This window comes from Rousettus aegyptiacus, unplaced genomic scaffold, assembly GCF_014176215.1.
Source record: "Rousettus aegyptiacus isolate mRouAeg1 unplaced genomic scaffold, mRouAeg1.p scaffold_m13_p_7, whole genome shotgun sequence".
Classification (NCBI taxonomy): Eukaryota; Metazoa; Chordata; class Mammalia; order Chiroptera; family Pteropodidae; genus Rousettus; species Rousettus aegyptiacus.
The window spans coordinates 65,794,121-65,934,898 of NW_023416310.1; the positions used below are offsets into that span (position 1 = coordinate 65,794,121).

Below are 140,778 nucleotides of genomic sequence, written 5' to 3' on the forward strand. Positions count from 1 at the left end.
AGGGCCTGGAGGTGGGGTGGCGATGGAGCCTCACCGCCCGTGAGGCCACACTTGCGTCATGTGGAAGCACGCATTCACAAACAGCTCATCACAGTGAAGTGGTGTGTTTATTAGGAAGGATTATTAGCGTAACCAGCATCTTCGTGGCATGCACTGCCTCTGGTGTGGCCTTCGGTGGTTTGCCTGAATGTCCTCATTTTATGCCCATAGCTGCCCTATCTGGTGAATATCATTATTAATTAAAGTGCCTGAAATTTGTGGGTCCGGTAATTGTATTAGAGCCAAGACCAAATCCAGGAAGCCTGAGCCCGAGACATGAGCCCAAGCCAGAGGGATGCTCTCACACCTGGGTTGAGTCATGCCCCCCCTTTGCCCCCGGGTCTCTGAGAGGGAAAGCACATCTTCATCATGCTGTAGGGCCGCCCTCCATGCTCATTAACTCTCGGTCTCTGCAGCCCCTTGGTGCCATGAGGCTCCTGCTCCAGCCATACCGGCTCTTCTCCCTGCCTGGAAAGCCTTTGTCCTCGACACCTGCATGGTTCGCCTCCTGCCTCCTTCAAGTCCTGGCTACGTGCTGCCTTCTCCATGACCCCTACCTGGTATCCTGGGCCACCCTGTCCTGTTCCCATGTCCCTCTATGCCTTCCTTCTCTCACTGGTTAGCATGTCATATGGCTCAGATGGGTGCCACATGTCTTTGATGAGCATTATTCGCCAGCTCCCAGCTCACACAGAGGGTGTGTCCTATCTGTTCTGCTTGTCAGGGTCTTCCAAGCATGTAAGGCAGCACCTGGCGTGGTCTGTCTTCAGTAAGTAATGTCACATTGGCACCAAATGGGTGGCATGCTGTATCACGCTGACAAGCCCAAGGTTGACGCTTTGTTCATAGCTATGGCTTTATTTCCCAGAGCGCCCAGGTGCTTCTGGGCCCTCATCCCCTGAATGTAGAGTTAAGATCCTGGGTGGACACACTGCTGTCTGGGGGCTAAGACAGGCCCATTGTTTGTTTTCTAAATAAAGTCTATTGGAACACAACGTGCTTGTTTGCTTACACAGTCTGTGGCAGAGCTGATATTTGTGTAGAAACTGCATTCTCCGCAAAGCCTACAATATGCAATACACAGCTCTTCACAGAACAAGTCTACCCAAGTCTGGTCAGGACTGTCTCAGATCAAGTCCTCACCTGTCACAGCATGTGTCTGTGGTCAAGTGATTTGGTCTTTCTATTCTTTGGATTCTCATCCGTGAAACAGGGATAAAAACAAGACTTACTTGCGGGGTAGCGGTTTAAGATTAAGTGAGTCAATATACGTGAAATGCATAGAACAGCATGTAGTAGGCGCTTTAATGTCAGCTGTATCACCGTCATTGTCACCACTCGCTGTGTAACCCTGGGGAATTTGCTTCATTTCACCTCGCTTTTATCTCTTTACAAAGAGCACAGCAACATCCACCTGACTGGGCTGTCACGAGGACAGGGTAGGACAAGTCGTGAAGAGCAGGGTCGGCGCTTAGCACAGCGCGCAGACACGGGGCCCTGCCCGCGTGCATCCCCTCCACAGTCCTCCCGGGTGTGTGACAAGGACACCAAGAACGTGACGGAGGCTACTGACCTAAATCCCAGGCTGGCTCGAGACCACAGTTGTGCCAGCGCATCTCACCTGATAGGTGAGGTGGTAAAATGCACATGACACTCACCTCACCAGCTCACCAGCTCTGCGTGCGCAGCTCAGTGGCATTGAGCACATTCTCGTGTGCAGCCCTCACCGCCATCCAGAATTTTTCATCTTGTAAAAGTGACCCTCTGATCCCATAAAGCAGCAACTCTCTATCCCCTCTGACCCCCAGCCTCATCCTTCTACTCTGTCTCTGAACTCAACTGTTCCAGGGAACTCACATAAGTGCACTCACACAGTATTTGTTCTTCTGTGACTGGCTTCTGTCACTTAATACAACGTCCTCACTTGTGCTGGAGCACATCTGAGAATTTCCTCTTTCTGAGGCTGAATCATATTCCACTGTGCGAGTATACTACCCATCCACCCAGGGACTCTGAGGTTGCCTTGACCTTCGGCTGCTATAATTCTCGCCACTGTGACTCGACGTGGGTGTGCAGGTATCTGTTTGAGACCCTGCTTTCACTCTTTTGGACAAATATTCAGAGGTTGGATTGCTGGGTCATAAGGTGGCTCCGTTTTTAGTGCCCTGAGGAACCCCACAATGCTTTCTACAGCAGCCGTATCTCACAATCCCACCAACAGTGCATGCGGGTCCCATTTCTCCACATCCTCCCCAACCTTCTTTTTCTGTTTTACTGTTGTTTCATAACCACCCTGGCAAGTGAGAGATGGCATCTCATTGTGGTTTGGGTTTATGTTTCCCTGATGACTAGTGCTGTTGAGCATCTTTTTGAGTTCATATCAGCCATTTGTCTGTCATCTTTGCAGAAAGTCAAAGGCCCATACGAGCACTTTGCCCATTTTTGAGCAGGGCGTTTTGGTCTTCCTCGTTGTTGAGTTGTGGGAGTTCTTTATATATTCTGGCCCTTAATCTCTTATCAGATATATGATTCTCAGTAAGAGGAAGCTTTTTCATTCTTTCACTCAAAAGACATTTAATAGAGTCCTTTGGTGTACAGAGTTTTTATTTCGATGTAGTCCTATGTATGTTTTTCCTTTTATTGTCCTTTGATATCATATCCAAGAAATCACTACCAAATCCCACGTCATAAAGCTTCTCTCCTGTGTTCTTCTAAGAGTTTTTGGCTCAGCTCCTATGTCCTGGTCTTTTGTCCACACTGCATTGGCTCTTGGGTTTGGTATAAGGGAAGCACCCAGCTTCGTTCTTTTGCATGTTGAGAGCCAGTCTCCCCAACAGCTCTTATCCCTCCCTCCTGAATGGTCTGTCTGGAATCTGATTCTGGGCCTTGTTTTCTCATCTGCAACATCTCTCATTTTTCTCTGGTTGAGAACTGAGTCCCCTTTAAGGATAAACATAAGAAACTGGGAAGGTTTATCCAAATCACAAACCATGGCCTCTTTCCTCTTAGGCAGGAAAACCAAACGCTTGAACGCATGCGCTTATTTATCATTCAGCATGTTACATTCTACAAGACTTAACTTGGGACTGATTTTGTGTGCTTTAAATAAATTAATTTTTTATTTCTTAGAGAAAAGTGAGGGATTAAGATGTTCAGGTCAGTTTAGACCAGGGGTCAGCAGACTGCCCCATAAACAGAATCTGGCCCACCAGCTGGTTTTGTGCAGTCCATGAGCTAAGAATTTTTTTTCCTTTTTAAATGAGTGAAATAAATTTTAAATAGGAATAACACTTTGTACCAGTGAAACTTATATGAAATTCAAATTTCAGTGTCTATAAGTGAGGTTCATGGCAACGCAGCTTTGCTCACTGACTTGTATCACATAAGAAGGCAAAGCGCCATGAGCCTCAAAGAAGATGAGGTGTTGCGTTGCATTGGGGAGGTGAGAGGCCTCTGCACACTGCAAACAGGTGGGGTGCCAGAGACATGGCAGGTGGAGTACACGGGGCGGACATGTTCGACAGGCTCACAAAAGCATGAGAGCAAAGCTGGGGGAAGAAGCTGGCTTTGGTGGACTTGATCTCAGCCTGAGGGTTACACCAGAGAACAGAGCCCAAGACAAGTGTTTGCATGCAGGATGGTGAGAAGTAGCCCCAGGGGACAGAAGTGGAGTCTGGGGAAACTGAGACAAGTTTCCCCAGACTCTACTTGGAGGAGCGCCACCAAGATGTCCCCAGGCTCAGCCCTGCTGTTATGATGCTGACTCCATCCTGCTGGGACCTTCGAGGGCCACATAGGTAGACTGCATGTCAGCACAGCCTGCGTGAGTGAGTGATCGGTGGAGGGGTTTTCACACCACTCCCCCCCACACTGGTGTAGGGTCCCCACGGAGTGGTTCCCTCTTACTTCCAGGTTTGTGCGTGTTTGAGTGCCAAGCAGGTCCCTTCCAACGTCCTTCCCCAGGTGTCCCCGGAGGCCTGGAACAGGGCTGGTGCCATGGAGACAGCATCTTGCCAGGTCACAACTTCTCGAAACACAGCAGCGACCAGAGGAAAAGGCAGGCTAACAGGATGCAAGGTGAGGTTCAAGCGCGATCCCAAACAAGCTCAGCAGCAGGCAAGTGGTAGGACAAGATGCAGAGAGAATAAGAAGTGGTTGTCGGGTGTCACACTCGCATGTCTGGAGGTGGCACTGGGTGGTGAGCAGGAGGCGGCCGTGGCCGTCAGTGTGTGTGGCCTCCTGAGATGACCACATCCTCAGACAGAGGTTCTGCTGCTCAACCTCTGGCCCTGGCCCAGCATCCGCAGTGGGCGGCTGTACTCCATAGGCTCGAAATAGAAATTGGTGTTGTAGTCTCTGCCCCTGTCCTTGGTGAGGGTGATGGGCTGCCCCCCCACAGAGGCAGTGGCTATGAACCAGCTGGGGTAGGCGACAGACTCAAGGGTGGAGGTGGTACCCTCCACGGCTCGCAGGAACAAGAAGGGATTCTGCACATGGGGATCCTTATACAGGTCCATGATATTCTTCTCCTGTAAGCAGGAAAGAGGCCTGTTGGAGCGGGTAGTGGGAGGACAGAGCCAAACTGACCCGCCAGTGGCTGCCCTCCCCAGTGGAGGGGCATGGCCAAAGAACAGGACGCAGGGGTCGGCTCCCCCTGCCCAGATCCCATAGCCAGAACTCTTGGTCCTTCAAGCTGGTACCCACTGCCCCAGCAAAAGCCACTGTCCCACACCCTCCTGCTGGATGCATCTGCGTGTCTGTCCATCACAGCTCCCATCACAGCAGAAGGATGAGCTTCGTGACCACATGCTGCCTCCAGTGTGGGGGTCACAGGCATGGAACCCACAGACTCTGGACTGGCAGCGCACGTCCCCCCAGGGGTTTCTGGGAGACGGTTAAAAGGGATGGTGAGTGAGGAGGCCGCCTGTCCTTGGCCTTCTTGAACCGTTCTCGCGGGTGACCTCTGCCATGCGGAGGATGCTGTCACCTTACGGCAAGTGCCACACCCACGGCGAAGGGAGCATATGTCGACTTGGGGACAAGCCAAGTCAAATTTCCTTCCTGGCACTTCACAACTCAGGACTGAAAACAGGTTGTTTTCACTCGGTAGCATACTGAGTGAAATAGACAGGCATTTCATAGCACTTCTCACCTGCAGCTGCAGCAGGGGCTGGCCCTGAACATCCGTGCAGAAGAGGCAGAGGTCATTGTTCTCGATGCCCAGGTATATAAAGCTGTTCTCGCCAGACCTCATGTGTTGGCATGGTACCGAGCACACGGTAACTGGAACAGGTGACAGAAACAGGCGTCAAGCTCCAGGCAGCAGAGAGGCCAGTCCTGGCCTTCCTTCGCCTGGTCTTCCCAGTCAGGCCCGCAGCAGCCTCCCGATGAGCCACGTGGTAGACATGGTCCGTCAAGAGCCAAAACCCTTTTCCTTCCTCAGTACAAGCACCAGCTATCACTAGGGCATATCGCTTCCCAGAAATAAAAACCAAATTCCCCGCCAGGCTTGTAGCTGACTTTGACCATGTGCCCATGAGCTGTGTGCCTAAGTGCGTGGAGGTCTCTAAGGGCATCCTCCAAAGGGACCTGACGTGGCTGGGAGGAATCTTCCTGCTCTTGGGTGGGGCTGAGGGGACCTGGCGTTGCAGAGGCAGGTCAGCCCCTGCACTGGCCTCGGCTGCCTGCTCAGGCCTCTTGCATACAAGAAGAAATTACTTTACATGAGTTCGGTGATGTGGGCTGGGTTTAATTCCCGGCTAAGCCAACCTAGGACCCCGGGCTGGGTATGGGGAAGTCTCTTTTCTCAGCACTTTCCCCAAATGCCCCCTGAGGACACAGTTTTCAGTGGGTAGGCATGGGGAGCTAGCTGAGGACAGGAGAAATTTGTCACTGCCTTCATGGAAAATGAGACGAAGACATGTAAGAAGAGACCTGGCCCGAGTTGCAATAAACTGTATCAGCGGAAGTGACCAAGGTCTGGGACAATAGGAGAGAAACTGAATTTAGATAGAAAAACTGAGAAAGACCTCTCTGCAGAGGTAAAGCCAGTCCAGGACCTAAAAGCTAAGAAAAAGCTGGTAAACGAGGAGAGGGGTTGGTCGGGGTGTCATAGGCGAAAGCAGGTGGAGAAGAGCCTGCATGGCTTCAGGAAGACTTGTGAGCCTGAGACACCCACCCCCACCCTCACATCACAAGCACATGGGGGTGACACCCTTCAGGTCACACAGTGAGGTGTCACTTGTAGTGCTCTGTGGAGGGTGGGGGGTGGAGGGGCAGAGAGAAGGAGCGGTGGCTGCAGTCCCATGAGAGACTGCCGGTGTGAGATGAGGCTGTTCCGCACAGACTCGTCATCCCAGCCGAGGGGCTGGTGAGACGGAGGGACGCGTGGAGGGTGCGCCTCTGTTGCCAGCTCGGGCAGCAGGGAGACGGCGTGCGGCCAGTGGAGACAGGGTAGAACCATCCAGCAGCAGCTCTGGGAGGTCAGACCCGTGGCTGCACTTGGGACAGACTAAAGAGAGGTGACCAAAAGGACACTGATGGGACATGGAGAAGTTCAGAGGAGACATCTGGGCTGGGGGCACAAATGCTTGACTGGTAGAGGCCATCTCACAGTCCCTTGGGGGCTAGAGGATGACTGAAGACGAGCTCCGGGTTCCCGCACTGGGTGCTCTGCAGAGAAAGCGGAGGGACACTCTGCCAGGACTGGCAATGAGGACACCAGACTACAGGCTGTGGGTCTCGAGGAGGGAGGTGAAGGGGCCGGGCTCTGGCGGGGGCGGGGAGGGGGGCGGTGCTGGAGCATAAAGGGAGAGGCAAGCTCCGAGGAGGCAGTCGATTGCTGGCTAGACAGACATTCCTTCTGGGTGTGGCCTCTGCCACCCTCACCCTCAGGCTGCACGGCTCCCTTGGCAGGAGGGAACCACCCCAACCCTTCCCACCTTCCTGTGGACACTGAGCTGGTGCCCAGAAGCCAGAGGGGCCATAGCCAGGCCTGTGCAGGCTGAGCCCTATCCCAGTGAGGCCAGCATCCCTTTAAGAGGCAACAGTGGCTACAATTGTCACTCACCAGGCTCAACATTGCTGTTGGCAGGAACTGAGACTAAAGTGTTTCCCTGAAGGACCCACACCATCTGGAGGGGGTCGCGAATGCGGTACAGAACTGGCTTTTCCACTCCTGCAGAGAGACAGACAAGCACAGAATGCAGGTGACCCCACCCCTCGTCACGCAGTCTGTCACTCGCAATCAACCGTGGCCTAGCAGAAACGAACAGCTCTAAGCTGCATGGCATCCTGGACAGGTAATGAGATCTCACGCCCGGAAAGTGACTCATCCCTTTTCCATGTGTAGACACACCCTGCCTGCCAGTCACTTGGTAGCCACCTGTGTGATCAGATCAACCGTCATGGTATCGCAGTGCCTATGTTCAAGTCACCTTATTCTGCTTAGCAATGGTCACAGTGCAGGAGAGAACAGGGGAGCATTCAGGGCTGTCCACATCCAGGCGTTGGCCCGGGATCTGGGCACGTGTCCCCCGCAGATAAGGGTGGCGGCAGTCCTGGCTTTGAAGTTGCAGGATAGGCTTACTGGTCTGAGAGAGGCTCTGACGGGAAAAGCAGAGACCGGTCTGGGGATCCAAGCACCTGAGAGGCCTGCGTGGCCCCCAGGGACTTTCTGCAGCATCGGCGACTTTTCTTTTTCTGATTGATAGTCTCAGAGTACTGACAAAACCAAAAATACTTAAATGGGTCACCAGTGGGCCGTCTGTCATTTTCTTTACCCTCCCTATGAAAATAAATAAACAATCCTAAATACACACAATGAGATGAGAGCTAAAGGCACTGAAATCTTCAAGCGCAGGTTTCATAGTCCTGTAACTGAGCAAAATCAGGCTCATGTGGCCTCTGGTCCTTGGTGAGGCCAGACGGACATATTCCAGGCAGTTCTGTCACTCGCCACTTACTCTGTGGGGTGGCCATGCCGTCTCCGGGTTTTCCCACGAAGAGGACAAGTAGAGCAGGCGGTGGCAAGGACCGTCAGCAGCAGATCTTGTGAAGAAAGGAGAAAACATGTTACTTGTTGTCCCCTGCCCCAGAATCGTGTGAGGGTTCTCCCGAGGAAGCTGCCTGAGGCCCTGCGCCTGGCTAAGGATAGGCCAGAATGCTTCATGCCAGCCGGCCCCAGACAGAAGCTACCACCCACCCTGGCTGGACATCCTGGCTCTCTAGGCTGTGATGGCCTTGGGGCGCCCCCTCACCATCACTTCAGGGATTGCAGGAGATCCCAGGGACCCCAATCCCAGGCACCTTCAGGCAGCGAGCCTCTGGGTTTAGACCAGGAAGGACAGTGTTATGTCCACACAGCTGGTAAGTCACCAGTTACACCAACCCCAAGCTCCAGCCCCCTAAATAACTGTCAGCAAACCCGTCTGCCTGACCCCCCACGCACACTCTCCATCATCCAAGCAGGCATCTCATGGACAACCCATGGACAGTCACAGGCCCCGTTAAGTATCTGACTGTTGGGGATGTCTAACTCTGAGCCTCTGCTTAGGGCACCAGGACAGTCCCCGAGAAGAGCACAGAGCCCTTGAGACCTGATGCATGCCTTCCTCCCTGCCTCAGGGCCCTCTGGTGCCCTGTGCCTCAGGCCCCAGGCCACTGGCCCAGAGGCAACGCTGTGCGGAGAAGCAGCGGAGGCTACCTTTGTCCCGAAACGCTTCTGTCCCCGGGTCAGCATCAGGCTCCACCGGCGTGCAGAGCTCCATAAAGCCAGCCAGGACTCCCGGCCTTTTAAGGAGCCGGGGATGAGAATTGTTTCCTGGTTCTGGTTCAGGGTGTGTCTACGTTGTCAAGAAAGCTGGTCGGCACAGAGGTCCCGTGAGGTATCAACAGGTGACTGGGAGGCAACGCGGCCACGGCCGTGTGGGGTCCTGGAGAAACTAGGATGGGTCAAGTGGCAGGAAACAGTGAAGAAATACAGACGACGCCTGACGCTTAGGGAGGAGACCTCCCTTCTGGGCACCCCGGGGCTAGAGGCGCGACTTCCTTGACTCACTGGGGGCATGAGCCACACCCGACTCAGACATGATGTGGGACGATCCCCACCCCTTTTCACAACCTACACAGCGAGCTCGTTCTGTGTCGACACAGGTGTCGGAGGCAGACCGGGTGGGCCTTGGAACCCTCGCGACCCCTTGCGGGACCCTCCGTGTGTCTCACATATAAAAGCAGAAGCCCCGAGAGACGACGAGGCGTCCAGGGTTGGAGGCCAGGTCTGTTCCTCCTTCGCCACCATTGGTGTGTCCTCGGGGCCTGGCACCCCATCTGCTCCCGCTGAGCTCTAAAGGCCTGTGCCCAGTGGCAGGCCTGGAGCCCGCAGTGTTACTGTCGCCAGAGGAGGGAGGTTTGTGAGCTGGGAGGGGCCTCAAAGCCCACTTCAGGCAGAGCCTCAGCATCACACAGGGAGCCCTCACCCTCAACGTCCAGTGTTGTCGGCCAGCCTTAGCGTTAAATGTGCCTGCCGGTCCCGTCTGCCTTCGCATGCACGGCCAGCCACAGGTCCGGCTCTGCCCTCTGGAGTCCACCGTCAACTCTGTCTCTGGGGGTTCTGCAATGGCCCTTGGTCTCCCAGCCTCAGAGGCAAACGCCCACCAGCCACACGGTTGAGGTGCAAGTGTAGCCCCACCTCCCCATCACTCTACAGTGGCTTGGTGTCCACCTGCCCATGGCCCACACGAACCCCCGTAAGTGGGCCTGCCGATGTCCCACAGCCCCCATGCTGCCCCGACCGCTGCTCTGGCTGCACCAGGTCCTCTGCCGCCACACACACACACACACACACACACATACACACACACACACACACACACACACAGAGCCCAGCCTCACAGGAACTGGATGTTCTGCAGTGATGGGTTCCCCGGACCGTGCAGGCATCCCCATCATCCAAGCACTTGCAAGAAGTCCAGCCTCTCAGGGAGCCTACTCATGCTTAATCTCTCACTCTCCACTGTCCCCTCATAAAATAGGTCTCTGCACATGGGGCCGCGCACGCATGGATGTGCGATCCTTACCACCCACAGGCCAGGCGCCTGTCTGCCTTATTGACCAAGTCCCCCGGTAGGACTGAGTCTGGTTCCCTGGGCACTCGCAGGTGTTGGTGGTCACACAGAGGAATGAGTGATGTCTCACGAGTAGAGAGAAGCTGGGCAGAGGGCACAGCTGCTTTGAGAGGAAGACACTGACTCTGCTGAGCCCGGGATGCACCCACACCTGTCAGGGTCCCAGAGGGCCTTGACTACAAGTGACACAGGCTCTCCGTCTTCCACAGTCACTTAGAAAGCACTTCGAGAACCAGACTACAGGAAACACACGAGAGAACCCCACTGCACACCAACTTGAAGCCACCACAGGGTCCCTTGCTATTCTCAGGGTCAGCTCTAGGACCCCCGCAAACACTGAAACCCATGGATTCCCAAGTCCCCAATGTAGACAGTGTGTACAGAAGGTGGAGCACAACCTGTGTCTGCACAGGTGACCCCAGGGCAAGCCGCGCATCACTTCCTGCGTGCAGGTTCAGCCCTGCGCTCAGCATGTAGCAAGTTCCAGCTCCATTCTTTGGAACTTTCTTGGGTTTTTTTTCTGAATCTTTTCAACCCACAGTTGGTTGACTCCATGGATGTGACACTTACTTCTGAAGGACAGATGTCACATGAGTGCAAAGCCAGTGGTATCAGGTAACCGCGAGAGCGAGAGCAGTCCCCCTCTGAGCAGGCCGGGCAGGCCAGCTCTGCCGCCTGGTGGTGAAGGAGCAGAAAGGGCTTCCTGGGCCTGTTGGGTGGCAGAGACCTGGACGTCCATCCTGAAGGACAAGAAAGAGCCCAGGGGACACACAGCTGTTTGATGTTCCACATTCTTGACACGCCGATAGTCCCCGTTGCTACAGCCTGATCACCTCTATTTCATCCTGTGGAATAAAAATTACAGGCCCCAAATACTTAGAATGTGAAGATGAGGGTGAGACCTTGGGCCACAAACTTCAGTGGTTCCTAATGTGAACTTCAAAAGAAGGCACTGCTGCTGTATGGTCTTTGAGGACACTGGTTTCATCACAGCCTGTGGCCTAGAAATGGAGAAGCCCGAGACCATCCACATAATGTTTGCTGTGAGTTCTGAGTTAAAACACAGCTGTTTCACGTCAGCTCTCTCCAGCCTCAGCGCTGCCGACGTGCTGAGCACACTGACCCTTTGTCGTCAGGGCCGTCCTGCATATTGGGATTTAAGCAGCATCCCTGGCCTCCGACCATGAGACTCCAGGAGCACAGCCCTGGCCTCTGGTCGTGACAACCAAAAGTATCTCCATTTGCTGGCAGGGGTCCGGGGGTGCAGAATGGCCCCCAGTTGAAAGCCATGGTTTTGTGCCTCATCACTTGGAACAGAGACATTATCAGAATGTTGGTTACAGAGGATGTTTTCTGCCCATGGCGAAGGAAGGGGTTCCGCTTTGGGGGAAACGGGGCTGGTCACGGTGCCAGGGCGTTCGCAAGGCCAGGGCAGCACGGCCATGACTTGTCTGCGCACCTGGGAAAGGAGTGCGCACACAGCCTTTGGAACAACTAGCAGGAAATTAGTCAACAGCACTGAATTTAAGAGACATGGAGGGACCGCCCAGGATCGATGACTGGATTCCATGCTGCAAAACAACCTGGCAGTGCTGTTCCCGAGGATAGAAGCTCTCAGCGGGTGCAAGGTGGGCCGAGGGAGGGGAGGCCTCCTGAGACCTGTGGCTTCTGCCACTCCTGGTCCAGAGTCACCATATTCTCTGCCAATCTCACCGCAGGAACACACTCTTCTCATGCACACAGGACATCTATCTCCAGGACAGATTACCTGTCACATCACGCAAACCTCAGCAAAACACAAGCAAATGGAAATCATAGCACATGTCACAAAGATTAACTTGAAATGTGCTATCTCAGAGACTTTATTTGAGCAAAGAGAATTTTCTGCACATACGGTGGCAGAGTCAGAATAAGAAAGCTCCCACACAGAACCAGACCTGAGTGGTGTCTCTGTGCGGTCATACCCACAGCCGGCCACTTGGTTTCACTTGCAGGCGCCCATCACCTGGGGCGGGCAGCAGAGAGAGCCGGGCTCTGCTCCCAGGAGAAGGCCCTGACCTGTGGCCTTACGGGCAGCGTGTGGGCAGGAGCGCGCCTCAGAGAGAAGACCGGAGGACGTGAGAGAAGCGAGACCGGGGTATGGCACAGGGTTGGTCATATGGCAGTGTCTTCTGCTGTCCCACCTGTCGTCACCGCTGGCAGCCCCCTCCCAGCTAAGCCCCAGTCCCAGGGAACACACAGCGAGTGCTCACGCCGCCAGTCTCGCTGACCTTGTTCTCTGGTTTGTTTTCTATTTCATCTTATGTCTGTTTCCACTTTGGTACTGCATAAGCTTTATGTTTGCACGTTAGAATTAGGACAAAAAAAAATTTAATCATTATTAAAAATTATTCTGATTTAAAAGCTTCTAACCTTTGGAAAGATATATACGCCCCAAGTCGTGCCGGCAGCATAAAGAGGATGGGAGACGAAATCCGAACAGGAGAGAAAACAAAGCAGCACAGGAGCAGAGGTGAGCCACACGCCAGCTGTGCCACACTGATCCCAAGGGCGGCACAGCCCCGGGTTCCTTCCATCTGCCCCCAGGAGAAAGCCATGGTCTTGGGGCTCCAACGTCCTCTCACGGGTGGTCCGCAGGATGGACGGTTTGGGAGGGAGGCCTAGCACCACCCCCTCCTGCTTCCAAGCCCATGTTTTATTTCCTGGCTGCTGTGTAGACCTTGCCTCTTCTCCAGTGACAAAGTGCAGGGCCTTGCGCTGACATGCGGTGACACTGAGATAACATAAATGACAATACTTTGGGAATTAGAAAATGTGAGACACAGGCCCCTGGCCAAGTGGCCACCTCCAGGCGAAGCTTCAGACCTGTTAAAGGAGGCATTGTGTTTGGTCCCCAGGTCTCAAGTGATGGAAGAGGGCTGGCCTCTGCCGGCACAGGCAAGGGGCCATCCAGGGACTCAAAGAAAGAGGCGGTGCCAGTCTGCACATGGTAGAAAAGGAAGGGCTCCGTGGGCTCGCTCTGGTTGTATAGATCCAGGATCTTCTTCTCCTGAAACAGGAGAGAATGTCCAAGGGAGGAGCAGGGGCTCAGCATCGTCCAGAGTTGCTCATGCACCCCAACAGATGTCTCAAAGCTTGAGGAGGGCCACGCACTTTGCAGGGCAGCCTAGCACACGTTCAGAGGGCAGCAGTGAGTAGGCATGAGGTCCCACCTCCTGGCCTTGGGATGGCAAAGAAAGGACATGGGGACAGGCAGCCACTAGTGGCCACACTCAAACAACAAATTGGAACTCCCCTCACATAAGAGACTGAGGAGACCCCAGAAAAGGACAGAAATGCAGACTTTCAGCAGGAAGCCAAGGACTCCTGAGCAAAGCTAATGGTGACAGCCGCCCCTGCAAAGGCCCCAGCTTGACAAAGGTGGGCAGGTTGGGGGTTGGGGTCTGTGATCAACTGTCAACATATGCAACAGGTTGATTCCACCAAAAGCCACCGAGGGTCTAACAACCCAAAGTACTTGCATCCAGAGGATCACGTGAATGAGCCATGAGAGAAAGCGTCTGGAACTTGGGCATAGGTGTGTCAACGAGTGCATATTTGCACATTTGTATATTGTGCGTTTAAGAGAAAAAGAGTACTTATCAGTAAATTCCACACGAGACCTCCAGAGACATGGGAACCATCCGAGTGAGGTATTATCCCCAGCATCCCTCTACTCAGTTAATAACGTCCAGTTATTCTACCCAGCTCCCTGAGTGGCCAAAACCTAGGTGTCCCTACTGCATTTTATCCTTCGACACTCAACCCAACACAGGGCCTGCAAACTCCATTTCCAAAACATTTCTGTATTATCCCCACTCTCCCTCCCATCTATCATCTCCACAAGAGTGGGCCTTAAACCACAATGAGTGAATGAATGGGACTGTCACCCGCTGGCTGAACGTCTCGCATGATGCTATTGTAATTACTGTCAACCCAAACTCTGTCTCAGAGCCCACGGGGCCTGCACCACCACTCTTGTCCACCTGGCGCCCTGACCCCACTGACCCCGCCTGTCACTCTGCAGCCACACCTGTTCTCTCCCTGCCCCTCAACATCGGGCATTTCTGCCCCAGGGCCTGGCGTATACCCTCACTCCTCCTGGACACGCTGCCCCACGTGTCCCCATTGCTCAGACATCCCTCCTTCAGGAGGACCCCAGTGGACACTGCATCCAAAGCCAAGCTGGACTCCTCCCTCTACCCGCCATCATCTCATGGCTGGTGACCTTCCTCACCAGCCCTGATCCCATCTGAACCCAGCACGTTCTCCCATCAGTCACATAATCACCATGACGTGATTAGCACCGGACCCTCAACACCAGAAACAGTTTGACAAGTGAAAGGACACATCTCCACTCCAGCCACAACGCCCCTTCCGCCTCACCTCATTTCCGGCCTGGGAGGGGCCTGCAGAGGTGACCTGCTGACCCAGTGTCCCCTCCTCTCCCTTGCAGGTAAAACAGCCTCACTCTCTCCCATGTGTTTGGCATCTTCCCACCCTCTTGTTGTGACAAGTGACAGTTTTGATGTCCCACCAGAACTGCAAGAGCCTCAGCAGACAGATAGGGCTAACAGTCGTCAACACGCTCCACATTCACTCCACCAGCAAACCCCGTCTCCTCAATCTAAAATGATTCCAGAACCTAAATGCTGCTGTCCACCCTCTCTGCCGCTCCCTCGTCATTAGAGTGCACAGATGACCTCAAGGTCTCCCGTGGAATATCCACCCTCATCCCCACAGCTTACTGTCAACTAGCAGCCACAGTTGCCCTTGAAACCTCTGTCCATCCATGTCCATGTCACTCTTCTATCCAAAACACTCCAGTAAGTTCCATTTCACTTGCATTGAAAACCAATGTGGGTGCCAAGGCCTTCATCCCTCTGCCTGCCTCCTGCTCGTCCGCTCCCGTCACGCGGCTCTCTTCATCAGCTTTGGACTCGCTCCGCTGGACGCCTGCTCCTGCCAAGGGCCGGCTTCCACAGCCACGCCACTCGCGCCGTGCGCCACGTGCCCTGTCCACCTGCTCTGGCACTGCCACCTTCCTCTCTGCTCTGTTACTGTTTGGGGGTGCGTCGCACCTGTGACATGTCACGAACTGTCCTGTTGCTGCATTATTTACCATTTTTCTGCCCCCTTGAGGCCAGGGCTCCTGGGCACCGAGGACCCACACATCACTGGGCAGAATGGGATGGGGCTTAATTAAATTGAGGTGAACTGAACCGGGGTCTATGGAGCTGGAGTTTAAAATACAAGGTTTTTGTTTAGAAAGAGAATCAACCTGAGTACGTGAGAATTCAACACTAAAGATCGAAATCTCAGAAAACATGCTAGAAGGATGGTGTAGCACACAGGACAAGACTTAAAACACTAGGAATGTGATCGCGACCTGGGAAATTGAGCCAAGGGATTCTTCCAGGACGCACGCAGCACAGACGAAGCAGCTGACCAGAGAATGAATGGTAGCAAGTATGAGCAGCGGTGAGACGCCGGAGCGGGAAGTTCCAGCGACGAGCGGGAATTCCAAGAGCAGAGAAAGGCAGAGTGAAGGCGAGAAGGCGCCCAAGGAAGCATGGCGGGCACCTCCCAGTATCCGCAGGAGGAAGAGCCCGCTCTCGTGAGGCAGCATGCGTCAGGACGGCATGCAGATACCTCAGACGTGCGAGGAACCGCTGTGCTTGACGACAGGTGGGAGGGTCTCTTTTTCACTCAAAAATCAGATTTTATATCAAATCAACTTCTTGCAAAACACTTTTGGCTTTTTTTCCATGTTATTTTCATCAGTTGCTGACCTTCAGTTGCAAGGCAGACTGCCCTCCAGTGTCCTAACAAGACAGACAAATTTCTGGATTCTGGATTACCAAGGGAGCTGTGGCAGGGGGTAGGGGAGGCAAGCAGGCCAGTGACAGCGCCCCCTGGAAGCCCAAGGAGGGGCATGACTGTGGGCCCTAAATACCCCACAGCCCCCACTGGCACCTATCTCTGCCAGGGAGCAGAGAGGGCTCCACACTAGGCACCCAGCTGCTCCCAGTGGGAGCGCCAGTCCTCCACAAGACAAATGTGGAGCCAGCCTGGCATAGCCACCACTGTCCTGGCCAGAGGACCCCCAGCTGCCCGCTGACAAAGAGCAAATGTCTTTACCAAAAGGCCAGGGGCTAGAGCACAGGTCCAGCAGCCCTGAGAGCGGCAATGGGCCCGATGGGCTGGGTCATTTATGTGACGCACACTGGGAGGCCCCAGCTGCCTTGGTGGGTGTGACGCCGGATGACGGGAAAGAAAGCCAGTTCCTCCTGTGGGGAGATCCCGTGAGGCTCAGGTGAAAAAACCACACCTGAACTTCCTGGGTAGTCAGCATCAAGCCCACATGAAACAGGGCTGGCGACAAAGCCTGGTTTCTCAGAAGAGGACACTGAGGGACTTCCCCAAGCCCAATTCTCCTGTCATGTTACCCTGGGGCTAGCACTGGAGGTGCCAGGCCCTTGACGAAGAGAGTTTGTCTCCTGGGTCTGAGACCTGCCCTCCACAGTTCCACCAAGGGAGTCCTGCGTTTGCAGAACTGGCAGTTAGCCACACTAGTCATCAGCAAAATTCAAATCAAAACCATCATTGCGTTGAGTTTCTACCCTTCGGGAAGGCCTAGATTAAAAAGACGGTATGAGAAAACGCTCACGTGGACGGACATGTGAATCACTTGGGCTTTGTGGAAAGTGATTTCCTAGGAGCTGCTAAAAGTCTCAGTGTGTGTACCTTTGTCCCATTGATTCTACCCACAGGAACCTGTCAGCCAAGCACTTCCCATTTCACAAGCTGGGGACCCTGCTTAGAGCAGCTGGAACAGAGGGAGCACTCACGGGAGACATCATGGGAAGTCCAGAAGCGGAAGAGGGTCAGGCCGCTGGTCGGACAGCCCTGCAGGGTCCGAGGGTGGGCACTGTTTCAGCCCTGAGTGGAGGGCCTCGCGTCAGGCCTGTCTACCCAAGTCCCCGGCATAACAAATCGCCTCTGGCGACAAGAACTGAGAGCTCGTCACCTGCATCTTGCCAGGGAGAGCTCGTGTCCCACAGCACCGTCTTCCAAGTGTCCTTGGGCCCACTCGGGAGCCATGCTGTCAGTCAAGTCCTAGCAAGAAACGACACTCAGATTTGGTGGTTCAAGGTACATGTCATAAAGGGGCGCTTTATAAAAAGTGGGCAAAGCACAGGAGACCCCAAGGCATGGTGCAAACCCCAGCACCAGTGGCAACAGGACATACCCCTTCCCACCTCAGGTCTGAGGGGACAGGAGGATGAAATGGCTACCACAACCAGAGCCTTGTGCAGAGGGCCAGGACCTGTGAGCCTCATCAGGAACAGCAGTCAGCCTGGGGCTGCCCTGCAGGAGGGAACAGGGACAAATCCCCTGACCTTCTCCTCCCCACCTTCCGTGTACTTCCTGGGGATGCTGAGGGCCACCAGGGCTCATCCAGCACAGTCTGATCCTGGGTGCCACAGGCCCACGCCTTCCCTCCATGGGCAAGAAGTCTGCGTTCCCACCCCACGCAAACACAAAAGGACATCAGTGTGTGTGTCCTTCCACCTACTGAGGGACAGCTGGATGGCTTCCAGGTTTGGGTGCTGAGGAATGAGGCCACTGCGAACATTCATGTGGCACACCACCTCATCATAAGATGAGACCATGTTTAACTTTGACCAGAGAAACAAAAACAAAAGGTCCTGGACCATTTGCCTGGGCGGCTCCTCCACTCCACGTCCCCACCAGCAATGGGTGAGCGCTGTTGTGGCTCCATGTCCCGCAGCCTTCCGGCGTCATCAGTGTCCGGGCTGTGGCCACGCTACTGGGGACAGAGTGGTACCTCCTTCCTGTTTAATGTGCATCTTCCTGCTGACATGTGGTGTGGAGTGTCTTTTCACATGCCCTTTTGCCATCTGTGTGTCTTCTTTGGTGAGAGGTCTGTTCAGGTTTTTTTGCCCATTTTTATCTGGGTTGTTTGTTCCCATATTTTTGAGTGCTAAGAGATGTTTGTACATTTTGAGCTTCATCTATTTCTTTTCCCTTTGTTATTACAACTACTAGAGAATTTTTAAGGCCCTACATGGAGCACAGCTGGGCCTCGCATATGTTTCTCTGGGATATTCAACTCGGGATGAGCTGTAGTGCAGCGAGTGGTGGTGGAGCCAGCCGCTCACCCGGCCATGAGGAAAGACAGGGGCTGAGAGACAGTGCAAAGCACAGTATTGGGTGTGAACTGACACACTTACTTTTGCAACCCCCATAACCAACACTTTAAATTTCCAGCTTGTTAAAACTCATTACCGAGTACTGCGTGCAGCTGGCTGGCACGCTCGCTGATGGCTCGGCTTCCCTCCCCCTCCGACCCAGTGCTCAGGGCTCAGGCCACGGTCTGTCAGCTGGACCTCAAGGCATCTACACATCTACTCTCACCACTGTCCTCTAAAGCCTTCGATGACACCGTGTGGCCAGGACGGGGGTGCTCTCATGGGGTGCACACAGGGGAGGAGGAAGTGAGGAGGTGTTCACAAAGTGCAGGAGGGTCCAGAGCATGTGGGAGGAGGGCAAGCTCCAGGGCTGTGGCACTGGAGTCCAGACCTCCCCAGAGGCACAGGGCAGGGGACAGGCGGTGACTGGTGACCAATGGAAGAGGACAGGGCTGTGGCCTTCCACATGGAATCCAGCCACTGCTGCCTAGGGGTCCTCCAACCACTTCCCCCTGCCAACTGCCCACAGCCTGAGCAGAACCAGGGGACAAAAACAGAAGCTGCGGCAGCTGCTCACAGTCAGCCTCACAGGCACGGGGCAGGCGGAGACGGGAGCCCCACCTGAGGCTCAGGGGTGTCCCTCGCCTGGGTCCCTGGCTGGCCCATAAATGCCCACCCGCTCTGGCCAAGAGCCTCTCTAAACTGCAAGCCAACACCCCACTCTGAGTACAGCCCTCCACACTGGCCACCCACAAGCCCAAGGCCCTCACAAGTGGATACTGCTCACTGCGCACACCTCAGCTTGGCAAAGGCCATGTTTGGCTCCTCGCATCCTGGGAAGGATCGCCTGACGCCTGCCCTTGCTGGGTGACTCTGTGGAGAGGGACTGCTGCCAGGGCATCCCCTTCAGGACCTGCCCTGGTCGAGCCATGCTGCTGTCGGCGCCGTGCCTCCCATGACCAGCAGAGGGCACCGTGACAGTGTGTGACCCTGAATGACAGCAAGTGGTCTCTGGAGGCCACACCTGGGCTGGCAGGCAGGACCTGACACAGCCACTTAACTGTGCTCCTCCAGCTGTTTCTACTGTGACCCACTGGCTGATACATATCCGACCTCACGGTCTAGTTCATGTTCATATCCAAAACGGAATTGCTAAGGGCATTTCAAAGTGAAATATATTCCGAAAAGAAATAGTTTTACAAAATTAAGTTTAGTTCACTAATTAAAGTGGACTTTTGGTTTTTACACGTTCAACAAATAAGTTTTTAAATAGTTTGTTTTTATGTGACACTTTGTGGCATATTCAGATTTTAGGTATTGAGTCCATGAAAGTATTTAGTGCGTGAATACATGAAATGTACATCTGTATATCTTTTTCTTACCACATGCTTAGTTTTTTGAACTTTTCAATGCAACTCATTTTGAAATGTTCTTTAAAATGTGGATAACAAAAAATACAAAAATGTGACTGTAAAGTCTTAAAGATCTACAGTCTCCTTAAAAATGAAACATTCGATTTTCATGTATTATGTTTTCTGGGCAACCAACAGTATAACATTTTAATTAAAACTAGAAAGTTGTCAGATTCACAATCACAGACGATTGTGGGTAGGGGGGACTTTGTCATCAACTCTAACCTGTTATCAGATAAGCTGAGGCACAGTAAGAAATTTAGATTTTATTTGAGCAGGAATCCATCCGAACCACAGACAGGAAGGGCTCTAAGGAGCTGTGTGAAATGAGAGGCTTTCACAGGCAGAGGGGGTGGGGACAAGCCAGGTACACTGGCAGGAAAGCGGGCTGGTCGCTCTTGGCCACTTCCCCGCAGGGTTCGTCAGGCAGTCTAGCCCGTGCCAATCGGGACGCTCCTGTGTGATGGGTTTGAAGTTCCATCTCTGGGAGAGAAAGCCGACACTAGTAATGAGTTAGGTCTCGGCTTGGTGACGTGTGGCTCGGTGTGACAGTCTGCTGTCTTGTTTCCTAACAAACATAACAAAATGATCTCATATTTAGATCCACGCTCCAAATAATTGCTGTCCTTGGTTCGAATGTCTTGTTTGCAAGGAAAGTCACCACAGGGCACAGGAGCAGGGAACACGCAGGGGTGCCTGATGAGGTGAGTGGCACTCCCTCAAGTGTCTGCAGGGTCCGGCCAGGACTGCGTCGGATGGAGCGGCATGGGCGCTAGTCGCAAAGCAATGCAGTTGACCATCAGGGCAGAAGGCCTCACATGCGGTGGGGCTGCCTCCTTCAGAGGCCTGTGGGAAAGCTATTTGCACTGTTTGAGACCATGGGAGCAAAAGGGAATGCTTTCACTTTCAAAAAGGCACTGCTGACAGGTTACTGATTCCACTGCAGGCTGATAGAGCGTTGAGCAACTGGGCATCGCTACTACCAAGGTAGGGCCCCAAAGAGAAATGCTGCCAGGCAAGCTACTGGCGAAACACTCCATGAGTAAATACACGCTTTAAAATAAATGAGGTATTCAAGAAAATGTCGCCCCCAGTAAGGAATTGAGGGCGTGCTTCAGGGATTACAGGACTGGGAGGCGGCGGCAGATGACAGGGAGGCGGGCACGAGCCACAGGCAGCACGCCTGCAGAGGGGGTGGGAGCAAGGCTGCGTGTGCTTGTGTTCGTGTGTGGACGTGATCATAGGGTGCAAAGCAATCTGCATGACGCTCTGTCACAGCATTGCCTTTCACAGCCGCCTGACGACCAGGCTCTGAAGACAATGAGAGGGCAGCGAGCCAAGGAAAAGCAGGAAGCTGCTTCTCCCCTGGCGCCTCCAGAAGGGACTGGTGCTGCCTGTACCTTGATCTGAGCCCCACAAGACCTATCGGGACCAACCTCCAGAATAAGAGACGTTGGCCATTTGTCACAGCGGCAGGAAGAACCACATGAGCCCCAAGTCTGTCCAGCTGAGGCTTTAGCACACGTGTTGCTTGCATCGGTCACGTCGCTCGTACCCGAAAAGCCAGAATGGGCACTCCCCGTCCCCTCCACTCTGCTCCCAGGTCCGCCCATCACCCTTTACCAGCGTCTGCAACCAGCTTGGTAAGGAGACCAGGCCCTCGTGACAGGCTCCCAGATGCTGACTAGCTACTCACTTGATCCCCTGGCTGTCGCTTGTCTCTGTGCCTGTCCCATGTTTTGGGTCACCCTGCTCTTGGCCAGGGACCCACCCAACCTTTTCCATTTACACGTGGCTGACGGCAACTTGCTGTTGTCTTTCTTCCTGTCACATGGGGCCTGGGCACAGACTATTAAGCTGCTTCCATATGCTTCTGGGTCAATTCCCAGGGTCGATCCCCCAGCACCCACCAACCCCGCAGGACCGGTTCATTCAGAGCCCGCTGGCCCTCCCCACGGCGAAGGCAGACTCTGGACTTGTGGATGACACGGCTACAGTGACACTCAGAGGCCCACAGGCAGATACTGGCACACTGCAGCTAGAACTTTATTCCATCACAGGACGGAAGGCTTCCCACCCACTGACTTTGCAGGGCCTGTTTTAGCTTCACGAACTCGCTGGAATGAAAACTCAATATTGTTCTTTATCCCAGGTTGATCTGTCATTCCAACAGGCTCACCAGGATTGCAAGAGGTGCTGATGAACCAGCCAGGGTGCATGGCCGACTCCAGTGTGTTCCGGGAGCCCACCGATGCCCGGTAGAAGGTGAAGGGCTTCTGGTCTGCTTTCTGCTGGATGGCCAGATGCCTCAGCTTCCTCTTCTAGGAGGTAAGGGGTTAACTGGCCAGTGCTATCAGCAAGGAAGCAGGCCAGCTGCATTTGGAGAGCCAGGTAGGAGGACAGACTGTGCAGACTGAGAGACATGGAGGGTCTTGGCCTTCCCCTGTGGGGTGGCCGAGGGAATAGGAAATTGGCTGGAACTCTCACCTTCAGCTGAAGGGATGGCTGGCCTGCACTCTTGTCCTGCTCACAGCAGAGACAAAGCTCTCCATCAGCCACCGCCAAGAAAATGGGGCTTCCCTTGTCATGGGCTAAGCTCAAGTGAGAGGCCAAGACAGAGAAGGTCTCTGGGAAAAGACAGAAGAGGGGCTCAGAGCAGGGAGAGGCCCCCGTGTGTAGGGACTCCAGGCTCCATGCCCCCAGCCCAAGCCTCCTCCTCACCCAGGCCCAGAGAGACCCCTTTGAATCTGGCCCCCCAGTCCACTTGCCCATCCACCATTCCATTCCTAGTGGTCCCTGGGCTCTGCCGAGACCAGAGGTGTCCCACAGCCTGAGCTGAGCCCCAGAAGGAAGGCAGCCAAGATAGTCACCTGGGAGAATGTAGGCTTTGTTTACAACTGCCATGAGGGTCCCAGAATCCAGCACCAACACTTTGTGGTTCTGGTCATGAAGGCTGAATTTCTCTGGGTCTTTGGTCACCACTTTTAGACCTAGATCAACGTAACGAGACACCAATACTTCACACCAAGAACAGATGGTCATTCCAGTCCTCCACCTGCCTTGGGCTTCAGCATCGGCCACTGACACCTCCTGCCCAGGTGTCTTGCCTGACTTTGACTTATGGGTTCAAGTCCAAACTCTGCCGCCCAGAGCTTTAAGACACAGGAGAAGTCTTGAAATCTCCCCAAAGCTCCACGTCCTCACCTGTGAAATGGGAGCAACAGCAGCATCCATTAGAATGCTGACTCAAATAAATGACACCTAGCCAGGTGTCCGAGCTTGGAAAGAAAGAGCTCTGTATGTCGATCACTCTTCTTCTTCTTCTCCTCCACTGTCCTATACCCTCCCCTACCCACCGTGCCTGGACGGGACACATCCTTGCACGGCTGGGCCTCTGCAGGGACAGCACACAAGGGGTGAGGAAAGCAGGCAGGAGGCCCTGGGGCCAGCACCCAGTAGGTCAGCTGGCACGGGGCTCCGTCAGCAGGGACGGAACTGTGCCCGGCCCTGCAGAAGCATCTTTTAATGGTCAGGACCAGCCAGGGCAGTGCCAGGGGCTTTCTGGGGCATTGCTCCTGGTAGTGCATCCCGGCCAGTCCTGCTCAGCACTGGGGCCCTGCCCAAAAGCCTCCCCTCCTGGACCTGCCTGGGCAGGTGACCTGCCCCTCAGTTTATAGAGGCCAAAGACTGCATGTGGGCCAACGACAGGCATGGACGGCGGTGGTGAAATGTCAGCCGTGAGAATGCAGTAAGCACTGTACCTGGTAGCTGCCACGTAACTCTCTGTGATGGGCGGTGACAACAAGGAATGACGTCGGAGGCTTTGTCTCCTCCTGAGAGGGAGCACAGGCCCCTGCTGGTCTCCTGCTGCCCTGGGCTCAGGGAGGCTCTGCCTGGAGCTCTGGCTCTCTGCGCTCCCTCCTCTGGGCGCGAGGCCCCTGGGCTGCCGCCCCTCTGCGCGCACACCTGCAGCACAGCCTCGTGTCCCTGCCTCGTCTCCCGCCAGCACTAGGAGCCCCTGAGCGCTGGCCCCCATCTACCTTGGCGCGGCCCTCCCTGGCCCCAGACTAGTGCCCCATGAGTCATGGACACTTACGTTTATAGATGGGGTGAATGGCCCTGCCAGGTCCTGAGTAACTACAGTCACAGCCTTTTAAAAATGCAATCGTAGCTGGGGCTGGAGTGCCCTCGGAAGTCCTTGGAAGGAGTCCCTCAGCGGGATCTGATGGGTTCAGATGTCACAGAGGAGCAGTGGGAATGCTGGGCCGCCCCTGGGCAGCAGCTGTGCGGTGCGGATATTTCACAGTCCCGACGAGATGACGCGGTGTCTCAGCACCTCAGATGCCTGACTGCGGAGGCCGGTTCCACAGGGAGCCTGTAACCCTGCCACACTTTGCACTGTGGCCTGAAGCAGGGAGTCACACTGAGCCCTGTTTATGTTTATGGATAGGACAAATGGCCCTGGCCATGTCCTAAGTGACTGCAGTGACAGTGAAATCCACTGTGTCTGCCCCAGCTGACTCTGGAACCTCCTCGGGGGCATTTCTGGGCACCGCCCCAGTTCACGGCCCCCAGGCAGGTCGACTCAGAGTCAAGTAACAAGATCAATGTTTCTAGCTTCTGAAACGTTAACCACGCCATGACTCTCCCTTCCTAACCCACCAGTGCTGGCGGTAAGGCAGTGCTGCTGGTGGGGGGCCACCCTCTGAGTGGCAGGCCTGAGGCCTGGGCTCCCAGCCTTGGCTACACAGCAGACCACCCAAGTGACTTTTAAGACCACAAATACCTGGGCCCCCCAGGCCTGCAGTTCTGACAGAGCTGGTCCGGGATGAGACCAGCCATGCTGTCCAGACCAGGAGCATCTATAGCACGAGGATTGCGCTTTTGAACTCTAGGGTGTTTCCTGAGCCTGCCCTTCCATGTCTGCCCCTGTCCATCGCACCCGGCTTGGCCCCACCACCTCCACCTGGCATGCCAACATCCTCCTAACAGGGCTCTCTCTCTCCCTATTCCTGACCCCAAATCCATTCCTCAGAAATCTTCTCTCCTCAGAAGCATGTCAGTGGCCGCCAGGTGTGGGCAGTCTTTCCGGGGGACGTCGCAGTAACTCTGATATCTGTGCACAGGCTGCCAGCCCGGACTTTTCGGCACAAGACCCTGTGCTGGAGGATTTTCATTCTTGACAAATTATCTGGAGCTGCCGCTGCTGCTTCTGGCCCAAGGAGCACACAGAGAATCTCTGCTCCCCATCTGGTGGAGTCGAAGGTAGAGCAGGCCCAGTAGATGAGCAGGTGCAGACACGCCCGGGGATGGGAGCCTGCCAGGACCATGCGTCGTCTGGGGGCTGCGTGAGGCCCTGGGCTACCACAGGGCCTGCAGTGCAGCCGGCACTCGGACCACGGTCCCCCAATTGCCCTGTGCACAGCATGGTGACAGGGGCCTTAAACCTGACCTGGCAGACAGATATCACAGTGCCTTCCAGCCCAGCATCTGTTACTTTCTACCTATGCACCTGGGGCAGGTGGCCTCCCTCTCTTCCTCAGTTTCTGCACCAGGAAGGTGGTGACCTCGCACTCCCCCGGGGTCACTGCGAGTGCCAAGGTACTCAGTAGTGTGGGTCCTCTGAGACTCTGCTGTCGAACTCCTAGTTTTTATAAGAGGTGGCCGGGTTGCCAGCAATGGTCAGAAGCAGCACCGGTAAGGTTCCCAGGCTCAAACCCTCTCCTCCCCTGGCACTCAGCAGGTCTCTGTGGAGGCCAAGGCCCATCTCTCCCATCAACCCTCTCCAGATCTGCTTCCACGAAGGAGATGCCTCAGCCCACTCCAAAGCCCAAGAACTTTCATCTCTGACTCTCCTGCCCCGCGCCCCCAGAGAGCCCAGCGTACCACCCAGGGGCCACGCCTATGCATGCAGAGCTCAGGGAGGTGACGCTGTGGCCTGACTCCAGGTGGGGGGTGGGGAGCTCTGGCTCTAGCCAGGTCTGGAGTTAGAGACAGGGAGGTCTATCCAGGCACTTAGGCCCCAGGGATCACTTACACTAAGCAGAGAGACAACTGCCCCTCTGGTGGGAATGGCAGGGAATGAAGGTGAAATGAAGGGGACGCAGTTTCTGAGCGCAAACTGCCCACGAACAGGGGCATAAGCCACGTCACCCACCAGCATGAGGTGCCCAAGGGACGCCGAGATGAAACCAGACTACACACGGCTTCTGTGCAGGAGGAAGCCAACCTAGGCCGCTTGTGGAGGTTCCAGCAGCGTGCTCAGCTCCCGCGGGGCCGTCAGACCACCCGCCTGCACCGCACGGCCTTGGTTCTCCTCCTGTCCCCAGCCCAAGGACCCAGCAAAGGAGTGTCGGGTGGAGGCTGCCCAGGCCCCCAGACAGCAGACTCTCAAGGACTGTGTGGCAGCAGGCTCAGCACCTCCCGTCCCACGTTCAATGACAGAAGCAGCATCAGTCATGGTCTCAGTATCACCAGTCCAAGTTCCCCGGGGCAGGGACACTACGGCGTCTTGTTCCTGTGCCCACCCAGAGTCCACCCCCCATTGCCTGGGGACAGAGTGAGCATGGCAACCACCACGTACTCCAGCCAGCTCTGATCACCGCCTGTTTGGGAGCTCGGGAACGGGACCTCTGTGCGCCCGTGTCGTGCCCACCCTCCACACCTGTGCATCAGAGCTGTGTGCACCACATCCCCCTCCAACTGTCCCCCACAAGCCAGTGCTCGGGGAGCCAAGGCTCAGATACCCGCACCTGCAGGCTGGGGACACACACGCATCTGCAGGGTTCAAACCATCCTCAGTGAGGCAGGACCTCACACCTGAGTCTCAGGGTGACCCCAATCCATCTCTCCCGTGCCTGCTGCCCGGGGTTCCTACAACTGAGGTTCTTGTCTAACTCTCCCCCAGGGACTCCGGAGGCTCAGTCTGATAGGTCCTGGGAGGCCTCGCAGGGCCTCTCTACAAGCCCCCATCCACACACCAGGGGACCCGGGAGTATTTCCACAAGAACCTCACCTCCTGAGCTTCCCTGGAGCTCAGCTCCCTCCCGGCCTTCAGAGCCTGTCCTCACAGTTGGGCTCTCCTCCAGGGAGGACATTATCACCGTGATAGATGACTCGGCAGGAGCCTGGGACAAAGAGCAGGACCTGAGTGGACAGGAAGGATGCTGGTCACGGGCCCTCTGATCCCAGGACGCCTCCGCTTGGAGATGTTTGCTGTGCCCAGGAGGCTTCGCGGCCAACCCTGCCCTCCCTTCCACCACTCCTTCTTCAGGTTTTGCTTCCAAAGCAATGCTTTCAAACCATGGCTCACAGTGCCACTTTCGCAGACCTTGACAAGACTTTATGACAGCGGGAGAGAGAGTGTATTGCTCTGGTCCGGGGGCTGCAAACCCTCCACTGCCTGTTCTCAGTGAAGCCTCCCTGGCTGCAGCCACACTGTCCACAGGACAGAGGCGGGTGTGGGGAAGTCGTCTGTGCCCACTGTCCCCGCCTTGACACTAGCCGCCGCCCCACCCCATCTGCAGCAGTCTAATCTTTGCAAAGAATGGCAGTTTCTCTGCAGCCTCCTGTCACTGACACGGAGTCTCAACAGCTCCTGTCCTGAGGCAGAGCTGACACAGAACCCCAACTCTGTGGCCACACTGCGCTCAGGTCACTGGACCCTTCCCCACTGTTCATTCAGGACAACAGCGAGGGCCAGGCGAGCACCCTTGTTCCCATTCTAAGGGTGGAATCCGAAGGTGAGTGACCTGGCAAGGCCCATGCCCCTTTTAAGGTTGCAGATGTGCAATCTATGTGGCAAACCCATCCTTCAGGTCTCCCTGAAGGACGAGGAAATGGTTTAGCAGGGGCCGGCAGCAAGGATGGCGAGGATGGCTACTGGCGGCCCTGGGGTGGGAGGACCCGATGGCCTTTAACGGACAGACAGCCGCTGTTTGATTTTATGCCATCTGAAATCCACCCCTTCCTACCTAAGAATGCTCAAACAATGGGGTCCCCAAACTTCTGCCCAAAGACCTATCCTTTCTAGACCTTAAGGTCAGTGTTCTTGGCCTTCAGAGAAGGTGCTCACGTCCCAGGCTTTGCAGGTCCCCCAGGCTCACTGTGTGCCTGGCCCCGCGGCCACACCGTCCTGTGGGACAGCGGGCCTGCTGGGCTGGGTGGGTGTCACAGCTAATACTCAGACCCCCAGGAAATCTGTAGGGGCTTCCAGTGGGGACACAGAAGGCAGAGGCCGGTGCTGCTCACTACCCCATCGTGTCTGTGGGCTTCTTGAGCTGGAGGTGAGAACCACCTACCTGGGCCGGGTCCCCGCAGTCTGTGGCTCTGTCTTGGCGCCTGAAGACCAGTCAGCCTCCAGTCCTCAGGAGCTCTAATCTGGAGCAGTCAGTGTCACCCTGCTTTGAAAGGCAGCCTGCTTGGGAGTATGTGCACGCATGCCTCGGCAGCATTCCTCTGACCAATAATAATGGCATCTCAGGTGTCAGACATCACTTACGGCCTGCCAATTTCCACACTGCGGGCATAAACAATTCCTACAGAGTAGTGTCACTCTGCCCAGGTCTATGCCACATCCATCTGACCCAATTCAAGGTGCTCGAGGGAGACAGTGTGGCAGCCTGTCCACTCCAACAGGGTGGGAGATGGGTCCCTGTCCTCCTGAAGATTCTTGGTCCCAGTCCAGAGTTCAAGCAGGTGCAGTCTCCATGATCCAGAGAAAAGTGTGTGCCTATCGTCTTTCCCCACGGTGCTCTCCAGAACACCACTGACACCTCCCTCTACTTCTTCAATGGGACACACAGAGCACCCGCATGGGACCTTCCCTGGTCAGGCCCAAGGACTGGCTTCTGCCCACAGCCCATTGGTGATGCCTTGCATCTCCTTGCACCTTGCTTTACACTTGTTCTTGTCCATTCCTGAGTGTGGCTGTACCCAGAAGCAGCCAGTCAGTTGGAGAAAAATCCACACGACCAAATAAGAGCACAGCTTGGGCCACCGGCAGCAGCAGCAGCACAGCACAGGGGCGGCAGCAGCTCGCGATCCCCGGCCACACGCTGCCACCCACCCTCCAGGCCTGGGCTGAGCCCCCGGCTTTATCTTGACCTCTCTAATCCTCTGACAACAGGCTGGGAGGCCCTGTCCTTACTGCTTCCCCAACAAAAGACAGAGAAGGTTTGGGTGTTCAACAACTGCGCCCTGGTCACAAATCCAGTTCCAGGCAGCACGGGACTATTGCACAGGCCTCCGGAGCGCGTGGCGGCCCCGCCTCCAGCTGGTCTCATCCTGTAGACGTTTTCCACGCACACGTCCACACAACACAGACACAGGAGTGTGTTCAACAGACTATTTTGTGACATGCCTTTCCTATCAATGTCATATTTCGGCTCACTTCATTTCATCAGTACTTTTGTATATTATTTTTTGTCGCTGCAAGGGATTACTTTAGTTGCCCAGAGACCTAAAAAAGTGCCATTCTCTTGACAGTTGAAATACAAACTCTGAATTTGTTAAATTCCTGATAAAGATGAATCTTTGTAGAATTTCTCAGTGACCTTTTGGGGTGAGATGAAGTGGCAAAGGAAAAGATGATGGGAAAGCAAATTGTCACTGACCTACCTCCCAGGCAGACATCGGGGTCCCTCCCAGTTGTTTACTCTCACTGCTCAGCATGGAGGGTGCCTAGGGGGAATGAGTGTGAAATAGCCGCCCAGGGCTCCTGATGGGGAGGGAATCGAGAGAAGTCATCTCTGCAAGGGGGTGACAGAGTGGCTGTGGCGTCGCCACCACAAACTCCCAACGTTCCCACACAACCTCACCGAAGTTGCCCATCCTTGCCAATGCCGACGCACGAAAGGATGCCATCTGTTCTCTCATTCGTGTTTCCATTTGTGTGAGGTTGAGGACAAGAGTCAGCTAATCCATGTGTCACACACGGACGGACCTTACTAAGGTGGCCCCCCATGCCAGACACCCGGGTTTTCATTTCCACTGTTATCCACGATGTGCTGTCTGCTAAATGTGCCTGTACTTAACCTTCTCACTTCACTAATTATGTCCCTGAGGTAAATTCCTAGATGTGTAGTGGTTGAGCCAACACATATACACATTGTATTTTATATACTTTTTAAATTTTGCATCTTATAGTGATTTTTGAGGAATCTAGTTCTTTAGATTTTTTTTTCTCTTACCTTGTTGAGGAAAAATCCCAAGACCAGTTCTTTAGATTTTTTTTTCTCTTACCTTGTTGAGGAAAAATCCCAAGACCAGTCCAGTGAAGAACCAAGCAGTAACTCAGAGAGGAGAACTCAGGTTTATTACTCAGGTTTATTACACATGGTCCCAGAAGAGCTAACTGTCTGAAGATTTGGCCCAAAAGCACAGTTGCAACATTCCTTATATACAGGCTTTTTATGCAAGCTGATTGGTTGATTTGAACTCAGACAGTTACAAATAGCAGGAGTTGCTATGGTTGCAAGTAGTAACATTGGTGGAAGGGCAGGAGTTGCTATGGGTTGTGGACCCTTATAAATTGTTACAAGAAGCAGGAGTTGCTAGGGGTACACACTGTTACATTCGTGGCTTAGGTCGAACAAAGCAAGTAAGCTCTGCAAGTGAGCTCTTGCATGCCACAAGCATATTTACAGAAGCAGAAATGGCCGATTAGTTTTTAATGATGATTCCTCAAATTTCCTCTTCAACCTAACCATTCATTACAGAAGTAATCACTATTCAGACATCTTGACAGATTGTATTTTACTGTGTGTGTGTGTGTGTGTGCGCGCGCGCGTGTGTGCGTGTGTGTGATGCATTTGTTTTCTGTGTATGGGGGTGTCTACATGCTTTATGTGTATATATTTGTGTGTGCATGTATCGTTTCTTAGAGTGTATGTCTTTATGTGCATGCGTGTTGTATTTTGTGTGTATCGATTATTGTGTGTGTGTGCTTTATGTATCTGTCATTGTAAAAGTGAAAGATTCTCCAGTAAGCTAGTCCCAAGAACAAGAGAGGGAGTGATATCTTCAGGCATTAGCTCCCCAAAAAAAACATTTCTGCTGAAGTACAGATAGCAAAACTGTCTATCAGGTCCTGTTTGTTCTAAGATTAGGAGTCCCCCAGAAACAATATATCTTTGTACTAGACGCTAACAGCCACTTCTGCTTTGTAATCTGCTTGCTTGCTTGATTAAGGCCACCAGGACGTAGTTTCAAGCTTTATAAACTACCTCCTGTGGAAGCTTGGGGCTGATTCTCTGACCCTGCGTGGTGGAGAGAGTCAGTCACCAGCTGACTAATAAAGGCTCATAATTAATCTCAGTTGGCTCCATGGGTCTTGGATTTGAACTCACCACAACATCATGTTGTATTATATGTGTTGTGCAAAAAGTATTTTTGTGTGGTTTCCTGTATGTATTGTATGTGTTTATGTTTTCTTGGCATGTGAATGTTTTTTATATGTGTGTTTCAGCCTTTCTGTCCTTGGTGTCTGCACAACACAGACAGGGCTCAGTGTGACTCCCTGCTTCAGGCCACAGTGCACAGTGTGGCAGGGTTACAGGCTCCCTGTGGAACCAGCCTCCGCAGTCAGGCATCTGAGGTGCTGAGACACCGCGTTGTCTTATGAGGACTGAAATATCCGCACCGCACAGCTGCTGCCCAGGGGCGGCCCAGCATTCCCACTGCTCCTCTGTGACATCTGAACCCATCAGATCCCGCTGAGGGACTCCTTCCGAGGACTTCCGAGGGCACCCCAGCCCCAGCTACAATTGCATTTTTAAAAGGCTGTCACTGTAGTTACTCAGGACCTGGCAGGGCCATTCACCCCATCTATAAACGTAAGTGTCCATGACTCATGGGGCACTAGTCTGGGGCCAGGGAGGGCCGCGCCAAGGTAGATGGGGGCCAGCGCTCAGGGGCTCCTAGTGCTGGCGGGAGACGAGGCAGGGACACGAGGCTGTGCTGCAGGTGTGCGCGCAGAGGGGCGGCAGCCCAGGGGCCTCGCGCCCAGAGGAGGGAGCGCAGAGAGCCAGAGCTCCAGGCAGAGCCTCCCTGAGCCCAGGGCAGCAGGAGGCCAGCAGGGGCCTGTGCTCCCTCTCAGGAGGAGACAAAGCCTCCGACGTCATTCCTTGTTGTCACCGCCCATCACAGAGAGTTACGTGGCAGCTACCAGGTACAGCGTTTACTGCATTCTCATGGCTGACATTTCACCACCGCCGTCCACGCCTGTCGTTGGCCCACACGCAGTCTTTGGCTTCTATAAACTGAGGGGCAGGCCGCCTGCCCAGGCAGGTCCAGGAGGGGAGGCTTTTGGGCAGGGCCCCAGTGCTGAGCAGGACTGGCCGGGATGCGCTACCAGGAGCAATGCCCCAGAAAGCCCCTGGCACTGCCCTGGCTTGTCCTGGCCATTCAGAGAAGCTCCTGCAGGGCCGGGCACAGCCTTGCCCCTGCTGATGGAACCCTGTGCCAGCTGGTCTACTTGGTGCCAGCTCCGATGCCCCCTGCCTACATCCCTCGCCCCTCTTGCGCTATTCCTACAGAACCCCAGCTGTGCAAGGATGTGTCCTGCTCAGGTATGGATGGGTGCACGATGGCTAGGGGAGGGTATAGGACAGAGGGGTTAGAAGAATAACTACAATAATAATAAACCATTTAATGATGTTTTCTCCATAGTGTAGGCACTTTGCTAAATGCTATTCACTGAATGACCCTTTTAATTCCCAGAACCCCCTGTTTAGTTGGTCCTGTTAGCAAACATTATTTCGTGGATGAGAAAGCTGTGTCTGGAAGAATTTAGAAAGCTGCTCCAGGTCTCACAACTGAAATGTGAGAGAGCTCAGAGTGAGACCGAGGTCTGCCTCAGCCCAGCGCCTAGCTGTGGGAAGACAGGTCATTCGTCCTTCATCCAGCTCTGGGGACGATGGAGTGGTGAGGGCCCACTGGAGTTGAGATGGTTGAGGCTCCACAGCTGAGGCAAGACTCAGCATTCCAGCCACACTGACCCCAGCTCTATGAAAGCCAAAGGCCTGTGAATTCAGTGTTCGGGTCAAATCCCAGAAGCTCTGGTCCTGGGCAGTGGGACCTTTCAAACCCAGGCCTAAAATAGCTGAGAGAAGCCAGGTAACTATGTGCCCGCCCTGTTCCGGGAGGTCCTGTCTCTCAGTGGGACCCATCTCCTGCTTCTCCCTGTGGGTCAGCAAGCGCCTTCTTTGGCCTCCGGAACACGCCAGTGCCTGGAATATGATGACCCGCCAGAGTATCAGGAGCTGGAGGGAGGGCCGGGAAGATCGCGGGGTCTGAGGGGCACCCTCCAAGAATGGCCAGCCTTCAGCAGGAGACAGTAAGGGAATGACGGCAGGCTCGGAGGGTGTGACAGGGAGCAACATAGGCCCACTACAGCCCCGCCGACAAGGCAGTGCTAACACTCTGGGACTGGCCTTCTACTGACCGTGTCCAGAGACAACTCTGTGTTCAGTCCTGCACTTGGGCTCCGTCTGTGCGAAAAAAAGGAAGTCTGTGGTCTCTGAGCAGGAGCCCTAGGCACACTGTGTCAGGGACGAGGGACACACCTGACACTGGAGCTGAAGGCGCTAATTCAGGAAATATAGGTTTCCCATGTGCAAGCCCACTGTCCTCCCCTACACACCAACCCGGAGACCCAGCAAAATGCAAAGTGAGAAGAACCGTCCTGCCTCCCCGCTTCCTCTCTGGGACAGAGGACAGGAAGTCCACCATGTGGGCATTCTAGGGAAACTCCCCACCTCTTCCATGGGCCAGAGGACAGGAAGTCCACCAATGGGCATTTTGGGGTGCCTCCCTGCTTCCTTCCTGGGCCAGAGGACAGGAAATTCACCATCTGGGTGTGTTGGGGTGCTTCCTAGACCTGTGGCTCCACCATCCTCCATGACAGGGGGTTACACAGCACTCTCGGGTGGCCTGGTCAAGTATCTGAGGTTGTAGACTAGCCATGCTTGGGAAAAGTTAGTGCCACACAGCAGTTCACAAGGCCACATGGTATTATTTTTAAATACTGATTGGTTCCCAGCATTAAAAGCCAGGACATTTCACATAAAAATCTGGATTTCTGGCTTTTTTTTAAAAAAAGAGAGAGAATAGGGCAATGCTGGGGCTGGGTCCCCACAGTGGGTGAGAGCACAGTCTACGTGCCCTGTCAGATGGGGCTGTGTCCCCTTGCTTGCCCCAGCACACTTCTCTCCACTGAGCACCTGCCACACCCACAGGTTCTGTAACTGTTGTTAGTTGGTGCAAATGCTGCTGCCTTTGTTTAGAAAGCTCTTGGGTTCTGTGAGCCTCTTATTTCCTGAAGCTCCCCTGGGACCTGATGGGCACGAAGAGGGCCACCAAGAAGCCAGGAGAGTGGCATAAAGCCCACTTGAGTGAAGACAGCATGCTTAGCTAATTTACTTCTATTTCACATACAATTCTAAAGGGATTTTTTAAATAATTAGAAGCAGAAAAAATCTCCCAGCTCATGAACATAGGAAGAATCCCCCACTCCCACCCCTATAAACAGTCCAAGGAATTTAAAAGCAAGATTAATGGTGGAAGCGGGAAGAAGCACTTCTCAATGCCAGGGCTTACTGTGCAGCCACGACAAGACAACTGACAAAGGGACAGACACGCAGATCAACGAACAGAGGACAGGCCCACGCAGATGTGCCCCGCTGGTTCTTGTCAAAGGAGCAAAAGCAAATCATTGGGAGAATGGTGCACTTTCCAATAAGCGTCCTGGACACTGGGACATCCATGGGCAAAAAATTAACCTCAACCTAAACCTCGAATCATGTATAAAAACATGGACTATGGACATAAATACGAACATAAAATTATAAAGCTTCTAGGAAAAAAAAATGGAGAAAATTGTTGATACCTAGGACTACAAAAAGAGTTCTTAGGCTTGACGTGACATCAAAAGTGTGAGCAATAAAAGAAAAAAAATTGATGATTTGGACCTCATCAAAATTAAAAGTCACTCTGCAAAATACCTTGTTAAAAGGATGAGAAAGCAAATTACAGGCTGGGAGAAAATATTTGTAAATCACAATCTGATCAAAAAATATGAAGAACCATCAAATTCAACATTTAAAAAAATAATGAAACTTTAAAATGGGCAAAATGCATGCACAGGCATTTCATTAAAGGTAATATGCTGATGACAAATAAATATATGAAAAAAGTGTTCAACATTCCTAGCTATTGGAAAACGACAAATTAAAACCACAGTGAGATATCACTACACACCTATAAGAAATGGCTAACATGAAAAAGTAGTGATAACACCAAATGCTGGTGAAGATGTGGAGAAACTGGGTCACTCATACATGGTGGTGGAAATGTCAAATGGCACTGCCCTTCTCAAAAATAGTTTGGCAGTTCCTTTTAAAACTAAAAAATAACCTATCATGCGGTGCAGCAATTGTATTTTTAGGCATATATTCCAGAGAAACAAAGATAAGTTCAGACAAACACTCATACACGAGTGTTTTGCGGTCACTTACTCATAACGGCCCCAAACTAGAAGCTATCGGAACCACCTTTGGTTAAACCGAGGTGCAGCCACACAGTGGAGTACTATCAGCCATGGAAGTGATGGACTTCCAGCAACTTAGAGGAAGCACAAGGGACTTACACGGAATGAAGAAAGCCAATTTCAAAAGGGTACCTACTTCCCGATTCCATTTACATAATGTTCATTAAATGACATAGTCTAGGGATGGAAAATAGTTTCACGGTTGCCAGGTGTTAGGGATAAGGGACATGGTGGGGGTCTGTGAAGGGGGAGGAGGCCATGTGGGGATGGTACAGGTAAGTGCTTGGATCGTGGTGGTGACACAAAGCTGCACGTGATAAAATCAATCGCAGCTGCACACATGCACACACACACACACACGGAGGTGCAGATGTGGTATGGATTCTGAGTGAGCTCTGTGGACTGTCCAACCACCAGGTCCTCATGAGATGACATTGTATGATCACAAAGGTGTCGCCACAGTGCTTGGGGCCTCCCTGTGCATTCCTCTAAGCTTTCCTGTAAGTCTGTGGCCATTTCAGAATAAAAGGTCTCAAAGCCTGTATCACTTTAATTTTAGAAGTCTCCTTTTTTGTTGGAGCTCACACCTGTCCATACAATCAAGATACAGCATGGATAGCCCCTGACCAAGTCACTTCCCTTCTCTGCCCACCCCCCACCCCCATTAAAAACTCCTATGATTTTTGAGATGAAGGGTATCAAAGGGATGGGGAGGGTGCAATGTAACATAAATGAAGGTTTTATTTCAGGCCATCCGCAGAACACCACGTCCCCGAGGGCAGCACAGAAATGAGGACTGTCCAGTACATGCCCTGGCCCTGCAGCCTGGCTGGTGTGGCAGCTGGTAGAGTATGAGGAAAATAGGGGCCTCTGAAAGACACGTGTGCTAAAGATGAAGATGATATGGAGCAGTGCTACACCCACCCACACATGGGCAGGAAGGCTCGGCCTGCAGCCAAACCCCACGCTGCCCTCTGGTCCCCACCACTGCCGGACTGGTCCTGCACTCATGTTCGAGGCTGGTGCCCAGGTGCCAGCATACTGGGGCGTCACTTCCCGCCCATCTGCCAGCCAGTGTTCTCCATTCTTACACTTTATCCCTCACCTGGCCTGGGGGATGCAGACCAGGCTGTATAACTACCACATGGACACAGACACCTTTTTTTTTTGGGTACAGACCAAATACAAATTGCAAATGGTCAAAACCAAGCTCTCAACTCCCTGTCACCCAGATGTGCTTCCTCCCTGATCCTCCCTCAGGGTCAGGGTCTTCACCTCCAACCCGCCACCCCCACCCCCCCCCCCCACCTACAGACAAGTCCCCAGTGACTCCACCTCTGAGACATAAGCCGAGTCCCTGCACGCCCCCCTGCCCCCATGACTACCACCCAGCCCCACAGCATCTTCCTCCTCCAGGTGCCTCCAATGAGATGATCCTTCTGGGCATCTATTAGAGTCTGTCGCTTCCCACTTAAAACCTTCTAATGGCTTCCTGTCTCTCTTAAACCAAATTCAATTCCTCATATGGCTTACACCCCTTCCGGCTAATGCCCTGCTATGTGGGCCCTCCTTGGGTACTGCTGGCATAGCTAGGCCTCTGCCAAAAAGGAGAGTCCTCCGGACCTTCTCAGGCCCAGCTCCTTTCCATGGGCACCTCGGTCACCATCCCTGACCACCCTCTTTGGTTACAGACCTACTGCCCACCCCGCACCACCTGCTGCTTTTCCTTCAAAGTCTGTGTCACCATCTGAATGTTTCTGTAGCTTGTTATTCAGTGCTGAGCTGGTCCCTGCCTTTCTCTACTATTAGGATGTGGGCTTGACGTGAATGGGCACCTTGTCTACCTTGTCACCAGGGGCACACAGCAGAGGCCCAGCAACACCTAATAAACTAGTGAATCACTGAGGCACCATGAGATTCCCTGGCTGTGTAAATACGTTTGTCCATGTTTCCACAACTAAATGGAGGTTATTTTCATCTACAAAATATTAAAGCTCAAAGACACAACCATGATCAGCCAGAAGGGATGATCACAGTCATCCCCATTGTCTGCAGGGGACATGTTCCCAGACGCCTGAGACCATAGATGGTACTGAACCCCACGTATACTGTTTTTTCCTATACATTAACATCTACGATCAGTTTAATTTATAAATTAGGCACAGTAAAGGACTTACGAGAATAACTAATAATGTATTATAATAAAGCACTGTAATAAAAGTTATGTAGATGACTTTAGAACAGTCAGTAATGTTTAATAACCACGTGTGGTGCCAGGTGGGTACGAGACGGATGGGGAATCACTTCGTAAGTTACATAACTGTCTCGCCACTACACTGTACCCCCCTGAAACTAACATAAGATAATACTGAATGTCAGCTGTAATTGAAAAATAATTTTTAAAAGTTATGTGAATGGCTTTGGGGCCCTTATTAAGTAAAAAGAGGGTGACTTGAGCACAGGCATGGCGGTGCAGAGATGGTGGATCTGACCCCCAGCACGGCCACTGAGTGACTAACGGGCAGGAGCTCACACAGCATGGACGCGCTGGACAAAGGGATGACTCACGTCCTGGGCAGGGCAGCGCAGGACGTGGCAGGATTTCATCATGCTGCTCAGAATGGCGTGCAATTTGAAACTTATGAGTTGTTTATTTCTGGAATTTTCCATTTAATAATTTCGTGCCACGGCTAACCATGGGAACGGAAACCGTGGAAAGTGAAACCGTCATGCAGGGACTGCTGTGACCCAACAGGTTAAAGATGTGTTAGTAGTGGTCACTTTGGAAGTGGGGCTGATCGCAGCTTTCTCCCATTTTCCCACATTCCCCAAGTGTCTGAAAAGGCCTTATGTTACCTTGATAAGCAGGACCTCTGTCATATACTGATAACCTGCCTCCGGCCACTATCTTGGGAGGTCACCCCAGAGAGGGAACAGGAATGGGGACTGGGACCCAGCCTCTAGCTGGTGGGAACTAGGCCAAATATAGGCTGTGCTGACAGCCTGGGGCCCTGGCCTGGCCTCCCTGGGTGAGGGAGCAGCAAAAAGAAGAGAAGAACCCCAGGGCCTCTGCGGGTAGCAGCCCAGAGAGCTGGTGGGGACCACTAACGGAAGGGTAGGTGTGGCCCCCATGCCACAACTGTGCTGGGCATGTGGCCTCTGTGTGTGTGGCAGCTGGGCAAAGACCTGCAGAAATCCTCCCTGAACCCTGCCTGCTGGAGGGTACAGTGCAGTGGTTACAGGTGGCTCAGGGCTACCTGGAGCTCCATGGACACTCACAGTCGTTATCAGAGCATGTCTACACAGCACATGCCGGGTGTAAGCTGGGCGCTGGGGCCACACCCAGAATCAGCACCATGGCGGTGCCCTCCTGGTGCTCACAGTATGGGGAGCACCCAACAGGGGCGTGGAGGGGAGAGCATTCCCAGTAGACAAAGTGGCAAGGGGATGCTACCTGCGCTGGGCACGGCCTCAGCGCAGGGTCAGGAGGGAGGTGAGGCAGAGGAGCTGACACAGGAGCCACACGCAGCATCCCAGCAGGAGCCACATGCAGCCCAGACAGGAGGGCACCACCCCATCTTTACTCTGGTAGACCACTCCCCATCATGGCTGGGTGACACTGAGTGGAAGCATGAAATATGCAAACCTGCATTCCCATGGCACGTACAAGGGGCCTTAGCAATGTGGTAAGCATACTTAGCCAGCATCCTAAGTTCCCTAGATTCCATTTTTTCCATTGGATTCTTAAAGTGCAAATTAAGAACCAAATAGCACCACTAACGGAAGGGCAGGTGTGGCCCCCGTGGGAGACGCTCAGGTCTACTGGGCCACCCCCTCCTTCTCAGGTTTGTGAATGTCTCAGTGACTCTGTTGTCGATGCCCTGGGGGTTAGCATGTCCCCAAGGCTTCGGGGCCCCTCCCTATACAGTCTTCTCTCTGAGGGATTCTCACAGCAAATACAAACACTTTAAAGACCAGCAAATTGGGGCAGAAAAGACTTCACAAAGGCCCAGAAACCATACTTCATGCAAGAAGACAACGAGGGTGTGAAGTGATGGTACTTTTTCCCTGAACACAGCATTCCCAAATTCTCTCCATGAGCCCCAAATCGCTTTAGGACAAGGGGTCGAGCAGACACACATTTACAAGAACTGAAGGTCAGAGAGAAGGGAAGAGGGCCTTCCAGGCATCTGGCCACACGCTCTGCTACCATGAATTCACGTTCACAGAAGATGCAGTAGTGACACCCCCAAAACATACAACGGTTGCGAAATAAGGGAAAACCATTTCAAACCACCCTTGGCTTCCCAGGCTGGTGTCAATCAAAAATACACACTACGATTGGTTGTGTGTCACAGATTTGAATGATGTGACAAGAAAAGAGAAGCAGGAAACTCTGGTTAGTTGATGGCGGCCAGCAGGGGCTGGTCTGTGAAGGCAGGAGGCAGGAACTGCTCCTGTGACCACAAGAGGAAGGATCTCACACCCTTAAAGAATGGCGTTTAAATTCTGCAAACATTTCCCACTCATTATTTTACTGGTCCTATGAGGAGGGCAGACAGAGGTTGTTATGTCTACAATGAACTTGTACAAAATAGAGGGAATAAAAGATAAACATGGAGCTCTTACATAATGATTCTAAGACACATTTACAAATTTGGGGGTCCCACATATGCACCAAGCAATTCTCTGCAACACCAGTTGGGTGTTCTACAACTTTATTCTCACACCATCTACCTGGAGATAGCATCAGACCCCACAGTTTGAGAGCTCAGTTTCCAACAGATTACTCCCACTTCAAGTACCAACTCCAAGTAGCAGGTCCCAGGTTACCCACAGCTTCTGTCCCACTTAGCTGCACAGTCCCATGACCCCCTCCTCAGGTTTGATCAATTGGCTGGAGCAGCTCTCAGAATTCAAGGAAATCCCAGTTTATTAAAAGGGCTCAGACAAATAGCCAGCTGAAGAGACACTCAGGACAAGGTCTGCAAGGGTCCTGAGTGCAGGAGCCTCCATCCTCGTGGAACTGGGGTGTGTCACCCTCCCAGTGCATGGTTGTTTGCCAGCTTGGAAGCTCTTTGAAACCCGTACATTTGGGGTTTCATAGAGGCTTCCTTGCGTAGGCAGGATGGGTCGTCACCTTCACCTCTGGCCTTCCACCCCCTCTGGAAGGTAGGGCTGGGACTGAAATTCCCAAGCTTCCAATCATGGTTGGTCTTTCGGGTGACCAGCCCTCATCCAGGGTTCATCCAGGAGCCACTCAGAGTCACTTGATTAGAACAAAGGATATTGCTGTCACCCAGGAAATTACAAGGGTTTTAGGAGTTCTAGGCCAGGGACCAGGAGCAGAGATTAACAAATGTGTTTTATATATTATCTCACATCTTCAACACAATAATGAGACAAACCACCAAATTCTTTAAATGGGCAAAAGACTTGAGCAGAAACTTCACAGAAGACGTGTGAATGGCCAATAAGCACACGAGAAGACTCTCGACAGCACCAGGCAGCAGGGAGAAGGGACCCTCCATGAAATGCCTACTACTCAGCCATCCAACATTCAACAAAACAGAAAGGAGGGCAGAGACGGAGCAACTGGACCATCAGTTGTCACTGGAGGGAGCACGGGTGCCGTTGCCATCACAAAGGACTCCCGGTGGGTTCCTACAAAGTTAAACATAAACTCACCGTTTGGCCCAGCAGCTCCAGCCCAGCTTGTCAACCAGGGGACAAAAAAACACAAGTCCACACAAGGACCATCAGTGACCGTTCATGATAGTTCTAATTGTCATCTCAGAAATGGAACACACATCACATGTCCATCAGCAGTCAAAAAGACATACAAGTTATGGGACGTCCACACAACAGAGAACTCAGTATATAAATTATACTTCAATTAAGTTGATTTTTAAAAGAAAATAATGTGGTTAAGTGTGACCTCGTCTAGAAAACCAATTTCCTGTATTTCTGTGCACATGCACAGGGAAGGCTCCAACCTAGAAAGACGCCAACTGACCGGCAGCAGCGCCACTGTGGGACCAGCGAGTACACACAGAAGTGAGGGGTGCGAAAGGGGACGAGGATCTTTTCTTCTACGAATTCTGCGTTATTTGAATTTTGAGGAAAAAACAGCAACTGGGGGGGGGGGGGCAGGGAAGAGACGGAACTGAGCGGCTGGTCCAGGGAGCAGCAGGGGCATGCGGCCTGTGCGTCACACTTAGCAGGGGCACTTAGAGCTGTGCTTCCCGCTGTCAGTCGTTCAGCGAATACCACCATTACTCTTCCCATGAAACTTGGGAATAAAAGGCTATGTCTTGGCTCCCTCACTCCCACTGTCCCCTTGGCATGAAAAGCTCTCACGGACCCACATACCTGTCTCAGCAAAGAGAGCCCACCAGAGCCCATGCTCGCCTGTCCATCAGGAATGGAGCTCTGAGCATCCCAAATGCTACAGCCTTGACCACCTGCATTTTCCCCAAACTAGAGTCACAGTGCGTTTCAGCTCGATCATCTGTCACTGCCTGCAGGCTGGCACCTCTGACGTGTGTTCTCAGCTTTACCACAGAGCCCAGCACACGGGAGCACCACTTACGACACGGGGCCGAAATGCAAGCCAATGCCTCAGTCGCTTACACGCTTTGGGGGTTCCCCTATTTCTTTGAGCTCCCCCTGCCCACAGAAACACAGCCACTGGGTGGTGGGAGAGGGTCTCTGTCCGAGTGGGGCCACTGGGCCTTTCGGAACTGCAGCCCTCCAGTGACCATGGAATCCAGGACAAGCCTATGTCGTGACAAATGGACTTGCTGCAGAAGAGAACCTGCCAGCAAACCAGCTGTAGGTGTTTCCAACTTAGGGTCCTGAGCGCAGACACTGTGGCAAAGCGTGCCAACACCCTGTTCCTAAGTCACACAGAGCCAAGGCAGTACCCGGCCTCTCCAACCACTGCATCACTGTCAGCACGGGGATGGTCTCCTCATTGCTCCTCTACAGGGAGAAGCAGCTGATAAGTGGCCATTGGCCCCAGTCAGGGAGGGGAGCAGGGAAGCCTTGGTGGCAGGAAAGATGTGGCAACTTCCTAAAGATTGGGTCCAGCACACACTTGCAAGCCCTCCCCATCCAGGCATCCACACTGCCCCCAGGAAAAACTGGTTTGTGGACTGAAAGAGGCCAGGTGACAGTGGCAGTGTGACAGCTGTCCAGGGATTTCCAGGGTCACTCCAGCTCCCCGTGAGGTTTGCCTAACACAGAGTTATCTCCCACTTTCTTCCCCAGCCTACACTCAAGTCCCATAGTCACCAAGTTCACTCTGCTTCCGCTTTGGAAACACCTCAGCTCGGCCCCACCCCTACCCTCGCTGCCTTACCACAGGGCCTCATCACTTCCTCCCAGACTCTGTCTCCCAGCTGGGAGCCTGGCCCCACTCCAGCCCTTTCTCTGCTACAGGGCAAAAATGAACTTGCTAAAATCCACATGTGATGGCATCGCTCTAGTACACACGCCCTTCCTAACCCGGTCCCTGCCCACCACTGTCCCAGCATCCGCTCTTCCCACTTCCCTGCAGGGACCCTGCCCTACACTCCCTGGCCATTCTGTGCTCTGCTCTCCCTTTAAGCCCAGGAGAGGCTCATGCCTTCCCTCCTCCAGACTCCAGACTCAACCCCTGGCCCTCCTGGTCTCGTGCACAGACCTTCATCACAGCATCTGTGACACCCTATCATTATTATTCAACATCCCTGTCTGTCTCCCCACAAATTCTGTGCACCTCTTGAGATCAGCTACCCACTCTTCATTTTCCATATTCCAATGCCCTTTAGGTAGTAAGACCAGTGAAAGCATACACTCCTCCTCGAGGGTCACCAGCTCAGTCTCCCCATGATGCAGACCATTCACACAGAGCTCAGCACCTACTTTCGACCCTCCTCTGTATGTGAACTGCCAGACAGGATGGAGGGAGATGTCAGTCGTGTCCACTTCTAGACTAGTCCATCTCTAGACTGAGTCCATCTCTATACTGAGTCCGTCTACATGAGTCCGTCTCCAAATGAGTCTGTCTCCAGATGAGTCTGTCTCTAGACTAGTCCATCACTAGATTAGTCCATCTCTAGACCGAGTCTGTCTCTAGACCAAATCCATCTTTAGACTGAGTATGTCTAGACTAGTCCTTCTCTAGACTAGTCCATCTCTAGACTGAGTCCGTGTCTATACTGAGTCCATCTAGATGAGTCTGTCTCCAGACGAGTCTGTCTCTAGACTGAGTTTGTCTAGATGAGTCCATCTAGGCTAGTCCGTCTCTAGACTGAGTCCTTCTAGACTGAGTCTATCTCTAGACTGAGTCTGTCTCTAGACTGAGTCCATCTAGGCTAGTCCATCTCTAGACTGAGTCTATCTCTAGACTGAGTCTTTCTAGACTAGTCCTTCTCTAAACTGAGTCCATCTAGATGAGTCCATCTCCAGACAAGTCCCTCTGCAGATGAGTCCCTCTCTAGCCTGAGACAGCTCTTGACTAGTCTGTCTCTAAACTGAATCCATCTCTGGGCTAGTCCAGACTGAGTCTGTCTAGACTAGTCCATCTCCAGACCAAGTTCATCTCTAGATGAGTCTGTCTCTAGACTAGTTCAAGTACCCATCTCAGGTAAATGGCTCGGCGTTCCTTAGCAACAATTTAACTTTAATTGAAGAATCCAGACTATTTCACAACAAAATGAATACTGCTTTGAAATGAGTCAAACCACGACAACAACCTGCCCTCTCCAAATTGTAGGTCAGTCAGTGTATCCAACCACGGTCCAACTAAAACAAGGTAAAGCTTCTTTAAAACCCTTGTCCCCAGAAAGTTCTGTCAGTGCCAATCATTAGATATGTCCCATCTGACAGTTCTCATGGGTGTTTCTGTTGGAACCTAGGTCCCAATTTGAGCCTGACAACCACAGTCGTATAAATGTGGCCTCCACCAAAAACAGGACACACTAACATTCTAGATTGTGAACCAGACTACTATCAGTTGCCCTGAAGACTGGATCCTTGATGGTTCCATAGAAACAAGGACACTATGGCCAGGCCAATCATTTGCACCTTGCTGGCCCCACAAAGGGCAGACACTCCCCAAGTCAGCTGTCAGAGCTCTATAACAGCAAGGCCAAGCTCCCACTAAACATGAGTCCTTGGGTCAGGCTCTGTGGGCAGCGCCCAAATGTCTGTTTGGGGAAACTCAGTCACCAAGTACCAGGAAAACTCCCACCTGCGATAGCGAGAATGATTAAAGTTAAGTGATCCAAACCGTCAACTGAGCACTGATGCCACCAGCAGATGCTGTCAGCTACTACAGCCTGAGTTAGCAAGTGAAGAAAGATGGTGTGTTCAGACATTAGGACAAACTGCTTAGGGAAGAATGATGTACAAGGACCACTGCACCCAGTCGTGTGGGTTACATTTAGGAGCCCAAGTAGGTAATTGGACAGTGCTCGGCCAGCAGGAGGGGGACTGCCATGAGGGGCAGAGGGACTGGCGGCACAGGGCAGAGCTAAGTCAGAGGTGGAGCCTGCAGACACTGACAGACAAGGTGACAGAGAGAGGATGAATCAGGATAAGCGCTAAGACTTTTTACTTAAGCAACTGTGTAATTAGAAGGTCACTGAATAGTCACTGGGGGAGCCCGGGAGGGGGTTGGGCAGGAAAACCAAAGTCCTATTTAGGATGTGTTAAGTCAGAGATGCCTACGGGATGGCTAGGTGACCCACCATGACAGGTGTGCAGGCAAAGACATGAGCCTGGAGCTCACCCTAAGCCACCTACAGTAGAAGCCACTCACCCAGTTTTCCCAGACAGTTCCCAATGCTACTAAATGAATGACCTATGAGCTGGAAAGCTACATCCAAATCCCACCATGCCCCTTTTCCAGAGCAACCAAAAGGCCCGCACCGCAGGAAGCTGACGGACTGTGGCCAACTCACATGCCATGTTTCACGGAAATACCTCCTGTCTGACCTAAGGTGAACCCTCACCACTCCCACGTCCTCCTCAGCCCAGGAATCCTCTGGGACCAAGGACCTTCTGTCGCCAGCTTGCAAAGGCCCCCTTTCTTCATCTGCTCCCTTGACCCCTTCCTTTTCCTTGGCTATCCCTCTAAAGGGAGAAAGACCAGAACCACCACTCACTATGGCTGGGCTGGGCATTTGGGTGGACAGAGCATCCTTGGGAACTTGAGGGGCCGTGCCGTTTTTAGCTGGTGGCCTCCAGTCCCCCCACCCACCCTCTTTCTCGCCCTCTGTGCAGGGCTAACAGGCCTCCTCTCTTGGCACGTCCTCCCTCTGCAGCCCCTGTAGCTATCACATTCCCTCCACCTGAGCTGCACTTCTGCCCCAGTCATCACACACTGACATCTGACTCAGCCATAATGCCTGGCTCAGATGCCACCTCCTCCTGAAAAAGGAAAAAAGAACCAGAAATCTACAAAGTGCTAAGAACACCCTTCATTCCAGGAACACATTTATTTTTCTGTCACTGTGACAGCGAGTGGCATCACACCTATTCCTCAGGTGAGTGTAGGCACCAGGGCACACAGCTGGTCAGACAAGCCCATCTGCTGGTCCTTGGCCGCTGGATCACCTCGCACCCAAGCCCAGTGGCTCTCACCCCTGACCCCACACTGTGTGGCCTGATGCCCAAACAGCGCCTCAGACTAGTCACAGAGAACCTGCTATATCACAGCCCCCACGGCATGTTAACAACACCTGGGGTTCCAGGGCAGCTGCAAACTGAGAACCAGGAACCAGCGCGACCTCCCACAGCCGCCCCTTGCTCCCTCTGACTCCTTCCTTCTTCGTTTCCACTGCCCAGTTGCTCAGCCCATCACTCACCCCTCGCTGGGTGCCAGCCACCCCATGGGCTCCCAGACTGGCATGACACCAAGCCACTGGCCCTGACCTCGCACGCTTGCTGCCACTGAGGAGGCAGGCCATCAAAGGCAGTCAAGGCATGCACGTGAGGGGCGATATGTCAAAAAGAAGCGCAGGGGGACATCTCTGTGACTCTGGGCAGAGGGACATCACAAAGGTGGCAAACCAGAGGACAAACCGCAAACTGACTAATCGTACTTCATATTAGGCATTAAACTTTTTCATTAAAAGACACCATTAAAGAATGAAAAGACAGGCTACAGACTGGGGTATAAAGTGTGCAACATGTATCTTTCATGAAGGACTGGTATTCAGGATATTAAAAGAGCTACAAAGAAGAAGAAAAAAACCCAGCAGGACAATGAACAGGCATTTCACAGTGGAGTAAGGAACCATTTGGAAAGATGTTCAACCTCATTAAAAGTTGGAGAAATGGAATTTAATTCATAATAAGATATCTTTCTACACCAAATAGATTGTCAAAACTTTAAAAGTCTGGCTACATTAAGTGTCGCCAAGAGTGTGGAGTGGAAGGGACACCGAGATGTTGTCGTGGGTGTGTGACTGGCGCTGCACACAACTGCAATAAACTGTAGTTAAGTGTGCAATAGGTGGGGCAGGAAAAGGTCCACAAAATCCAGGTGTAAGGGATGGATAACAGTCGCCCGGCCCAAGGAAGAGATGGTATTCCAGGCAGAGGAAGGTGAGAGTGACATGGTCAAGGCCAATGGCCAAGGGCCGGGTCCAGAGGGCTGAAAACTGTCCAGCAGCTTGGGCCCCAAGGGCCATGGGAAATGATTGAAGGTCAGAAGCAAGGACGTAGCATTCATTCACGTATTCGTCCACTGAACAGAAAGTCAGGGGCACCTGCCTGTAGGCCAAGCCCCTCCTAGGCCCCACAGGTGCTTGCGGAGTAGACAGGGTGGTACGAGGTAACCTGGGGCTGCTGTCTGGACTGGCGAGAGGGGACCTCACGGGTGGCTGATTGGACGTGGGGGCAGGGTGGTGAGCGAGGAGGGGCCTGGCGAGGGGTGGCAAGGCTTTCATGTGCTGGGGGGGGTCAAAGAGGAGGGCAGGGGTGGGTGACGGGTGCCATCTGGCGTGGCCGAAGGGTGGACAGAAGACCACAGGAGACGCTGGATGGGAGTGGGTGGGAGATCGAGAAGACAACAGTCAGTGGTGTGAATGCACCGGAAGTCAAGGCTTGAAAAGAAGGCGAGAGCAATGTGCCTCATCCAGTGGTGGGAGAGGGCCAACCCGTGAATGCTGAGGGGCAGGGGCCAGTGAAGACACTTCATCCAGGGACACAAAGCTGTAGGTATGAGGTGTGCTCCTCCCGGCCTGGGCTTAGACAAGCATGGCCGGTGGCTCTGGTGAGGGGGGCTGGCGGGGAGTGAAAGGAAGACGAGAGAGAGGAACAGAGACAGAGAGGAAGACAGGGACAGGGAGAGGGGGGCAGGGACAGAGAGAGGGGCAGGGACAGAGAAAGGAACAGGAATAGAGAGAGAGATGGAGAGAGGGACAAGGACAGAGAGAGGGACGGGGACAGAGAGAGACAGTGGTCTTGCACTCAAACTCAATCTCTAGTCTCCCCCACCCCAGGGGCAGGAGAAGAGTTGACGCCCTGTGGCCCCAGCCCGCTGACTTGTCTTTCTGAGGCCAACCCTTGTGCGGCCAGCGAGGGGCCCGCGAGTGCCAGGCCACTGACCCTGAGTGAGGAAATTCCAAGGGTTTCAAAGCCCCCCACCAGGATCCAGGGCAAAGACTGGGTCAACTCTTCATTACACAACGAGGCCAGGAGGTTCGAGGGTGGCCAGGAGGTTTGAAAGAGCCGGTGTGTGTGTGTGGAGTGTGGCGAGTTAGAGCCCTTGACCCTCCAGAAGGGAGAGAGCGCCGGACGTGGTAGGCGGGAGGCAGCTGGCAGCATAGTGGAAAATGCGAGACCATCTCATGTGACCGGGCACAGTGAGGTCAGGACTTGAGGTCAGTGTTGGAGATCGCCACCATGGACAGTGGCTGAGAAAGCTCTGTGGGACGTGTGAGGGCCCAGAAGGTGGCCCTGCATCCAGGTGGGTATGGGTCCCCAACGGAGAGAAAGGAGGTGGCCAGGCCACCCGCAGCACGAGGCCTGGAGCAACGTCCAGGGAAAGACAGGGACATAGAGCTTGGGTCCTGGATGGATAGCCGGTCCCGAGGGTTCTGTAAGGGCAGAAAATGTACCCTCCCCCTTCCAGGTTCTTCAACTGCTCTAACAATTAAACCGACATAAGACAAGTTAACAAGAGGAAAAGAAATTGAATTTTGCAAATAAATGAAGTTAAAATGAGATTTGAAGGCAGTCAGGTAACAGAGGCCCACATGCAATCTGAGTTACGGGCTGGGAAGGGGCCTGGGGCTTCCAAGGGGACGAGGGCAACTCTTGGGCAAGGAGAGGAGCAGGAGTAAGGTCAGTTGTCTTCTGCTATGCAAGTAGACACCATCTCTGAAATAGCCTTCTTCCTGGCACAGCCTGTATCTAAATTATTTGGGGGCTGAGGGGTCAAGCTTTCCCTGAGTCTGTGGGTCTCAACTGCCTTCAGCTCGAAATCCACAGCGAAGTGGCTCATGTGGGGGCGTCCCCAGCAACCTTCTACTCATTAACCACTGGCAGCAGAGGCCAAATTACGATCTGCCCTCCATGTGTCCCTAGTGACACTTCTCAGCACCCGCCCTCAGGCTGCCATAGCTGCATCTGCCGCAGATGATCTTCGTTTGTTCATTCACTCATTCACTCATTCACTCATTCATTTATTCAAGTCTGTCAAACAGGGCTCAGCCCCAGCCACCTGCCAGCACTGCTCTCGAGTCTGGGGACCTGTGTGAGCCAAGGTGCCCAGGCCTCGCCCTTGGGGACCCTCATGAGGGACAGCTCTGCTGAGCACAGATGGTCCCTGACTGCTCCCGGTAATTCAGTTTAGAGAAAAGATGCTACCCTCCCGTGTGTCTCTGAGGCCACCTCCTGCCCTCAGTGTGGCTCTTCTGAAAGTTTGGGGTTACACGAGGGAGGGCGGTGCGGCTACCCCCAGGCCCACAGGGTCCCAGGCCCAAGTCCTGGCCACAGCAGCCAGGAGGCAGAAAAAATTTTCCACATGGCACAGGCCCCTCCTGCTCATGGCGCTCTCCCCAATGTCTGACCACACAGTCCATCCCCTTAGAGACCCAAGCCAGCAACAATGGCCATGTGGGGACACCAGCCCCTAGTTCTGGCTGCCTGACTCCTTCTCCCAACTGCCAGCCCAGGGAGCAGATGCTCACTCCGTGCCTGTCTGAGGCCTCAGGCCCTCAGCAAACACACCCTCCAACGAGGGTCATGCCTTCCTGGGGGCAACCAGGTGTGCAGCCCACTTCCCTCCTGCCTCAGCCTGGCCTATCCAAGCGTGAGCAAGAAAGAGTGGAGGACCCCTCCCCGTGGCAGGTTACACAGCACCTGCCATGCTGCCTCCAACTGCAGGCATCTGGAAAGCTCCATGAGGATGAAGGAGGACAGTGACAAGGACAGCTACCACATCTGTGCAGAGCGGCCCCCTGCTCGGTGAGCACAGGCCTGCACACCCACACACACACACACACACACACACACCTAGCAGTGCCTGGGGTGGTGAATGAATGAATGAATGAATGAATGGATGGAAGCTACTTGTCCTGATGGCCAGCACCTCTGCTTCAACTGTCTGGAACCTCCTCCTTCTCAGAGGAATTTGAAACCCCTCAGGAAACATTTTAAAACCACCAAATGGTAGAAATGAGAGTGTCTCCCCAGAAATCTTCTACCCAGGAATTCTGGAGACGCAGGCAAGAGGGTGCTGCCTGACCCTGCTGGAGCATCACCTCCCATCCCCTTCCTGTCCCATCGCCACCAAGAGCCCAGGGCCCTGACACGAGTAGGTGCACAGGCGTCTCCCAGAGACCAGCCCCCAGTGGTCAGCATCCTCACCTGCCAGCTGGGCCCTCTGCTGCTCCACATCCACAGGCTGGCCGAGGGTCCTTGCTGAGCTGGACGCTGTGCCTGTGTTGAGTCTCCACCATGGACCCAGAAGTTCTTCTCTAGAAATGCCGGCCATCAGGGACAGCCAGCTCAGGGCAGAGGCTGGGAAGTGGTGGCCTGAGGGCTCTTAGCTGCATCTGTTCGGCCGGCCAATATTGGCAGAGCTGCCGGGTGCCAGGCAAGACACAAGGGCTATGGCCCAGCGGGGCAACAAGGACAGGAGACCAACAACAACAAAAAAAGCACATCCAGGGGCAAGGGTGCTGCAGGCACCACTCAAGGGGCACCCAACACCCAGCTGGGGAGGGGCTGCCATGGACGAGCTGGAGCATGAGCCAAGTTGGCCAAACCACAAAGAGTAGGAGGAGGCTCCAGAAGAAAGAACAGGTTGGCTAAAAGCACAGAGACAAGGAGGAGCTCACCGTTGGGGGACGGTGAGTGGTTTCAGGGGCTGAGGTGTGGGTGGGGGAGGAGGGAGGACTCTGGGGGGCCTCACTGCCAGGCTCCAAGGTCTGGCGGGAGCCAGGGACGGAATTTGAGGAAGGGCTGGAAGTCACTAGACTGGCTCTTCGGCAGGCCTGCGGGGAGTGGACGGATGCTGTTTACATGGCAGCAAGCGAACCAATCAGGGGACACGCAAGTGACCCAGGTGAGAGGGAAGAGGGCTTAGGATGCAATGAAGGGGAGTGGGGAGGAACCCAGGGTCTCATTTGGAAAGAGCTGGAAGAGGCCAGTTCAGGGAACTGGGGGTGAGGTCTGAGTCCGGTGTGGCAGTGACTAGGGCACTTTCTGATCAAATGCCTTATCCAGGGACAGGCAGTGGGGCAGCGGGAGTGAGGGGTTTCCTTCTTTACTTTAAATACTTTTATATTATTTGAAACATTGGAAACGAACAGGTATGTTAATGAAAAGCCTACGAAGGATACATTTTAAATCACCACTGGCCCTCTCATGCACCTTTTTGCTCGCGCACCATCAGTTAGCCTGGAGGTCAGTTCTGGGACTGTCAAGTCAAACGCCATTCCTTGTGAAGACCTGTTTTGAAAACGAGTCCTGTGTGGCCACCTCATGGACTCATCATCAGACATGGGAAGACTTCCCAGACACTTCATGTGAGGCAGAGAATGGAACCAAGCCCGAGGTTGGTAGTCTGCGATGTTTGTCCTCTGTGAGAAGTTCGGGCAGAATTTTTACAACACCTTCACACGATCCAATTTCCTCATTCCACATTGCTCAGTAATTCAGGGAGGTCAGCTACCGAGAGTTTGGACACCAGACTTGACCAATGCACCCAGCAAACCGCGAGGGCCGCATGAGACTTCTCCCAGAAGACAAGACCCGGTTGTAGCCAACAAGAAGGAAGTCACTAAAGGAGTGAGACTGACCAAGTCCTGCAAGGAAATGGCCAAATCACTTTTGATGATGTAACAGCCAGTGGGCAGAATACAGGCACAACAGGTAGTGCAGGACAGAAGCATTTGATCATAGATTTTAATGGGAGAAGTGTTTTTAGAATCATAAACATCCAAGGACACTTTTTGGACCACGCTGTAACAAAGTCTCAGGGTAAAGGGAAGGCCAGGGCAACCCAAGCAGCACCGCTGCCGGAGCCGGCCAGAAAGTGAGGATGAATACGGAAGGGACTCAGCAAAGGGAAGCCGTTTAGAAAGTTTAGAGAGTCCTGGTGCTGCCCCAAGGGAGCACAGAGGGGAGTTCACACACGTCATGGCCAGGCGGGGGACAGGGAGCAGGTTACCCGGTCCTAAAGGGACCTTCGGTTAGCCTGGAGGTCAGTTCTGGGACTGTCAAGTCAAATGCCATTCCTTTTAAAAATGAGTCCTGCCACCTACCGCATCTGCCAGCCCGCTGCCGTTTAGAATACAACCAGGGCATTGAGACTGGGACTGAAGACAGTGGGAGAAGGGCAATGAATGTTCCCAACGGTGAAAGGTTTGTTTCATCCCAGTCCCAGCACTCACTGGCAGTGAGGTCTTAGACAGGGTCGCCCTGCCAGCCTTAGTGTCCCCCGAGATGTGCTCAGGCCAATGGAGTTCACCATGCAGCCTAGTAATACGGGGGAGAAGCGCCAGCCCTCAGGAGGTGCTAGGTGACGATGACAGCAGCTTTTCTGTAAGTCCCCTTTCTGCACGCATAGCCAGGGAAAGCAGTGTGCAATGGTGTAGGGTGGGACCTGCAGGACCAACCCCGCTGAGGCCAACCGTCTGGGCATCACCTATCACGTGTCCTCACAGCCAGAGCTGTAAGTTGCGAGAAAGGCCATGTGGCCCACAGAGCCCAGGCTGGCACACCCACTGCACGGACTGCTTCCACTTTAGGTCGCCTTTCTGCCACACGCCATGTTAGCCCGACAGGTCGGCTCTGGAACTGTCACTCCAAATACCACTCCTTGTGAACCCCCATGTTGAAATGTGGATCCTGTGTGGCCACCTTTCTTGATGGCCCTTATGGACGACATTCCCAGACCATGGGAACACATGGCACTGGGCTCTGTGGCATGGCTGCCCCCCACACTGGTCCCTATGGGAAAGGACCCAGTAGGAGGGCCCTGGCACGCACCTATGCACCCAGGGCTTTTGCTGCTGGATCCAAAAGAAAGACATGGCTTTACTAGCCACTCAGAGGTGGAACAACAACTCGGCCAATAGGGAGAAGCCACTAGAGACCACACACCTCACCAGAGCCAGCCACCTGCTCGTGTGGCTGGGCACTCTGTTCCTGCCCCTGGATCTGCCTGTCCCCTCCCTGAGGACCTGGGTCCAAGAGAGGGAGGTAGCCCCAAGCAGATGACATGGTAGGAGGGAGGGCAGAGGTCTCAATATTAAAAATCAGACTTCTGATCCCAAATAATCCCTGAAGCAGAAAGAAAAAGACAAGTATCCATGGAGACAGATGTGGCCACATAGGACACCAGTTCACACTTTTGGATACCAGGAAGGCCCACAGACATGATGGGGGAGGGGGTGGCAGATTCTTAAGAATAACATTTGGAAGTCAAGGCCCAGGATGAGGTGAGAGGGGGTGGAGAAGGAATGGAAATGGTCGTGGCTTAGCCTTGTCCTGACCAAGAGTGAACACAGAAGGGGTGGCCCATGGCAGAGGGCAGACCTTGCTACCTCTCACGTGACAATGTAAGAACCAACCGTGGCCACTTTACCTGTCTTCTTGTTCAACGTGACTGGAGACCATCTGGCCTGGTAGAGACCAAGCTTAATGAGAGAGAGTAGAAGCCCAGAGTCAGACATGGCATGGTGCCCAGCCTTGCTGCTCCAAGTCACACCATCCTCTCCTGGAGGAGCACGACCCACCAGGACAGAGGCCAACTTACAGCTGAGAACAGCCTGAGTGACGTGAGAGCTGAAGAAATCTCCAAAAGCTGGGGCTGCCGATGACACTCTGGCATTGCCCACTCCCAACTTCTGCTGGTTCCGTTTCCAAGGTTCTGCGTCACCATCTCTATGGTCATCACTTCCCAGCTGCCATCCCCACCCCTACCCCCAGTGCAAATCTCTGCTGGGAGATGTTCTCTGCCCGCTAGGGATTGGAAGGAAGTGCTGTGGCTTGAGCAGTCATCTTGGAGAGACAGAGTTTCACACACATTGTGCAACCTGCACGTATGGCACAGTAAGCCACGTCACTTCCTGAGATGGACAGGAAGCTGCCAGGTTTTGAGTGTGGGCTGCAGGCCCAGGGTGAGATGGGCAAGACTGCAGAGATAACTACTTTAGGGGCATTGCCCCACAGTTCCAAACTCCCCTCGAGCAGAAAGAATGAGGCTCATGTGTCCTGGAGGCCAAGAGACAGAGCAATTCATTCAAGACACCTGAAACAGATGGCTGACTTCAGACAAAGAACTCGAGTTCCCTGCATCCCTCTACCCTGTCACCAGCTGTCATCCTCCATTCGGCTTCTAATCACATCTACAGACTGAGGGCATCTCGTCAACTGGCAGAAGAGCCCAGTGATCCCAGTACAAAGACTGTGAGGAAGGCAGCAGCCCCGCCATTGAGGCTTGGGACAGTGGTCACTCTGCAGAGTAGCTACCACAGAGACAAACGGAGGAGCCCGCAGCCTCCCTGGATGGGGCCTCTGGGGTGTCAGATGCCCAGTTTTATAGAGGCTCAGAGTTGGGATCAGCCATTGCTTACCAGAGTCACAAGAAACCAATGCACTAACCAGGGTGTGACTTTTAGAGCCCTGCAGAACACACTACTCACCAAACATGGAATTCTTGTGTCTGCTTCCCTGATATCAAGGCACTAGGAGCAAAATTAAGAATCAAAAGGCTGCTTGGTAGGCTGCTGCTGCTGCTCAAGCCAGGGGCCATTCCCCCCACCCCGCCCCGCCACCCTTGCCTATAAGTCAGGGGCTCTTTCTCAAGGACAATAGCTGGCACACACTAGGTACGCACTTATTTGAGTGACAACACTACCAAATTGCTGCTCGCCCACTCGGGCAGCAAACCTTCACTGCCCAAGTGTGCACACCAGGCTCTATGTCAGACCCAGCCTTAAAAGCATTCACAGCCTCCTAAGGAAAGTAGATGGGTAAGCAAGGTTTCAGTTCAGTGTTGTGACAAGTTCTGTAATAAACACGTACCAGAAGGGCAGGAAAGGCCCTGTTCCCAGATTCCATGCACCAGGTATAAGCTGGCTACTCATTCAAACTAAAGTGTGAGGGTGGCCCCGGGGCAGGACTCTACTTGCCTCTGAGTTAAACAGCGTCTGGCCATTTCTACACACTAACAACAGAGAAAGAAAGAAGACAGTCCCATTTACGAAAGCATCAGAATAAATAATTAATAAATAAATAAATAAATAAATAAATAAATAAATAGATAGATAGAATGCTTGGAAATAAATTTAACCAAAAAAATAAAAGACCTGTATACTGAAAACTAGAAGATAACGATGAAAGAAATTGAAGAACACAAATAAATGTAAAGATATTACATGCTCATGGATTAGAAGAATAGTTAAAATTTCCATAGTACCCAAAGCAATCCACAGATTCAGTGCAATCTCTATCAAAATTCCAATAGCATATTTCATAGAAGTTGAATAAACAATCCTAAAATTTGTATAGAACCACAAGAGACTATGAACAGCCAAAGCAATCTTGAGAAAAAAGGACAAACCTGTAGACATCATGCTTCCTGATTTCAAACTAAACTACAAATCCATGATAATCAAAATAGTAAGAGACTGGCTGTTCAAAACAGACGCAGACCAAAAAACAGAATTGAGAGCCCAGAAATAAACCCTTGTATACACAACCAATCAATATTTGACAAGGGAGCCACGAATACTCAGTGGGGAAAAGGTAGTTTTTCCAATATATGGTGTTGGGGAAACTAGAGAGTTACATGCAAAGGAATGAAACTGGACCCCTCTCTTGTGCCATTCACAAAAATTAACTCAAAATGGATTAGATTTAAACTGAAAGTTTAAGGTAGTCTGCAACACAACCTATGAAATGGGAGATATTTGCAAGTATATTTCAAATTAGGGATTAATATCCAAAATATATAAGGAACTGATACGACTCAATAGGAAAAAAATAATCCAATGAAAAAATGGGCAAAAGACCTGATTAGTCATTTTTCAAAAGAAGACATTCACATGGCCAATGGGTGCATGAAAAGATGTTCAACATCTCAACAGGGAAACACAAGTCAAATCCAAATGAGGTGTCACCTCACACCTGTCCGGAGGGCTGTCATCAAAAAGACAAGAGGTAACCAGTGCTGGCAAGGACGTGGAGAAAAGAGAACCCTCATGCACTGCTGGTGGGACTGTGAATTGGAGCAGCCACCACGGGAAACAGTCTGGAAGTCCTCAGAAGATTAGAACTAGGACTACCATATGACCCAGGATTTCCATCGTTAGCTCTACATCCAAAGCAAATGAAATTACTGTCTTGAAGAGATATCTGACCCCCTGTGTTCACCACATTATTCACAATGGCCAAGACATAGAAAGAATCTGAGTGCCCATCGATGAAGGAATGGAAAAAGAAAGTCACACTCACACACACACATACACACACACTGGAATATTACTAAGCCGTAAATAAAAAAGACAAATCCTGCCACTCGTGACAACATAGATGAAACTTGAGGACATGATGCTAAGTGAACTGAGTCAGACGGAGAAAGACACATACAGATATATCACTTATATGTGGAATTAAAAAAAAAAAAACTCATAGAAACAGAGAGGAGAACAGTGGTCGCCAGGGTCAAGGCTGGGAGTTGGGGGGTGTTGGTCAGAGGTACAAACTTCCCGCTATGAGACGAGTTAAGTTCTGGGTACGTAACAGGCAGAATGGTTAGTGCCTGACAACACCGTGTTATTAACTGGAAAGCTGCTGAGAGCAGATCTTAAATGTCTCGCCACAAATATTTATATAACTATGTGAGGTGCTGACCAACCCCGTTGCGATCATCTTTTTGCTGTACACCTAAAACTTATGCCATGTTATATGTGAATTATATCTCAAAAAAAGCTGGGGAAAATAACCCTTGGAGTTACTGAGGGACATAGTCTCAACTGCATATTCTTTTAAAGCGACATTCCACTTTTCAGTTAACAGAAAAATTATTTTAGGCAGAAAAGATCTCTGCATTTTAAAAAGAGGTTGTGATTATGGACACGTGACTTATTCACAGTCTTTTCAAATACGTTCCCAACGCAGGCTGGTTCCATGGTTCACTAAACGTGGATAAGGGTCAGTGTGCGGCTGGCAAAGGCGCCAGCACCTGGTCTGAAAGGGTGGACCGAGCTTTTCTCCAGGTGCCCAGCCGTCAGCAACTGGCCCCTGCACAATGGCCTCTTCTCAGCCCACCCTGGACAGGCCACGCATGTCCCCAGGGACCGCTGTAACTGACCCTGAGGTCCATGGTCAAGAATAGTACACTTGTCCATCTCCCAGAGGGAAGGCCCTGAAGCTGATGTCCAAGGAGTGAGAGGGGTGAGTGTATCTGTGTGTCCTCCACTTTGTCCCAGAGGGTCTCAAAACATCCTCTAACTCAGGAAAGTCCCACATTAAAATTGACATCATCTGTGAAACAGCTGTGGAAGACAGTATATGTTTGATGTATCAGCCTGTTGCCACTTGCCCTTCTTCAGAGAATTTGTCCAGTTTACTTTCTCCCAGAAATTAGCATACATCCTGTTTCTGTTTCTCCATGATTGTGAAATCAGTGAACTGATGGGGAAATTTCTCAGCTCCCCACTTCTGCTTTTGATGGCCATAAAACAGCGAGGGAGAAACTGGCAGACAGTACACCCTTGCGAGGACAACAGGCCACTCGGCTCTATTTTCTGCAGCCAGCCTTCATTGTCAGGTGCGGCTTTTGCCAAGTCCTCTCTCTTCGTGACCAGGCCGTCCCTCTGTCTTTTCTTCCCCCTTTTCTGAGGCCAAGCTCTGGATGCCAATACAGGAGCCGAGATGCTCTGACTCCGGAATGAATACCACTTATCCGGCCTAACAAACATGCTCCCGGTTTGCGTTTGGTTCAGCAATGTTGTCCTCCGGACCCAAAGCTGGCTCCTACACTTGTTGACTCATTCGCTCCAAGGTGGTTTCTCTGCATGCTGGCTATGTGCCAGGTACTGCAGGAACGCCTGTGAAGGCCGCCCGTAGGGGCCGGCATGGCCGTGATCACTCACTCTCTCCTCTTCACACAGGTTTCTGGAGCAGCCATGGCAGCAGTGCCTGAACTCACCAGTGAAGCGATGGCTTACTACAGGTCAGTGGGGAGACTGGGGCCAGCAATGGACACAGGGTTCCCTGTTGAAGGGTGGAGTGTGCTCTGGGCTTGGAGATCGGACCTGTCCCCAGACTGCCGCTTTCGGTGGCAAGCAGAGTTCCAAGTGGACCTGGTTTGGAGCTGGCTTCCCACTGCAAGCCCAGCCTGGGCACCTATAGGCACCCAGATGTGGCTGCTGCAGGGGCTTCCTGCAGATGGCAAGCAGGAAGAGAAGGTGCCACAGGGGACCCTTTGGCGAAGTCTGGCTTCAGTGAAGGGGAAGCTCAGATTTTAACTAGGCTGGACATTAGGTCCCAGGGTCCCCCCAGGGAGCTCTGTGCCCGCCCTGGGCTGTCCCGTGAATGTCTGCACAAATTTGCTAGCTTCCAGCTGCTCTAGGGGACATGTTGTCTGCAGTTTCCTTTAACAGTAGAGACTATATGGGGAGGAAAAATAAATCTGTGTCAAGGACACAGCTGAGCAGCATCTTTGTTTATTACAGTGGCAACGAGAATGACCTCTTCTTTGAAGCTGATGGCCCCACGCAGACCAAGGTGAGACTGTGAGCTGAGTGCCAACCCATAGAGGGCTCTGCCACAGAAAGGCTCTGGGCAAAGGGTCTGGGCCACTGTGACCTGTGGTGCCTGGCAATAGAGTGACTCGTCTCTCCAGGGAGACAGATGCAGTCCACACAGCATGCAGACTGGGCTGGCATGAGGCTCACACACCGCCAGTTACCCACTAAAGCTTGGTGATGGCAGCCCTGATGGCAGAGGCGAGGGGGAGGATAGCAGTGACCGCGCCTGCTGTCCATGTCAGGAAGGCAGCATGGCTGTCCTTGTTTTGAGCCGCTAGCCTCAGGACAGCTACCGCGAGCCTTCACACAGTCACATGTCCCTGAAGAGCGGAAAGAGGGAACCTGTTTCACAAATGGCAACCACTTGCAGCGCATTTTCAGATTGCTCATGAAAAAAAAAAAAAAAAACAGCATTCTAAGAAAGACTCACTAGAGAATAGAGTGAAGCTTGCTGAATGAGCATGGACAAGAGGCGCTACCATGAAGTATGCACACGGAGTGTTAGGGCACAGGGTCACAGAAAGGTTAAGTTCACGGCTAGGTGGAGCAGGGGCAGAAAAGACAAACAAGGTATGGGTGGCACATATTCTAGAAGGACAGCATCCAGGGCGCCAGAGGCTCCACTCTGGCTGGCATCTGGCCTGAGCCACCACACATCCTGACCTCTGGGCTTCAGAGAGGCGACAGGTTATGGTTAGCAGCTCGGTCATTGCCAAGGCCTGTTGGCCTCTCTGTGGTCCGGCCGGCATCAGCACGCCCCCTCTCCTTGTCTCTCCACAGTGCCCCTTCCACAACCTGGAGCTCAGCTCGCTGGGTGACAGCGGCATCCAGCTGCAGGTCTCCCCCCAGCTGTGCGGCACGAGCCCTGGGCAGGTGGTGTCGGTCCTGGTGGCTTTGGAGGAGCTGAGGGCGGTGCCCACCATCTGCACACAGGACCTCCAGGGGGATGACCTAAGGAGCCTCTTCTTCTTCATCTTTGAAGAAGGTACTTCATCAGAGCGCGGGCACACAAGCCACCGCCGCTCACGCCCTTCCCAGAGCCCATAGCCTGGCACCAACTACAATCCCCCAAAGCCAAAGCCCTTATGCAGTAGCAGGGCAACCCCATGGGCCCAACAAGTTCAGGGGCCACCTGGCAGGCCTGGCAGGCATGGTGGATGAGAGAAGCCACCGAGGACAGTCCGATCGCAAATTCCTAGCTGGGCAGGTCATGCTGAGTAGTCACGGCCCAGCCCTGTGGCTTCTTTAGCAGACGTCACTCTTTGCCTTGAGTGCTGCCCATTGTTCCCATACCTCTAGGATGACACACCTTTGAGATGTCAGCAGTCTCCTTGTTCTACCCCTGGAAAGCACAGCTGCTGGCACCAGGGCACAAGACCACACGACCCTTGGTGACCCGGATGCAGGCATACCATCTCTGTCCTGAAATGTTGACTGCCCCATACCCACCAATGGAAAGGCAGTCTGCATCGCCCGTTTCGCTTCCTATCCAATCCCAGACATTTCCCGGCTTGGCTTCTTGCAGCCTCCCTGACCCACCACCCATCTAGTGCACACGAGGAACTGGAAGACTGCCGTTCTCCAGAACATTCTCTCAGTCCCTTGAGACCTTGCTTCTGGCCATGTTCTCAAAATCTTGGCTCAGATAAATTCTTATAAAATTTTTCCATAGTTTTAGATGTTCTTTCGTCAGCACCTTTTAGACAAGAGGACAACAGGGAAGCCTATAAACCAAACTGATTGCTCCTTTAGTTGAAAGTATTCCCAAAAGGAGACCCTGACTGGGACCCACCGCCTCCCGCCACTCGCACATTGCCTATCACTCTCAGAGTGCATCTCTTGTGCTGACTCCTGCGTGTCCCATGCCTCCGCTAGGCCAGCGTCACTGAATCATGTCCGCCACTCCATTGCTCACCCACAGCAGGTGACAGCTTGTCCTCAGCCCACACCTTGTCCTCAGCCCCCCACATCCCCCACTGTGCCAGTCAAGCATGAGCTGAGCATGCCCTCCGAGAGCCTGATTCGGCTGCTCCCACTGTTGGGCTCCCTCTCTGTCCTGCCTAAACGACATGTGTCCTCCACTTCCAGAGCCCCTCAGCTGCACACATGACGACGGGTATGTGTGTGACGCGCCCCTACGGTCGCTGAGCTTCAGGCTCCGGGACATAAACCAGAAGTCCCTGGTGCTGTCTGGACCCCATGAGCTTCAGGCCCTCCACCTCAACAGACAGGATGCAAGCCGACAAGGTAAGTGGTACCCCCTCCCTCTCTGGCTTCCTGGAAGCTTGCTGACTCGCCACAGTCTCAACCAAGTAACACGATAGGCAAAGCGCCAACATCAGTGAAAGGACAGACTGACTTTTTGTTTGGGTCCCAGCAATGACATCAGACTGAGCCCCTTAGCTCACTCATTCTCCAGCAGCAGGTATAACTCTGAGTAATGAGACACTCGAACATGCCCAGGGCCGCCACCATCCAGCCATGCCATTCCCTGAAGAGCAGTATCAATGCTCCACTATAAAGGGGCGAGTGGGAGGCCATGCCCTAACTGTCTGCGGGTTCTTTTTTCCTGTGGTGAGGTCGAAAGTAGACTGGTGAGGAGATAGTGTGTCCATGTTTGTCCCCAACCCTGCCCCAGCACCCCTAACGCGCTCCCCGCCCAACACCAGATGGTTCCTGGGGGAATGTCTCACTGACAAGCAGGAACTTTATCTCTCTGCTGTGGCTGGGAAATCGCCCAAGTCCAGGGGCCCGTTAGTTGTGGGGCCCGCCTGGCGCCCCAGCACCGTGGCCGAGCCCCGCGTGCAGGGATGTGGCCACGGAAGCTGCTGAAGGGAACCACTTGCCCCTCCCAGGATGGACCTTGCAGGGAGGCATCACTGGAGAAGCTCCCTGCTCTCAGTCAGACCAGGACAGTCCTGCTTCTCTAGAGCTGTCTTGTGAGCATGACCTTGTTCTGCTCATGAGATGGGCACATCACTGCCAGTGACAAGACAGCTTCTGCCTGCCTTCCTTCCATTTTTAAAACCTAGACTCCCTAATTCATTACCATAGTGGTTAGGTTCTGTGAGGCCCTCAGAGCTTCTGTAGGAAAAACTTAATCAACCCACTGACATGCTGTCTGTGAGAAGCCAATGGGGGCTCGCACGGAGGAGGTTATACAAGTCCTGGGCTTGGGGTCCCTTGGCGGGCCAGCCCTGCATGGCCATGTGTCCCTGACCACAGGGCCCTCCTCTCCCTAGTGGTGTTCTGCATGAGCTTCATGCCAGAAGAGAATGGTGACAAGATCCCAGTGGCCTTGGGCATCAAGGAAAACAACCTGTACCTGTCATGTGTGATGAAGGATGGGAAGCCCTCTCTGCAGCTGGAGGTGAGTAAGTGCCAGAGGCTGACAGCCCTCCCCAGGCTTCTCCAAGGGCCCCTGGCCACCACCAATTTCCAAGACAGCCAGCCACCTTCTCCCCCAGACTCCCTGGACCCTTCGCACATGTAAATAAATGTCTTGTAATTGTTAAACACACACAACTTTCACTCCCACCGTAGACAATTAAATCATTTTGCTGATGTTATGATGTTCTTGCATTGTCACAGCCCAGCTGATAACAAAGTGTTAGGGTTGCTCCATTTGACAGGTGACACTTTGGGAAATGAATCAATTCAAGAGACCCGCCATCTGTTGTCATCTCCACGCCACTCCCCAAATCACCCTCCCTCCCACCTCTCAGCCTTCCCAGCAAAAGCTTCATTTCCAAGTTGAGGTCACTACAGCTGAGGCCATGAGAAAAAAATAAAAAAAGCCAAAGTCCCAGGAGCTAGGTACTCCTAGAAGCTTTAACATCATTTCTGCTCTTAAAATGTGCCCACCTACATTCCACCCCCGACCACCTGACGCTCAGTCAGTAAAGAGTAAGGGCTCCTTCAGTCGCCGCACAGAAAGCTGGGTCACCAAGGTAGCTCCGGTGGCCAGCTCCTGGTTCCCTCTCTAGCTGACCCAGAGAGTCTTTGTCTCTTCACTCACAGCACTTCCTATGTCTATTTTGCTGCAGACGGTGTACCTCGAAGATCAGTCAAAGATGGACAGGCGATTTGTCTTCAACAAGACGGAGATCAAGGGCAAGGTGGAGTTCGAGTCCGCCCTGTACCCCAGCTGGTACATCAGTACCTCACAGATGGAGCAGATGCCCGTCTTCCTGGGGAGCAGCCGAGGTGGCCAGGACATAACCGACTTCACCATGGAAGTCCTCTCTCGCTAGAGACCAGACCCAGAGCGCCCTCACCCAGCTGCCGACAGGGACAGATGGGTGTGGAGGTGACCATGGGCTGCCCGTCACTGTTGCCAGCCAATGCCCCCTGCCTTCCCCCCATTGACACTCAGGAGGCCACCAGCCAGACCCATGCCACGCAAAGCCAGCCAGGCAGATACTGTGGCACATGCTGTTCAGAGAAGCTCTCTGTCCTTGGCACCAGCCCCGACGAGCAACCTCCTCTCTATTTATTTATTTATTGATTGATTGATTGATGGGTTTATCTATTTAATTTATTCCCAGGGCCGAGAAGCAGCAGTGCCTGTGAAAGAAAGAGCCAGTCTTCAGGGTCCAGAGGACCAACCTAATGCAGTCTTGTATGTGGGCTTCACATGAAGTCCGCTCACCAGGCTGAACACAGATAAGCTCAGGGTACCCTAATAGGGACATGTATGAATGAGGAGATATGACAGCACTGCTTCGATGATTCTCAAATAAATTTCACTAAAAGCAGTTTGTTTTGTGTGTGACTGGACTTCCTTGGGTCTGACCCAGAAGAGTAAGGATGGGGGTTGAGGTGCCTGGCTGGGGAGCAAGTTGCCAGCTCCACACCAAGTGCCACCAGGTACTGGGAACATCCCCACAGCAAAGCCACCACACCCCACCTCCTCGGTTCTGTTCATCAACAAAAGGCCATTTGGCACAAAGGGTTCACCTGAAAACAGGACCAGCTGAAGGGTCTGGGCTTGTGTAAACGGCTGCCAACGATTTCTCCATTCACTCATTCAACAGACATTTAGCAAACGCTAAGCGCTGGGGCTGAGGGCACAGAAACAAGAAGGGCAAGGCACTCCTAGTTAGACAGGAGAGGCCGAGACACCAGCAAAACAGAGGCAGAGTGACAAGCAGAGGGCACGTAGGGCAGAAGAGGAACAGCCAGGGGGAGTGACAGATCTGCTGTAAAGGACAGAGGGTCACGGAGGGCAAGACAGGAGTCAGGCCTCTGAGGGTCGGCAGCCATCCCCATGTCCCCATGTGGAGAAGAGAGAAAAGCACTCCGGGCAGAGGGAGCAAAGGCCTGGGGTGTGACCTTCAGGGCTATGGGAGTCACCAGGAGCAAAGTCAAAAACCCAAAATAATCCAGGGAAATAACTGTTGTAGCTCGCATCTCACACAAAGGGAGAATTGGCTAACATGGAAAGAGTTCTCTGGAAACATCAGATAAAACAAGAACAAAAATTTAACAAAACAACAGGCAAAACCCCTAACAAAAGCACATTAACAGGCCATCTGCAAAAGAGGAAACACATGGCACCCTGGACAGAGTAAAAGACACTCGACATCAGCTACAATAAGAAAGGCGAAGTGACAGCAGCTCTTAGACACCAGTGTTCTTCTGTCAGCACAAAGACAGGGAGCTTAACAGCGCACCACGCGGGCAGGGCTGTAGGAAGACCCTGTTCTTCGGAGTCACTCAGGGTATACAGCTCCTACTGAGGAAACATGGCACCTATGGAAATTACAAGCAATCGCCCCCTTGGACCAGCAGCTTCACTTCTGGGGATTTATCCTGCACATGATAAGACACCCTCGCAAAATGACACAAGAACAAAACCACTGATTGCACATCACTTACACTAGCAAAAGACTGTACACAGCTAAGTGCCTGCCAACAAGAGCCTGGCGGAATGAATCACAGGGCATTTTTACCATGGGACACTCTGCAGCCATGAGAAAGGACAGGGACACGCCCTCACAACACAGAGCCCTGACACCCGAGGGAGGGCCAGAGGCAGGCAGTGCCTGAGTGGGGGCCTGCACATAGAGGATGAGGTAAAGCTTCCCAGTGTGTTTGTATCTGACTCGAAAAATTCTGGAAGAGACACAAGAAATTTAAAAAGTGGCTGTGAGAGGCCGAGGAATAATATACAGAGGGACAAGCGCGGGAGCAAGACGTTTCTCCAGATATTTTTTGAATAGTTTTATTTTTGAATCATTGAGATTACCTACTCAGAAATAAAATAATTTTTAAAAAGCCTTTTGTCAAAAAAAAATTTTTTAAAGAGCAAGGAGCTTATCACTTATTTGGGGAAAACAACTGTGCCAGCCCTCGGGCACTCGACCCCAGCCCCTCACCCTGACTCCCACAGCTCTCTGCAAAGCCCTGGCCCAGCACTGTCTGCTTTGTCACTGTCTTTCAAAGAATGGGAGGGATATAAGGGGCAGGTTCCCAAGTGGCCCCCACTGCACCCCAGGTAACAGGGCTGGCGGCAGGCATGCAGCAGGTCTGGGGAAGGAAGCAGAGGTAACCTTGGTGCCCAGCTCTGTTAGCATCCCCTTCCTTGGTTAGTGACACAGTTCCACCTCTCTCAGTCCGAAAAGGGGGACATCCAGAAAGGACAGACTGTGAAAGCAGCTCCCCTGCGAGGAAGCCAGACTGTGCGGGGTAACTGGCACAGCCACTCTGGGGAGCAAGCTGATGCATCTAGCTTTCTTTTAATGTGCTTTATGCCTCAACAACTCGGCTATTTGGTATCTTCTCTATAGAACAGAACTCTAGGATATTTTGTTTAGAATTGTGCTTTAAAAGTTTAAGAAGATGAACTGGACATGACCCAACTTCCTTTGGTTAAATAAGTCACGGCCAATTACAAAGGAAGAAGGCAGGGCTGAAAAGGAAGGCGATCAGTGGACAAGGCCTCAGGAGCAGCAGCTGAGCTGCAGAACAAGTACAGAATGATACCGTTTACTTGAAGGAAAAAGCAGATATCCCAAATGCATAGGCATGCAAGCAAAGTGAGGCGTCTGGAGCTCCGGGGGCCAGCAGACTGAGAGCAGAGGCTCTGGGGTTCCCCTAGCTACAGTGTATGAGTGCTGTATAAGAAGAATGCCTTCACAAATTCTAACACTGTTTTTTAATCCTCTATGTCAAAATGTGAAAAAGGCCTGGGTTTCAACTCCTAGATCTGAAACAAGACTAAAACTGACCCTCCAAGGGCTGGTCCCATTCTGGTTTGCGGCCAGGTCCCCTCCCCGCTGACAGACTCCTTTCTCTGCACTGGGTGTCGGTTTCTAAGCGGAAGCGTCTGAGTGTTTTAGTGGGCAGAGCCAGAACCACCACCCCCACCCAGCCACCAAGCCCAGGAAGCACAGCGGGAGTGGTAAGTCTTTGCAAGTGTCTGCACCTAAGGCAGGTGATGCACTACCCACCACAGTAGCAGCAGCCTTTAAGGAGACCCCATGTGCTTGCAGGATCAAGGCAAGTCTTGTGCACGTGACCTGACGGCTCAGATTCTGACACAGTCCATGGGGCAAGAGTGTGGCTCTCCCACAGGCTTGAGCCAGAATCTGGTGGGGGAAGGCAAGTGATGCCATGTGTGTGAGAGCATGGCTAGGCCAGACACAGGTTGGGGAGGCGGCTGCCACCACGTCCTGGCCAGATGGGAAGGGTAAGTCATGTGAGCTCTGTGCAGCCCTCCTCTCAGCCCATTGCTCACCCCTCTCACAGCCTTGCCACACTGCCACAGACAGCCAGCCCAAGAGGACACCAGTAAGAATGCCCAGGGAACTGGAGACACCACCCAGGGGTGCGGGACTGCAGCTAGAGCCCCCTCCCAGTCCCTGTCACATCTCACCCACGTACTGGCTCAGCTGGCAGTGGGGAGCTATAGACCTGGGAAGCCAGAAGCCTGCTCCTCTCATCTACATAAACCCAGAGTCAAACCCTCTCTGAAAGCACGGAATGCAGGAATGCAGTAAGTGGGCCAGGAAGGGAAGGGCGGAGAGGGCAGTGGCATTTAAGTCAGAAGCCACATGGTTTCTGAGAGTGGCTAACCTCTAGCAAACAGGGTGGCTGCAGATGGAGGTGCCAGGTGAGACCTGAGCCTGGGCAGGTAGGCCCTCTGGGCACCAAGGCGTGACCTGTGACTAGTATCCAGCCACTACCCTCTGGGCCCCAAGCTTCCCCCAATGCTCCTCTTTCTCCCCAGCTCCTCACCTGCACCCCAACCCAATCACATCAGCCAGCAGGGGTGAATCGGGAAGTGCAGGCTTCCAGCCACCATCTGAGCATCCGCAGCTGCCGCTCCACCTGGAGAAGCACACAGCAGGAAGGAGTGAGCATTGAGCGCACGTGAGCCCTGGAGCAGAGGGATACGTGGGACCCAGACACACACAGGAGCATCTATATACATTGTAGTTTGGCTTTAATAAAACATATCAAAACACCTGGAAGACGTGTGGAGCATGGGGCTGAGCCTCAGTGCCCTCTAGCCTAGGGGTGAGATTGTCGTCCCAAGTAGGCAGTATCCTCCAGATCCCCATCCCCCGCAGCCTCACTGCCAGACAGCAGGTCCAGTTCTCTCCCTAAAGGCCCTTCCAGGGCCCGAACCTCAAGAACCTTGGTCTTCCAATACCTTAGCTTACATACTATCTACATACTATCTTACATACTATCTCCCCACCAACATATATGTTCTAGGTTAGAATGTAAAATTTTTCATCATAATCTTAAGAAGTTAATGGCAAATTTTATCATTCCTATAATATAGTAACTTTGACATTTAAAAATAAAACCATTACATCTATTTTGTAAATGTATCCGATGAAATCCTGATACTTAGTGACCCTCCTACTGTCATCCATCTAAAAATAACATGAACAAATTCTTCAACAGTTAGAAAATTTGCAACATTCCCTTTTCTCCTTGAACTGATATTTCCATTCATTTTCCCCCATGAAATGTTATACTAATATAATATGTATTATGCTTAAAAGCATTTCACTGATCATCCTATGATACTTACTTGCAACAATAAATGTTCAATTAAAATTTAGTTATATTTTTACGTAATAATGGTACGTCAAATTTTTTTAAATTCTTCTAGATTGAGTCATCATTATAATTGGTGTTAGTATACAACTGATAGAAATAACATATAGAAATATACTATATTACAAATGTTGCTTTTTATTAGCAATATATCTTGATCAAATAGAGGTTCTTAAAATCATTTCATATATTTATATATTACTCATAATTAGAATGAGGGCTTAAATTTGATCCTAGTCTTACTTTGGTTTTTTAAATGTAAGTACTGGGAAAACTTGTATGTATAAGCCGCAGGAGAGGAGAATGAAAGGAATTTTGTTACAGCAATGTCACTCAACTCTTTGAAATCCTTCTGAGTTACCTGCCAAAATCACATAGCCATCTACCATCAAAATTGTTTAATGATTTGTTAACTAACAATGCATTAAGGTCCTCTTTCAGGTTTTTTTAAATAAATTTATTTATTTAGTTTCAAGTATACAGTACATTGGTTAGACATCTACATTGTTCATGAAACAATCCCCCCGATTGCTCCCTCCTTCCTCTGGCCCTCCACTTAGCCATCATATTAATACTAACTGCATCCCCTCTGCCATGCTCCCCATGCCCAACTGTCAACTACTAATTTGTACTTCTTTAACCCTTCACCCCATTCTCCCAGCCTCTCAACCCCCCTCCTCTCTGTCTGTCACCAAATTGTCCACTATGTTTGCGAGTCTGTTTTTGATTAGTTTGTTCTTTTTGTTCCTTAGATACTGCATATAAGTGAAATCATATGGTATTTATCTTTCTCTGACATTTCACTCAGCATAGTAACTTCTGGGTCCATCCATGTTGTTGCAAATGGTAGGATTTCATTTTTTTTTAATGGCTGAGTAATATTCCATTGTATATATGAACCATAATTTCTTTTTCCAATCATCTGTTGGTGGACATTTAGGCTGTTTTCATATCTTGGCTATTGTAAATTGTGCTGCCATGAATATTGGAGCGCACAGATCTTTACAAATTATTGTTTTGGTTTTCTTTGGATAAATCCCCAGAAGTGCAATTGCTGGGTCAAAAGGTATATCCATTTTTAATTTTTTGAGGAACCTCCATACTGTTTTCCTTAGCAGCTGTACCAATTTGCAATCCCACCAACAATGTGTGAGGATTCTCTGCATCCTCACCAACATTTGCTGTTTTTTGATTTATTGGTGATAGACATTCTGACAAGTGTGAGGTGACATCTCATTGTGGCTTTAATTTGCAATTCTCTGATGATTAGCGACCTTGAGCATCTTTTCATGTCTGTTAGCCATCTGTATTTCCTCTCTGTTCAGGTCTTGTTCAGGTCTTCTGCCCATTTTTAATTGGACTGTTTGTTTTTTGTTGTTGTTGGGTTGTATAAGTTCTTTATAAATTTTGGATATCAACCCTTTATCAGATGTATCATTAGCGAATATCTTCTCTCAAACAGTTGGTTGTCTTGTTTTGTTGATGGTTTCCTTTGCCGTACAAAAACTTTTTAGTTTGATGTAGTCCCATTTGTTTATTTTTTTCTTTTGTTTCCCTTGCCCAAAGAGATATATCTGAAAAGGAATTCCTGTTAGTAATACCAGAGTTTACTGTCTATGTTTTCTTCTAAAAGTTTTATGGTTTCAGGTCTTGCATTTAAATCTTTAATCCATTTTGAGTCTTTTCTTGTATACGGTATAAGAAGATGGTCCAGCTTCTCTCTCTTTTCTCTCTCTCTCTTTTTTTTTTTTGGCATGTATCTGTCCAATTTTCCCAACATCATTTATTGAAGAGACTGTCTTTACCCCATTGTATATTCTTACCTCCTTCGTCATATATTAAGTGAGCGTATAGGCATGGATTTATTTCTGGACTTTCTATTCTGTTCCATTGATCAATGTATCTGTTTTTATGCCAGTACCATGCTGTTTTGATTACTGTAGCCTTGTAGCATAGTTTGATATCAGGTAGTGTGATACCTCCAACTTCGTTCTTCTTTCTTAAGATTTCCATGGCTATTTAGGGATTTTTATGGCTCCATATAAATTTTAGGATTATTTGTTCTAGCTCTCTGAAAAACACCATTGGTATTTTGATAGGGATTACACTGACTCTGTAGATTGTTTTGGGTAATATGGCCATTTTAACAATGTTGATTCTTCCTACCCATAAAAGGGGTATATGCTTCCATTTATTTGTATCTTCTTCAATTTCTTTTTTCAATGACTTGTAATTTTCTGAAAACAGGTCTTCTGCCTTCTTGGTTAATTTGATTTCCAGGTATTTTATAGTTTTTGATGCAATTATAAATGGATTTGTTTTCTTCCTCTTTCAGTTTTGCTGGAAGTAAAGAAATGGAAACCTCCAGAGGTGCCAGGGTCCTTGAGTCCCCCGCTGGACACTGAGACGGTTCCTCTGTCTGTGCCATGATGGTCTGACACCCCAGGGCACCGGAACTTCTAACGATTATGAATGCTTGGGCAGCCCGCTGTCCCATCTTTTCTGGAGAGTAGAAAGGCAAAGGCACCTGCCGGTGGGGGTCACTCCAGCCTCCCTTCCCTGCCCTGGACTGGATAACTGCCAAGAGTGAGATAGCTAGTGCCAGGGTGTCGCGTGACAGCAGTGACACCACCACACGGAATAGGGATAGAGGCTGGAGCGGGAGGCCCAGGCTCACGCCTACCTCGGACCTCTTTTCCTCCTCTGTAGTAATTCAGGGTGGGGGTGAGTTCAACGATCAGCTCTAGCATCTGCAGTGTAGGGCCTCATCAGTAGTGGGACAGCGACCCACGGGTGACATGGTGGAATACCCAGATGGATGTGAGAGGCAGTCCCTTAGGTGCAGTGGTCAGGGAAAGCCCCCTGAGACTGGGGATTAAGCAGAGACCTGAATGTAGACAAGGTGCCCATCTTGCAAAGATCTGGGGGCACTGCAGCCCAGAGGGGGGGATCTTCAAGTTGCCAAGGTCCCAGACTAGAAGTGGGCTCAGCACAACGAGGCACAGCAAGAAAGCTGTGGCTGAAGCAGATTGGGCGCCAGACGTGAGGACTGGGCAGGCGGGGCCCGGTCTCCAGGAGAGGAGCTTGGACTAAGTGTGTCACACAAAGCCATGGGACGTTCCTAAACATGGAAGGGTGATCTCACATGTTTTGTCATTCCTGCTGTTGTATGAAGAATGAACCCCAGGGGCAGGAGGCGAGGGTGTCAAGACTGAAAGCAGAGAGACAAGTTAGGAGGAGATAATGTCCTTGGACGAGTGCAACAGCAGAGAAGCTGGCAGGGCACATATGTGGGCATAGAGACGACGGAACAGGCTGCTGGAGCAAGTGTGGGGGAGAGGAGAGCAGGAGTGATGGGAGGGCTCCCTGGAGAGCAGGCAGCTGCCCTATTCTCTGGGAGGGAAGCCTCAGGAGGAGGCGGGTGTCATGTGGGGGGTGGGCCAACCATGGCAATAGGAACTCAACATTCCCAAGAATATAAAACCCAAATCCCACTTGGGATCAGACTCAAGAATGACCAGCATGTGGAGGTCATGTGCTCTGGGTCACATGAGACCACCTGACACAAGCATGTGGTCGAATAGAAAGAGTGGCCCAAGACTGAGGACACCGAAGGGGAGGCCCACCAGGCCCAGCGATGCCCAGAGGTCAGTGCCAAGCACCTACTGCTGGCTTCCACGAGAATGCTGTGTGCAGCAGTAACAAGGGAGACAGAGCTAGAGGACTACTGAAAGCCATTCGGGGGTGAAAGGCAAGGAGTGCAGTCCATGAGTGCAGACAGGACTCTGGGCCGTTTTGCTGCGAGAGAAGTGGGTACAAGCGAGGAGCTTGGGAACATCAAAAAATGGTAGCAGCCGAAGAAAATGTGGAATTGGACCACTCTTTCTATTCTGTGTTTACCGTGAGGCTTGCTGTGGCGCCTCGGTGTGTGCATGTGAACCTCTCGGTGAAGGGAGAGCGGCTGGCAGGAACCAGGCTTCAGTGAGGAGGTGACAAGGAAGGAGATGCTCAGGCACAATGCCAGTAGGTCAGCAACACCGGATGGGAGTGCGAGGTGGCTCTCTCTGGAGGGCTGCCTTCTTCTGAGCAAGGGGGCACCCCGAGTATGCCCAGTGGTGTCAGGCCATCGTTCCTGCCTGCTGCTCCCAAACAGGGCTGTTCTGTCAGACCACACAGGCTGGGCTGCCCCAGCTTCAGGCATATTCTGTTGGGTCATCCTCTGCCAAGCTCCAAACACTGCAGTGCCATACCTCCAAGCTCTTCGAGGTCCTACTGGCTTCCAGAGGCTTCTTCTGTGACTCACCAAAGCATGGCAGCTGTTAGCAGTGGCTATCACAGGCAACGAATGCATAAGAACGCTGAGATTTTAAATCACTCAATCAATATGAATACAGAATTGCAGTCATCAGCAACCAATGAAAAAAGTCAGATACTAAAGAAATCAGTTGACTCCAATAAAGCAATGAAAGATATTAACTACAATTCAGATAAGAGCCAAGATTGCATCTGTATCAGTTGAGAGACAAGTTTGAAAGCAGTTAAGATACAAATTGGGTAAGGGAACCATTCAAAAGATGCCCATGGAGCTTAGTCATGAAGTCGGCTCACAGCTAAAAAGCCTCAGCTTAAGGCCTCGCACTGACTTCACAGCCTGACCCCAATTCCAAGAACTCATTGCTACTCCGTGGTTTGTGCCATGTTACCCAACAAGTGACCAATGGCCCACATCAAGTTCCTGAATCTTTGACCTGGAGCCATCTGAGATAATCAATCTGATCTGTGCCTTGTGTTTAGTGGGTTCACACTACCAAGAAAGTATTGAAAGGTAAAAAAAAAAAAAAAAAAAGGAGTTGATGACATAAATGAAACCTCTGGCTTTAACACTTCTGTGTTACTTTTAAAAATAAGTTTTAGGATCATCCTAGCAATCTGTCTTTGTTATTTAATGTGTCTGAAACAATTTTTTTAAAAAAATACGAAACATTAACAATCTGAAACATTAATTTTGTTAATTTCAACTTAAAATGCGGAATTGATGTCAAATTTCTGATTTTATTTTGAAAGGCAAAAAACAATTTGGTTACACTTGGAAAAATGTTTGAATTTTCAAATCTTGATTTTTTTCTCGTTTTTTTTGAGTTATAGGAATTATATAGATGCTTAAAAAGATTTTGCTCATAGATTTTTATGTCTGCTCTGGCCAGCATTTGAAGTCTTTAAAAGAATTAGGTATATTAAATTTGTGGTTACATTATCTCTATAGTTTAAAATACTTAAAGGAACTCAATTAACTATGCTAGAAAGGAGTTAAATATTTAGCGGGCTTGGATAGAGTAAGCAATGAAATAATCAAGCATTAATTTAAAAAGTGAAAGTGGTTTTTCTTGTTGTTATACCAAAAAAATGACCTTATAAATAGAATAGCAATTTGTAAGCAGAACTTAAAATGTTAAGAAAATTTTGATTTTTAAACTCTTAGTTTACTAGAATTAATACACAAATAAAAAGCCCGTGAGTTCTCAGCTGGGCCCCTTTCTGAGCAGTGTAATGAGCTCTTGAACCTTCACACTCTGTCCTGCCCAGGGCATCAATCATCCCTTTGTCCAGTGTGTCCATGCTGTAGATGCTCCCTGCCCACTGGTCACTTGGTAGCCATCTCTGTCATTAGATGAGCTGTCATGGTACTGTGGGATGTGTGTCCACGTCACCCTTGTTAATAACGGTCCCAAAGCTCCAAAGTAGCCATGCTAGTGATCCAGATCTGCCTCTGAGAAGCCGGAAGGTGTAGTTGTGTCTAGGAAAACTCACAGCGTATGTCAGGTTCAGCGCTGTCAGCAGTTTCAGGCATCTACTGGGGCTCTCAGAAAGTGACAGACAAGGGCGGGCACCCCCTTACCAGTGTGTAGTTTATGTATTCTCGTGTCATAATGTGTCTGTTTTAGCACTGAGATCTCCTCTCAGCAGTTCTTGAGCAGCAGGTCGGGTGATGGTGGACCCCCTGCTTTTATCCACGGGGAGGTCTCACTCTGCCCTCTGTCCTAGGGTAGCTGTGTGGGGCAAGGCACTCAAGTGGGTGGCTCTCCCATCAGCTCTTGGACACAGCAGCCCCTACTCTCCTAGCAACAGGTTCTGCTGCAGACCGCAGAGCCCGGGGGTCCCATGTGAGAATTTTTTTTCTCTTGCTGCTTTTAAAATTCTCTCTTCATTTTTGATTAGAGGCAGTTTTATTATCACGTCTTAGACATCATTTTGGATTCACATGATGGGTGACTTAGTAGCTTCATGAAACGGGATGTCAAGTTTCTCCCAAGGCTTGGAGTTCTCGGCCATTGCTTCCTTAAAGAAGCTTTCTCCCTCTCCTCCCTGCCCACTCCCTTCCTCTGGACTCCAATGACTCCAATGACTGACACAGAGACTATGTCTCCAGTGTCCTGTGGGTCCCTTCCATTATTCATTATTCATCCCTTCATTCTGCCCTATCGGCTGCTCTAACAGCACCATTCTGAGCCCTACGATCCGCTCCCCACCCCCACCCCCTGCCCACCCCTCCGGCCCTGTCTACTCCTGAAGGAGCTCTGTATTGAATTCTTCAGCCCAGTCACAGTGTTCTTTGGCTCCAGAATTTCTATTTGGGTTCTTTTTATCTCATCTCTTTGTGGTACTTCTAATTTTTGATCTTATATCGTTTCCTGATTTTGTTCAGTTGTTAATCTGTTCTCTGAGTGCCGCTGGAACAATTACTTTTGAATTCTTGGGTAATTCTTGTATCCTCATTCCTGGGGGTCTGTTATTGGACGTTTGCTGTTTTACTTTGGTGGTGTCATGTTTCCCTGATTTTGTTGTGATCTCTGTACCTGTGTAGGTGAGTCAATGCTCACAAGAACAGGCAGTCACCTCTTCCAAACTTTACAGACTGGCTCCCGAGGAAAGAGCTTCACCTGCAGGTGGCAGCACACTGCAGCACGCTGCGACCCTGGGTCTCGGGGAGCAGGGGCATGCAGGTGCCTATGTGGCAGGGGCCAACTACAGACACACATGCAGTGGTGGGGGGGGGCATGGCCAGCAGCAATAGCCTGGGCCAAGTGGCAGCTGGGGGACCCTAGCTATCGGCATGCACACCTGTGGCTACAGGGTCTCGCCACAGGTGCCAGCAGTGGGGGCTAGCAAAGGGAGTTGGGCTTGGGTGTGCACAGCTGGAGGGGCTCACTGCAGGTGAGCCCTGATGTGCAGGCAATGACAGGAGAAAGGGCCAGACCTGAGCGACAAGTAGCTGCAAGGCCCGGCGGTTGGTGCGCACTTCTGGGCTGCAGGTGTCCCCACGGGTGCACACACAGCAGTGAGGCTGCTGGTGAGAGCCAGGCCAGCAACGTGCAAGCTCATAGCTGGAGGGGTAGCCCTGAGCATGTGCACATGGCAGGCTCAGCTGTGGGCGCCTTAAACTCTATACATATAGCCACCAAGGATAGGCTGCTGGCAGGACAGGTCCCAGGCTCTGGTGGGCAAAAGAGGAAAGGGAGCAGGTGCTCAGACAGCAGGTGGCTGGGGATGCAAACCCCTGAGGAGCAAAAGGCCGTAAAAGCTGCAGGGGTCCGTGATTTCTTCAGTGGCAAAAGCTGCTGGGGTCCTCTGCAAAGCAGGCCGCTAGGAGCTGTGGTCACGTAGCCCTGCTCTTGCCCCTGCCCCAAGAACTTGTCCAGCTTTACTGTTCTGGGTGGTATGAAACCAAGCATGTCCTCCTGCAGTGCCTGGGCAGGCTGGCTGCGGATGCTGGGGCTGGTCTGCTCTTCCTCCCAGTGAGGGGACCTGCTGCTGGCTGGGGAAGGCCCCTTGGGTGCTGAGCAATGCTGGCTCAGGAGAAACGATGCCAGCACAGCAAGGGTGCCTCCCTCCCTCCCTGTATGTCCATTCCCAGATGTTTGCTCCGCTGTGCTGCTGAAGTTTCTGAAGCGGACTCCAGAGTTATTTCAGTTCATGGCAGCTAACTGCTCATTTTGTTAGGAGATGGAGGCTGGGATCCCCTATTGTACCATCTTGGTGACATCGCCTCAATGATTCCATTTAAATAAGGAAACTAAGGCTCAGAAATAATAAACACCATCACGAAACTCGTGTATTCATTCGATGATGTTTAGAGAGCACTAAGCAGTGGCAGACCCTGGTCTAGGTGCTAGAGACTCAGGAGGGAGCATGTTAATGTGAAAGACAGACAGTAAACAAGTAAGAAAATAAATCATTTCAGTTAGAGGTAAATGATGAAGGTGAGAAGGGGGCTTGAAGGAGGTCGCCAAAGAAGGTCATCACGACTGAGCTAAGCGATAAATGAAAAGAAGGAGTCAACCAGGAAAAGAAGAGCAACCCACACAGAGAGCTGGAAATGTCAAGGCCCAAGGCAGCAACCAGCAAGGCAAGTTCAAGAAAGAGCCAGAGAGCCAGTATGGCTGCAGCAACCCGAGAAACAGAAGAATCAGTGGTGTGATGGGAAGTATTCCAACCACTGGCCTTCTGAGAAAACACAGAAGCTGTGGTTTGCAGCGCTACCAATTTCCCAGGTGTACAGACTTCCACCTAGCGAGCTACCGACTGGAAGTCACCAAATGCAAAGTTGGAAGGAGAAGCCTGCAGGCAGCCCTCGTGAGTAGGCGTGAGCAGCCTCGGCACATCATGAGTACGTGAGACGAATCTGAGAGGCAGGTAAAGGCCACCAGTCACTCCCGCTTTGTAAGCCATGAGGAGAAGTCTGGATCTATCACGAGATTGTTGGGAAACAGTGAGAGGTTTTAGGCAAAAAGTAACATTATGATATTTATGTTTTAAAACATGCGCCAACTCTGAGTGACGAATAGACCCGACAGGAGCAGAGATGAAAGCTGAGCCGCCAATCAGGGGGCTGCCGCACACCCAGGGGTGATGGTGGCCTGGTCCACCAGCAGAGAACGAAGAAAGAACAAAGGTCCGGGACACCAATCTACAGGCAGAGGTCAAGGTTGTCCTGGCAGGTTGGATGTGAGGATGAGGACAACTTCTGAGGCTGCCCAGCAGAACACGGGGTAACTCTTGGGGTACCCAGGAGAGCGCCAGGCTCAAAGCAAGCGGCGAATCAAGGGCTCTGCTTCAGACATGCTCAGTTGGAGACAGCGATGGGACATGTAAGGGAGGGTATCAGGGAGTCGGAGAGCTCTGCACATCTATGCTCAGACAGAACACACAGGGTGCAGGCGTGAGCCAGGACTGGACAACACACAGAGGTGCAGGAAGCCATATGACTCCACAAGCCTACCGAGAAGGCAGGCCCTGAGCGAGCCTGGGACAAGTTGGTACCGAGAAGTCTGCCAGGAGTGCCAGCAAGGGTGACCAAGGGGCAGGCAGGGCAGGGAGAAAGCAGGAGGAAAGCCAGGGAGATGGGTGTCACAGGAACCAAAGCAAGGATGCACCTGAAAAAGGAGGAAGTGCCACCTGCCCCCAGTACTGCTAAGAGATGTGGCGATGAGCACAGAGAAGTAGCACCAGAGGAAGGTTGGTGGTGGCCTGGGCACGAGAGGCTCAGAGCAATGGTGGCTGCAGAGTGAAGAAAGAACTGCGTGATGCAGATGTGGAGACAGCAAATAAAAGTGCGAGTCTCTGGAAAGGAACACCGAAAGCTGGTGGTGGCTGGAGAGGGATACACGTCCAGGGGGGTTCCTCGGCAGGGCAGCCATCAGGGCACGTTCAGAATTGGTGGCAGGAGGGGGTCGGTGGTATGAGACGAAAGTCCTGAGCAGGCCGGAGGCAGAGAAAGCCAGAGCTGAAAAAGAAAGAGGTCGTCCTCAGGGCCGCCGTGTCTGTGGTGACGGGGTGGGGAGGCAGGAAGTTCCATGTGGCCAGACTGCTTGCCTCGGTTCTCAGTGAGGAAGGGCTGGACATACAAGGCACGAGTAAGCACCTCTCCCCTGCCTTCCCCCCAACCCAATGCACTGCGCTAGTGCCCCGAACTGCCACCCTTCTGGGCGGGGTCTTCTGGCCCTGCTCTGGCCATGGGTCTCTCCGTCGTTTTAAAACGTAGGACCTGGAGACATGCAGCGCTCCTGAAATCGCCTCTGTGACAGAGGCAGCTCAGCCGGCAGGGCGTCTTGTTTCTCCAGACTCACATGGAGGACAGATGGGGGACATGGGAGGCTCGGGGATCCTAGCTGGTTGCATGATGCGCTGTGACAAACTCCCACCATCACAGAAAGTAAGCTCTGGGTCACTGGCCTGAAGAGGGTGGGAGGGACGGCCAGAGCACATACATCCCTGATGATACCTCGCAAGAGGCAGCTGAGGTTCGCCCAGTGTGTGCACCATTCTCACATTTGACACTCACCCCATTTGTTGTCACAGGGGGATGAGACTTGAGCCTAGATGCCCGCATGTCTCCCTTTCCCAGTGTGACATCGGACACTGGCATCAGCCATCCCAAGGCAAGTAAAGATGGCCCCGAGCAAACCGTAGGTGGAGGCTCGTGTCTGGAAGACAGATTCATCCACCTACAGCTGCCTTTGTTGTGGCGCAATCAAATTTAAGACCCACAGAGCTAATTGAGATGAATTGTGAGCCTTTATTAGCCAGCTGGTGACTGACTCTCCCCACTAGAGAGTCAGTGCCAAGATTTCAGAGGAGGTCGCTTATAAAGCCTACAATTACATTAAACAAGCAAGCAGGTTTACAGAAGCAGGAATTAGCCATTAGCATATCTTTGCACAGGATGACTACACCCTTAACATTAGCATATCTTTGCACAGAATATCTCCTAGAACTATACTCTGGTTAAACATTAAGCAAGCAAGCAGAAGTTGGCCATTTGAAAATTTCCCCCCCTTAACACCTAGTCTGTCATTGGAAACACCCGGAGGCTGGGTGGCTGAGGAGCCCGAGACTGCAGGGATTCTGGTCCCTACACTGCCACTGAGTCATCACTCTATAATCAGTCCCCACCCCACTCTGCCACTTCCTCGGGAATTCCCACACAAGGTTTGCGGAGTCCTGACTTCTGGCTCTTACTGAAGCCGGAGGCGGGATGTTCGTGGAACTTCCTCTGCAGAAGGAAACGGTGACCTTTAAACTTTCAAGGAAAGAGAAGGAAATGGTGCCGTAATGGGTTTTCTCTCATTTACAGAGAGACCGCAGTGGAGTCCCTGAGAGTGGGGACCGAGCCCTACCTGCCTCCTCCGGGGACTTTAGACCGGTGTGAAGGGGTCACCAGTGAGGACTCTGCAGTACCTACCTGAGCCTGGGTCCCAAGCCTGCCCAGGATGCCTCTCCATGACATTACCCATCGGCCACTTGGCCGCCCTGTGTAACAAAGGGACACAGTCCTCAGGCTTTGGCGGTGCCTCGGCTTAGGCAGAGCCCGGCATGGCGCTGAGGGGGCTCCCTGTCCCCGTGGTCAGAGGTCCCTGACTACGGACACTCACAGCCCCTAGGCCTCAGCCTTCCTGCCAGCTGTGTTGTGTGCTCTGGCACCACAAACCTGCCGAAAGTTTCCAGCCAAACGGAAAAATCACAACGCAAATGCAGAGGCGAGAGAGATCCCACAAAGAAAAGGAAGCTTGAAAACAAAAGGGCTGTGAGAAAGAGATGCCCTCAGGGTGATAAGATTGTGGCACCACAGGACCACAAAAAAAGAACAAAGTGCTGTGGGGAAGGGAGAATATTCAAAGGTCAAGAAAATATCATAAGAAATGAGACCTGAAGGAGAGAACTGGGAGGTCAAGTTAAGCGAAGCTCCCAGAAGATAACACAGAAGGATAAGACTTAGAATATAGGACAGGAGCAATAACAACATTGAAAACAGATCTAGAAGACTGAGAAGCTGAAAACAGAGGATTCAGAGGGGGAAAAAAAGAGGAGAAACAGAGAGGAAAGGCACTTAATCAAATAATCAGTACAGTTTTTGGAACTTGGAGGAAGGACATGTGTTTCCAGACTGAAACGGCCCACTGACTGTCTACCATAATGAATGAAAAGGGAGTGTACTATGAAATCTCAGAACACTGGAGACAAAGAGAGAACCCTATCACATTCCAGATGGAAAACAAAGGCCTCATGGAAATAACTGGGTGTTTGCATGGCGTCGGACTTTTCAGCAGCAATAGTGGAAGTTGGAAGAAGATAGAGGAATGTCTTCAAAACCGTGAGGGAATATTAATTCCGTCCTAGAATTCTACATCCAGCCCAACCATCCACCAAATGTCAGCACAGAGTAAGACGTTCTCAGACACACAAGTACCTGAAAAGTACTCACTCCTCAGGCATCTTTTCCCAAGAACCCACTAAAAAGGGTAAACCAAGACAGAGGACCCATGGAACAAGAAGGGGTCCAAAGCAGGGAAGATGAAGGAGCCTGGTGATACCAGGCTTGGCAGTGGAGCCTTAGCAGTCTTTCTCAGGACGTCTGAAAGTCTGAAGAAGAAATTAGGACAATCAGTGGGGATTTGGAGTTGGATCAATGATAATCAGAAGTGGTTTACTGTGAAGCTGATGGAGCTTACATTTCAGGACCATCATTTGCCTCCCACAGGGCCCTGCGCCCAACTTTGTGTTCATCACTTACATTGGCTTTCACGGCCACTAGAAACTAAGCCCAGCCCTAATGCTGAGCACATACAAATTCCACAGTGAAAGAGGATGGTCACTGAGGGAAAACAGAATATGGGACTGGCAAGGAAAAGTGCCGAGTTCACCAAATACCTCAACCCCGAACAGTGCTTACACCTTCAAAACAGGACAACCCCCATCACTGACCTGAGAAAATCCACGCATGACTGGTGGGCCAGGAAGTGGAAGTTAGGTGCGGTGCTGGCACCTGGGGCAGGACCAGTCCTCATCTCCAAAGTGGGGAAGATGCCGCGAATGCCTAAAGCTGAAAGTCCAAGAAGCAATAAAATGAGCACATTGTCACAGAACAAGCATTAAATACCAAGCGGCAGAGATGGAGAAGGCTGGAATCTGAGGTTTCTGTAACAAATCTCATAGAACTATTGGACAACTTACATGCAGAAATTTGATTTAAATAAATAGACACACATAAAATAACAGAAGTGTACTATTTTGTACTATTTTTCAAAGCTGGATTTTAAAAGAAGAAAAAGTCTCAACAGTTTCATTTCAATAACTAAAATGCTTCTAGATTGGTTCACCCCATCAATATCAAAACTTCCAACTTACATTCAAAACCAAACCTCAGTCCCACATGTGACTATCTATCTCACCACCCTTACTCGGAAGAGTAGCAATTAAAGAGAAAAGAAACGTTAGCTTCTGCGTGCATGTCTGTGTGTCTATGTGTGCTTCTGCATCTCTGCGTGTCTGTGTGTCTCCACGTACATATCTGTGTGTCTGTGTGAGTGCGTCTCCATGTATATATGTCTGTGTGTTGGTGAGTGTGTTTCTGTGTGCAGGTCTACACATGTGAAACAAGCATGATAGAGCACTGGGATACAATGAAACCCAAGAGCTGGAACAGGAAATGCCTGATCAGACCTTAGCAGAGATTGCATTAGACAAGTGGACTACAATAAGGATACAATGTCCATTGTGCTGTTGGGACTAATCCAATGCTGTCCTTAATGTGAGCTGCAGGCGGGAGGGGGCAGAACATCACCTATTTCTGTGGAAGTCAGCCCCCCGCCTGCCCTGCAGGCCTGCCCTGAGGCCAGGTGGGACAGTGCAAGTCCCCTGCCCCTCCCTCTTTGGCTCTCCCTGCCCTGTATCTGGAACGTCATGTGTAACGAGCCCCAACAGTCTAGAGCTACCCTGGCACCTTCTTTGGCAGCCAGAACTGTGCCGGGCATAGAGGAAACACTTGTGTGATGGATCCTTTTAGAGTAAATGGAATTCATTTTGAGCCGGTAGTTCCACCGGGTGGAAGCGTGCCCAGTGAAGGGACACACACAACCGCTGAGACAGGGGCACAGCCAGAGGGTGGGTGGAGCTGAGGAGGTGGCGGGGCTCAAGCGCTGGGCAATCACTTGGTAAAATACTTTGAGCCAGAGGCAACTAGCTTAACTTCCCAGGAGATCAATTACATTATCTGTAAAATGGGAACACTGGAATAACTGATTGGTCAAAGCTTATGATGATGAAAATTACGCAGCCAGCAGAGAAGATCTTGCTACAACATGTCATAGAAATTTCCATCAGACACAAAGGAAGGGAACTTGAATGTTTTTGAGTCTTATTTTTCACTAGGAAATTCCTATTTGTCTGATTTTCACAGCTAGATTATGAGGGAAGAAGAGCTGAACCATGTAAGGTGACAGAAACTCCAACCGATTGGACCCCAAAACCACGGTGTTTCTCCATGCTCCCGTGACGGCCTCTCTCTCATCCTCAGCCAACCCTCAGCCAGACGCCTAGGCCAGGCCTCCAGGGACAAGGCTGCCAAGGACCGAAGAGGAGGAAAGTCCAGTCACCCTGCTCCATCGGCGAGTGACAAAAACCCAACTATGAGGAACAGGAAGGTCCCATCCTTGCCGATAGCACCCAGGACTCAGCCCTAATCCAGGGGCCCACGCACAGAGCCTGCACCACAGACAGGAACCGGCTCATGAGGGCTTAAGAAAGAAGCGGTGGGACCAGCAGTCAGAGGGACTGGAGGCACGCTGCAGAGGGCTGTCCTGCAGTGTCAGAACCCGTCACCTTTGAGGGCACATTGTGGACAAACAGGTGGACTCACAGGGGAGCTAGCAGGTCTGGTTGCATAGAAGGGAGAACCTCCCAGGGACAGAGTGCTGGCACGGTTACAGCAGTCCCGCCCCTGCAAGAATGCAGTAGGAGGCACTCAGTCCCATGCCGAGGAGGAGGCTGTGCCAGAAACACAGCCTAAAGTCTAGGAGGTGCAGGAGTTTGCTAAGGCCTTTGTTTAATGAGACCCAAGAGCTGGGACAGGAAATGCATGATCAGACCTTAGCAGAGATTGCATTAGACAAAGCAGGGGGACTGCAATAAAGGGTGGGCCCTGGGCCTGGCTGACTTCTGGTGCTGAGAGAGCTGGGTAGGGCGACTGCCCAGAAGCGCACAGAATGCTGAGCATGGGCGAGCTTGCTACACAGGGACAGACTGGGAGAGCTGGTCCACAGGGGTCTGGTTCTCAATGCCACCATGTGTCCAATGAAGAGGGCCCAAGAGAGGATGTCCTCAAGGACAGAAATGTTCTGAAATATGTTTTAAATGTTGTTCTTATTATAACAAAATATGCACTTATTACAGAAATTTTTTTAAATAAAGAAAAGCACGAGGAAGAAAATTCATGACATCTGCGATACCACTGCCAAAATATTTGTTGTTGACATATTAGTATATATCTAGCCAGTCTTTTGTGTTTTTATAAAATTGAATCGTAATACATATACTGCCCAGGAACTGAAATGCAGACCAAAATTGCCAAAACATATTTACTTCATCTGTGTCAATGAGTTTACATTACTATTTTACAAAGAGCTCTCAAAAGCAAACAAGAGGTTGACCCCTTCATTTAAAAAGGGTAAAAGTTGTTAACAGGAAATTAATAAAAACTGTTAAAAGGGAAACTAGCCAGCACTGTGACAGGCATGGGGAAGTGGACATTTTCATGCAACGTGGTTCGCGGTGTGAGGGACACAATCTCCCTTGAATACAATTTGGCAATAAAGCACTGTAAGCCTCTTATAATTCCACTTTTAGAAATTCATGCTAAGAAACTTTATCTCCAGGATTAAGTAAATATTTGCCTTCTTTTCTTGTTCTTTGTTTTTATTTAACTCAATATAGCTAACAACAAAAAATATTTTTAAAAATCTCCAACGCTGGCTATTCAGTTTTTTGGGGCTTTTTGTTTTTTTTGTTTTTTTTTTTTTGGTTGATTACTGGATTCTTGCTGGTTTCCAACATGCAGTGACATATCTGTCATAAATATATCACTAGAAGTTTGCAGCAGGCTTCAAACTCGTATAATTCTATCCTGATCAAATAACATGATTCAGTTAGTTTTGAAACTAAATGTTCTTCTCCCCCACACAAGTCTCCTAAAACCAATAACCATAAATAGGCTAGCCATTAATTGAGCCATTAGGAAAATGCCAAAACCCAGCACAGGCATACAGGCTACACAAAGGCATGTACCCTTCACTCCTGGAGATAGAGTGTGTCAGCGAGAACTGGCCACAGCTACACTACACACGCCCCCAATTCAGCTAATTCAGTACATGGGGCCTGTGAAAAGGAACCAATGAGGGAAATGGTGGTAACCTGCATGGCAGTGCCACCTACTCACTAAGCGGGCACCGGCAAGGAAGCCCAGGGGAGTATCCTTGGATGCGGCACCCTCAGCCATAGACAGCTTGCACCCTGCCCACTGGAGAGCAAGTGTTGTGCAGGGTGAGTGGGTTCCAGTGTTCAAAGGTTCGTGTCTTTACATAAAAAGCCCAGGACAAACACCAGCAATTCGACTGGTCTTCATCTGAAGAAACAGTCATTTCTTCCAGCGAAGGAGGGAAAAACGGCCATGGCAGATGGACAGATTTGCACGATGGCACCAGGACAGCCTCAGCAGACCACTCTGCACCACGTGCTGGCAGACAGAGCTACTAACCCCTGGGTGTGCTGCAGCTCCACTGGAACGGGAATTAAATTCCATGATCTAAAACGTGCCCTAATATTGTCAGCATAATTTAACTTCCAATTCGGTTCTTTTCCCACTTTGGCAGTGTGTTTGTTTCTGTGAAACTGTCCTGGTGCCAGCTCTTGGATGCATCCCCCATTGGCAGAGAAAACTTCATCATGGAGACCGGTGCATCATGACATCTGAGCAAACAGGGCCAGAGGTGACCAGCACATGACTGTCAGTTAGCATGCGGCGTGCCCGAAGCCGAGAGGCACTTAGTTTTGTCCTGCTCAGTGCTCCTTTTCGAAGGTTTCCAGATTGGCTGCAGCACAGCCTCCTTCCTCCTTAAATACTCAGCGGGAACCTCAGCACCACCCTGATTCAGTGTCCATTTTTCAAAGCGCCACCCCGAGGGACCCTCCCCTGCCCGAGGTAAGCTGGGACTGTGGATTTTACCACTGGCCAGAGCTGCCACATTGGAGTTCAAGTGATTTTGGTAGATGGCAATGTCCTTGACGTCAACTTTCAAACCTGCTTCAGCTTCTTCTGGCTATACAGGCTCTCTACCTGGGCCATCAATGAGGGTCACACAGCCCATGGAGAATCCCCATAAATAACACGTTTGGAACACCTGGCAACAGGCAAGATGTGTGGGTGCAAGTGATAGCGGTGCCGGCTGCTGGGACAGTTTGTGTGACTCTAGCTTCTGTTTCATCAGAAGAGGACAAGTGTCACACGCTGGGGAAATACAGAACAGTTTGGGGAATTCCACATTTTCTAAAATGACAGCCTTCTTGCCGTTGTTCCAAGACTTTTTGAACCCAGTGTTTCATGTCTTAGATGGTTTCTAGAGTTTTAATGCATTTCTTAAGCTCTTTGTGCAAGGCGGGAAATCTGCTGTACCCTTCTCAACAAAATGTTGTCCTCCACTCATTAGCACGTCTACCTTTGACAGCGGCGTTCCTGCTCCAGGTCACTCTCTTTGTAGTGAAAGGAGAAAGGACAAAAGGATAGGTCATAGCCCTCCATAGCCACTACAGGTAGCCAGCCTGCCTTTTTCTTCTTCTGGTAATTTTGTGATTTCATTTGCTATGTTTAAGCCTTTAACTTACTCAGAATTTAAGTTGGTCTGAAGAAGGGAATGTAAACTTTTCATTTTTTATTTTTCCAAAGCTTCACTGTTCCTGAACACCACTTACTCTATTCACGCTCTCCCCCTTGTTCCGTGTCTGCAGCGTCATCCACCACCCATGGGCTACTCACTACTTCGGAGGAAACCTTGGCCTGAAGGTCAGAAGGGGCTGTTTCCTCCTGAAACCTGAAACGATGAATCTGTCACTTCCTCTCTTTTCACTTCCCCTCTTTTCACTTCATTTCTATGAACTAACTCCCTCTCTTTCCAAACTCTGCAAGGCCACTGGTGCCAGACTGTAGAAATTCCCAGGCCCACGGACAAAGCAGAACTGACGACTGTGGACAAGTCAAGGAAACACCGTCCACTCAGTCAAGCCTCCCCTGAGTGGTGACTCAGATTGCCTAGAGCCTAAATCATCATTTTGCTCCCCAAACCATTCCTCCTCCAGACTTCTCTATTCCTGCTGTCCAGTGTCAACACCCCGCTGTCGCCCAGGCATCCACCCTCTGTGATCCTCCACACCGGGGCCCCACCATGTCGGCCCCCTCCCTATGTACCCTAGATGTGCCCCGCAGGTCCTATTGCCACAGCCCCCAGGCTGTCTTCCCCTCCCCAGTCCCCTGCCAGCCCATCAGGGCCCGGGCTCCCTCACCTCCCGACTCCGACACTGCTGTCTGCCTCGCAGATGCTGTGCCGCTCCTCTACCTTCCCACCTCCAGTCTGAACGGTGTTGTGGTCACTCATTCGGGTACAGGATAACGCGCACAGCACCTGACCGTTTTACAATTTTAAACCACGTTCCACCTTTAGGCCCATTTCCTGACTTTTCCAAGTGGGTCAGCAGCCCTCACAAAGGCAGAGTTCCCAGGCCAAGGCCAGACCTCTTTCTCCAGCTCTTCTTTGAAAAGGCATAAGTGACTGCCAGCTGCAGCACACTGGGGCCTGGAAACTCTGCATCAAAGGTTTCATCGGACCCCTTTCCTCTTGGTCAACAGAGCAAGTGCGGAGCAGAGCAGGACACTGGTAGAAAAGGAAGAGCTGAAAAGGCTGAAAAGGCAAAAGAGGCAGAAGCAGCAGTATCTCTCCGTGGGCGAGCCAGGGCCTCCCTTCACGCCCAGGTCACCCATGCCGTGTCCCCTCCCCCAGCTCTGCCTCCCTTCCCCCTCCTGGGTGCCCATACTTCCTGACAGGGTGCCTCACCACCCACATCGCCCCAGCTGCACCAGAGACCTCAGCACTCAGGAGTCCATACTTCTGGCTTGGCTACCACCTCTCTGAACTGTAAGCTCACAGTGCCCGCACTGCCCTCGCCCCGCTCCCCACTCACCATTATCACCCATCCACCTTATCTCTTAGAACATGGTGCCTGGGCATCCCTCACGCTCCTCCCAGAACAGGTGTCACCCAACTATATCGACCATCTCAGTGGTGACTTCTGATCCCCACGCCCACACCAAGTCACATGTCATGCCGACCCTGCCTCCTGATGCATCCCTCGCTCCATCTCCATGCCACCACCAAGGCCCTGCCACCCTCAGCTCTCAGCTGGACAAGACAGCCTTCGGCCCCGAAACCCGCACATACATACCATTTAAACCATCTCCCGTTTGCGCCTAGAATACTCACCAGTGGTGCTTGCGGCTGCAGCACTGACCCCAAAATAACTCACGGATTATAGTCCTAACCTCACCCCAAAGTTTGCCATGAAATATCTCACTCTTGTCATTATTTTTGCATCACTCTATCATATCAATAGTTGTTGGAAACAACGGACATCCTTTCATTTAGAGCACTGTGGTTTTAGCAGTGGTATTTCCATTTGGTAACTTAGAAATACAGTAATTCTTGATCGCTGAAAATGGTAAATTGTAGAAAACATAGCTTTCCTACATGTGATGTTAAATTAACACTGGCAGCAAGATGCACTTTTTTTTCCAAACAGGCAAGGGCTAAAAACACTTATCTAATCTGGCCACTCTCCCGCTTAAAACATCTCAAAACTGCCTTCAGGATACATCCGACAGCCTTAACATGCTCGCGCATTGCCTGAGAGACCCAGCGCTGGCTCCCTCCCTGGCCTTGTCTCCTGCCACCAGGTCCCTGCCTCAGCCTCTGCCACACCGGCCCTCCTCCAGCCTCTCTAACCCGCCATGGTCGGTCCTTGGAGCTTGGAGCCCAGGCTCACGCAGGTCCCATGGACTGACGTGCAACCCTCCTTCCCCATATCCACCTGCACCTTCCACTGACTCGCCCTACCCTTCCAACCCACATGCCGCTCTCAGAGGGGCTCTCTGTGACCTTCGGCCTAGACGAAGTTCCCCTACTCCCATGGACCCCACAGCATCCCTCTCTCAGTATACCCACAATCACAAGCAGAGGCGCTCCGGGACACTCAGGACTCTGGCCATCTTCACTGCCATGCAGTCCTTGGCTCCAAGCATGGCTTCCGTGAATGGACGGACAGACTAATACTGGGCAGTTATTCCAGCCTCCTGTGTCCACTATGGACAAGCTTGCATTGTCCTCAGAACCCCTCCGACTATACCCCAACTTGTGGCCACACCTGATATGGCTGGCAGCAAGTCTGTGTTCCCATTCCACATGGGGGGAGGGGACAGCCCAAGCAACTGGTGGAGAGGAGACAATGCTAGACATCCAGGAGAAGAAAGGGACATCCTCTAATTGCACACTCACACAAACGCAGTCTTAGATGTTCAACTCTCCCAAACCCTAGGAAGGAAAAACCACTGGCCCAGTTACAGATGAGGCCACCAGAGCTTTAAAGGCTGTGTAACCTGCCCATGTCCCCACAGGAAGGGCCACCGATGTGGATGCTGTGTCTTATGCCCTTGCTTGCCCTCCTCACTGGAACACCTGTCTCTACTTGAATCTAACTTCTCAAGACACAGCCGAACTGCATCTCCCACGAAGGCGCACTACTTCTCGGCATCCTCTCCAGTCACCCCTCCCACCTGCCCCTCTCTGTCCTGGCCCTTCCTTCATCTGTGTGGACAGGGATGGCTGTCATCACACAGTAGGGAACTCACTGGGGCAAATGCAGTCCAGCCACTTCTGCCCGGGGTTCTGATGCCATGCCTGTCCGTGAGGCAGGGACAGGAGGCAAACTGCCACTTCCTTCTAATTTATCAGCAACTGCTCTACATTCCCCTACTAGAAAAGGAACTTATTTCTATTCATATTCAGCAGGACAAATCAAATTTGCCACTGAAGTAATGAAAAAGTGTGTATCTGTGACCCCGCTGCACATGTGACAGGGAAGGTTCTACAACAGGGAAGTAAGGAGTGAGTCCAGGGCAAGCCCCCATGCCCAAATGCCACATTCCGAGAGCACAGAGGTGCCATGGAGCACAGGTATTGCTCAAGGTGGTCTCAGGGATGGGAGGGCCACTAGGGCTAGAAGAACCCAGCAGTCACCAGTCTAACTTCCTCCCTCACAGACAAGGGGTCCCAGAGACATGTGGGGATTGCCCGGGTCACGCAGCTGGTCACGTGAGAGGCAGATCCAAGTCTCTTCCTCTCTAACCACACTGTATGCTACACCTGCCATGTCTACCACTCTCTGGTACAATTGCTCTAATCAGGGGCCACCCTGCCCGGCAGCCAGGAACACAAACCAGTAGGAGGAAGGAGAGAATGTACACAGGGCATGGGACCTTTGCTGCTTGACAATGTGCATACCTTGTAAGTTGGCCTCATGCCATACAGAGTACCTGCATTGATGGTTATAAAAAATGCTTTGAAAACTGTAAAGCACCACATAATTGTTAGGTTTTTAATGTAATTATCATATGATCTATATATGGGATGTTAACTCAATAGTACCAGCTTTATCACTGGCCACTGTATTTTCACAGATAATATATCTTTATAGCTGCAATTGGAATCTGGCTAGACTGAACGTGTCTCATTAGGTCCTTGATCTGCCCTACTGGAATGTTCATCAGATTACATAAAAGAGGAATTCGAGGTAAAGTACATGTCACCTTGGAGTCTGTGATAGAGAAGGGAAGGGTGGCCACACATGAGAGTACTCAGAATAAGTCATGTTATCCCGCAGAAACAAACAAACCCTGAAATCTCAGTGACTTAGTACAGCTAAAGATCCGTTTCTCAGTGATGCAAAGTCTAATGCAGGTTGTTCCCGTCTGCCCACTTGTAGCCACACCAGCTGAGATACAGGACTTCCAAAGTTGCTGCATCAGAGGAAGTCAGAGGTGACAGAAGCACAGGCTGGGCCTTGATTGCATCATCCTGGATGGGTAACAAACTGGAGCCACTTCCTGCTCACAGGGCACTGGCCAGAACCAACCACATGTCCCTTAGAACTTCAAGGCAGAGCAGGAAATGAAGACAGGCATTCATGGGGTAATCCCACAATTGAGCAGATGGATGTTCTATGAGCATGATCTACCATGTGTACCTTCCCTTGATTTCAGGAGAGCAAACATCTATTGAAATGCTCCAAGTATGCCATTTGCATAACAACAAATTTATAGGTACCCTGAAAAAAGGAAGACTGAAAGGAAGTACAGGGAATTAGTCACAGTGAATACCTCTAGGTAGTCAACTATTTGTGGGTGTCTTTTCTTCTTTATATTTTTCAAATTACCCTAGCAGTAATGAACAATTAGCCAGCAAGAACAAACGTGAGAGGCAGGTGTGGACACGCCTGGGGCCACACAGGAAGCTCACTAGTGAACTCCCATTTTTACAGCACGTCAGCGTCAGCGGAAGAGAGCAGGGCACAGAGCCAAGGGCAGGCGAGAGGGGCACAGCCCTGTGCACCACTGTCTCCAAAGAAAGGGGAAGGGTATGCAGAAAAAAAGAGCACATGAATAGGGGACAAATGAGCTCAGGCAAGGAGGGGATCCTAGCTACACGGGGGTTTGCCAGTTCTCTGTGGAGCTATCCCTTCTACCAACTTGGATTTTCCATCTATGCTAAGTCACAGCATCCCTTTGCTCTCCAGGACCCAGAATGCCCCTGAAGTTAACAAGCGAAGACCTGAGAGGGGTTCACCTAGGCCCGGCCCACCACTGGCTCTTGTCTTCCTCCCAGCATCACTTCATCACCTCCTCACTCCTACATTAATTCATTCAACCACTGGCCTTTGCTCAACCTGCAGTGTACCCTCCTCCTTCCCCAGGGAGCTACCCACACCAGCTCAAAAGGGATTCTTCTGTCCATGCTATCACCACACTTGCCTCTATGTGTGCTTTTGATTTTTTTAAATAATTTTTTATTTTTCACTTACAGTTGACATACAATATATTAGTTTCAAGTGTACGACACAGTGATTAGACATTTATATACTTATGAAGTGATCCCCCGATAAACCTAGTGCCCACCCAACACTGTACCCAGTCATCACAATATTACTATGTTCCTTGTGCTGTACTTCACATCTCCGTGACTGTTTTGTAACTGCCGATTTGTACTTCAGAGTCCCTTCCCTGCTCCCATCTGGCGACCATCAAAATGTTCTCTATGAGTCTGTTTCTGTTTTGTTTGTTCATTTATTTTGTTTAGATTCCACATGTAAGTGAAATCATATGGCATTTGTCTTTCTCTGACTTACTCTGCTCAGCTCAACACCCTCTACATCCATCCATGTTGTTGCAGATGGCAGGATTTCATTCTTTTTATGGCTGAGTAATATTCCTTTGTATATATGTACTGCTTCTTCTTTATCCAATCATCCTTTGATGGACACTCAGGCGGCCTCTTTCAATCTGAAGTGAACCTCTTGTAAGCCACCTACACTATGTCTTTTGATCCGGTGCATTTAATCTATTTACATTTAAAGTAACTGCTGATAGATGTGTAGGTGCTGCCTTCTGTCAGCCATATTTCTGATCTTCTCTCCTCCTTCAGCCATCCTCATGAGACTAGTGTAGTGGTAAGCTCCTCCAGCGTCCAAATCTGGGATGGCGTGTGCTTATCACCCACTCGGGTGATCTTCACCCTCAGCTCCAGGACAGTGGGGACCATGGCAGGCTTTGCTCATTGAATGAGGCCATTCCCGTCAGCTCCTTTTCCACATCAAGCGAGAAGAGGAGAGACTGCTCTTTCTCCTTGCCCTCTCACAGAGGAGCCTGTGTCTCTAGGTAGTAGGACACTTTTAACTAGAAATCAAGAAATGGTGAGTTTCCATTTTCACCCCCACTCTCTTATGACCTCTCTGTGTGACCCTGGGGCCATGAGTTCCTTCTCTGAGCCTGTTTCCTCTTTTAAAAAGTAAGAGTTTAATCCAGACAGCCTCTGAGGTGCCTCCTTCTCCAAGAGAGCATGCTAGGTCCTTCAAAAGACAAAGAAGACAAAGCAAAAACAATGAGAAACTAAATAGAACAAAGGAAAGGAAGAGATCACACCCAGATAGGGGGTGCCTTCAGGACTGACAGAGCCTGGGACGGGGCTCCAAATCCCACTTCAGCCACCGGTTACCCTGTGACTTTGGCAGATTGCTCCCCTCCTGGCCCATAGCTCCGCCTTCTGTGCAGTGTGGGACAAATGCCTCCCTCACAGGCCTGATTCAAAGCCGAGAAGAGGTGATGCGTGGTCACACCTGGACCTAGTGTCTGGTGGGCACCAGATTTCCCAGGCCTTCCTCCTCCCTGCAGCTGTCATGAGGCTGAAAAGTAGATTGTAACCAGGCCTCACTGTATGCACGTGTTGGCTCATGCACACGTTATTCCTCCTGAGATGAGTCCCACCACCCGCAGAGGAGCTGCCACACCCCAAAGACTCAGAGCAAGAGTGCCAAATCTGGCAACCCTGCCAGATCCCACGACAGGCGAGCACTTCAAAGCCGGTTACAAAGATGTTTACAGATATTTCCTGTCTTCAGGGAACAATGGCAAGAGCATGACTGAAGCCCCCACCCAGCCACTGCCAACCATGTACTCGACTGTGCTGGTCACCTTCACCCTTTCCTATACGTCACAAAAAAAACCATGAGATTTCAGTGGAGGAGGGAAGATGGGGAGGGGAGCTATTTCAAACTGTTTCCTTTTCTACCTTCTTTTAAACAAAGAGCCCTAGAATCACAGGAGGACAGGGTATCTGAGGCGGGAAGGACGTTTAAGATGATCTGCCCCAGCTCTGTCAGTTGGCACTGGTGGTGACAATAAAAGATTGGGCTCCAAACCAGAAACCTGGGTTCAAATGCTGGTTCTGTCAGTTTTGTGACTGGAGGCTAGTCACTCTTCAGGGTCCTCAGCTGAGAATGGGGAGCACTGCCACCACCTCTCGTGTGTAAAGTGACGGCCAGGGAGACAGTGCCAGTGAGAGGGGGGAACCGTGACGCAGTTTTCCAAGGAAGAACAGCACCGTGACTCTGGACCCATACACTCCGAGCTGCCAGAGCATGTCCACTCACCCACCTCACACATCATCTCCCCTGCATATCTAATTCTGTGACTTGCGAAAGAAACACACTGCCACATGGCACAGAATAAGTATGCAGTAATATTTTTCTCAATGGTTTAGGTAAAAATGACAACAAGAGCTTTTGAGGCCTCCTGGAAGTCAAGAGATGGGAACATGAAGCTACCCAAAGTCCCTGGACTAGCACAGTGCCCAAGCCACTTGGGGCTCCAGTGAAGATGCATCTGGCATGTCCCTCTCTGCGTTCGCTAGAAGCGGTGGCCTGGTGCTGAGGCTGCCTCACAGGTCAACCCTTGTTCGCACTCACAGAACACAGGCTCCCCAGAGCCAAGCAAGGACATCGCTCTCTACCCTTCACCTGCACTGTCCTTCCTTTAACAACTGGTTTACCTAACTGAACGACAGTTAGGTTAGGCCCAAGCTGAGTTGTCTAAAGAATTTAAACTCCCCTTGAAAAATTCAACAACTACACTAGGGAATTTTCCACACCAGCATGGCATCGGCCAGGACAGAATGAACACTGATGGTGGAGCCAGCGGCATCCTCCTGGGTTACCCAAGAGGCGCTGTGCACCCTCCCAGAAACTCAGCACCTATACTCTCAACAGAGGCTTCACCTGGTCACATCCTCCCCGCTCAAGTTTTTGAACCAACATTTCCACAAGCACTGTTTTTCCTTTGGTGGCCCAAGGTAGCATGATGACGATGATACAAGTCCCAGGGACAGAGCTGTCATTAGTGCTGTTGTTACTTTGTCTAGTTGCATCTCCATAGCAGCCCACGTTCAGTGCGCTTAATAACAGCCCTCATAAGACCTCTGGATAGCAGAGCATGGCCTCACCAACCTCCTGTAATACCTGAAGGGGAACCACGGGTACAGGGAGCTGGCCACCATCCCCATTGACCGTCTTGCCACCCAAGCTCTGCCCAACCTGGACCTACATCCAGGATGCCGGCTACGTCCTAGCTCCTGTTTACAATTACAGCACCAGGCCTATGACTGGGGGACTGGACTGAGCAACAGTCAGAACCAGAGCCTCTGTACCTGGGCTGGACCTTGGCAACCAGCTAACTGACCCCAGGACTTAATGAGCAGGCCCAGAGGGGACATGCTATGTGACTCGCTCAGGCCACGTACGCCCAATGCTACACTGCTTTGCTTTTATACTATGTTGCCATCCCTGGCCTTTCTTTCTCTCTTTACCTTTTTTTCTTCCTCTACTCTCTTCTTCCATCCATTTCCTTTCTTTTAAATTTACTTGGCTTAAACTCCAAGGCAGAAATCTGAAACATTTACCTGAACTGGGCTCATCTCAGAATCCTGAAAAGGCTGATGTGCTGCCATACCTGAGTCCCTGCCTTCCCCACTTCTACTCCTGCACCTCACCCCTGGCCAGTGGCAGGGCTCAGCCCACCTGGCCTCAAGTCCACAGCTACCCGCACATGCCTGGGGTCTGTCCTGGGGAAGAGCACACTGTTCGGGGGCTCCAGTGGACAGCCACTTGGCTGTAATGCGGCCAGGGCACAGAGCTCTCCCAAAGATGTCATTCCGTGGGGATGTGTGACGGTCTCCAGAGGTATAAGAGGAGAAGTCCTTTGTGCTTGGCTGTCCCCTTCTCACCTTTGTTTTGCCCTAACCGGGTGGCTGTCACCCATATACTGAATGATTTAGGCCTACTCAAACCAACCTCCCTCTTTTCCCTTCAGAAATGATAGGTCCTCTCCCCTCAAGAGCCACCCCTTAGTTCTCAGGGGCTGCCAGACACCTCTGTCAATGCATAATCAGCCCTAGGGCCATAAAAAAAATTAGGCCGAAACTCAAACTACAGCTCCTAAGCTGTTCTCCAACCCTAGATATCTGTGATTGATTTCAGTTCTCCTTCTTCTCCCACAATATATTTTTAGAAACTTGGTAAGTTTCCTGCTTGTCTTCCCTTTTTCTAAGATTCTGTGTTTATAATTGTTTAGAGCAAAGCAATAAATAAGTGAATCAAGTTGGCAGCTCCAGGAGTCTCTACAAATAGCATTAAGAAGTATAAGGTCATTATTTTGGCCAGTATGAGATTGAATGGACATAAAAAGATTCAAATCAGGGTTCTTCCCTGTGAATTCCCCATGACGCACAAGGCCACGCCTACTGCACAGAGACAAAAGGCCAGGGTGCCTGAGGGCCACCTCACTGGCACCTGAGTCGGCAAAGGTAATGTCCTCACATCTTCGGCTTTTAAAATGTTTTTTGTTCTTCTTCTCCTTGACTGTTCGTTCTCTCTCTAACTGCCTCTCTGAAGCTAAAGCCTACTCCTTCCTTTCTGGCCCCTCCCTGGCTTGGTGTGTGAGCAAGAATCACAATCAGATTAAAGAAACGACTCTTCCTCCAATTGGGGACTGAGGAACACAGGAGCTGCCTTCCTGTGAGGGCAGGCAGTGCAGCCAAGCCTTCCCTCTGGGTACCTCTACTTTCAAAAAACACCAGGGGAAAACACTGGAAATTTCCGGCTCTGTCTCTCTCTTACATCTTGTGAGGCAAACTCCTCATTCCTGTGGGGTTTTTCACCTCACCCAAACATCACTAAATGCTTGCTGTGTGCACATGCTGGGCTGGACGTGGTGGGATGCCAAGAGGTTTTGAGTTGCTGGGGGAACCCAGTATACATACAAATAATGCACGGGAGTGAAAAGGATGGAGATGTGCGTGTGGGCTAAATCACACCTTACATTTCTCCAGCAGCTCAGGAGGGGTGGTTCCCTACAGGCATTTGGATTGCTGGCACCACAGGCAAGATGGCCAAGGTCCCCGACGTCTTTGAAGACCTGAAGAATTGTTACAGGTAGGAAACAGACTCTCTTGCCATCTGATGGGGAATCAGGCACATCAGAACCCAACCAGGAGCTGCCATGACTGGCAGAGGCAGTGGGGATGCATCCCACCCCCAAAGTTAGGGCAAGCTCAGCAATGACCCGGGGGAACCAGGCATCCAACATTTTACACTGCTGTGATGTTGACAGGGAGACAGCCATTACAGAAAAACTGTTTTTAAGGCCTGCTGAGTCCTGGGGAATTTGTATCTACTCCGACGCAGCCTGGGCCGGGGTCACATGCTCTGAGAGACATGGGTTGGAGTGCTGACAGACCATTCTCAGGATGCTTCCCAGGCTCAAGCCAGGGTGGGAAATGCTCCAGAGCTCACCCCAGTCAGAGTGCACTCAGACACAGGAGAAACGTAACAGGAAAATATGTGAATCACGGAGCACTTTCACAAACAGGTTCCCACCACCTGGCACCATGCACCAACACATGCTAGGCCAGCCAGATGCTGCCTGGATGTTTTGCCAAGTAGAAACGATTAACTCTGTTTCAGTGAGTATGTGGAAACAACGTGGAATACATAGTCTATTTGGTTAAAACTAAAATGAGACACTTCAGAAGTACTTCTTTTCTCTGAGGAGCTTAACATTTTCCCTGAAATTCAATCACAGCTCTTCAGGTAGTTAGCCAAGCCCGGTCTTTGTTGATAAAGCATGGGAATAGGTCAAAGCCAGTTCTGATGGTTACTGATTTTGAATCAGTAAGGTACAAGTCACCCAGTATATATGTGTATAAAGTCCTTAATTTTCAAAGGTGACAGCGGTGACTGTGTATGTGTGTACACCTGTGTGTGTCTGTGTGTGCCTCTGCGTGTACCTCTGTGTGTATCTGTCCATGTCTGTGTCTGTCAGTGTGTGTGTCTATGTGTAGATCTGTCTGTTTGTACATGTATGTATCTGTGTGTATGTATGTTTGTGTATCTGTCTGTGTGCATCTGTGTATATCTGTGTGTGTGTGTCTGTATCTGTATGTCTCTGTGTATCTGTCCATGTGTCTATGTGTCTGTGTGTCTGTGTATGTTTGTGTGTCTATGTGTCTGTGTGTGTCTGTGTGTCACTAAAATACGCTGCTCGGTGACTATGGCCACAGCGATATACAGAATGACATTCTCATCATCTTATTTGACAGTGAGAATGAAGAATATAGTTCTGATGCTGACCAACTCTCTCTGAATCAGGTAAGCAAATGACTGTGACCCACCCGGGCGGGACGGCTGTTGTGACACAGCTGTCCTGCAACACAGGACAGCCCCATTGGCTTGAGTCCTAGGTGCTTCCGCAGGGCCTTCTTGAGAGGTTGGGAGAGAGGTGTCTGTTCGCAATGAGTGAGGCCCTCTGCACTGAGCCGATGGCATCCCCATGGACACCACATGTCCCAAAGTAGAGTGGAGCTCCCTGAACCCAAAAACTGGAGTCTCCAGGCTTCATCGGCATGCTAGTGATGCCACCCCGAGACGGCCACTTCAGACCACTTCCCCAGGGGTCAGTCTCCTAAATACATATATTGTAGTCATCAGCTCCATACCTCAGAGGCAGTACTCCAATGTGACAGCCCAGACCCAAGGCAGAGGAAGCGGGCCACTCACAAGTCTTCCTGGTGTGTCTTTGGTACCAGCCCCAAAAGCTGTCCCCAGAGGAGCATTTCTGACTTAACTGAGCCTTGTCCTAACCTCCTGAGAGGACCTACCTGGAAGACCACTGCTGAGGCCCCACTTGTAAACCTGTTCCATGGCATCTGATTTTTGACTCAGCAGGTGGATGCCAAAGACTGGCCAAGAGATGCACGCTCTCTAGGAAATCCTAGGGGTGGGAGGACTGACGAACCAGGGGTTAGCAGAGACCCTCCGCACCGAGCCTGCAGAATTTCACTCCTGCAGGTATGGGTCTCACTCCAAGGTCAGTCAGCTTACCAGTTCCCACTCCTTTCCCTGTAGAAATCCTTCTATGACGCAAGCTACGACACACTGCATGAGGACCACGGGGGTAAACTTAGGTCTCTGGGTACCTCAGAGGCCTCAAAGATGTCCCAGCTCACCTTCAAGGAGAGTGTGGTGGTGCTGGCAGCCAACGGGAAGGTCCTGAAGAAGAGGCGGCTGAGTTTCGATCAGTTTATCACCAGTGAAGACCTGGAAGCCATTGTCAATGATGCAGAAGAAGGTAGGGGCCATGTGCCATAAGACCCTTGCTTTCTACTTTTAAGCAAATGGGGGCAAGAGAGCATAGGGCACATAACACCTGGGATCAGAGGCACAAGAGGGCAACTGGGCATTCATCTGCAGGCTGTAAGGAAAGAAAGTCAACTTCTACCCCTAACAGCAGTTGCCTGAGTCTCAAACCCCGGCTCATGCGCTAATTGCATGGCCATACCACAGCGGCCATGTGACTCGGCCCTCCAGCAGCGTGGCTGCACACACACTGTTGGCAGGTGATCACCTGCAGGCTATGTGCCTCCCTGGCCTGTTTCCTCTCCCATAAAATGGAGACGATCCAAGCCCCCACTTACGGAGATTACATGCACTGATGCTGGCAAGCCCCTGGTGCACAGCGAACGCTCAGCAAATGGGAGCTACTGCTGTCGCCGGTATTGCTGCTGCTACCCTTGTTGACACTGCTGATACTGCCGATTTGCTGGTGGCTATGTGACCTCTGAACTCCACCAGAACCCCGCATTCTCACCGTATACATGGGGAACCTGGTCACACCGTGTGTGAGCAGACCAACTCGGTTCCTATAGAAATCCTGATTTTCCTCCCGTGTCTCTACTCTGCAGCCCTCTACATGAAACCTAAACCTAAGATTTTTAAGATAACAGCTAAACACTGATACATGTTCACCTACAAAATAAGGAAATAGAAGAAAATGTAAGAAAGAGAATCAAAAATCTTTCATACGACCGCTAAGAGCTTGCCAGCACCAGCACACTGGACGTCCCCGACAGTCTTGCGTAAACATGCCTGTTTGGCTCTCTTGATTTCACGCTGTGTCCGGTGTTGCACCTGGCTTCATTCACTTAGCAGCAGGTCAGGGGCATTTCAGATTGCCAGGATGGTGGTGCCATTGTAAGTGATGCGACAGTGACTGTGCACATCGATGAACCTCATTTCTGTCACTACCTACTTCCTCAGAACAGACCCCCGGACACAGAGTGACATAGGGCCATGAGGGTAGTGGGGCTGCCGCGACACAGCACTGCCCAGAGGGGCGGGAGACACCAGGACATGCTCGCCCAGTGACATGTGTAGTATTTGTACTTGTTTCCTGCCTCAGAGTGTGGCCACCTGAAGCTTAGCAGTCTTCCTGGTTACTTAGAAACCTTAAGACAAGCAAAAATGAGGAAACTACACAAATAATCTCTTAAAAATACTGCCTGAGGCATCAAAGTTTTGAGAGAGTAAGTGACCGCAGGAACAGTCCTGGCGCCAACTCTCCTGCTGCAGGTGACTGCACTGTTTTCCCGACTGCACAAATTACCCCAGCAACCCTTCCATAACCACCTCATGCGCTTGTGCCAGAGCAGACATGTCATCTGTGTCTGTGCATGGGCACTAACTGGACTACTCATGGTTGCAGAACCCATCCAGCCCCGATTGGCACCTAACAACTTCCAGAGCAGCATAAAGTACAGCTTCAACAAGGTCATCAAAAAACAGTGCACCCTGAGTGACACAAGCAGTCAGGGGCTCATTCGAGACACATCGGGTCAGTACCTCATGGCGGCTGCACTACAAGACACCAACCAAGCAGGTAAGGAAACAATTCAGTCTTCCTCCCTCACTCTTATTTCTCTGCTTCTCTCAAGCTTTCTGCTTTCAAAGAACAAACCCCTCTATATACCTGGCCCACACAACTCTTCCAAGGACAGGAGGATGCAGGTCATCCCCGCAGAAACCCCGGTGAGGGCGGGGCCCAACTTGGATGCCACACTGGGGCATCCGGCCTTGAGAGCCAACACCACACCATGTGGCTTTCTGATGCTGTCCTTCCCTCTGGGGTCCCAGCCGTTCTTACCCTCTGTCTCAAAAAGGAGGAAACTGAGTCTCGGTAACAGTAATGGTTCACACCAGGTCACCTGAAGAGCTCGCTTTCCATTAGAAAGCCTGCCGAACAGGCTGACAAGACGCCAAAATGGAAAGGACCATGGTCATGACTACATAGCATAACCAGGAGGCAGACCAGCCAGTGCCACGGGTGTGATCCTAAGGGTGGGACGTCGTGTCTGGTTCCACAGCACACACAGCTTAGCTCCGGCATAGCCATCACACACACGGTCATGTCCAGAGACCTAGGGTTCCCCTGCGGTCAGCAGCAGGGCTCCTTCTGAGCGAGCCAGCTTAAGCTAGCATGCTCCTACTTGGGGACAGCTATGAACCTTTGTGTCCTACTTCCTATTTAACTTTTCCGCAGTTGTCCCACATAGTCACACAATACATACACATTTACATATATATTTACACACACACACACACACACATATAAATATATATGCTTTTGTTTTTGTTTTTGCCATTTAATGGAACCAGAATTTTCTATTGTAAGGCTGTGCTGGTTCCTTGGATTCACTAAAAGTAACTCTATTGGAAATATCTTCATACATATAATCTTTTTCCTATGAGGTTATTTCTTTACAGCATATCCCAAAAGTGGAACCCCTGAGCCCCTGGGCATAAATGATTTTACAGCTCTTATTAAGCACTGTTCTCTAAGGAAAACTGATCTACTCGTCACTGTCACTAATGACATCCAAGAGTTTCGGCTTCCCTAAACCCCTCCATTTCATGTCATTACGAACTCATGACCTCACAAAGTGCAGGGTCTTATCCCACTAAGGTAATTATGAAAGATTTATGAAAGACTCAAGTAATCTCCAGCCCCAAGCATTCATTCAACATAAAAAATTCTAGAGATTAACCAAGCATTCAGTTGCCTAGTACAAATGGCTGATACCGTGAAAGACATAGGACATGCCAAGTCACATCCCTTACACTGTAGTCAGGAACAATGCGCTTCCCCCCCCCCGCCCTCCCCCCCACACACACACACAGCATCTACATAAATATCTGATGTTATACAAGTACAAAGCATTTACTTTCTCTTTGGCTTTTCTCTTCACCAGTGAAATTTGACATGGGTGCTTACATAACAGATGAAGATTCTCTACTTCCTGTGACTCTAAGAATCTCGGAAACACGACTCTTTTTGAGCGCCCAAAACAAAGATGAGCCTGTACTGCTGAAGGTCAGTTATCTTCAGACCCCAATGTGCCTTTGTGACATCATATATGTGTGTGAATGACCCCAGTGGGCACACACATCCCCACCTGCCCCGGGGCCATTGAAAGCAGGACCTGGGAGGAAGTCAAATAGAGGTGGCCAGAGTAAATGAGTGCTAGAGTGCCTTCCTCCTCCTCCCTCTCCCTGCCTGACCCTCCTTGCCTCCTGTCCCAGAACACCATACAGTTCATCCACCTTTGGCCTTGACATCTACCATGTGACCTATGTGGGTGAAGGTGTGGGGAGAGTGGGCCTGCCTCCCAGAGACTCAAACAGACCCCCTGAGATCAGAGAGGATTGACCGCATACCAACGGGAATGAAGCAAAAAGCTGGAACCAAGACCCAAGCCCAGGCCTTCTGACTCCTGTGCCTCTCTTCTGCTCTACGGTGCCCAGCCCCACCCCCACTACCACCTGCCCCTGCACACTCACAGACACATGCCCACTGTGGTCTTCGACGCTTTTTCCCGATAAGAAGGCGACTCTCGCTCAGTGAATGCATAATCCAGCCCCCAGACCCAGGATTTACATGGTGCATGTGATTCTCTATCTGGGTCAAGTGAGATGAGAGTGCTGTCTGCTGAGTCGTGCAGGAGCTTCCTTCATGAAGTCGCCCATGTACATGAAGTCATATACTGGGAGCCTTCTATCTGCCAAGCATAGTGCCAGCAGCTAGGTAGACAGTGGTGCACGAAAGTCCCTAACCTTAGAGAACATATTCACATTGGGGACAAAGACAACAGGCAAGCTAAACGACCAGCACAAAGTGCAAGATGCTATGATGTAAATGGACAGAGTACTGAGATGGAGGTGTGCTCTTTGGGGAGGCAAGGGCAGAGCTGCTGACGGGGAGGAGGGTATTCCAAACAGAGGAGTCTCAGTGCTCCCAAGGCTAGCTTCCAAGATCAGACGGACACTCTAGGAGCCAAGGACCATGAAGAGGGGTAAGCAGAGGCTAGTGTTGGTGGAGACTTGCATTTGGATTCCATCTGAGGTACAATGAAAAGCCGTTAAAGGGTTCATTCACACAAAGAAGTGTCGTAACTTCACTTCCATTTCCTAAAATGGAGAACAGATCAGAAGGCAGGCAACAGAGAAAGCAGAGGGCCCAAGTAGAAGGTTGTAGTCATAGTCACCTAGTGGGAAGTGCTGGGAGAGGAGGAAGGGAGACAGAATCTGGTTATATTTTGGAGACAGACCCCAAAAGAGGAAAAGAAACTCCATTTATGAGATGAGAACAATGAGGAGAGGAACAAGTTTGGAAAATAAAATCCTTGTTGATGTTGAAAACTCCAAGGCAACCTCAAAAAGATATTTAGTTGCTTTAGATTAAAAAGAGTAGAGAAGCATCTCAAGTTAGAATCTGCATTTTACTTTTCCACAAAAATACTGTAGATTCTATTCGTAACCATGAAGAGAGTTGGTTCAGAGATCACAACTGTCAACAATTGTATGGAAGGGTTTGACTGTCAATATATCAAGAAATGTGTGGGGGGAGGGGAATGTGTGTGTGTTGGTTTTTTTAACCTTCAATTGTTGACCTAAATATGGACATAAACATCCCTAAGTTACAAATTCTTTTCCCAAAGATAAGATTTGCACAGAGGTCAAAATGTTAAGAGGTCCTAGAATCACCAGGGCTCAGATCTGATGGAAAGCGCCCTGTGCCTGTATTGGAGGCAAGACAAGATCAGTATTTCACTCTACCCGCCAGGACACAGGGAGACACAAGTGTCACTGGCAATCTTCATGACTCATTTGGATCTCTCTCCATTTAACTAAGGAGGTCAACTGTTATATGAGTAGATGGGGCCACGCATCTAACAGGCGTGGAATAAATGCTTGCTGAATGAACAAGTGAATTAGGAACCCATAGCATTATGAGTCACCGTCCTAACGTGCTGCTCCTCACGAAAACCAAGTGCCGATGGATCAAGCTTCAGTCCCCTTCCGGCACCTCCTTGCTCTCTAACAGATCTCTGTCCTTTTCCCAGGAGATGCCTGAGACACCCAAAGCCATCCAAGATGAAACCAATCTCCTCTTCTTCTGGGAAAGTCATGGAACAAAGAACTACTTCAAGTCAGTTGCCCAACCAAAGCTGTTCATTGCCACAAAGCAAGACCAACTGGTGCATATGGCGACGGGGCTGCCGTCCAACACGGACTTTCAGATACTGGAAAACAAGCCTTGACAATGGAGTCTGCTGATGTGTGAAGTGTGGACAGTCCGTATGTACCATGTACATGAAGGAGTCAAATCCTTTACTCTTAGTCACCTGCTGAGTCATGCACTGAGCCTTCATAATTCTAAAAGAATGTTTACTCTTTGTAAGAGAGGGAGCAAGGTATAGTGAACCAACATGAATGTATATAACAGGGCTTGTTATTTAAGAAACACCCTATACTTTGCAAAGTATCAACATTTTAATTATTATTCTCCCTAACAACATTGGGAGGCCCAGGGCTACTGGCTATGGCTATCAAAGGGACTCTACCCAAGTCACATATGAGCCATAGACCCAGAATTCCATTCCAACTGCTTGCCTTCTGCTTTTAAGTTGTTGATGAACCCGTAATCACATATTGTTAAGTTTCTGAGACCCTAGCTTGATCATCTTGGAGAGAATGACACTGATGTCCTTTCTGCCTCAACAGTATTTTATGACACTCAAAGAAATCATTTTAGTAAAATGCTTCTTCAAACTGAGCCTCAAAAAGGCAAAGCATGAAGTGTTACTTTAAGTTATTATTTATATATTTATAAATATATGTTTAAGTTAATTATAACGTATTACCATATTTATGGAAAGTCCTCAGTCTCTGGGCGTGGCCAGGCATCCTCACGAGACAGTGTTTTCCAGGCTGAGTGTAATGTATTTACACTTTGGTCCAAGTCATGCTTTCTCATTGCCACGAAGCTCTGTATTCCAGCAGCAGGGATCCCTGTACTGATAATAAATTTATATTAATTATTGATTGTTGTTTGAGCTCATAACTGGCCAAAATGTTTCATTCTTCTGCTCTTAAATTTGCTTTGGCATTCTTATGTCCCTTAACTGCACATGCTATCAAGTCCTGTTCGCCAAACCGGGATGAACTTCACATGGGCAACCATGGGACAACAGTAGTCTAAGCGTTCCTCTCTGGAATGCTGGCGGTATGCCTTCTAGGTTCCAAAAGTTGTGATCAAACCACAATGTTTCATTACTGTTAATAATGAGGAATGATACATCATCAATCATAACTGAATAAAACTTTCAAAAAAGTAATCTGACACACAACCGCTTGTTTTAATCATCATCTCACTGCATAGTAATTAGGAATAAATGAAAAAAGTTCACATAGATGACTATAATTAGTGCTACTTTCCAAAACCAAACCAAAAGTTTATGGTTTTTCTCTCCTCCTGGTTAGTTTGCCAGTTGCATAAACGGCATTAAGAGTAATATTCTCAGGTTCACTTAAAGCTCACATTACACATGTACAACACGCATTCATATATCCATACAAATTCACACACACGGAGCCACATTAATGACGAATCAACCCATTTGGAAAGCACAGATACAAGATGTGCTGGAAAAAAGCTAAAATTTAGGCAACTTGGAATTAGATGTGTAAAGTAATGGGAAGAGTAGTCCTAGATGACCGTTTCCTGGTACTGGACAGTGAGTGTGTGGTGTAGATCAGTGTTTTGGGTGGAAATGTGGAGTTCTCAGTTCCAGGATGCAGCACGAGTAGCATTTCAGCCTTGTAAGTAGACCTACTGGCAGGACGCCTAAGTACAAATAATAATGTGCCTGGAACTCAGAAGTCAGAACTAGAGTATAGTGAGTAAAATCCTAAAAGTGACATCAGAGAAAGCATATGGAAAATGCTGTTAATTGTCCATGCAATCGCTATCTCTTGTGCCTAAACAGTCACCATGATGGAGTTCTGCAGTCTTGGCACTGAACTTGGAGTCTACTTCTTTTACAATGGTCTTATATGTCAGTTTCCAAATTGATGAGAGCAAAAGTCAAATCTCTGTCTTTAAGTTCAAACTGTAAATGTGTCCCTATTCAATTTAATCTTGTTAATTCAGCCTGAGATATTTCTAGATTGTTCCATGCTCTGATTCTTTTTTATACACTGAATTTTCCTCTTAGCTTTGTGACATCTGTAATTTGGTGAGTATATTTTTTTATTTTGTTCACAGTATACTGTTGAGTATAAAGAAAAGGTCACAAACATTTCTACAGTGTGATCTTGTTTTCATTTAAAATACTTACAACTTAAATTTAAGTGATTATAGAAGGCTATATACCAAAATGTCAACAATCCTTACCTCTGAGTGACTGAGTAATTTATAAGGGTTTTTTGGTTCGTTTTCTGAATTTTTAAGCTAATGTATAATTACACAACAACACAAAACACCAATTTACAGAAGTCTTTGTAAGGAGTTTGACTTTTATTTAGATTCCGAATGTAAGTGATACCATGTAGTATTATCTTTCTCTGCCTACCTCTTGGCATGATGCCCTCAAGGTCTACCCATGTTGTTACAGACATTAGGATTTCCTTCTTTTCTGTGGCTGAATGATAGTCCACTGATACATGCACCACATTTTACTTATCCACTCATCCGCTGATGGACACTTAGCTTGTTTCCATGGCTTGACTATTGTAAATCGTGCTGTTATAAACATAAGGATGCTGATATTTCTTCAACAGCTTGTTTTCATTTCCTTTGGATAGAAGTGTAAATCCTGAATGATATGGTATTTTGTGTCTTAATTTTTTGAGGAATCCCCATACTATTTGGTGGTTGCACCAATTAATATTCCCACCAACAGTATACAAGAATTCCCTTTTCTCCACATCCTCACCAACACTTGTTTTTTCTCATCTTTTTTTATGACAGCCACCCTAACAAGTGTGAGGTGACACCTCATTGTGGTTCCAACTTGATTTCCCTGATGGTTAGTGATGTTGAGCATCTTTTCATATACCTGTGGACCACATATGTCTTTTTTTTTTTAATGTCTATTCAGTTCCTCTGCCCATTTTTTAATTGAATTGGTTTTGTTTTGTTTGTTTTTTGGTTTTTTTTTTTTTTTTTGCTTTATTTTGTTTTGTGTTTGCTATTAGTTGTGTGAGTTCTCTATATATTCTGGACATCAACTTTTTATCAGCTGGATGGTTGTAAAGATTTTCTCCCATTTGATTGGTTCTTTCATTTTGTTAATTTCTTTAGCTGTGCAGAAGATTTTGTTTGATGTTGTCTCATTTGTTTGTTTTCGTTTTTGTTGCCTCTGCCTTAGTGTGAAACCCAAGTCAACACCAAGACCAACATCAAGAAATTTGCCCCATTTTCTTCCAGGAGCTTTACAGCTAGCTTCAGGTCTTACATGTAAGTCTTTAACCTATTTTTTTTTTCTATATTTTTGTTTACAGTGTAAGATAGGTCCAGTTTTAGTCTTCTGCATGTGGCTCTTCAGCTTTCCAGCACCACTGACTAAAGAGGCTATCTTTTCTCCGGTGTATGTTCTTGACTACTTTGTCAGACATTAACTGGCCAGATATGTGTGCATTTATTTCTGCCTTCTCTATTCTGTTCCACTGATCAACATCTCTGTTTTTTATGCCAGTACCACAGCATTTCGATTACTATAGCTTTATAATAAAGTCTGAAATCACAAAATGTAATGACTCCAGCTTTGTTCTTTCTCAAGATTTGACTATTTGAGGTCTTTTGTGGTTGTGTACAAATTTTAGGATTGTTTGTTCTATTTCTGTAAAAAATGCTTTTGGAATTTTGATAGGAGTTGCACTGAATCTGTGGATCACCTTGCATATAGTATGGACATTTTAACAATATTAATTCTTCCAATACATGAGCACGGATTATTTTTCCATTTATTTGTGCCTTCTCCAGTTATTTTCATCAATCTCATACAGTTTTCAGTGTGTAGATCTTTCACCTCCTTGGATAAATTAGTTTCTAAGTATTTTATTGTTTGTTGATGACAATTTTAAGTGGAATTGTTTTCTTAATTTCTCTGATAGATTCCCATTAGTGAATAGAAATGCAACTCATTTTTTTTTTTTTTTTGGTGGAGTCTTTAGAATTTTCTATACATGTCATCTGCAAATAGAGACAATTTTACTTTTTCTTTCTTATTTGGCTGCCTTTTACTTATGCCTAATTGCTCTGGCTAGGAGTTCCAGTGCCATGTTGAATAAAAATGATCAATGTGCACCTTGTCTTGTTCCTGATCTTAGAGGGAAAGTTCCCAGCTTCTTAACACTGAGATGTTAGCTGTAGGCTCATCACTTATGGCCTATATCATGTTAAGGGGCATTCCTTCCATACCCAGTTTGCGTAGAGTTTTTATCATAAATGGATGTTAAGTTTTCTCTAATGTTTTTTCTGCATCTATTGAGATGACCATATGATTTTTATCCTTAATTTCATCCGTGGTATATCGCACTGATTTGCAGATGTTGACCTGTCCTTGTGCTTTCATAATAAATCCCACTGGGTTGTAGCTTATGATCCTTTTAATGTACTGTTGAATTCAATTTGCTAATATTTTGTTTTTACCTATCAGAAATATTGGCCTGTGATTTTCTTTTCCTGTAGTGTTCTTGTCTGATTTTAGTATCAGGATAATGCGGCCTATAAAATGAGTTTGAAAGTGTTCCCTTCACATCTATTTTTTGAAAGAGTTTGAGCAGAATTGGTGGTAATTCTTTAAATGTTTGGCTGAATTCACCAGTGAAGCTGTCTGGTCCAGGACTTTCCTTTGTTGAGAGATTTTTGATTATTCATTATCCCCTTCCTAATAATTGGTCTGTTCAGATTTTCTATTTCTTCACGATTCAGTCTTGATAGGTTGTCTATTTCTAGGAATTTATCCATTCCTTCTGCTGCCTCATCTGTCGGCATATAATCATTCAGAGTAGTCTCTTATGACCTTTTGTATTGCTGTAGTATCAGTTGTAATGTCTCTTTCTTGCACTTATAATTTTATTTGAGTCCTCTTTTTTTCCTTCTTAAATCTAGCTAATGGTTTATCTCAAAAAATTTTAAAGACATCTTATTGAACTATGCATAAAATGAATAAAATTTAATGAATGTAAATTATGCCTCAATAGTTCTTTTTTTTTTCCATTTACAAGGGAAAAAGTATCCCTATTCTATTTCTTCCTTTGTGCAACCAAAGTGGTCCCTTTTTTTTTTAAGACCCTCTTATTCTGGCTTTGAGATGCTGTCACTTATCTGAAATTGCTCTATAAGATTACTTATCTCTCTTGAGGCTACACTGTTCACTTTCTCGCTTCATCCTTCTTCCTGTGCTCCACTCTCATTTTCCAAGAACATTTTGCTCCCTTTTCTCAGAACCTTGTCTCTTACCTCTTTTTCCATCAGAGTTGACTGGCAGAAAAATAATGAAGCGTCTTCTGAAAAATTACAAGCAAAGAGGCTAAGCCCTAAGAGTGGTAAATTGAGGTCTCTGGGGGGTCTGGAGTTGGCTGACATTTGAGTTTTTCAAAAGTTTACATGCTCAGGCCTCACTTCTGAGATTGACTCAAGTCATTCTGGGGTGGGGCTTTGGGCATCTTATGTTTTTAAAGCTCCCAAGGTAATTCGAATGTCTATCCCTCATTAAGAAACACTGAATTAAACTGTCCTAGAGTCAAAGATGGTTTTAGCATTGGGCTAGCAATGGCTCCTCTTGGGGCAAGACAATTCATGGTGAGACAAAGTAAGAACACACAAGTCCCCTCAGTTCAGCAGAGGCCTTCTTACAGTTGCAGGGACCCCAATGGGCCCGTTTGGAAACAGGATACTACACTGTAGAAGGAGCTCCTTCTTCACACATGCATTTATATTCACATAGAAATTGAGGGCCTTGGCAAGTAAATTCTTGCCATCAGGGTCACTCAGCCAAAGGTCAGTAGTGCTCCGCCCAACTGAGAGAGGGGTTTGGAACACAGAAAACGTGAATGGACTGTCACGGGACTGTCCTCATACCTGTCAGCACTCCGGAAGCCAAAATCCACTCCCAGCACAACAAGGGGCATGCACGCTCAGAAGCAGAGCTCACTTCCTCCCATATGGCTTCTGCTCATCACTTCAGAGATAAAGTCAGTCCTTCCTGCTGTGAAGAGAAAAGCTATTACTCATCTTTTATTTTATAAAAAAAAAAAAAATAGATTTTTGGAGATGACAGATAGGCATTCTTCATATGAATGCAATAAAATAATTTAGCAAAGGGTATTCAACAGATGCACAGAACACTGCAATCACAAGGTCTCAGCCTGAGCAAGTCATGCCACAAACCTCATTTCCATTTTTGCTGAGATTACCTGTTTGGTGCCATCGGAAGGATGGCTCTATTGTGACAATGGAATACTGTGGCTTAACTGTCATTAAACATTTAAATCAGATAGATACCTCTTTTTGTTCTGACCCATGCTCACCAAGGGAATTTCAGGAATTATAACCTGGTTTCTTGCATATCTGTCTCAAGAAAGAGAATGTGCTGGGTGGAGGATGTGTCAACTATCCTCTACAAATCTAATCCTATTGCAAATTAAAATTGGCTCTTCTGATTCAGTCTCTTGTGCATTTAGAATACCAAAGAGAAAAAGAGAACCAACTTTGGAATAGTACTGGATTCAGTCTCATTATAACTCTGGGCTACAACTGTGGGCTTTATTTACTCTTAATCTCTCCATCTCAGTGTCCTTACCTGTAAAAATGGAAATAGTAATAACTCCATCAAAGCTTTGTTGTGTTAAATGAGATGCCATATGGAAAGAGATTAGCACATCACCAGGGATTTAGAATGCTCCACTCGCTCACTCAAGAGTAGCCGTTACCATTTTTACTTAGTGAATGCATCCCTGAGAGGCTAACCCACAATAGGGATACCAATTAAATCAGGTTCCTGAACCCACAAAGCTAAGGACCGAACTCCACGTGAAGGGAAACATTCTGCAAATCATCAGGTCAAGTCCACTAACTAGACAGTCTGCTGCCCTTGGTAACTTCAATCTAGCCCTGCTTGTTTCTTTCCAACTTATACATTATACTGTGTTTTCATTACTATCTGGCTATTAGTCACGTGGTGGTAGATGAGAAGAAAACACCAGGGCTATGAGAGCCAACAGTATCATCATGTGGGCTTGCAGCTGCTTCTGCATCGTGTGGCTGCTGTGCTGAAAATCTTTAAAGGAAGAAAGCTCTTTTCATTCATTCAGCAGCTACTTACTGGGTTCCTGTCTGGTGCTGGGCACAGCAGATATGACGGTCAGCTCTAATAAAGCTTATGGACTAACAAGAGAAAGATTAAAAAATGATCAGTCTGGTGACAAAGTGAAACTCATGAAAGCTTCCTTGAGAAAGCAATGCTTTGTCTGAGGCTGATTAACAGCTAAGAGATCCTCAACAATAAAAAGACAAGTGACTCCATTAGTAAATGGGCGAAGGACCTGAATAGACATCTCTCCAAACAAGATCCGTAAATGGCCACTAAGCATGAGAAAACACTTGACATCATTAGTTATCAGAAAAATGCAAATGAAAACTGCAAGGAGAGACTTCATATGCACTACGACTTTATAATCAAAAAGGTGAACAATAACAGGCATGGGCTGGGACACGGACAAACTGGGACTCTCATATGCTACTTGCGGAAGTGTAAAATGATGCAGCTGCTTTTAGAAAACTATCCGGCAGTTTCTCAAATGGTTAAATACATTGTCACCATGTGACCTAGCAATTCCACTCCCAAGGTATATATCCAAGAGTATTGAAAACATATGTCCACATAACACTGGTACACGGATGTTCACAGCAGCAACAACCCAAATGTCCATCAGCTGATGAATGAATAAACAAAATGTGGGGAATCCATACAACAAAATTTTATCCAGTCATGACAAGGAATGAAGTATGACATAGTCCACAACATGGATGAACCTTGAAAACAGCATGCTAAGTGGTAGAAGCTCATCACAGACCACATTCTGTGCAATTCCACGTATAGGAAATGTCCAAAACAGAAAAACCTATAGAGACAGGATGGGGGTTACTGGTTTCCAGGGAATAGGAAGATGGAAGAATGGGAAGTAAAGGAACTAGGAAGAGGGAAGAATGAGAAGTAACTGCTAACATACAGGGTGTCTTTAGGGGGCAATGATCATGTTCTAAAATTGCATTGTACATTTTAAGTGGATGAATTATATAATATGTGAATATCTCAACAAAGCCATTATAAAAGTAATAATAATAATTAACTAGAAAAGGGGGGAAGAAGGGTTGAGTTCCCACAGAGAGAGGGGTATGAACAGGAAAAGGGGATAAAGTAGTGTGACTAACCTGCAAAGGGAAACGTGTTGAGCTGCAAAAGAGTCCATGCACTGCAGGGCATCTGCCTGATGTCAATGGGAAGCTATCAAAGCCACAAGAGCCACAGTGGGTACTTTACTTGATAAGTTGCACCTGTTGAACCTGGCTAGCGTTTTTTCCACTTTGTGTCCTAAAAAATAGTCCTTCAAAAACCCAAAGAGTGTAAAAAAGGGCACAGAACTGGCCTATGTTGCTCCAAAGAACTAGGACCAGTGAGCAAGAAGCTTATCTGCGCTCACTTTAAGGAAAGATTCATAATGCCCAGAGCTCTCTAATAACAGGACAGGGAAGGCAGCACCCGACACCAGCACGATTCTTGCAAAGATGTACTATCTCCACAGGACCTGCAGAACACTCAAGCCTTGGGTGGGAGGTGAGGCAAGACCACATCTGAAACCAAAACCCATTCAATCACTAAGATTCTATATGGACAGAACTCCCTTCACTTTTCTCAAACTGCACACAAGCCCCATTGTCACTCATTAAACAAAAAGGGTCTTGCACAGCTGCTAAATTAAAGTTAGGCAGAGACTCATGGTTTCAGACAAAGAGTCCAAAATGTTCACTAAAATAATTATCAGTTGTCCTATTGTAGACATCTTTGTATATGTAAACGTTGAAATGCATAAATCCAGAAATCCCAGCATGGCTCCAAGCCCAACACCCTGTTTTAGGCCAAAGAGAAGAGCCACTCCAATGGCTTCCTGTCCAGCTGAGTACCCAGCCGGTGATGTGAATCTAGCAAACAAAGGCCCTGACATAGCTGTCCCCTCTCTACCCACCACCTCCGCAGCACCCAGGAAGAGAAGCCCTAACACGCACGGTTAAAAAAGGTTCCCCCGGACCTCTTTATGAAACTGGCAAATAGCTAAAAACACAACAAACTTCAAAGGAGGAAATTCTAGGGCCTAAATAAGAGAAATGAGGGGTCTGGGGACTCGGGAGGACCGGGCCTGGCCTTCATCGCTCCCTTGGCTGAGCATCCACGCAGCTTATGAGGGCCAATCACAAATATACTTTAGAAAGAAGGAGCCCTGAAAAAGGGCTGGTCAGGTCCCCAACTAAGTAAAAAGACTCGCACGATACGACGGTGTTTTCGGGTACACACCCAAAAGCACTGAAAGCAGGAGCTCCACCAGAAATGTGCACACTCACGCTCACAGCAGCCAAGACCAGGAGGGAGGGGTTCACCCCTACGACAGAGTACTATTTGGCCTTAATAGGGGTACCCTATCACAGGCTATTTGGATGGACCTTGAAGACACTGTGCCAATGGCAAAACGACAAACACCGCGTGATTCCGCTCCCGTGAGTTTCCAGGCGGACTGATTCTCGGGTGGAAAGAAGCCGGGCGAGTGCCCCGTGGGAGGGAGAGGGACCAAGGGCAGAACTAGCAGGCTTGCCATGGAGGTGGGACCGTGCACTGAGAAATGGGCCTAGCGGTGAATTGTTATGTCCATTTGTCCACAATTACAAACAAAAAAGGAGTCACCAGCAGCTCTAGACTCGTTAGACAGCCCATCAACCAGCGGACATACATACTCGAAGCAACCTCGAAGCCGAGACCACTGCTTCCGGGCTCCCGGAACTCGAGGTCTGCGAGAAGATAACGGTGCGCCTGCGCGACCGGAAGCTCTGGCGTCGCTACGCCGCCAGCCTGCCTCACCAATTGCGTGACGTCGCTCACTCGGGCCCAGGGCAGAACCAACTGCAATGCGTCTCTTTCCTTTTGTCCCTCCCTCCCCTACTTTCTATTGACAAGTTTCAAACCCCCGAAGCCAATCAGAGCGGGCTCAGGAGCGGCTCGCGTCCTCAGCCGCGGGCGCGGCCTTTGAAGTGCAACTGTCGCGGAGAACCCACCATGGTGCGGCAGGGGCTCGCCGCCGCCGCGGGTGAGTTCGCAGGCTCAACGAGGCGGCGGTGAACTGGCTCCGCGGAGGTGGCTGTCCGCCCCGCTTACCTCGATGGTCTTGCAGGGCGTTTGAGGCTCAGGGGAGACGTCCTGGTGGCGGAGAGTCCAGGTTCCCCGCAGGCACAGATCCTGCAGCAGCTCTACAGGGACATCAGTGTCCCTTGTTCGTTAGGGGGGTCGCGCGTACCGGAGGACCCTGGTGCCCCCGCGGCCTGCTGTGGCCCGGGGCGGGTCCGGCTTCCGCGTGGAGGGCGTGGATCCCGGGCCCCAACCTCCCAGAGGCGCCAGCATTTGGACGGTGTCAGTGACAACATATGTTGACCGGGCAGGTCCCGGGCACTTCACACAACGTCCCTTAAAGAAAGCATCTCTGTGTCCCCACGCTATAACTCCGCCGCAGCGCTTTTGAGGCAGAGTCCAAAGCCAGACCCATCACAGAAAATGTCATCTTTTAGAATAGAAGTGAACTGGTTAAAACACCCGAGCTGAAGTTGTGTTGTTTGTTTGCTTCCTGTTTTTCAGAGGAGCGGCAGAGAAAGCTCCAGGAGTACCTCGCAGCCAAGGGAAAACTTAAGTGCCAAGGCAGCAAGTGAGTGAGTCTCCAAGGGTGCGAGTCCTGGGCCTTGGGTGCGCTGTAGCTCCAGCGCCGGCACATTGCAGTGTTCCGGGAACGGCTCTGGAATGAATAAGACTGTGCACGCACGAAAAGACAGATATTTCCTTAATATTGTTAAAATGCCATGTTTACGTGTAGGGTACCTGAAAGGATTGCAGGTAAATGGGTAAGAGCAGCGTGGTCTCTGAGGGGGGAAAACCGGGACCGAGGAAGGGACGATAAGAGACTTTTTATTGAATGTAATTTTGAATTATTTTACCATATACAGAAATTCTAATGATTTAAAATAAAATTCCATTTTAATCACTGTACTTTCCAAACCTTGCTGATCCTTCTGTACTAAGACTTAATCTTACTTTGTTTTTTATAGGCCTTATCTAAAAGCCAAGAATTGCTCAAATCCTTCGCTTTCTAAATCTGTAAGTAGAAATTAGTCTTCTAAAGAATACCATTTCATTTTCATTATTATTACTAATGAAAATAATAAAGATGTTAGCAACCTAAAGACCATGCTTTGCAAAGAGACAGAATTTTTTTTTAAGTATGACATGTAGTTTAGTTTTATTAACAACAAAGACCCTTAAGTGCACGTTGATGTCTTCACAACTGACACTTATTGAGCACCTGCTATGTGTGTGCACTTTTCTAACTGCATGAACCCTGGAGTCTTCAGCCTCATGAGGTAGGTGCTATGAGTCACTCCATTTTACAGATGAGGGAATGGAGTCACAACACAGCTATCAGGTGACAGCTGAAAGGCTGTGGTTTCCACCACTCTGGGATGCTGCCAGGCAGTTAAATGCTCAGTAGTGGTTAGAGAGCCCCCATGTTGGCTCTGCCGCATTTCATGACAGGAATGCGTGTCCTAATTGGTTGTTCTCAGTCGGACTGTGCAGAGGCCTCGACATTCTCGAGGTGTAACAGGAAATTTATTCCACCATAAAAATAATGAAGTGCATTTGGGGAACAGGGTGCATGGGGACTAAACTTTATTAATTAAAAAGTAAAATACTGAAGTACTGATATAGGCTGCAACCCGGTGTATCTCAAAAATGTGATGCTAAGTGAAGGAAGCCAGACACAAGACCACATGCTGTGTGGCTCCATTTATGTGACATGTCCAGAATAAGCCACTCTTTGGTGACAGAGCAGATCGTGGTGGCCCACAGCTATGAGGGGACTTTTGTCAAGTAGAATTTTTCTTCCAAGGTGACAGCAGTGTTCTGGAGTAGACAGTAGCGATGGCTGTACAACCCTGAGAGTGAACTGGAAACCACTGACTCGTGCAATTTAAAGTTTTATGGAATGTACGTTTTATGTCAGTTTCTTTAAATATACAAAAAAGAACAGCAAGGACCGCACACTAAAAACTTTGACAGCAGCCTCCCCACTTGTGCAGTGAGCGATCGTGGGGAGGTCAGAGGTGGAGGTGACCATTGGGGCTCATTAGGAAGTCTGCCACAGCCCTGCCAGTGCAGCGTCCCTCTCTGCCCCACCCACAGCAGCAGCTCACCAGGCCATGCTGGGGTGGACCCACCTTGCCCCTGATGCAAGTGCCTCTGGTGCAGACTTCCTTTACATACTCTCCCAGCCACGTGGTGACTTGGGACAGCGTTGCTGGATGCGGCAGAATGGTGGCTCTAGCGCTCCTGTGGCCCCAGAGGCAGAGGTGCATGGCTACAAATGTTCACCAGATTCCTCCGTAACTGCTCTCAGCACCAGCATGTCCCCTCTAACCCTTCACTGCCTGGCTTTCCCAGTGCTCTGTAGCCTTGTCCTGGCTTTGAGCCAAAGTGAAACTATGTGATTGAAACATGTACCCGTTAGTAACATGGAATGAAACCTTGAAACCCTTCCTAACCCGCAAATACAACCAACGTTCTGCCAAGATGTTAGATGCTCACAGAAGGCTTTTCCAAAAACTCGGGCGTCCCTGTGTCCAGCCCCATCCCTGCCATTGAGGACACCCTGGTTCTGGAGTGACACTTGCCTGCATAAAGGCAGTGTTGTCTCTTCAAACAACGGAGAATCTGATGTGCCCCTCATGGGGACGCATCATGAACACCTTGCACTAGTGAGCCTGCCTTTCTATTCTCAGGATTCGACTCCCGTAGGTGATGTTCCAATATAATAATTCTTTTTTCTCAAAACAGTGAGCTAATCTTTTCTATTTACTTTTTTGATATTTTTGTCTTTTTAGACTGTTAGACCCAAAAAGGATGTCACCAACCACATTGCTTTGCCTGTCAAAGCTGCAAGACCCATCAGCATTCGACTTCAGCCCAGAGTTGCCAATGTCCCAGGGTCCCAGAAGCCAGATTTGAAGCCACCAAAACTCTTGGGGGAAAGGCCAGCTTTGGGCTATGTCTCTTGCAATGCAAACTGTAGGCCTTCCAGCAGGAGTAAGCAGCAGCACAAAGCTAGGCCACCCACAGAACAGCAGTCAAGGGAAACTGTGCGGCTGCTTGATACCCAGGGACTGGAGGCTGCAGCGCAACAGGTGACAGGTCCGGGCACTGCTACATGTGCAGATTCTATGGACAGCACCTGTCGTAGGGGCAGGTACTCAAAAAGCTTTCTAGAAGATGCAAACAAGGAGAACCTGCCCCATGTCTTACTGGGCTCTAAAGGGAAGCCACAGCCTTCGTTGTGGGCTGGGAGCAAGCCCGATGCTAGTTTGCACAGTAAGACCAAGAGCAGTGGGGCTCTGCCAACCTCGGGCAGACGCTCGCCCACCCATGCTGCTCTGGAAGGCAGGGCCAAAGTGAAATCTGTTGGGGTGACACCAGCCAGCACTCTAGCAGGCAAGCTGCAGCAGCTTCCTAAAGGAACAGGGGGGAGCGCCCCAGAGACAATCTCCTCTCACTTTGTTCAGACCCTTGGGACTCAAGCATCAAAGGAACCAGGTGCCAAGGACAGGAAGGTCAACAAAGGTAAACGTGAGGGACTAGGTGGAGCTAAGCTGCAATCACGTGCTGTCACCAAGCAGAAAGCAGAACAGACCAGATCCAGGGCATGCCCCACTTTGCTGCAGGGGGGACCTGATAGCAGGCACCCAAACATTAAACAAGACTGGAAGCCCATTCAGCCATGTCCTGGGCGTCAGGTGTCATGCATGCAGCAGAGAACCAAAGCCATCAGCCAGAGGCCTCAGTTGGCACTTGGCAGCTCTGCCTCCGTCACCACCCGCACTCCGAATACCAGAGCAAACGGGCCCAATGGGCATAAACACAGTAGCTGTCAGGAGAAAGCGCGGACTCTGGACTCCAAGTTGAAAGGGGCTCTCCCCCAGAACAATTTTCTAAACAAGACAGCTCCCCAAACTCAAACTGGCGGCACAGCCATAAATGGAAGAGGGGTCCCAGATGGGAGCCAGACTAATGCAGGCGTTAAGAAGACCACAGCCGGGGATCGGAGGTACTTTGATTTAATTCCAAACTTGAACAGTTTAAGATGTTTGGGCAAACCGACTGGCAGGGATATGGTCAGTCAGCAGGCCTAAGTAGTGGCTCCAGGGTCATTTTTAGCTACAGCCATGGAAAGACCAAAGCAAACGTACCAAGTAGTGAAAGCTGGCAGGGCCGGGTGGTGCATGCCCATGCCATAAGTGATTCTCTTAACTGCACGCATGAAGCAGGATGGTGGAGTCAGGTGTAGGGGTCACAGGTGTGGACGACTCATTCACGAAGTCCCTGCAGGCTGAGCAGCAGGGTGGGAGGGCCAGAGGACATGGAGAGATGCCAGTCCCTGTCATGCAGACCAGGGGTCGAGGCCAGAGAGGTGGCGTCAGGGGCAGGGGTGGCAGTGCTGGCGTGAAGCCAGGGAAGAAGGCAGGGTGCGAGTTGCCTGAGGTTGACATTAACACACACGATGCTTGAAGCTGAGCCACAGGCATCCGTATGCTTTCAGCCCAGGCAGGCTTGGAAAGTGGAGGCCTGGAGAGCATCATGCGTGCCTTGCATGAGTAGAAAACCAGGGGTGCTAATGGGGGAAAAGGGTGGCGTAATGGACATCAGTGAGGTTTGAGGAGGCAAGGGCAGGATGGCGTCTGCACAGTCTCTGCCCTCCTGAAGAGACGGTAAGTGACACCTTAACTCAGGGCCCTGTGGACATGGCTGCCAATGACATGTGATCACAGAGGACTTGGAGGGCTAGACCGCTCATGCTCACGTGTCTTCAACACCAGCAGTGCCAGATGCTGGGTCACAGTGGCATGGTGTTCAGGTCTGGGAATAAGCTGCTTTAAGAAAGGATCTCCCAGTCTACGGCCATGCTCCCCCGAACACACCTGATCTCGTCTGATCTTGGAAGCTAAGCAGGGTTGGCCCTGGTTAGTACTTGGATGGGAGACCACCTAGAAAAGACCAGGTGATGTCGTTATTAACAAAAAAAAAAAAAGAAGAAGGAAGGAAGCTCCTTCTTCCTTGTGTCACAGGGAAGGCTAAGGAGATAGGCAGAATGCTGGAAACATAGAGGACACAGATGCAGGTGTGTCCGCCTGTCAGGAAGCTGCCAGTTTGGGACTTGCAGCTGAGCACTGTGTGGGTTGTGCTCAGGGTCAGGAGAGAAACAAAGGTGATGAATGCTGATGCCCGGGAAAGATGGAACCGTCAGAACAGAAGACAGTGGGCAGTTGCAAAAGCCAGCCCAGGGACAGGGTGGCTCCCAGGGAGCTTGTAGGAGTTTTTCAGGTATGGGAACCCATTTATATCTTGGTCATCGTTACGGTGACATGACTGTACGTTTGTGAAAACAGAGCTGCCTGTGTTCTGGGCGCTGTGCAAGGCTTGGGGACAGCCAGTCTTCATCTTCTGGAGACTGCATTCGGTGGGAGGACAGAAGACACATATCGGTTAACAAAGCAAGGTGACTACTGACAGCATCCTAGTCAGAAGGACTGAACATTGTCACACCAAAGAGCAAGGCAGGGATGAGCTTGTTCAGGATGCCGGAGGACCTGGGACTCCTGGAGAGGGCGACGAAAGGAATGGGCATCCCCGCTGGAACAGACAGGCGGGACCCAGGTCACACTGCTGTTCGCCATGGAGAGCAGTGTGACCCCTCTCCGAGAGCCAGGGTGCTCCCAGCAGTGACTCAAATCACGCTGGCCACTGCGCACAAGTCGCCTTTTGACAAGGCCCCCGTTTCAGGCCCTGGCAACACTGTCACCACCACAGGGACACTGCTAAGAACAGATCCACGGGGAAAATTAAGAGCTTTGTTTGGACAATACTAAATTGGAAATGTCTGCCAAACATCAAAGAAAAGATGTCGCCTAGGCGGAATTTTGCAGAGTTTGGGGCTCCAGGGAGATAACTGCCTGTGGTGCATACTGTGTGTCACAAACACACAACTCTAATTTGGAGGAGCTCACGGGCCTGCATCCATCCATACTTGAGGCCATGTCTTGGTGGCCCCCAGCAGCGGCCTTTGCTACGAGAAGCAGGAATGGAAACAGCAGTAAGGGAGGGTGAGGATGAGGACTTGTCACCACCTAGAGAAGGGCCTTGAAGTTACCAGTCTTGTTTAGGGAAGAGGGGCTGTGCACAGGGCCGAGGGGTTGGCATAGAGGCCCACAGAGTGGCCAAGACCCTGTTGAGGGCAGAGGGCAGGTGCTGAGTTAGTGATTTTGGGGATAGAGGTCGCACACAGGGGACGCAGTCGTTCTCAGAAAAAGCATGAAGAACCCCGGAGTTGAGGACTTGAAGATGGGCGCTAGCCACCTGCAGTTCTAGCAGTCACTCTGGCCTCTGCCTTCTGAAAGGCGGCAGCTACTGCTACCATTTCCCTGCCTCTGCAACTGGAGGTGTTTGGTGACAGGCTGTCTATGTGTCATGTACTTCAGGGCCTCGACCTCACACCAGAACTCTAAAACCATGCCTCCCCTTTCACTGCATTACAGGAAACAGCTGGAAGAATGGCAGAAATCTAAGGGGAAAGTGTATAAGCGGCCTCCCATGGAGCTTAGAACAAAAAGGAGAGTCGTAGAGCAGATGAACATGTCATTCTGGAAGAGCATGGAGACAGAGCGGGAGGCCCAGTGCGAGCTCTCCAGCAGGATCAGCAGCACCCTGGCCGAGTGTCTACGGCTCATTGAACAGGCGAGTGCAAGGCCCTGGCTGGAGGCGAATTTCCTGGATGAGCAATGGCCTGTGTGCAAGCACAGGCTCTCTCTCCCACTCCACATGTGGTGACAGGAGGCGTAGTAATGACAGGCACGTTGATTGCTCCGGGGTCTGGTCTGGTCTGGTTGGGGTTTTGGGTCTTGCCCCACATAAAATGCAGAACACAGCCGTCCCTCAGCTATGAAAGATGTCTGTTCGGTCTCAGTTAACTCTAAAAATTTAATGATCAGTGTCAAAACTCATTAAAACATACTATTTAAATAGCTGCATTTCATTATGTGTAGATTGTATATTAGTAAAATTGACTTTTTTTCAAAGTTAAAAAGAATAAATTGGACTGCTCTCTGCACCCCTCCTGTGAGTAACAGGAGCCATAAGAGACCATGAGATGATGTTAGCGTCCCTGGGTATTTTGTCTAGGGTGTGCTCCCTGATGAAGTGTTCACCATCTTGTCCAGCATTCCCGAGGCAGAAAAGTTTGCTAAATTCTGGATCTGCAAAGCTAAGTTCCTGGCGAGTAAAGGCACCTTCGATGTTGTCGGGCTGTATGAGGAGGCTGTGAGACACGGGGCAACGGTGAGTGTTGATGGGGCTTCTTGGACACCGTTGTGTGAGTCCCAGACTCTGCAGCACGGTGGGCTGTGGTGCAAAGTGCATCTGACGTGTAGAGGTGCACACACTGCACGAAGTGGTTATAGTAGGGTCACTTTCCCTGTCAAGTGAATGTGCCAGCATTTACGGGAGGTGATAGCTTAGAAACCCGCACCACCAATACCCAACACTCTCATAAACTCAGGCCTCAGCATGGAGAACCTGAAAATATGTGAAACCCAACACATCAATATCCATTAATTGATAACTCAGAGCCAAGGCATGAATGCCTTTTAATTCTAAAACCCAGTAAAACTATTATCTTTATATAATTTTTTTCAAAAAGGACTGAGTCAAATAGTTTTACAGCTCTTTTCATTTGGCTGTCACTTTCCCTGTCATCATATACCCTACAGGGCCTTTTTCACGATTGTTCAGCATCAGAGCTGCACCCGCTGCAATCTACACAGTTCGATAAGGCTTGTCTCACGAGGCCTACACCCCCCTCCTTCCTGCTGCCTGGAGTAAACCCATGATTTCCATGCTCACCTCTGTGCTCGCATCGCTGTTCCCTGACTTTTCAGCTTTACACGTGACCAGTGGACTTCCATCTACGCAGGATAAAGGTTTCACCTCTTTCCCACACACCGGCCCAGACCCTGACACAGGACACACACACCCTGTCACCCTGGCATGCCTCTGTCATCCTTCCTGCTTCCGCCAGTCACATGGCCATGCTGGGGATGACTCATTGTTCATGGCGCTGCGAATGAGTAAGCCATTGGTGTTGTGCACTATTACTGCTGTGCCTCAGGCACAACTTTCTACCTTTCCTAAAATTGTTTTGTTTTTCCTTTGTTTAGTTTTCTGAGTGTTTCTCATATAATTCCCTAAATTTCTCTATGCTTTCAAAACAACAGATTTTTCTTTGAGGCCTTTCTCCAGATCCCTCTGATCTGTCCCAGTCTCATCAATCTGGCTTCAACCTAGTCCTCACTGCTGTATGGGACCTCCTGTCACTGTCACCCTCAGATCCCACCACGCCCTTACATGTCAGTTCCCAGAGCCCATACTGAGTTTGCGGCTTCCTGCATTGTCTGTTTCCCTCCCTCTCTCCCCTCTCCTGGGAGGAAATTGCCCCTCCCCCTCTCTCTTCCCCTCCCTCTCCCTTTTCTCTCTCTTCCTCTCCCCCACCCCCACCCCATGGTAGTTGTTTGCTTTGTTTTATTCTCTATTCATTAAAGGCTTTACTCACATGCTGGTAAAACTAGGCTGTCTGCATATATAAGAGATGAGCTCGAAAAAGCTTATTGAAAGATGTGACTCATGGTAGGGCTTTGCCACAGCTGCTGTGGCTGGGTCGGCTGCCTGGGGACCCCTCAGTATCAGTACCTTCAGGTCCTTCCACTGGAATGAGTCATTTTCTCTGGAGAAGGTTCTTCCACACTCCTCCCTGGAGCCAGGAACAGGCTGCCAGCATTGCAGGGAGAGAGGAGGGGGCTTCTCAACCTTGAGCAGGGAGGCTTCCTTAGCCCTTCTTTCAGGAGGCACCCCCGCTCCTCAGTCCTGCATGATATCCTCAGAGACCTGGAGAATGCATCCCAATGTTCTGTTGGATGTGGTACTCAGGACGCAGAGCAGACTTGGAAGCCTGGCTGCCCTCTAAACAGATGCTCAAGCACCCCTGGTCCTGGCCCCATCTAGTCCCATGCCGTCCAGAAGCTCAGGGCGGGTCTATTTCTCGACCATACCGCCAGCTTCAAAGTCAGTCCCATTGGCCATCTCAGCTGGTACATCCAGCTTCCAGACCAGCTGCTGTTTCTCTTCTGCTGTATTCAATGATTACTGCCTCTGTGCAATCTCTTTTTTATCGTTGCAGTGGAGGAATTAGAAATAAATGTTTTCAATCCATCATCTTTAACTAGAAACCTGTAAAAACATCAATGACACCTGATGAATGTTTTATATGATTCAGGCTCTTTGCAGTGTGTTCTATGCCTCTCTTCCCATTTCCTTATGCATAAGGCATTTCAGGTTTTGTAAAAATGTGTGGGTAGCTTTGCTTTTAAGCTCTATTGTCACTTTGTACCACTGTTTATCTGCTAGGGTCCAGGTCAGAAGACCAGCCTCCAGGTAGCATCCCATGAGAAACCGCAGCTCGCTTGTGGCGACCTGCCATGTGGCCTACGTGCCTGGGAAGAGGAAGGCTCTCCCAGTTGCATTTCTAGAAAATTGCTTTTTATAATGTTTCTTTAAGTTATACTATCAAATAAAAGATGAAAGAACAGGGAGGCTGGGAGGAAATTGCCCAGAATGACAGCTAAAGGCTGTGTCTGGGTGATGGGATTATGGGTGATTCCCTTTTTCAGGTTTCACCTGTTCAGTTTTTCTGTGATGAGTTTTATGGCTCTTATGATTAAAAACCAAAATTAAACTGAGACAGCACTAAATGTGCACACCTCACTTTATGACCATCTTTACATCTTTGTGCCACAATCTTTATATGGGAGTACATCTTCAACGGGGTTGCATAAGTCAATGAGAAAATTAATTTCATTTAGAGAAATTTCATTACAGACAACTTTCCATTAACACATCTCTTCAGTAAGTCGAAGACAGCAGCATTTAAACATTTTCTTCGTTCCTTCATTTTTCCCATGAAGCTGTGCATCTGACACTTCTTAAATATGGTTTATAGTTAGACAAGAGATAAAAAGGGAAACATTTTTCTTGTAAAAGAAGTTCATTTGATGTTTCAGTTTCTTAGATCCTTTTCTCATGAGTGTTCTCACTGCTGACCCTGCCTTCCCTCTCTTCCTTCCAGCCAATACAGGACCTTCGGGAAGCCATTCTTCATATTTTGCAAGACCCAAGCAGAACCACAGATGGTACTGTGTGTGTTTATGTTCATTCCCTTTAGCTGCACAGGCAACAGCCATCAAGGATCACACGGGGAAAGAGGAAAGGCCTCTCACCTCTTGCTTTCTGGGGTCTGGTCCTCCCCAGCCAGCACCGCCAGCTGCTACTTGCTGTCCTCACAAGTAAACGCATTGCTCAGCGCTGAGTGCATACACGCAAGTCCAGTCCCTGGGCCTGGGCAGAGCAAAGCAGCCCTTTGGAGGAAGAGGGAGGGGTCTTGGCCTAAGTCACACACTCACACCCATGTGTTGCTCTGACAACAGCCCAATCGCAGGGCCCTGCACTTTGCTTGCCGTTCTTGTGCGTGTTCAGGGCCTACAGAGGTCTCTCTTGGGTCAAATGTGCAGATATGTAAGAGGCACACTACTGCTGATAAGGGACAGAAAACAAGCTGCCTTCATAAGGTCAAATGGGTCATTTTTATGAATTAGAAGGTGACATGTCTTTTTTCTGTAAGTGTAGATGTGGCTTTGGGGTCAACTGGGTCATGTGGAACATAAGATGCTCAGTGCACTCTTCATGGGAGCGACCTTCCAACTCACATGTTTGTCCTTAACATATGACTGAATTTTCCAAAGGAGTGGAAGGAGGAGGCCCCTGTGCTGTTTTACTTATTGTCCCAACTGACCTCTCTTAGAGTTTCAGCCTCCAGTCACAGCATCTGCATGTCTCAGCCTAACTTCTTTCATTTCAGTTTTTGTGATCGGGCTGTCATGCAAATGTATTAACACAAGACCTTCTTCATCCACTTTCCTAAGTGGCAGCCACATGGCTGTCCCTAGGCAAGAAGGGGTTGGGTCAAGTGAGCTAAGCCTAGTGAGCCAAGACAAGTGACCCAAGGTGGTGTCAGGGTGAAAGGCCCATGACTAGTCCCTTGGAGGGCTCTCAAGAGCTCAGAGGGTATCAAGGACCCATCCCCAAATGGCAAGGAGGCCAGAGGCTGGTGGGAGGCTGGTCAAGAGCATGGTCTGAGGGGCTGGGCCTGCCCCAGGGCTTAGCAGCAGAACTAGTTGAAAGTCCTACTTCAAGTCAGGGTCTCTATTTCATTCTGGGGTCTGTGGGGTTACAGGGAGCTGTCATGTCTGCACAGCAGTTTCAGTGCACAGGTTTGGGTGAAGTATTACTTGGCTCAGTCATGAACTCTTCTGGGCCTTGCATACACAGGAATCACATCCAACTCTTCAGTTGCTGAAACTAATAGATCATCAGTGGAAGACCTGGCCCAGGAGGTGGAATGTGGGAAGTCTTGTCTTCCTCCGAAAGAGATGGGACAGGTCCCAGCAACACCCCACATGACCAAAGCGGGACAGGACAGCCTTCCTGGTATCAAGCTGCAGGTTGCCCCCCTCCCCAGGTAAGCAGACTCTGGAGTAGGTTCTGCCACCAGCTCAGATCCCAGAGTCTTTAGTCACAGGCTTAAGTGCCAGCAGCCTATTGTGATCCTCTATGTCTCAAGAGGACCCAGTGTGGCCTGGTCTATACTTGGCGCTGGGGTATGGCACCATGGGTGGGAAGAACTGTGCCTTTTCACCCACACCTTCCCCACATCCCTGTGTGGGCTGGGCACGGTGAGGGAGGTGCTGGTGGAGTGGACTGTCCTGGAACTGGCCCTCACTTGTCCTGCCCTGCAGACCCCAGCCTCCTTTCCTACCACCCTGTCCAAACAGGGAGGGTACCTGGGTACGTGCTTCTTACAGACCGCTCAGAATGTCAGCTGGCTTTTTGACAAGCGTGAGTTTAACGTAGAGTCCTTAGTGATGTCCTATGTCAGTGTGTCAGTGTCATTGCTAAAGCATTAGTGTGGCATCAGTCTCTGCACTGGGATCAGTCATATACTTCAGTCCCCGGAAAGCCCATGGCTCCTCTAGTTCTAAGCTCCCTCAGAAGCCATGTCTCCACCACAGTCATCAGTGGGGTATGGCAGACTGGCCCACTAGCCTGGCTTAGGCTAGTGCAGACCAGATTCACAGCATGGGACGCTCTGCAGCCTCCTCCAGGCTCCTTTTTATTAGAGCACATTAAAGTGTATGGGGGGTGGTGTCCAGTTTATTCCAGTTTCAATTTCAGCTGAAAATATCTTGTTCGAATAATTTACTATCAACACTAGATAAAGACCCTCAGAATTCACTAGAACACCCCACCAGTGTTAGCCCTGGTTTCCTCAGAAGCCATCCACTGTTTTGAGAATTTATGGAATAAACACACCAAGCACCAAGTGGTTGGCTTCGTAAGAGCCACGTTTCACACTTAATTCAGTGGCCCCTCTGCTCACCCCACCTGAGTGGAATTGTACCCCATTCCTTCTCAACCAGAGGGGTGTCCCAGGACATGAGCATGTGAGCTGATGCTGAAATGTGTGTCAGGGTTTACTGCAGAGCAAGAAAAGCAGAGGGCAGTAGATGGGGTTTCAGGAGGTCAGGGTTCTGAATGTGCCTCTTGCTGCCTCAGGACAAACGGGAGGCCAGAAGGGCAGGGCCTGAAGCTGATCACCCCCGTCCGGCGCTCAGCCAGGATCGAACGTGCCGTGTCCCGCTACCCAGAGATGCTGCAGGACCATGACCTGGTGGTGGGATCTCTTGACGAGCTCTTGGGAGTGGAAGAAACAGAGTACTTCGTGTTCCGTAGAAACGAGGCTTTGCCTGTAACGTTGGGGTTTCAGGTCCTTGAATCATAATTTCTTGGCGCTTTTTGTTGAGGCGTTCCAGAGTCTCCATGAGACAAGACACGCCCTCGCCCAGCTGCCCTGGAACACATGGACACAGACTGGCTCTTGGGGCTTGGGAAGTCACTCGCTGGGCTCCCTCTGGAGTGTGGCCCCACAGGAAGGCTTTAGTGGCCGCTTTACAATGTGCAGACGGTTCACCCTGGATGAGATTTATCCACAAGGGTAGTGACAGCGTCAGACAGGGCCACAGCATGGCAGACTCCCCTCCTGCATCCACCTGAGCTGGGACAGAAGTCCTCCCAGCATGACATCTGCGCTTAGAGCAGATAAACACCAGGCGTCTGGCCACTCCCCCTCACTTTACATGCGGTTTTGCCCTCGCTATGCCTCTGCTCAGAGGTCACAGGTGATGTATGTGTGACCTTTGACTTCCGTCACCATGTCGCTGTGCTGAGGGGTGATTCATGTCCTTCCTGTGCCAAGTCTCTAATGAAATGCAGCCCTAACTTGGGGTGTTCACCAAGTTTCTTATATCCAGACCCTCGTTTTCCATTTGTTCGTCAGAAATGCTTCATGTAGACACTGGGAGGGGGGAGGGGAGGGGACACTGCCTCACCTAGTTCTTCACTGGGGGCACCAACTCTGGGCTGCCTCCCTCCCCCCGGGCAGCTGCTCTTGGGAAGGTAAACTCAGTCACTGTGGAAGTTGACATGTGCTACCTGTTCGCTTTCTTATTATTTAAGTATTAACCAGAAAATATTAAATTTTGTTTATTCCTGCTCATTTGTTCATCTTATTCATTAAACAGAGGTGATGGCTTGCCCTAGAGAATTAGGGATTTGTCTGGGGATATGCCAACAGGCTGGCCCAGGGGCCTCGGGACAGCCATCACCACACCAGGACCCGGACTTTCTCATTGTGAGCAGCAGGTTTATGATAGTAGGGGTCATGAAACAGCTCTAATGCCGTAAGGTGAACAGACTAATGTCAACAAGCGATTAGATTATTACCACCCCAAAGTGCAGGAGTCTGCACGGCCAGCGCTTCCGTCCCTCCAGACAGGCCCACTTTACCTGCGACGCCACCAAATGCTCAGTGTTCAGGGCCACTAGACAGGCTAAAGCAAGCCCCTCCATGTTAGGGATGTCCTCAGCCAAGTCCTGCCCCTCTTATGGATGAGGCGCCTGCTCGTCTTCGCACCACAAGGTCACAACTCCCGGTGCCTCTCTTCCCTTCTGACTTCCCAGGGTGACTCTGCTACTGTCACTAGTCCCCAGCTCATGGTTCCACATCTGTGGTGGCTCTTTGTCATCCAGATGGGCAAGGATGGTCCCCGGCTTCCATCACACTCCAGCCAGGGGAGGCAGACAGCACCCCCTCCCTTTGAGACCACAACTTGCTCACCAGCCTCCACCTGTCCTCACAGACACCCACCAGTGTCCTCCACAGCCTAAGGAAAAACGGGTAGGGTGGTGGCATCGGGTTTACAACTGCACTGAATGGACAGCCCCCAGGAGGACGCCTGCCATGCTGCCTAGCCCACAGGAGGGCTCCAACCCCAAGTTGGAGCCTGCCCCACCCTGTTCCCTGCACTTCCACAACCAACCAGGGTGGCAGACTAGGTCATACAGTCACTCAGTAAAACAGGACACTAGATGCGAGAGATGCCAAGATGAGCCAGTGGCTAGACCCTACGGAGCCCAGTCTAGTAGGGACACACAGTAAAGAATCAGGTGGAGCTGTGAGTCCTGAGAGAGGTTTGGGAGGAACTGGTGCCAGGGATGTGGGGATGCCCTGGGCCCTGAGGACAGCAGGCTCAAGAGGCAGAGTGCCCCACCTCATCACCCCACAGAAGGGAAGGCCCTGCCTCCTCCCCTAACCCTTCTTCCTCCAGCCCCTCAGGATCCTTGTTTCCAGGCCCCAGACCCAGAACAAGGATCTGCCGACCTCACACAGGTCTCTGGTGTGTAGACAGGCGAGTGCTGATCCTCAGCTGTCCCTGCCCCAAGGCCAGCCCAGGAAGAAGGGAAGACCTCGGAGGTGCCAGACCAGGGAGCCTCCCAGATGACCTGGGAAAACAGGCTGAGTGCTTTGGTACTCCAACTGTGTCCCTGGCTTATCCACAGAAAGGGTGGCCACAGAGCTGTGTCACAGTCCCACAAGAGCTGGTTTGTCATTACAAACGCAGAGACACTCATTCTAAGCCTCCATACAATGTCAGGTGATACCACTAACAGAAAAGTGACAGTGACATCAGAGCAAGGATAGGGCAAGGGCTTAATGCCACAGATCAGCTCCAAGCAAAGTAACAAATACGTTTTAAATGACAAGTGTGACATCTATGCTTTAAAGCATCGAGTTCAAAGACACCTGGGTTCACACCTGCCATGTGTAGCCAATCAGGTGTCACTGCCATGGCAGTAACAGAATCAAGCGTGCATAAAAATACTGTTTCTCCAAGGACGTGCAGAAATGAAATTGCACGTGGGACATTGCGCAGCTCCCACAACTTTCCAAGTGGCTCCAAGGCAGGGGGATGCCTCCTAGGGGGAGCAGTGCTTCTTGCCTAGGAAACAAATGTTGTTGGCCTCAGCCCTGTCACATTTAGGAGATGTCACAAGCCTCCCTCTTCCCCGCACTCTCCCTGCTACTTGACACCTCATGGTGCTGCTGGTCTAGCTGCCTCAGAGCTCAACCCTCCCCATGCCTTAGCCCCCTTAGCAACAGAAGACTGGCCCACACAGCCACTCCCGGCCAGGGCTGGTAAAGGTGAGGCCACATGTCCCCAGAGAACCCACAGCTCCTGATGGTTGCGCATGTGGCCCTCTGCTGGTTGGGGTGGAAAGGTCGCTCAGTCAACACTGAGCCTGGAAACAGCCAAAGGGGACCCACAAGGGGACCCAGAAAACATGGAGCCCAGTGCCAGCTCTCACTCGGGGCTGGCACATAGAGCCCCAGACAAACTCGCTGCCCATGATAGCCATGTCTCAGAGGGCAAGGTTGAAGGCAGCACGAGTAACAAAGGGATGGCAGTGGGAGCCTCTCGTGATCCTGCAGCATCTCCCGGAGGGGGACTGGCCTGTTGGCTGGGGGGCCGGAGGCAAGGGTTGGTGCACAGCCTTGGTCCTCAGCCCTGTCGGATGGACCCAACGCCCTACTTCGAAACCAGATATTTTCATTTCCCTTTTTCTACCCTGAACTGAAATTCATGGATAACATAACTACTGTCTCTAGAATTTAAAATGTCAACACAGTACCCTAATTGCAACACAGAAGAAATAAGAAAAGCAATTTATGATAAAATAATCTGTATTTTCACATAATCAGGAGTGATTGCACTTGAGGACAAAGAAGCTCCCACAATCTCCAACATGCTGCCTCAGCTGGGAACCCCCATTGCAGCCCACAGTGGCTCTAAGTGGCTGAGTACCTCTGCCACAGCCTGGGGGCTCCTCCCAGCCTGTGAGCCCACTTCTGGCTGCAGGGCTGGAGGCAGGAGGCAGGGCCCTCGCTCCTTGAGGACCAAGGACCCCCGCGTAGGGCGTCTGCCAGGACTTGAGGAGGTGGAGACACTCCATTGGCCAGGCCTCCAGGGCCTCATGCACCCACAGCTCCCTAGAAGGTCATACTCCCCACGCCAGCCTCTGCCCAGTGGTGCTGTGGGAGGAAGCACCCAGAGCAGGGGTCCTGGCAGGTCGAGGCAGTGCATTTAGCCGTTCAGCCGTTTAGCCGTTGACCGTGGGCCGCCATGCCTTCCTCCACCTACTACTCTCACCTTTAGCAGCCGAGTCTGATAGCATGGTGACGGTGCCGGGCCCAGAGCTTTGCCCTCAGGAACCCTGCAGCCCTGCTCATGAATTGGACAAGGCTACTGGGTTACAGCTCAGTCCCCAGCACGTATGTGGCAGTGTGGTGTGTGGCACAGGGTGAGTCCTTGGGGATGAATAACACAGGGTCCCAACCTGGCTCTAGTCTACTAGCAGTGTCACCAGTGAGTCATGGCAGTCTTGGTGGTGATGAGGATGAGGGGACGACTTTGCAGGGTTGCACTGGCACTCAGCAGAATAAGGCACAGGTGATAGACCCGCCCTCCCTTGACCTTCTAGGGAGCTGTGGGTGGCAGAGAAAGCTGGCTTCACGCCCAAGCCAGACCCTGACCTCAGATGCTGCATCTCCTAAAATGGAGACAGTGATACTCGGCTGGAGAACTGGCCTGCTGCCTCGGAGGGTACACACTAGCCATCCCCTTCCTAACCCAGGGCACGTCCAGGTCCCCCTGAAGGGACCAGCTGCAGTGGATCCTGGCATTGGTGTTCCATCCAACCCCTCTGCCCCCCACCATCCCTGTGTGCGCTGAGGTAGAAGGACAGTGGCTTCCTCCTCCTGGGCCATCACTTTTTACTGTGGAATGAGATGACGGTCAGTTTAAAGCTGGGGTGAGGCTGGTACAGGAAATGTCTTCAGAGGCCTCGTGTCTGAATAACTCCCCCCCCCACCCCAACACACACACACACACACACACATACACACACGTTTCTGGCTGCACAATTACCTGCAGGGAGGGCGAGACCAGTGGGCCTTCTAGGTGGAGGGTCAGCAGGGACCACCAGCTCCGGCTGCCCCCGGAGTACAGGAAGATGAGGCCGGGGGCCACAGAGGCAGGTGCTGCAGCACAGATTCAGCTCAGTGGCTCTGGCGGACGGCAGTGCACGAAATGGAGGCTCCATCCCACCAGGACCACATCCCCACCTGGGCAAGCCCATCTGCTGGGGTCAGGTCTGTCACCTGGACCTGTCACCAGTGGACACTGGAGCTTTGCCCACCACAGGGAAGGAGACCAGCACAGGACTCTGCCAGGTGGCCAGCTCCTACTTTCCTCATAGCTACCTGCCTGGGCCCTGGGAGTGGCCAGCATGAGTACCTCCTGACGCCCCCCAGAAGGTGTGCACAGGCCCACGCCCAGCCCTGCCTCTGTCCCCAGCAGCCCCTGCCTTGTCACCAAGCCCTGCTCTTAGAGTCTAGAGATCTTGGTGCCACACTTACTCCCAGAGTGGGCCTCACTTTCCTCATCCGTAAAATAAAGGTGGCAAGCCTGCCCAGCTGCCCCAGTGGCTGTGAGAGAGTCACATGGCACCTATCATTTTATACCCTTCACTGTTGGCCCCAATTGGCCCAGGATGCCATGTGACCTGAGTCCCCTTGCTGTGGCCAGGGGCCTGTCCCAGCTGTGGTGGCTGTTTAGTGAGCCACAGGGGGTGTTTTCTGCCTCCGGCCCCTTGTCTGCCTGATCCCGATCAGAGCTGCCCAGCTCTCACATGAGGACCCCTGAGGACTGGGCAGGCAGACCCTTCTCAAAGAAGGGTGACAGTAGTGACTAGGGGAAAGATCGCCCTACAGAATGGCGCAGCGCATTGTGTCATGCTAAATATGGGCCAGCAGAGGGCGCTGCCAGACAAGAACAGGTGGCCTCTGCGGAGGCTGGGAGTCAGAGGACTGGGAAGGTACCTGGACAGAGCACCCGGCAGGCGGCCCACAGGCACCCTGCTCCCCCCACCCCCACCCCGTGGGGACTGTACCCTCCTCACTGGGCACCTGATGGTACCTGAGTATCCCTCTAGGTGAAGCTGACAACTTGCAGCTCAGGACAGCCCCATCCACCCGGTACAGAAGTGGCCATGTGATTGTGGGAGGAGGGGTGACCACAGGGCATAGGAGGCAAGCTCCAGGCATGGCCTCCCCAGCCCGGGGTGTGTGTGCCTAGTCTGCCAGATGATGTAGGAGGGAGGGCCTACAGGGCACAGTGTGAGTGCTCCAAGGGGGTGAGAGGGGTTCCCAGGTCCAGTTACTGAGGGAGCCCAGCCTGAAAGAGATTGCGCCTTCCTGTCAGCCCTGCCAGGACATCACTGCCAGGCCTGCACACGGACCACCACCCTGGCCCTCCTCACTCCCCATAAGGCCAAGAGGTGAGGACAGAAAAGTTAACCAGCTGTGCACATCATGCCCTTGGCCCTATCCCCACATTGATGACATTCGCTCAGGGCAGCAAGGTCAGCATAGGCCCCGGACAGGTGCCGAGGTCATACAGGACTCCAGGACCACAGCGGCGACTCCAACCCACAGTATTTGGGCTCCTGAGCCTGAGGATGCTTGGGTCATCCCTATGGGGCAGATGCTGTCCACTCACTTTGCATACTTGCGGGGCAGGGTTACTGGGAGTGAAGCCCTGGCCCCAGAAACACCACTGGGCTCTGGAGCACGGACAGGGGCTTGAGTCTCAGTTCTGCCCCTTCTGGCTGTGTGACTTTGGACAAGACACCTAACCTCTATGGGTCTGTTCCCTCACATATAAAGTAAATGTGCTCTTGTGACCCAGAGTGGACAGCATTCAGCATTGCCATGGTCACTACAACCACCACCACCCCCACCACCAGGAGAGGAAAAGTGATGACGGGCCAGTCTCTCTCTGCCCAGGTGCCCAGCTCCCAAGACAGCTCAGGAGCCACCAGGCAAGTCGCCAGCCCTGCCACTTCTCGGACTCGAAGATGTCCCCAAAGATGGGGTCCCAATGAATAGGTTGTCCTTCCCCCACACCCTGAGAAGCATGTGTACCATGTCCCACGAGCCTGCCCACTGTGGGGGACAGGCTCACTCATAGCCCTTCCTGTCCTGGCAGCAAGCTGGGGACCTAGGCACCTAGTTGAGGGAGGTGCCCATGTCCCAGAGGGAACAGAGGGCACTCTGGGCATGGGGCAGGGGTGACCACGGGGCATGAGAGGCAGGGGCTTAAGGAGTGCCCTGCTTCCTGCCTCCAGCAGAGTGGCAGTACGGAAGGCAGGTCTAGCCTAAGGGTGGGCTCCCTCTCACAGCCTGGCCCACAGATTAATGTGCATGGGGGCCTCCGCCCCTGCCATCACCATGGTGAACTGACTCAGCACTGCTCCCTCCGCAAAGTGGGCTCCTGCATGTCCACCACTGTCAGATGGAAGCAGGACCTGCAGGGCAGGTGTAGGGAGCAGATGCAGACACACGCAAGGTCAAGAGACCCTAACCCACCACAGCTCAGAGGTCCTCAGCCAGGGGGCCACCCCAGCCCGGCCCAGCCCTGGTGAGGGCATCCGGCCCTCGAGCCACAAGCCCATCCACGTGCTGGGCCTATCCCCAGCTTAGCAGGAACCACAGCTTCTGGCCATGGCAGCCCAGCCACACTGGCACACAGAGAAGGCATCTACAGGGCTGCCTGGATATCAGTGTCAGCCTCCAGAGCTCCTCACAGGGCCAGCAGGTTCCAAGGATATGTGAGGTGTGCAGTCCAATTAAGAGCCCATGACTCTTGGTCACGCGCTCCCCCACCTCACCTGCCTCACTCCTTCCTCCCCATCAAGTCCCTCCCCAAACCTCTGACCGCCTCCCCACCCCTCTAGCCCCGAGTCCCGACCTGGCCAAGGGTCTGGAGAGGCCCACCCATGTAACACAACCCCTCCAGCACACTTGGTTTTTCCTCAAGGGGAGGGCCAGATATGGGGATGACCCTGGCACCTAGGCACAGCCCACCCCAGGTAGGCATGTAGCACCCACCTCACCAATGCCTGGGAGACAGACCATGGAGTGGTGTCAATTAATGAGATGTAGAATCTTGGTCAAGGGAATGAGGATGGATGTTCTATGAACTGTTTTATTTTTACAACTTTTCATAAACTTCACAGTATTTCCAAATTAAATATTTTTTAAGAGAAGGTCTGTGCCCTCAGACCCCCACATGATGGTCTTGGAGGTCCACCCTCTGCTCCCAGCTCCCACCCTCTCATGAGCACCCTGGTTTGCACCTGCAATCCACAGAGGGTAAAGGGGAGCAGGCCCAGCTGCGATGGCTTTGTCTCTGTCAACTCTCATAGGAAGCATGGCCCCACGTGGTCCCCAGCTGTCTCATGACACACGACCTGCAGCCCAGCTGGGGGACCCCCACCCTTGGGCTTGGAGAAACCCTTCTGAGGCCATAAAAGCCCCTAGCCAGGGCTTTCTCACAAATGGGGAAGTGGAGAAAGAGGCAGGGCCTGGAGCAAGGCCCTGGGATGACTGTGATAGGAAGGAGTCCCAGCTGAGGTCTTTAAAGAAATGCAGGATTTGTACTACTTTAGAGCAGAAAGAATTTAATGTATGGTGTTTAGCCCGGTGCCGAGGAGTGGAATGGAAACACCTGGACAGTGGAGCTGGCCCCAGCACGGTGGCCCTGAGCCCAGCCTGGGTCCCCACCTAGAGGTCTCCTGCCTGTCCATGTGCCCATACTGCCAAAGAGCACGTCCTGGGGTGGATGGGGAGGGACTGGGGGCAGAGGGTGGACTCCACTTGCAGGGAGTGCCTGGGGCTGAGTCAGGGCCATCAGGCACAGGAGCCAGCAAAGCTCTGCCCCACCCAGGGCAACAGCCGGCCCCTCCATTAGTAGGGGACCAGGAAGGGACAGATTTGGGTGAGAGGTTAGGGAAGATCCAAGAACCTGTCTCTTATTCCATCAAAATAATGGAAGTTACCAGAGCTTGTGGTGTGTGTGAGCATATGTGAGTGTGAATTCAGGTATATATAGGTGTGTCTGTGAGTAGCTTCAGTATAAATGTGTAAGTGTGTGTGAGAGCAGGTATAGTATGGGTGTGCTCATGAGTGTGTGCAAGTGTGAGAGCATGTTGCGGTATAGATGTGTGTAGGCATGTGTGTGCACATGTGTAACAGTATATGTATGAAAACAGGTATAGACGTGCATAGGCATGTATATGAGAAAAAGTATAGATGTTTGTGTGCATGTGTGTAAGAGCATGTGTGTGGGAGCAGGTGTATAGGTATTACATAGGCATGTGCACATGTATGCATGTGTGTGTGGGGAAGCATGTTAGCAGGTATCATAGATATGTGTGTAGATGTGTGCATGTACATATGCATGTGTGAGAGCAGGTAGATGTGTACAGACGTGCATAAATACATGTGTGAGAGGAGGTATAAATGTAGGCATGCATGTCCATGTAAGAGCGTATGTGAGTGAGTAGATATAGATATAGTATAGATGTGTGTAGGTGTATGTGCATGTGTGTAAGCAGGCATGGTATATATGCATGTGTGTAGGCGTGTGTGTGTGTATGCATGTGCCGTGTGTGGGAGCATGTGTGAAAGCAGGTATTGTATAGATGTGTGCAGGCATGTGTGTGCATATGCATGTGTGAGCATTTGTGAGCAGATATAGTATAGGCATGTGCATGTGTGTGTTCATGTATGTGTGCGTGTGTGCACGAGGGTGGCAGTGTGAGGGTTCCAGGACTGGGGCCTGACCCCAAGCTCAGGCCAGAGCACAGGGGGCCTGCAGCTCCTGGGAGGGTGGGGAGGGAGCAGAGTTCACACATTGCCCACGGGGCAACCCTGACCACCTGAAGGAGCCTAGGCTGGGTAGGGTGCCAGGGGCCAAGGCTCTCATGTGACTTTGACGTGAGTTTCCTTGGGGACCTCTCTTAGGGATGAGGCCTCATTTACCCTAAACTGGAAAAGCAGTGCTCCTCGCTCAGCAGCTGGGCGGCCCTGGCAGGCATGGGTCCCGGGGAGAATCTGAGGATGGCAGGGGATGGAAGGTGCAAGACACATGGGCACAGTTGTGTCCTTGAGGACTGAGGTGTGCAGGGAAGGCACTCCAAGTGGGCACAGGGCAGCAGCTGCAGGAGCCCACGGCAGGTTTGGGCAGGAAAGAGGGGTGTTGGGGCCTGGCCAGGACAGGACAGGGACCCCTTGCTGCGACTTGGAGTTGGAGAGACAAGCCACTGCTTGGCAGGATCTGGGTGAGCTGAGAACAGGCCAGAGCAAAGGGCCCCAGGTAGCAGGAGGCTGCGAGGGACTCAGAAACAGTGCGGCCCTCAGTCTCTCCGGCACACAGCTCCATCCCTGCAGACACCACATTTTCATTAAGCATCCTCCATGCCAAGCCTGTGCTGCAAGCTGGGTTTAAAGCTATGAGGAAGACCCGTCACCGGCCTGTAAGTTTCTTACAGTCCAAGGAGGCAGAAAACCCAGTTTAGCGGCAAACGGTGGGGAGAGAAACCCAAGTCCTAGAGAACTAGGTAGTCAGGGGAGGCTTCCTGGAGGAGGGTGCCTTAAAGGGTAAGTCAGCATCAGCCAGGCTGAGGTCACAAGCATGTAGATGGGAGTGTGGGGCCATGCTGATAGCCAGGATATCCTGCTGGAGGTGACGGTCACGTGAAGAGCTGTAAATGACCTGGTCCCATGTGTACAGGGCATTAATCTCCCTGGCCTGGGATGAAGAGGATACACTAGAGGGGCGGTGGGGAGGCAGAGGCCTGCTTGGAGGATGGTGCAGGGACTCAGGCAAGGGATGCTGGGCACCATAACAGACCTGGGTGGGCACAAGGCTGGAGGAAGGTGCAGGAAATGAAGGTGTGGCCACGGCCTGGTCAGTGAGGGACAGAGGGAGGCTGGCTATGCACATGCAGGGCAAACGGGGATGCTGGGGGAGGCATCAGGCCAGGGCTAGACATCACCGTCCTGCTGACCCAAGTTTGGATGAGAAGGTGTGACAGAGCTTGAGAAGCTATACTGGATTCAGGTCCCACCGCCAATTCTGGGACAGGACAATGACAATGTTGTAAGGACAAGAGTGACTAAACCCAGAGTACGGGCAGCCACGGGGGGTAACAGGGAAGGTGTTGGGGGGAAGGAGGGTATTATTCCCCCAGGCTGAGGAAAGGGACACTGACATAGAAGTCCAGCTCCTGCTAGAATATTCCACCACAGGCTTGGGACTCTGGGAGAAAATCCAGAAGCCAGACACCAGCAGACATATATTCCATAGAAAACGGGCCTGCAGGGACTGGACTGCACTTCCCCTCAGTCCTGCTTCAAGAAAACCCTGGGAGAGCCCAGAAGTAGGACACTGGGCAGGACAGTGGCCCACACGGACTGGGAACCAAAAAGCCACATTCCCCTCACTGGTGGCCCTGGACTCAGTGGCTTCCCAATGGGTCCTTAACCAGGTGGCCACATGTGGGTATGGTTTCCTTCACTCTTTCTCCTGGTGAGGCACAGGTGGACAAATGCCATATCGGACCTGAGACCTAGGAAGAGGCCCCTCAAGCCCCTTTTGGGTGCCTGGCAGGCCTGGAACCTGAATTCCAACAGGGCACACAACCTGTCCCCTGCTTGGGATCCTATCTTCCAGACCCACAGAGGCTCACAGGTGTCCTAGTGAGCTTCTCAGGCTTACTCTGCGTGAGTCACCTGGCTTATCTGGTGAAAATGTGGATTCTGACTCCGTAGGTCTGGGTTGAGACCAAGGGTCTACATTCCCAACCCACCCAAAGCATCACGGCCATGACTCCCTTGTATTTGGGGGCAGAGGCAGGATGTCAGTCTGCATGGCTGAGTCCCATGGGGAGTAGTTCAACCTTCTGACCAGTAAGAACGAGCCATACAAGTATGGGGGCATTCGAGCCAAGGAGGGCTGTGGCCAGTGCAGGTAGCCTTCCACCTCCCTCCTGAGACTGGTCCCTGGTATGGACATCGTTTGATCCCTGGGTGATTCTCATGTACAGTAAAGGTTGAGGACCTTAGCTTTAAAAAGACACTTGCCAAATTAAGCTGACAGTGGATCTGACGGGTACACTGGTAACCGGGGCCCCCTGTCCCAAGCCCTGGGAATCTCGTCTCTCATGGAAGTGTCTAGCGTTTATTGAGAACAGACCATGACCTTAATCCTCTGTCACTTGATTGCCACCTCAGCCCTGGGATATGGATATCAGCACTGTTGTCATTTTCTCTTTCTAGATGAGAAATGGGAGGGTTTGCGCTATACAATTCGGTCACCCCTTGGGAGCTTTCCCCTCACGGCCCCTCCCAGCAAAGCCCTGCCCCGCCACAAACAATCACAAACAACCACCACCAAGACTGTGAGGTCCAAACTCATTGTTAAAGAAGAAAGTCAGAGGGCAAGAGGGTTGGTTCCCTCAGGAAGCAGGTAGCACAGTTCTTAGCCTCAGACTGAGCCCACTGCAGACAGAAGTGGCTCATGGCCCCTCCCAGCATCTCCTTGGTCCACAGCACAAGCTAAGCCTTGTGCAGATTCTAGGTCACTAGAGAGTGACCTGATTAAACACACAGGCTTATTCTTAGACACAGAGCCCAATTAGGGCCCCTGGGCCGCCACTGCACACCAGCACAGCCCTGGAGATGACCTGAGTGATTCTTATTTTTCAGCAGCAGTTATTTGATTCTGATTACAAAAGTAGTGCATGATCATGGGACATCTGGAAAACATAAAAAGTACAAAAAAGAAAGGGCTACCCAGAGATAAGCTCGGTTTCTGCTTACTTCTCCCCTGTGTCTGTTATACATGTTTACATACTTGACACAGGGGTGCCATGCTAATTCATATACTGTTAATTCATATAAAATTATAAATGGCAAAACCCCAAATTTGTTATTGAACCAGGACTGTCTGTGGATATAGTTCTATATCCTGTTTATTTCACTGAGTATTAAAACATTAATATCTGCCCCATCTCATTAAATGTTCAGCTACCTGATTTTAATGGCTACATAGTATCCACCACATAGAATAATGTGTATGCTGCTCCCCTGTGATGGGTGTTTGCTTATACTGTTTCTAGCTTTTCAAACTCTACCAGGAACCTCCCTGCATGTCTCTGATTTTCTCCAGCTAGATTTCTAAAAGTAAAAATTGTTAGTTCTCTCCTTAGACATTGCCAGATGGCTTTCCCAACACCCAAAGCAACTGGCACTGCCACCTGTATGGGATGTCACAGTGCCCATGGTATGTCTTTATTCCTGTAATAACAAGGAACTTCTTTACCAGTTGGTGTCGATCTGACCAACATAGGCCATGCTGGCAGGCACCGGCTCCCTGGGGCCATCAGGGCCTGAGTACAGCCCAGCACATCAGCTCCCACAAGGTTGGCTGCTGTAATTAGCAATGCTGGAATTTTAGGGGTTATAGTAAGCAGGTTTCTCTCTCACCCATGTTACTCAAAAGCTGTGTCAACAATAGCTCTATTCCCAAAGTCTTCTTGTTCTGGGACCAGTTGAGGAACAGCTCATCTCCATTCTCATGACCAAGGATAAGGACACAGAGCAGAGAGCCCACCCGGCTATCCATGCTTTGATATGACCTTGTTCCCACTCACTCCCGCAGGCCGAGAGGTGATGTGGTCAGCAAGGGGAAGGGGTCCACACCTCCCACAGGACTCACGCAGATCACAAGGGAGGGAGGATCCCTCAGAGTGGGCAGAAGGTAACTGAAAACAAAAGCACAACCTAACAGCCACAAGTGTCCATCCCCATGCCCAGGTCCTGCCCCTGACATCAGGGGTATCTTGTGGAAGCTCTGAGCCCTGGAAGCTGAGTTGCCTTTTGTGCAAATACAAGAAAAAAATGTATATGTCTGCATGTGTGTTTATGTACCTGTTTATAACTAGCTCCACTAACAAAAGTGAAAACATACTGTTAAATTTTTAAAAAGCAAAAAAAAAGCCTTACGTAAAATAGGCCATTTATTTTTAAATGGGAGGACACATACGCATACACACAGTACATATAATTTATGCTTACATGTGCATGAAATAGTTCCCAAAAATCAGTGAGAAGCTGCTAACTGTGGCTGTTAGGAAAGTGAACCGTGGAACGGATGGTGGGGGCTATAGCCTGTTTTTCACCGTAGCTTCTTTTTTACAGTTTGAATATTTTTCCTTGTTTATATTGCCTTTTCCAAAAATTTTTCAATTAAAAAGTTTTAAATTGTCCTCAATCCTTTCTGGCTCATGTCACACCATCTCTCTGCCTGCTCTTCCTCCACTGGTCCCATACTGGGACACCGAGAGCCTCAGAATGCATACTTTCCAGAAAGCACCAGAAAACCCAGGAAAACAAATAACAAAATTAAAAACAATATAGAAGAAAAAAGAGAACATTCATTCCCCAATAGGCTCAAATGAAGTGGGACCCAAAGACAGAGCTGGATTCTCTTGCAGGGGACGGGAATCTGCTCCTGGGACAGAGGTGGGGCAGCAGGCAGGGACGGCGACAGCAGTCACACTAGCAAAGGACCAGTGGTGCTCCTGAGACAGGACCCTCAGACAATAGGGTTGCCTCTGTGCCCTGGCTGCCAGGCCCCCTCGTGTGCTCCAGAAAACCTCCGTGCCTCCATTCCTCTGTGAGAGAGTCACTGTCAAATCTGCAGGGCCCACAGGAACAGCAGCTGAAGTCAGAGGTCACAGGAGGGCACTGTTTCCGGAGCAGGGGGGGTATCCTGGGATCCCCAGGTGGTGTGGAGCTGGAGCACAGACCCAGCCAGTCTGGGCGAACCTGGGGTCCATGGTGACCATGGCTTACCCAGCAGAGGCTAGTGGGGATGGTCCCTGCAAGTGGCCGTGGTGAGGCACTCACGGCTGGACCCATGTGGAGAGTTAGCTCACATGCCAGAGTGAGTGAACACGCATGACCTGCTAGTAACACACAGCAGTGAACGGGCGCCCACTCTTCCTCCACTCTTCCTCTGTG

At 50.8% G+C, this 140,778-nt stretch overlaps 5 protein-coding genes, 1 long non-coding RNA gene and 1 pseudogene across 22 annotated transcripts; 4 read left to right on the forward strand and 3 right to left on the reverse strand.

Annotated features, from left to right (window-relative positions):
• Positions 1-3,761: 3,761 nt before the first annotated feature.
• LOC107515003 (interleukin-36 beta) lies at positions 3,762-9,073 on the reverse strand. Of its 2 annotated transcripts, XM_036224981.1 has the most exons (5): positions 8,744-9,073; positions 8,004-8,088; positions 7,109-7,216; positions 5,192-5,322; positions 3,762-4,568 (listed from the first exon to the last, which is right to left on the reverse strand). In XM_036224981.1, exons 2-5 carry the CDS (start codon positions 8,017-8,019, stop codon positions 4,296-4,298), a joined length of 528 nt encoding a protein of 175 aa, XP_036080874.1. In that variant the 5' UTR covers positions 8,020-8,088; positions 8,744-9,073; the 3' UTR covers positions 3,762-4,295. The 2 variants fall into 2 exon arrangements, with proteins under 2 accessions (XP_036080874.1, XP_036080873.1); XM_036224980.1 differs by lacking the exons at positions 8,004-8,088; positions 8,744-9,073 and having other exon boundaries at positions 7,109-7,371.
• A 12,811-nt stretch (positions 9,074-21,884) lies between these two features.
• IL37 (interleukin 37) lies at positions 21,885-53,745 on the reverse strand. Its single transcript, XM_016153156.2, has 4 exons — positions 53,472-53,745; positions 22,701-22,820; positions 22,318-22,457; positions 21,885-22,151 (listed from the first exon to the last, which is right to left on the reverse strand). Exons 1-4 carry the CDS (start codon positions 53,557-53,559, stop codon positions 21,885-21,887), a joined length of 615 nt encoding a protein of 204 aa, XP_016008642.2. The 5' UTR covers positions 53,560-53,745.
• Positions 53,746-57,585: 3,840 nt separating this feature from the next.
• On the forward strand, positions 57,586-63,401 carry IL1B (interleukin 1 beta). 2 transcript variants are annotated; one of them, XM_016153119.2, is made up of 7 exons: positions 57,586-57,662; positions 58,006-58,067; positions 58,570-58,621; positions 59,425-59,629; positions 60,733-60,891; positions 61,887-62,014; positions 62,691-63,401. In XM_016153119.2, the coding sequence occupies exons 2-7, from the start codon at positions 58,021-58,023 to the stop codon at positions 62,895-62,897; spliced, it is 798 nt and encodes a 265-aa protein (XP_016008605.1). In that variant the 5' UTR covers positions 57,586-57,662; positions 58,006-58,020; the 3' UTR covers positions 62,898-63,401. The 2 variants fall into 2 exon arrangements, with proteins under 2 accessions (XP_016008605.1, XP_016008597.2); XM_016153111.2 differs by having other exon boundaries at positions 57,605-58,067.
• A 14,868-nt stretch (positions 63,402-78,269) lies between these two features.
• On the reverse strand, positions 78,270-121,713 carry LOC107514935. 14 transcript variants are annotated; one of them, XR_001597923.2, is made up of 6 exons: positions 112,937-113,091; positions 109,013-109,139; positions 103,788-103,940; positions 80,479-80,590; positions 78,959-80,136; positions 78,270-78,769 (listed from the first exon to the last, which is right to left on the reverse strand). It is a non-coding gene; the product is annotated as an uncharacterized LOC107514935 (long non-coding RNA). The 14 variants fall into 14 exon arrangements; XR_004952051.1 differs by having other exon boundaries at positions 78,270-79,026; positions 79,964-80,136; positions 112,937-113,057; XR_001597921.2 differs by adding an exon at positions 110,256-110,317 and having other exon boundaries at positions 78,270-80,136; positions 112,937-113,003.
• Positions 95,583-103,719, forward strand: IL1A (interleukin 1 alpha). Its single transcript, XM_016153130.2, has 6 exons — positions 95,583-95,685; positions 96,852-96,900; positions 97,657-97,879; positions 99,293-99,466; positions 100,836-100,957; positions 102,987-103,719. Exons 1-6 carry the CDS (start codon positions 95,639-95,641, stop codon positions 103,182-103,184), a joined length of 813 nt encoding a protein of 270 aa, XP_016008616.1. The 5' UTR covers positions 95,583-95,638; the 3' UTR covers positions 103,185-103,719.
• Positions 113,256-127,005, forward strand: CKAP2L (cytoskeleton associated protein 2 like). 2 transcript variants are annotated; one of them, XM_016153099.2, is made up of 9 exons: positions 113,256-113,286; positions 113,829-113,895; positions 114,293-114,341; positions 116,123-117,339; positions 119,825-120,023; positions 120,468-120,623; positions 123,463-123,526; positions 124,722-124,911; positions 126,006-127,005. In XM_016153099.2, exons 1-9 carry the CDS (start codon positions 113,256-113,258, stop codon positions 126,229-126,231), a joined length of 2,199 nt encoding a protein of 732 aa, XP_016008585.2. In that variant the 3' UTR covers positions 126,232-127,005. The 2 variants fall into 2 exon arrangements, with proteins under 2 accessions (XP_016008585.2, XP_036080578.1); XM_036224685.1 differs by lacking the exons at positions 113,256-113,286; positions 113,829-113,895 and adding an exon at positions 113,906-114,088.
• Positions 118,183-118,302, forward strand: LOC118605668 (annotated as a pseudogene).
• Positions 127,006-140,778: the final 13,773 nt, after the last annotated feature.

What these genes read in the sequence shown, in the direction of transcription:
- LOC107515003 (XM_036224980.1), bottom strand. Translation starts at nt 7,331, where the DNA reads ATGCCATGCAGCTTAGAGCTGTTCGTTTCTGCTAGGCCACGGTTGATT. An exon ending in CAACAGCAATGTTGAGCCTG is followed by an intron (nt 5,323 to 7,108) that starts GTGAGTGACAAT and finishes CACCTGTTCCAG; the next exon opens with TTACCGTGTGCTCGGTACCA. An exon ending in AGCCCCTGCTGCAGCTGCAG is followed by an intron (nt 4,569 to 5,191) that starts GTGAGAAGTGCT and finishes TCCTGCTTACAG; the next exon opens with GAGAAGAATATCATGGACCT.
- IL1B (XM_016153111.2), top strand. Translation starts at nt 57,970, where the DNA reads ATGGCCGTGATCACTCACTCTCTCCTCTTCACACAGGTTTCTGGAGCA. An exon ending in ACAGGATGCAAGCCGACAAG is followed by an intron (nt 60,892 to 61,886) that starts GTAAGTGGTACC and finishes TCCTCTCCCTAG; the next exon opens with TGGTGTTCTGCATGAGCTTC. An exon ending in AGCCCTCTCTGCAGCTGGAG is followed by an intron (nt 62,015 to 62,690) that starts GTGAGTAAGTGC and finishes ATTTTGCTGCAG; the next exon opens with ACGGTGTACCTCGAAGATCA.
- IL37 (XM_016153156.2), bottom strand. Translation starts at nt 53,559, where the DNA reads ATGTCTGACTCTGGGCTTCTACTCTCTCTCATTAAGCTTGGTCTCTAC. An exon ending in CACGTTGAACAAGAAGACAG is followed by an intron (nt 22,821 to 53,471) that starts GTAAAGTGGCCA and finishes ACGTTGATCTAG; the next exon opens with GTCTAAAAGTGGTGACCAAA. An exon ending in CAAAGCCTACATTCTCCCAG is followed by an intron (nt 22,458 to 22,700) that starts GTGACTATCTTG and finishes GTCTTTTCCCAG; the next exon opens with AGACCTTCTCTGTCTTGGCC.
- CKAP2L (XM_036224685.1), top strand. Translation starts at nt 113,988, where the DNA reads ATGAATAAGACTGTGCACGCACGAAAAGACAGATATTTCCTTAATATT. An exon ending in ACCACAGCCGGGGATCGGAG is followed by an intron (nt 117,340 to 119,824) that starts GTACTTTGATTT and finishes ACTGCATTACAG; the next exon opens with GAAACAGCTGGAAGAATGGC. An exon ending in CAGGTTGCCCCCCTCCCCAG is followed by an intron (nt 124,912 to 126,005) that starts GTAAGCAGACTC and finishes TTGCTGCCTCAG; the next exon opens with GACAAACGGGAGGCCAGAAG.
- IL1A (XM_016153130.2), top strand. Translation starts at nt 95,639, where the DNA reads ATGGCCAAGGTCCCCGACGTCTTTGAAGACCTGAAGAATTGTTACAG. An exon ending in TGTCAATGATGCAGAAGAAG is followed by an intron (nt 97,880 to 99,292) that starts GTAGGGGCCATG and finishes TCATGGTTGCAG; the next exon opens with AACCCATCCAGCCCCGATTG. An exon ending in ATGAGCCTGTACTGCTGAAG is followed by an intron (nt 100,958 to 102,986) that starts GTCAGTTATCTT and finishes TCCTTTTCCCAG; the next exon opens with GAGATGCCTGAGACACCCAA.